Consider the following 107,993-nt stretch of genomic DNA (forward strand, 5'->3'; position numbering starts at 1 on the left):
CCACCTTCAGAAATAATGTAAACGTTTTTTGTTTTTTTTTTACGTGGAAGTATTTTACTATTTATAGCAGATTGGAGTGTGAAATGCTGCTCATTATAGGGCAGTTTGAGGTTTCCTTTAAACCACTTAAAATTCGGCCATCAGATAGACCCTAGGTGCCCTTTTGTCATATCTTGTATCAGGCACAGGTGCACTTAGCATAAAGAACCCCGCTGTACATGGTTCTTCTTCAGCACATGATCACTTTGGTGATTCCAGTTGTTTGTCCTTGCGTGCAGGTGTCTACAAAGTACAAGTGATGTGACCACTTTTCTGAAGAGCAGGAGCTGTTGTTGATGTGATCTGGCTAATGGATATATAAAGTCATGCCTTTCGTTCTTCTCTCTAAACGTGAAGGAAAAAACAAGAACATTACGAGTGAGCTCTTGCACTGTTGCAACAGAAAAACGCGTGGCACAGCTAATGACAGCATGCTTTGTTTTCTTACTTTAAAGTATACTGTATACGAGAGGCCACTGAAAAGTTCTTAACCCGCTCACTGGAAGATAAGAGCGTATCAGCTGATATTCAGACCAATACCCAGTTGCTTTTACCACATAAACCCCCCTTTAATTAAACCGTGGTAGAAGTTTCTACCACAGCACTGAGTGCTATATACTTCAACGCTCTTCAAGTTCAAGTTTATTATGGATTTGATTAATCGCTTATTCAAAATTCTAAGCGATGTACAAAACAGTAAAATAGTAAATTACAGGTATTAAGGAAAAACAAACCAGATAAATACAACTGACTTGACAAAACATATGATACAAAAAGAAAAAATGGGGAAAGAAATACAAGTTAATGATAGTAAATAAGACGAGTAAGGGGAAAAAACAAAAGGCAAGGGGAAAGCAGTGAGCTTCAAGGAAATTAAAAACTAAGCTTCAGTTGATGCACCTAATCAAATTTTCTAGTTGTTCCGATGTTTATAGGAATTCTATGAGCATCAGAGCATTTAGTGCTTCAGGCCTCAGTAGAAACCTCTACCATGGCTTAGTAAAAGAGAGCCAAAGTTAAAACAGCCTTATTTTCTAAACAAAAATCTGCTAACTGGCTAGCTTTATGCACAGCCCTGTCTCTGCCCTAACTCCACCACTGCACCACCCAGTAGCCAGTTTTGGCACGGTGGTCAAAGGGGATATTCAGCAGCACTGTCTAGTTAAGTGTTGCTGAATATCCCCAGTTAGCCCTGGATAGGCTATTAAATCACTTTGAATAGTGACCCTTTAACAGTTAATCCTGAATCATTTGCCTGTGTGTGTACTGGGACCCAGGAACTTAGAGAATAACAGGATGACAAAATTAGTCACCGTTCCCGTCCCCATGGATAACCGCAGGAAACCATCTCTATGTCATTCTTTAAGGTAGTGGCATAGTATGGGGGGAGAAGGGGAGGTGGTTCACTCTGGTGATCTTCTTAAGGGTGCGGCACCTGTCATTCTTTAATGTTGTGACAAACCCAAGTCCATTTCTGGGTTTGTCCCAAAGATAGGGAGGAAATTCACTAAACCCCGATAAAGTTGAAACTCTCTTAGACAGAATAGCTGACTACTACTTAGACAGAGAGATTGCCTCAGATGAAGGATGGCAGGAAAAGGACAGGCAGGAATGCTTTACCCAGTTTAAACCTGTCCCTGACACTGCCAGGAGATTACTACCTTTCCAGCAGCCTGTCCCTTTGAGAGCCAGGGCTAGAAAGAAACCTGTATGTAGTCAAACGGAGCAAGCTAGTGTGTGGAGAGCCCTTCCCCCAACCCAGGCTCAGGGGGTGTATCTCTACACAGCTTAAAGCGAGGCTGTCCAGAGTAGGAAGAGGAGAGAGGCAAGCTGGAGCTGATGAGAGCCAGGAAGAGAGTGAGATTCTCTCTCCCCAGCCAGAGGAGGCTGGTGAAATGGATTGGCATAGCAGAGGAGATGTTTTCTCCCTCTGAAATTGGTGAGCAGAAGCAATGGACATTCAGGAGAGTCTGGTAGGAACTGAAACTTTTCCTGTGGATATGGAAGTGCAGTGAAACATATCTTGCAGGCAGAAAACAAAACTCATAAGCTGTGTTTGGTTTTCTTTGAGGAGAGTTTAGTTTCCTCTCTAGAATTCTGAACTTTGAGTTTTGCCTTAAAACATTGTTTTTGATTCAAACGTTTGTATGTGTTTCCCTGCCGGCAGCCAGGCTAGACAATTACGTTCCTCTCTCACAGCTGTGTATAGTTGCTACAGCAACGTTTCAGAAGGAAACGTCTTTGGAAGCTCTGCACCAAACCAGAACAGTGGCTCTGAATTAAACTTCTTTACATGCTGGGCTGTTATAAGTTTTGATCACTCAGTATTGTATGAAGATGAAAGTGAGGTATATTCCACCTTGACAAATCAAAAACTTCACCTCATTCTATGAGAAGAGGAAATCATAAATTTTTACGGCTAAATCTCAAAACTGAGATAAGCTATGATATCCACATCTGATATGTTGTATGCCTTTAACACTTGCTGTGCTCCGTCATCTTCTAATCATTTCAGAAGTAAGACAAACCAGTGGCATCCGGTAATCCATTCATTTATTTTTCTTTAATAGTGCAGAGTTATTAGCATGCCCCGACGGGACCCATTTCGCCCAAACAGGGCTTTCTCAAGGGTTCACAGTAGGCGCTCTTTCTTCGGCATCCTCACATTTCAGGAGCTAGATCTGCCGGTGAAGTTTTTGATTTGTCAAGCTGTTATAAGTTTCCCCTTAAAGTGCCTGTGTTTTTTAGCACTAGTTTTGATTATAAAGAAACAGCTTATTTAAAGAAAGGTTATGCTGAAGTGAAGCCATGTGATATTCTTGTATGCTTTGCAACCCAGTTTGCTGGGAGGTTTTTTTTCCTTTGCATTATCTAATCAAGGACTGGCAGTACTCCTTTTTAATAAACATCTGAGGGAATATTGCAAGCCTGAAATATATAAACTAACTGCTCTGGTGAAGAGGACTGTGTTATATTCTACTGTTTAAGCCATTATTGACAAACTTGGATCCTTTGAATTTTTTACTTTGTTCCTGTATGAGAAATATATGATTTCATGGAATGAGTGTTGTTTTGTAGTTTGTTTGTTTTTGGGGTTTTTTAAACTGCACGACTGAAGCCTGTATTTTGATTTATTTGGCCAGTGGCTGAAATAAAGCTATTGTTTTTGCCATTCCTGACTAAGACTCATTACTTGCATGATCCTGTTAGGCTATTAACTAGCCAGATAAAGTCCTGACGGGGTCCCTTGGTTATAAGGGACACACCGTGCCAGAAGTTTTGTCATGATCCCGTGGGCTCACTGCGCATCTCAGGGGTGCAGGTGTGACAATGTCTATCTCAACCTCAGTCCTTCTACACCAGCATTCTTCAATGCAAGGCTTGCGGGTCAAATTCTGTTTCTTCCTTCTCTATTTAAAGAATGACATGGAGATGGTTTCCCACAGTTATCTGCAGGGATGAGAATGGTGATGAATTTTGTCTCCCTGTCATTCTCTACTGTTGATACACATGTACTAAGCTGCAGACAGATGAGGTCACAGCATAGTGACAGGATAAACAGTACATCATCATACTGCACACATTGCTGCCTCATGCAGTTCCCATTGCAAAAACACAACCCTTCCAAAAACTGCTGCCTAGCACATCTACCAGCAACAGCCAGTCTTGTCAGGACTGCCTACCATAGACAGATCATCCTGCTGCACCACCATATCCCCTCCCCCCACAAAAAAATCAATTGTGTTGTATCAGCAGATGACATATAACTTTTGGGGATGTCTGACACATAGTTCCAACAGCACCCACAATCCTGCATTAGCTGCTCCGAATATACCACTCGGAGGCTGATATTTGGCAGCTCGACAAGAATCGGCCCCTATGTAAAATGCAGAGTACCTGAATAAATTCATGTAAACCATTCTGAGCTCCCCTGGGAGAACTGTATAGAAAAGTGAATAAATAAATAAATAAATATGACTATCAAAGCAAAGTCAATGAACTGATTTGAAATGCAGTAGCGTACTAAGGGGGGGGCGGGGGGGAGGTCCGCCCCGGGTGCCAGCCCTGAGGGGGTGCTCCCGGCCTTGCCATTCAGTCCCCCCCAACCACCCCGAAGGACCGCTCGCCCCACTGACCTTCCTGCACCACCTATGAAGCAGCCTGCAGCAGGATCGCGATGTCAGTGATCCCTGAGCTGCTTGGGCGCTGCTTCCTGCGCCGCGGTCCCACCCCTCCTCTGACATCAGAGGAGGGGCAGGACCGCGGTGCAGGAAGCAGCGCCGGAGCAGCGCAGGGATCGCTGACATCGTGATCCTGCTGCGGGCTGCTTCATAGGTGGTGCGGGGAGGCCAGGAGGGCGAGCTGTCCTTCGGGGTGGGTCGGGGCATCAGGACTTCAGGGTGGGGTGGGCGGGCAGGCAGGCTTTCAAGGGGGAGGGGGGTGACAGGCAGGCAGGCAGGCCTTCAAGGGGGTGTGCAGGCCTTCAAGGGGGAGGGACAGGCCTTCGGGGGGACAAGCCTACAAGGGGGTGGGACAGGCCTACAAGGGGGTGGGACAGGCCTACAAGGGGGGGTGGGACAGGCCTACAAGGGGGGGTGCAGGCCTTCAAGGGGGGTGCAGGCCTTCAAGGGGGGACAGGCAGACCTTTAAGGGGGGGACCCTGGTTTAGAAGTACACGGAGGGAAGGGGGTGTTCAAAGAGACGTGCATAAGCCAAACTTTGGGGGGGGGAAGAAATAATGCCTCTGAAAATAGAGGAGAGGGAGAGAGATGATGGACCATGGGATTTAGGGAGGGAAGAAACAGAAAGGGAGAGAAATTGGACACAAGGGATGGTGTGGAGGAGGGATAGAGATACTGGATAAGAGGGTAATTGGGAAAAGAAAGGGAGAGATGGTGGACTCTGGGGTGGTGGGGAAGGAGGGAGAGATGCCGGATGAAAGGGTAGTTAAGAAAAGGTGGATCTGTGGAGGGAGATGAAAAAAAGGAAAGATACCAGACTTCCTGGGGAGGGAAGGGAAATGGAAAGGGAGGACAGAGTTGGCAGATGGATGGTTAGCATGCAGAAAGAAGAAAGAAGGAGACCCTGGCAAGCAAGTTATCAGAAGAAAACCAGAGCCTTGGACCAACAAGATTTGAAATATAACCAGACAACAAAAGGTACAAAAATTAATTTTATTTTCTGTTTTGTGATTACAATATGTCAGATTTGAAATGTGTATCCTGCCAGAGCTGGTGTTGGACTGCAAACGTGAGCTAGGATTTAACAGAGAGAGGAAAAGTCCTTTTTGTTTCTTTATTTTATTTACACCACAGCGCCAGTGTGGTTAGGAGAAGCCGAAGGGGGTGAAAAAGCTATAAAACCCACCAGGAGTTTTGAAATAAATCGCCCAACTGGGCAGGAAAATTGAATTGAAAAACCAATTCAATAGGCTGAATCGAATCGAAATTTTTTTCCTGAATCTGGCAGCATTAGTTTGCGCTACTGTCTTAGACTTTAGGACCTGGGATTGGGGAGAGATGGCATCCTCAGTACTTTATAATGCAAGTGAAATGAGGATTTGGTCAGACTTTTGAAGGGTCTGCAGAAAAAAAATATTGTATAGGCTGGGGATATGAGACAGCAGGAAATGGGAACTTTTCTTCCTTCTATTTTTGTGAATGGAAAGGCTGAGGATGTCAGAGAGTTCAGTTAAAATATGTGCTTTATAAGAAAATATAATAATGTGTTTTATAAAGTTTATAGCATAGCTGGCCTACCCAGTGAGGTGTTCCTAGTGGTGGTGGTGGCAGCGTGTCAATGTGTTGATAGGAAGAGGTGGTCTGGGAAATTCTGCTGAGCAAACTCCGGGCCCATTTCCACCCCCCAGTTAGTCCACTCCACTCAACTGGTTCACACACTGAGTGGGTCTTTGGGTGTTGTTTTGGGATCTCTTCCAGTGGTTTATCAGTATCTCCTTCTGGTCCAAGGAAGGAAACTTTGTTATCCTTAGCATTGACCTACAGAATATGTTTGTAACAGCGCTGCTTGTGTGGCATTAGTCTATGTAGTGATCGAAAGAAAAAACCAGACCTTTACACATTTTTGCACTATATGGTGGGTGTATGAGGAGATTCACATTTCCTGCACAGCTAAGTCCATGTGAAGTTACCTTGTGCTGTATTTGACATCTAGCAAGGTCTCTGTTTGAAAGGAAAGATCTAAACTTAAAAATGAAGTAGCCAGAAGTTATGGTAAAAGCAGATAGTGTAGCTGGTTTTAAGAAAGATTTGGACAAATTCCTGGAGGAAAAGTCCATAATCTGTTATTAAGACATGGGGGAAGTGTCTGCTTGCCCTGGATCGGTAGCATGGAATGTTGCTACTCTTTGGGTTTTGACCAGGTACTAGTGTCCGGGATTGGCTACCATGAGAATGGGCTACTGGGCATGATGGACCATTGGTCTGACCCAGTTAGGCTATTCTTATGTTATGTTCTCATCTGTAGGGGCCTTTGTTTTCACTTCTTATTTTAATGTATTTTTTTTCTGGGAACTTATCAGTGTTTTTTATAATGGGAACAAAAATGGAAGAGAATTAATGTGTGTGGGATGAGGGGGTAACTAATTTCTTCAGCTAAATAATTCAATCCATCTCAAACAGACATAGGAGAACTCACGCACCATTCACACACCCTCCAACCAAAAACGTCAAAAGAAAAAAACTGTTCGACAACCTCCTAACACTCGACCCCCAACTCTACAACCTATTGACCTCGACCACAAACTACAAAACCTTCAAAAAAGAAATAAAAACCCTTCTATTCAAAAACACATAAAACCGAACTAACACAATCAGAACTGTCCCAAGCATCACCTGCAACTACTTCATATGTACTTCTGATGTCATGACAATTCAGACATAATTTATGTTATGGTATGTTTGGAATAATGGTTACATATATGAGGTTCAATAAAAGAATATTTTCACTCCCTGTTTCTATTCTGACCATTTATTCCGTTTCATGGTCATTACAAAATATTTTTTTACATGGGGGGGGGGGGGGGGTCAAAAAATGATGGGCCCCGGGTGCCACATACCCTAGGTACGCCACTGTTGAAATGACTTGATATTCTGGAGTAAAAACATAAGAATAGCCATACTGGGTCAGATCAATGGTCCATCTAGCCCAGTATCCTGTTTCCACAGTGATCAATCTAGGTCACAAGTATCTGACAAACACAAATAGTAGCAGCATTCCATAATACCGATCCCAGGGGACAAGTAGTGGCTTCCCGCATATCTGTCTCGATAGCAGACTATGGACTTTTCCTCCAAGAACTTGTCCACTACATTCTTAAACCCAGCTACACTAACCACTGTAATCACATCCTCTGACAACAAGTTCCAGAGCTACTATTTGAGTACAAAAATATTTCCTCTTACAGTATTTGTTTAAAAGGTATTTCCACATAATTCCATTGAATGTCCCTTGGTTTTTGTACTTTTTGAAAAGGTGCTAAAAGATGACACTTTTGAAATGATCTTAAAATTGGGGAAGGGTCAGCAAATGCTGCTCTCAAAAATTTATGAAATTCTATTATATTCAATCAGCTGGGAAAGAGGTCTGGGCGAGATTCTTGGAGATAAGACTTGTGAATTGGTGTTTTGCAATTTGAATAAATAGGAATCTCTGCTAATATTATAGAAATGTACCCAGATTGCATAAAATTTACAATTCGGCATACAAATTATATTGGAGATAGGGTGGGCAAGTTGGCATAATATTGCATGTACTGTATGGTGGGACTGCCCTGTTATTAAGAGCTGCTGGCATATTGTCATGGGCAGGACAGCGCTGTGCCATCTGTATCGACCGTGTACCCTAAGCAGACCCAGAAAGGGACCTATGTTTCTTGCCCAGAAGGTGCATCCTAGACCCACGAGAATGACAAGGATGTGGGTAAAAGTAAAAAGTTTCACATTAACAGGAAAGAGGTTAGTTGTCAGACCGGACCTTGGGTTGCAGTTTCCCAGGGGAAGGAAAAGAGAGCAACACCAGGGTTCCTGGAGGTTAATGACTATACATTTCCCCCTCCCCATTCGCAGTTTCGACACTCGTGGTTTCACATATTCGCGATTTAAGCCTTGCAACGTTCTGACTATTATTTGGAGGCTCTTGGGAATGAATAATCACTTGTCCATCCAGAGGTGTACACAACGGCTGGCGGCACAAATTATGTATGTCAAACTGTTTCAGGATATCCCAAAGACCCAAAGATGTTTCTCATGCTGTGTAGTGGTAGCCTGCTGTTAATTAGCTAAGATGTGGAAACAGCACTTAGCATTGGGCCTACTTACCCTCTGGCAGAGACTCTGGAACATGTTTGTTTGTATGTTTTTTGAGCAAGGTGACAGCCGTTCAGAGGGAGTCTCTAGATAAGTTCAAGAGTGTTTGAGCTCCTTATGTGAGCTGAGTTCAGAAAAATATCTAAGAATCCCTGCCCCACAAGCTCTGCATGGGGAATATTTTTGAATGATTTCTTAACTGTCTTGTGTTTCATCTTAGGGAAGAATTAACCTTGTACTAACTGCTCAAACTTGTGTTGCTGTTAAAACAGGTAGAATGTGTGGTGGGAAGGGGAAGAGACAGAAGTTATTTTGTAAGAATACATCCTTGGCAGTATTGTGGTTGATGACTTGTGCTTATAATATACTTGATCAGTTATAATACGTAACAAATAAAAAGAATTTATGGAAATATCACAAGGAAACATGACAAAAGGAAAAAACTTGGGGGGGGGGGGGGCATCTTTGCAAAAAACTATGAGGTCAGTATAATTGTATACAGTACATTTCAGTAAGGAAAATTTGAAAAGTAGGTTTATTTAGTGTGGCAAATAGGCCCTGCCAGTAGTAAGTAGTTTCAAGAACTTACTAATTATGTAGGCAAGCCATTCATAAAATGCAAATGGTATTTTTCACTCTTGTTTAAGCACAAGAGCCACCCAGTAGCCCAGAAAAGAAAACAATAGTATGGGATTGAAATAACTGCTTTCAATTTCCATGTGGATTGGCCTATGTACCAAAATGTACAGTATTTCCATTATGGAGAGGTCAATTGGGGAAAACACAAACCTCCATCTGTTCATGGATCCAGTCTAGGAATGAGGTGATACGTGAATAGACCCCTGGCTTGTTCTTCTCAGCACAGCCCAGTCCCCAGCTAGTAGCTCCTGTCAGCTTCCAGACCATCCTTTCCTCGCATGCTAATGGCCCACCACTGTCCCCCTGTGCACTCAGAGAACAAAACAAATAATAATAATAATAACTTTATTTTTCTATACCGCCCTCAATATCAGGGGTCCAAAGAAACAAACAAATTATCATTACATACTGATTTAGGAAGGGAAGAACTCATGAGGCAATGCTATATTTTGGACATTGTGAGGGTAATTTTATAACAGGGTGCTTACATGAAAAGTCCACAATGGCGCCTATTTTATTCAGACAACACAGGTGCCTCTGTGCCTTTATAGTATAGGCAGCCACAGCCAATCCCAATAGTTTGCCAAATACAGAACATGTACGTACCCCACTCCAAAGATGGTGTAAATATGTATATGTATTCTATGTGTATACCTGCATATTTTATTATACACATTAAACAACAACTTTCCTCTCTGCTCCACCTGAACAATGACACCAAGAATACCAAAGAATAATCCATTTATGATTTTTCAGTGCATGTACTAGAGTAAATCAAAAATTAAAGGCAAAATACATTTAACAGCTTTAATAGAAGTAACTGTGAGCAATTGAACATAATTTTCCACATAGTCCTCATGCAAGATGACACATTTGTTGTATCGTTCCAACTAGCTTCTGTATTCCTGCAGAGGAGAAGTTTTTTGGCTGTTCCCAAAGCAGGGCTTCCTTTACTTCATCATTTTATTGTATTTTTATTTATTCAATTTTCTATACCGTTCTCCCAGGAGAGCTCAGAACGGTTTACATGGGTTTATTCAGGTACTCAAGCATTTTTTCCCTGTCTGTCCTAGTGGGCTTAAGTGATTTGCCCAGGGTCACAAGGAGCAGCATGAGTTTGAACCCACAACCCCAGGGTGCTGAGGCTATAGCTTTAACCACTGCACCACACTCTCCCCATGCTTTGTCTTTTGCTTTCCGGATTGCAGTGATGCACCCATGTCTCATCACCGGTGACAATTCTCTCCAGAATACTCAGATCGTCTTCATAAAGTCTCAGGAATTGGGTTGCAACCTCCACACACTGTTGCTTGAAGAGATAATTAAGCTATTTGGGAACCCATTGTGCTGATATCCAAATTTGCAGCCAATTGAGACTGTTATCTGTCGGTCTTCTCTAATCAAGGCATCCGCCCTGTCAATGTGCTCTTGTGTGTGCAATGTTGATGGGTGACCAAAACAACTTTTGTTGGTTACACTTGTTCTTCTCGCTTTAAGCCTTTTTACTCGCTCATAAACCTTCTATTGATTCATGATGCTAATGTTCATACCAAGTCAATATCTAACAGTGAATTTCCACAGGTTTTACTCCCTCTGCCCCCAAAAAGCACACTACTGCAGATTGTTCATCAATGATGCAATCTTGCAATGGAGCGTCCATGTTTCTGACACCATAGCTGCCACACGACTAAAGGCTGAGCACTGCACAGTGCATAGATGAACTATCCAACAGGCAATGTACAAGTACATATGTTGCACTTCTCTAGCTTTGTTCTAGTTATCACATAATTTAACAGTTGCCTTTAATTTTTGATTCGCCTTCATATTTTTAATGCACATATACAGCTGCACAATTGTACTAAGGCCTCTTTCTGTGGAAAAACCTTTATATAATTCAATGCTCTGATCTCCTCCCATGTCTTTCAATACCATTTGTATACTAATGACTTCCAGATCTACTTAACTCTACCTCCAGAAATCTTAACAGGCCCAAGTCTCAGTCTGCTTGTCTGATATTGCTGCCTGGATGTCTCACCACCATCTGAAACTGAGCAAGATCAAGACTGAGGGCTCCTTTTATCAAGCCGCACTAGCGGGGTTAGCGCGTCAAGACATTTCATCACGCGATAACCCCCGCGGCCGGCTAAAAAACTAACACCTGCTCAATGCAGGAGTTAGCGGCTAGCACAGCAGGCAGTTTAACGTGAGTTAAACCCTTACCGCAGCTTGATAAAAGGAGCCCTGAGTTTCTTGTCTTTCCCCATAAACCCATCTCTCCTCTTCCCCATTTTCTATTTCTGTGGATAATACTCATCCTGTCTCCTCAGCTTGTAACCTTGGGATCATCTTTGACTAACGTGACCATTTACTTTTTCTTCAAAACAGGACATCTACTGATATTCAGTCACGCCCCCAATCCCGCCCTAGCCCCCCCCCCCCCCATTTCTTCCATTCATTTTTCATGTATACACAATATCTTATTAATTCATAATGGTAACTATAAAATTTAAAAAAGCACACTGTAAGCAGAAAAAATGTTAATTATCATTTATATTCGGGGGGTTTTCAAAGAGGTCAAGATAGATGACTTTAAAATATGCAATATTATCTCAGTAACAACTATAGAAAAATAGACAAATATAGTGCAAAATACAGACAGCAAATATAAATTGTCAAAATTGACACATTTTGATCTCTAAATTGAAAATAAAATCATTTTTCCTACCTTTGTTGTCTGGTGAGTCTCTGGTTGCACTTCATTCTAACTGTGCATCCTTTCTTTCTTTCTTTCTCTCTCCCTGGCCCCTCTGCCTTTCTTTCTTTCTCCCTGCCCCCCCCCCCCCTTTTTCTTTTTTTCTTTCTCTCTCTCTCCCTGCCTCCGACGACAATTTCTCCATGCTTCTCTGCCGCCGATGCTGACACAGCAACAGGGCCAGGCCAGGCGAGTGCAGCAACTGCACAATGGCCGGCCCAGAAGCCTTCCCCCGACGTCAATTCTGACATCCAAGAGGAAGTTCCGGGCCAGCCAATCGCTGCCTGGCTAGTCCAGAACTTCCTCTCCGACGTTAGAATTGACTTCAGGGAGAAGGCTTCTGGGCCGGCCGTTGTGCAGTTGCTGCACTCACCTGGCCCTGTTGCTGCGTTGGTGGGGAATCGGGGAGAGAGCCCAGGCTCTGCGAACGCCTGTCCTGTTGTCCCCACTCACAGCTTCGGGATGCTGTCTCTGAAAACGGGACTTTCAGCATCTCGAAGATGTGCGTGGGGACAACAGGACAGGGGATCTAAAAAAATGGGACGTATGATCGCATTATCTTTGACTCCTCTTTCTCTGCATATATACAACAAACTGTTACAACCCGTTGCTTCTTTCTCTATAACATCACTTGGCTCAGATCCTCTCTCTGTGAACCCTTCAGGTTGCCCTGGGAATATCTTTGAAATACTGTCCTCTATCCTGTAGGGTTTTACAAATCTGAGCAGTGGGTGCAGCTTGCTTAAATGGGGCGGCTTATCTAAAGATATTAAAACTCGCTATTAGTTAAGCTGCCCCATTAGAGGCTGATTATCCTGAACTTTAAAAAACTGAACTAAAAAAAAAATCATCCCCCTTTAAATACCTGCGCAAACTGGACGCCGGTGCAAGGCGCGACACTTGGAGTCAGGTTTAGCTGAGTTGGCTGCTTTGAGTTAGGTTGGTGCCGGCCATGGAGCTTAGGCCCAGGCCCAGGCCCCTCCGTGTGTACCAAAGACATTTCCACGGGCACCGAAGACATCTCCGCTGGCAGGTGCTGCCTCCTCCAATCATGCTGTGCAGGGCAGGAGCAATGTTTGTGATCTCAAGCGTCGCCCCACCTTGCTTCCTGAATGGTTGCCATTGCTAGAACTGACAGCAGCCAATCAGGAAGCGGTGCAGGGCGAGGCTTGATTGCAAACATCACTCCTGTCCTGCACAGTGTGATTCAAGGAGGCAGACATCCAGGAGGTATTTATCAGCAGGGAGGGCAGCGAGGGAAGTATTTAAGGGGGGATGATGTATAGGCTGCCTATTGTATAGGCTGATGTAGGTTTAAAAAACTCTTAGATAAGCCACAGCTAGTAACATGGGGCAGCTTATCTAAAAGTTTTTAAACTTACATCGGCATTTCTTACGGTCTATACATGGGAAAAACGGTAATACAGTAATGTCTGATGGTAATGTCTTTATGTGATTACCACACCTATAACTTGCTTCTACATACTTTATCAAGCTGAATTCTGTAGCAAAGCAAAATCTATAGTCTCTTTGTTCAAAACAGCTGATTCATCAAAATTCTTTATGGCTCAGCAAAGATGGATTCAGTGAAATGGGGTCAGGCCTTAAGCCTTTGAACGGACAGTGATGTAACACACCTATACAACACTCATGCAAGATCTGGGGCTATCTGCCTATATTTATGCTGATTACATTTAGCTCGTAATACCCTTGAGAAATGGGATCACATAGTGGATAACTTAACAAGAACTGACCTAAACCCTAGAAAATCTGAAGCATTATGGTTTCAAGCACTATGGGCTGGGTTCTCTATATGACGCTGTTGTTGGCGGCGGTCTTAAAAGCTGCCGATCGCATGTCAATCACGCAACAGCGTCATTTAGTGAATCGCACCTTTGGCAAAGATAGGCGCAGGACATGTAGGCCAGGGTTTTCAAGCCCTATATTTCCAGTGCCTACCGTTAACGTGAATTGCACCTCCTGAGGCACCTTCCAGTGCCTACTGCCACTTCTACAGTTAGCATCTCCAGAAGAACGATTCTTAGGCACAGGTAGGCGTGTTGAAATTTTTTAAAGTAGCATTTTAAATGCCATTTTTTCACTTAACTTAGGCGCATTTAAAGAATCTGGTACTTTAATTCTTCTTCAGTACTCTTGTCATCCCTAGGAGTGCCTCTCCTCAACTTGATCTTTTATTAATCATTTAGATCAGTTCTCCTGCTATGCACTCAAGATAAGATCCTTAAAACCATTTCTTAATTCAAAAGCACTGCAAACATTGATTTTTGCATTGGTTATAAGCTGTTTATTATAAATTCTCTCCTAGCAGGCATTCTGGTGTGTCATCTAGTGCAGAACACAGCTATGAAATTTATTTATGGGGTTGGAACTGATCATGTATCACCTTTACTATATGAGCCACACTAGCTTCCTGTTCCTTAAAAAATTCATTTTAAGAAATTGACCCTCAGTACATAATACTGGTATAATTTTTTACCTTTCCAGGCATGTAATAATAATAGTATTTATAATCTGCCATGCCTTACAGTTCAGAGTGGCTTACAGTATGGCTAAAGAGCTGGAACAAATCCAGGAGTTATAAAAATATAAAATAAAGAAAACATTTGTCCTCAGTAACTACAAGTTTACATAATATCAACATTACTTCAGCACAGAGACACTACTAGGCTCCCTTATCGACACAGCAAGACAACACCTCAGCATTGGAAAAAAAATGCTGCTCATACAATTGGACCCGACGGCGGCATTTGACTTGGTAGACCATAACATCCTACTGCAAATCTTGGACTCAATAGGCATCTCAGATAAAGTATACTCCTGGTTTGAAGGTTTCTTAAAATCCAGAACATACAAAGTAAAATCAGATAAAGAAAAATCCAAACCTTGGTCCAACCCCTGCGGCATTCCATAAGGATCCCCACTGTCCCCTACTCTCTTCAACCTATATACAGCCTCTCTTGGCATTTACCTGAACAAACAAGGCCTAACCTCTTATAGCTATGCTGATGACATCACCATCCTCATTCCTTTTGACCAACCAAAGCTCTTAATGATAGACACACTACACCAAACTCTAGTTACAGTTACGACTTGGATGGAAGACCACAAACTGAAACTCAATCCAGACAAAACTAAATTCATCCTTCTAAAAAATAACAAAATCCCAACCATAACCAACTTAGAAATCAACTCTATCAATTACCCTTTGCAAACCACCCTAAAACTACTAGGTATGACTATTGACAAAGGCTGCACCATGCAACCACAAATAAACAAAAGAATACAGAAATCTTTCGCAGTAATGAGAAACCTTAGACAAGTCCGAAAATTCTTCGATAAAACACAATTTCAGCTCCTAGTACAATCTCTAATCCTAAGTATCCAAGACTACTGCAACATCCTCTATCTCCCCTGCCCTGCAATAATGATTAAACTACAGACAATTCAGAATACAGCTCTGAGACTCGTCTACTCACTGAAGAAACATGACCACATTACTGAGGCTTTCATCAACTCACATTGGCTTCCAATCCAGGAAAGAATACAATTTAAATTCTACTGTATACTATTTAAAATTATAAATGGAGACAGTCCAATCTATCTAAATGACCGCCTCATCCAAATTACCTTTACCAGGCATAGAAAAACACCCCCCCCCCCATTCACTTACCCCCCAATCAAAGAAATAAAATGGAAAAAACTATATGACAGCCTACTAGCCACTCAAGCAGCAAAAATAGATAACCAAATCTCCAACCTATTGATAACAACCCCAGACTACAAGATGTTCAGAAAGGAAATAAAACTATACTCTTCAAGAAATCCCTTAATAAAGCTTTATACCATGAATACCACTTCTTATCTTCCCTTCCCCTACCCCTGATCCTTCTTATCCCTCTCTTGGAAACAATCTCTGATCTAACTTTGTAACCCTTCTTCCATAACTCTTTTTGTAATCTGCTTTGAACCGAAAGGTAATGGCAGAATAGAAATCTGTAATGTAATGTAATTACATCAACAAATTTCTTAAACTGGTAGGTTTTGATATTCCTTGATATAATTCCTTCTTACCCATCTCGTTCTCTTCAATCTTCCACTGCAAACTTATTCATCTTCCTAAGCACAGCTACTCTCCACCTTGATGCCTCTTGAAGCTTAGCTTTTAGCTTAGTTCTCTCTTCATTGACTATCCCGCTAGTCTTTGTCATTACCTGTTCTACACCACTCAGGATTTTATAGACCCTCCTCGGCTGTCTCTTTCCCAAGCTGAAGAGCTCTTTAGCCTTTCCTCATATGCTAGGAGTTTTGTCTCTTTGTTTAGATTGTAAGCTCTACTGGGGAGGGACTGTCTCCTGAATTTTTTAATGTACAGCACTGCATATGTATAGCAGCCCCATAGAAATGAAATAGTAGTAATAGTTAGAGAGACCAGAATTAAATGCAGTATAGAGAATGACATGGGGACCGTTTACTGTGGTAAACCGCAGGTCACCGCAGTAAATTCACAGGAATGGAGACATGTGCAACTGGTTTACCGCAGCAATGGAGACGTGACCTTTTACCGCCCCGTGGGAGTGGTGAAAAGTCTTACTCCTGTGGTAAAAAAAAATTGCGCCCGTGTCAGACTCTGCATCTTCTCCCCAGCTCTTCTTGCGCCTATTTTACCTTCAGGAGCCATCCATGCCACGATAAAGACAGAAGGAACCTAAAACCAGAGCCTGAGACCAATGTGATTTGAAAAATAAAATTGCCAGACAACAAAAAGAAAAAAAAGTAAATTTATTTTATATATTGTGATTAGAATATTTCAGATTTGAAATATGTATCCTGCTAGAGCTGGTATTATACATAACCGGGGACGGCAAAGTTCAGGCTGTGCTTCTTTAGCTTCCCAGCTGGCTTAGGGCTCTTTCTCTGACCAGGGGGCAGTTGCCCTAGTTGCACTCCCCTAACATTATTCTTGCCATATGTGACTAAAGTATTCTGTTAGCTTGATTTTTCTATGTAGCATTCTGTAGTAATTTGGTTTGTTCAGTTTTCACAATAGTGAAGGGGATATTTGTGAAAGGGAGGGGAGATGGGTTTTGTTGAACCTTGCTCTGTTTTATTTGTGTTTATAAAATGACAATTGTCGGAGGAGAAGCTTCCACCCACACACACGCGACTGCAGGACGGCACAGGCAGGCTTCGCCGGAATCAGTTTCTTTTCTAAAGCGCCGCAAAGGTAAGAGGGAGGGAGATAGATTTGGCCGGAGGTAGGGAGGGAGGGAGGGAAGGGACCGTGCATCTTCCCTCCCTTAAGTTTCTTTACACCATGAAGGTAAGGTGGAGGGAGTGAGATTCTCGGGCTGCTGAAGGGCGGTGAGGTGGCGAGGGAAGGGTGGATGATGCGGGGATGGGGCGGTGAAGGGGACAGTGGGTTCGGGGACTGGGTGGTGAAGGGGACAGTGGTCCGGTGATGGGGCAGTGACGGAGACAGATTTTTTTCCCCATGTCATTCTCTAATGCAGTACTCAAGATGAGGTCACATCATAGAGCGATAATAAATATAAATCCCTAATCCTTTAATGGTCCTGTTTTCTGTCTTATATAGATTCTAAGCTCTATCTCTTACACATTTGTAAACATAGAAACATAGAAACATAGAAAAATGACGGCAGAAAAGGGCCAAAGCCCATCAAGTCTGCCCACTCCAGTGACCCTTCCCCCAACCTCCTGCCCTTACCTCATCAGAGATCCCACATGAATATCCCATTTATTTTTGAAATCTGCCACGCTGTTGGCCTCAATCACCTGCCGTGGGAGTTCATTCCAATGATCGACCACCCTCTCAGTGAAGAAATACTTTCTGGAGTCCCCATGAAATTTCCCTCCCCTGATTTTCAGCGGATGCCCTCTGGTGGACGAAGGTCCCATAAGACGAAAGATATCCTCTTCCACCTCGATACGACCCGTGATATATTTAAATGTCTCAATCATGTCTCCTCTCTCTCTTCGTTCTTCAAGTGAGTACAGCTGCAATTTATTCAGCCTTACTTCATACGGAAGATCCTTGAGCCCCGAGACCATCCTGGTGGCCATCCGCTGAACTGACTCAACTCTCAGCACATCTTTCTGGTAATGTGGTCTCCAGAATTGAACACAATATTCCAAATGAGGTCTCACCATGGACCTGTACAGTGGCATTATGACCTCTGGCATCCTGCTGATAAAACCTCTACGGATACAACCCATCATTTGCCTTGCCTTGGAGGAAGCCTTTTCCACTTGATTGGCAGTTTTCATGTCATCACTAATGATTACTCCTAAATCCCGTTCTTCCGTGGTCCTAACTAAGGTCTCACCATTTAACGTGTAAGTCCTGCACAGATTTCTTTTACCCAGGTGCATCACTTTGCATTTTTTAGCATTGAAGTTGAGCTGCCAAGTCGATGACCATTGTTCTAATAGTAGTAGGTCCTGCGTCATACTGTCAGGCATAGTGCTTTTACCTACTATGTTGCACAGTTTGGCGTCATCGGCGAACAATGATATTTTTCCTCTGAGCCCTTGGGTCATATCACTTATGAATATGTTGAATAGGATTGGACCTAAGACCGAGCCTTGTGGCACTCCACTGGTCACATCTGATGTTTTGGATGGGGTACCATTTACCATCACCCTCTGAATTCTACCGCTCAGCCAATCTTTAACCCATGCAGCTAGTGTTTCCCCTAATCCCAGCGATTTCAACTTGTTCAATAACCTGCGGTGTGGGACGCTATCAAAAGCTTTGCTGAAGTCCAAATACACTACGTCCAGGGACTCCCCGGCATCCAGTTGTCTTGTTACCCAGTCGAAGAAGCTAATCAGATTTGATTGGCAGGACCTGCCCTTGGTAAATCCATGTTGATGGGGATCACGTAGATTTTCTTCATCCAGTATTGTATCAAGTTTCTGTTTGATCAGTGTTTCCATGAGCTTGCATACTATGGATGTGAGACTTACCGGTCTGTAATTTGCCGTCTCTGTCCTGCAGCCCTTTTTGTGGAGTGGAATAACGTTAGCTGTTTTCCAGTCCATAAATAGTAGTAGTAGTAGTAAAATTAACCCCATATGAACAGGGAAAGGAAAAATTAAGATTTATTTCAGATTTTATGACATTTACAAATTAATTTTTGAAGCTTTAGGGGGAGTGGGTATCCCTCCTGCTGAGAATGTTGAGAGGGTGCCGGCAGGAGGGAGTGGGCATCCCTCCTGCCAGGGATGTTGAAGGGGTTCAGGTGTGGTGGCGGGAGAGAGTAGGCATTCCTCCTGCTGGCCAACTTGCGGTGGGGTTTGGGGGTTCCCTGCTGCTGCCACTCAGCTGATCATAGCAGGGAGATTCCCTTGCCGTGATCAGCTCAGTGGCAATGCGCTTCTCTAAATGGCATTTGTGACATGGATATTGGTTAGAGAATTGGGGTGATTAGGCGGAGTTAGGCATTTTTATATAGGCCGCCCATGTGTGATTCTATAAAGGACGCAATTCTATATAGGACGCTCGTGTATGATTCCCCAAAGCTGCTTAGGTGGCTGCTGAGACCAGGCGTACTATACAGAATCAGGCCCTTCAGGTTTAATATTTTTATATTCTTCATCATTCTTATAAGTGCTGACCATCACTGGCTAAATTAGATCTGAATATTCAGTGCTGGACTATGTTCAGGCACCAACATTTATTACCTGGATTTGCAACGGTACCCAGAAGATATGCAGGCAGGTATGGCCAATATTCAGTGTTGTAGCTCATAGGCAACAGAACGCTGTTTTGTTTGGGGGTGCCCAGGAGCTCTGCCCTGGTGCATGACCCACCTCCTCCCGGCGCTTTAGTTTTAAATCTTCAGCAGCCACCTTGCAGCATCCTCGAGCAGGCCTGCCCCCAGATGTAGAATGAAGGGTTCCGGGGCAGGCCTGCTGTTTGATGCTGTGCGGCGGCTGGGGCAGGCCTGCTGTTTGACGCTGTGCGGCGGCTGCACAGTGACTGCCTGAAGATTTAAACAAACACCGGGAGAAGGGTGTGCGGGAGGGATAAGACCACAGTGACTAAGAATTTTGGGGAAGGCCGTGGTCCCTGTGGCCTCCCCCGTTCCGATGCCTGTGTTGTAGCTAACCAGGCAAAATTAGGATTGCTGTTTAGGCAGTCCTGCTTGTCAAGTTTGCTTTGCAGGAACCACCACTGAATATTGCCAGAGCCCACATAACTTCTAGGACTGCCTTGATTCCTTCCCTAGACCACCCCTTAACTGGCTGGTTGCTAAATGGCTGGTTATTCAGTGGCACTGCCCAATTAACCGTCACAGAATATCAGCGGATAGCCAATTCAAGAAAGTTTAACCTGCCTTTTTTCCTTTCTAAGTTATGGTATTTGCAGTGGCATAGCAAGGCTTGTTGGTGCCTGGGGAGTTTGCACCTGGCATTGCCACACTGTGCACCCCCCCCCCCACTCTTTCCCCACTGCTTTAGCGCCTCCCCGTCCCCCGCATACCTCCTGAAATGTTGACCGGCATAAGCGGCATCTTTTACCTGCTGTTCACATCTAGCTTTAGCTCCTTCTTCCAGGAAGTGACATCAGAAGAGAGTCAGGGTCGGTGCGAGCAGCAAATGGAAGATACTGCTCGAACCAGCAAACATTTAAAGAGGTATGGGGGTGGGGGGCGGAGAGGCGCTGGTGCCGTCTGCCCCCCGACTCCCTTATTACACTGCTGAGTATTTATATATTGTAAACCACTTTGAAAAGCATACTGAAGAAGCGGTATCTTAAATAAAAATGGACCTTGAACCTCAAACCCTTTTGAATATTGGGCTCTCCATTTTTAACCTAGACTACCTAGGCTTCCTGTGCAAAAATCAGGCTTCACATGCATTAAGTAATCCAATATCTATTTATTTGGTTTTATAGCCTGTCCTCCCATGAAAGCTCAGAACGGATTACAAGGTTACATTATATAATAAAGTGGACTAACTTTTATTATTTCTCTGTATACAACTATTAAACATCCTGTGCCACATAATGTGGAAACATGACCATTGGAGACCTGAGCTGCGGCTACACACTGTGAGATGTGACTAGGTCTGAGCTGTCACGGTTTCTGTTAGCTATTCTTGCTTGAAGCCCTGAAGCATACAAGGAAAATCAAGAAGTGCACTGTATCTTGGGCATATTTACCTTTGAGTAATTACAAATTTATCTCATGTTCTAAATGATAAAACTAGTAGAAATATTATTAGTAGGTGGTTTGTTTTATGATTGCTGGTGTCTGAGGACAAACAGTAGTTATTAAGAAAGACACCCCTTATGCATATCTACATACAGTAGAACCTTGGTTTACGAGCATAATTCGCTCCAGAAGCATGCTCGTAAACCAAATTATTTGTATATCAAAACGAGTTTCCCCATAGGAAGTAAGGGAAACTTTCTCGATTTGTTCCCCCCCTCAGACGCCAGCGGCGCTGCTTCCCCCCCCCCCCCCCGAGAACCGGCATCACTCCCCCCCACCCGCTTGCGAACGCCCCTCTGCCCTAACCGGCACCCCCCGCTTGTCCGAACAGAAGCCTTACCCCATCTGGTACCGGCACGCAGCCCACAGGAAGGATCTTCATCTACTGGCACGTCCTGTGGGCTGCATACCGGTGCCAGATGGGGTAAGGCTTCTGTTCAGGCGGGAGGGGGGGTACAGGTTTGTGCGGGGTGGGAGGCGTTCACGAGCGGGGGAAAGCGATGCTGGTTCTCAGTGGGGTGCTCGCAAATCAAGTCAACGCTCAGTTTGCGAGTCACGATTTGCGAGAATATTTTGCTCATCTTGCAAAACACTCACAAACCGTGTTACTCGCAAATCGAGGTTTGACTGTATATGCATATACTGTGGCAAATCCAGGACGGATTCAGGGTTTTCTCCCTTGAATAGCCAGAATTTGCACAAGGTTATGTTTGAAGTTCTATCCCTTTAAGGCACTAAGATTCTAGAGCAGGGGTGTCAAACTCAATCACATGAGGGGCTGAAATCTAAAACATAGACTAAGTCGCGGGTTGAATTTTTAATTAAGGTACTTAGGGGTCCTTTTATTAAGGTACGCTAACCAATTTAGCGTGCACTAAATGTGCACCTTAATAAAGACTTTTCCTCTCTCTTTTAGGTCCTAGTTCATGCTTGCTGTCTAACACTAGCTCTGGCAGGATACACATTTCAAATCTGATATATTATAATCACAAAACAGAAAATAAAATTATTTTTCTACCTTTTATTGTCTGGTCATTATTCAAATCTTCTTTATATTCAAAATTAATAAGTGTGACAACAGCAATTGCAACTTGTTAAGTGAATTTGCACGAGAGGATGGCTGAATAATGAATCTAGACTTGGAGAGAAAAACTATACTAATCCTGTGCTGTGTGTGAAAACAATCAAGGGAAACTGTTTCACCAGAGTCTCATGCACCAAAGCTCATTCTGGAATTCTAAAATTAAAGTCCTATATTCAGTGCTACTTAATGAAGTAGCAGATGCTGGCACCTAGACAAATAAGCGCTGACCAAGGCAGCCTCAGACTTTTAACAGTATTATTTGAACAGTGCAGCTGAAAATCATTACAGCTCCACGAAGGCCTGCATGTTGTCCCCCAACTTCCCCAGGTGCATCCAGGCAGCCTCTGATGCGTTTACCAGAGAGTTTGGTAGCTATCATTGCCACCTCCTCCCACCCAACATACCAAGTCATCAGTCCAGGACGCTGGAAGGAGGAAAATGGAGCATGCTCACTCCCACCAATCGGGTGTCTGTTGCAGCAGTGACAGAGAAGCATGAGGTCCAATGAGGAAGAGTGCTGACCTCAGCCATTCACACGTTCTCCCTGCCGCGGGAAGGAATGGCAGGCCAAATCTAGGACCAGATTGCGGGCCAAATTTAATCATCCTGCGGGCCAGAGTTTGACATGTCTGTTCTAGAAGCAGGGACATTTTGCTTGCTTCTCAGTATGAAATGCCTGAGACTATTTTCCCACCCTGGCTTAGAACTCCTAAAAAGCATGAGAGCTACAAAAAGCATGGGGCTTCAGAAGAAGAGGGTCTGAGAGCAGGCAGACCAAGAGCCCAGCTAGTTACCAGCGGGAGCTGCTTACTAAAGCTTTACCCAGCAGCCTGGGGTATGCAAGAGGTGAGTGAAATTCCTCCTAACCCAGCTACTGAATTTAACTCAATGCTAGAAGCTATGGTAATTAGAGGAGGCATGTTTGAGTTCCCTGAAGCTGTAGGTTTTGCAGATTGATTGAACCTATAAGTTATGATCCTCTTTCATTCTACTAACCTGCTGACTAAGAAAGGATTTGTGTTTTGTAACATAAGAAAGCACAGCGTTTTAGAAAAGCACATACAGAAGCAAAAATATTTGAATTTGTTTTCATGCTGGTAGCAGGGTTCTTTTCTGTCTGTGCTGATTATTGTGCTCCATTCAGCTGTGTTGCTCAGAGTGGTTGCCATGGAGACCAGTAGCAGATCAAGGTCTGCAGGCTGGAAGCTGAATGCTGTCCTGTTTGCTGCTAACGTTTTCCACCATTCTCTGTACGCAGGGCAGGATTTAGATGAAAAGAGGTCCTAGGCTATTCCACTTATGAGGCCCTTTCACCTCCCATTTTTAAGTTTGTAAATTACATGAGAGATAATAAAATACATCATTACTCTGATATATATCAATATGTTAAATGAAATATGTTGTTATTGGTACTAACCTTTATAAAAAATGTGACACGGATTTGAGGCCCTAGGCTGAAGCCTAGTTAGCCTATAGGAAAATCCGGCCCTGTCTGTACGAGTCAATCTATATGGGGTTTAAAGCTGCTTAAGGATATCATAACACTCTTAAGAAATATACTGCCTGCTTTTGTCTGCCAATTAAGAACTGTGGCTAAAAGCCTTGACCACTCCCGTTTCACTGCTTGAGAAGAACTGTCTGAAGCAGGTTGTGTGCAAGCCAGCTCAGCAACAAACAAGCTGGAATTTACAAACCAGAGCATTGTAATTTTGGTGAAGCATTTACTTTATATTATTGTGTTACTTTTTGAACTCTCTCCTGATCTTCCCGGTGAAGCTAACTGGGACAATCTAATCAAGTTTCATTTTTGTTCAGAGACAGAACTGTGAATTGCATTTGAACTGTTTTGGCAATACTCATGACCATTGCTTATTTATGCAAACCTGATTTGGCCAGTGGTCAGAATAAATCTGTATTTTGGGTTTGAAGCCGTTCTGACCGGGTGTCTGTTTGTCGGAAGAAAGTCTGCGGTACTTCCCTGTACCTGCACTGTGAGGCAGTTGCTTAGTTTGGTAAAAGTTCCGAAGGGGACCCTCAAGCTATACAGGGCACACTGGGGAGAAGATTGTCACAGCCCAATGCACTAACCAAGCCGGCTAGGCGCCTAGGGGGTGACAATATGTAGATTCAGATACAGTTATCACATAGCTCCAAACATTTGCCTTGAGAGGCATGGCCTGGCTACTATTTCTCATTTAGAGATGTGCTAGGGGTTTATTCCCACTGAAACATGAATAATCAAAAGCATTCCATGAGTTTGTTTAAATTGCACACCCTCTATATAGGTAAGAGTATGTATCTTATTTAACAAGGAGAAATTAGGTCCTTACCTGCTAATTTTCTCTCTTTTAGTCCTTCCTGACCGGCACAGACTTTTAGTCTTTTCTCAGTCTCCACCTGCTGGCAGACGAGCGTAAACCCATCTGTTTCTGTGCCGGTCTGGAGGGACACTAAAGAAATGTATTTTCACCTGCATGCAGTGGAGACATTCCCAGCGGGGTGATTGTTGTTGGAGGAACAATATCTATGCTTATTGTTTTGCCTGGGAAAAATGTACACAGAAAAAACAGAATGCATAAATCTCTGCAGGTGTTTTATCCCCTGGAAATAAGCAAAGCATTACTATGCATGGAATTTTGCTATGATTATTGGTATAAACCCTGTGGATAAAAAGTATATATGGCATTTGCACCTATGCAGATAGCTTAATGGAAAAATGGCTCTTAATCTATTACATTAGCATGGTAGTAATTAAATTAATTACTTACCTGGCAGGTATCCACCCCACCTTCCAAATAGCCAGCGCAGAGCATGGAAGAGCTTACAATACCTCCATAAACACTTTTTGCATTGCAAACTTTGTTAGAAATTAGGGGGATTCCAGCATATTCCATAAACTGGGTAGAATCGCCTGTTTCAAAACAATATAATCAGTGTCATAAAGTCCGTTATTAAGTGTATGCAGAGCTGCTTTTGAAAGGAACTGATATCCGAGAGTAAATTATTTTCATTAGAACTTCCTGAATCTGTTGGGGGAGAGCGGGTTATGTATTCATGTCTGCACGTTTGTATATATATTATACAGTACCTGGAAGACTGAGTTCTGGAGAGGAGATGTCGTCCAAATAGCAGATGAAATGTAATGTAGACAATGCAAAGTGATATAACGGAACTAGAAAAGTGTCAAAGAAGAGCAACCATATGAGGAAAGACTAAAGAGGTTAGGGCTCCTCAGTATGGAAAAGAGATAGCTAAGGGGAGATATGACTGAAGTCTATAAAATCCTCAGTGAAGTAAAAAGCATAGGCATGCTTTTTTGTTTAGGGGGGCCCAAAACCTACGCCCAGACTCCACCCAAGCCCCGCCCCTGACCCCACCCCCATAATAATGATAATATTAATTGTAATATCATTTTTTTTTCCATTCATTTTTTTTATATATACACAATATAATATTATTAACAATACATAATGGTTAAACACAAAATTAAACTACACAAAGCACACTGTATGCTTCTCAACATTCATTCCTACCAGAACACCTGGCCTTGGTCACACATGCAGAACACAGATAATAACCTCTATGCAAACACAAGACCACAAACTAAAAGTACTAATATACACAAACAAAACCCTAAGATGCCAGACTCTACATGCATTATAACATCTGAGAAATAGAAAGAAATTAATTTCTTCCTGACCAATGCAAAATATAGACAGCAGATATAAATTCTCAAAACTGACACATTTCAATCAGTAAATTGAAAATAAAATCATATTCTCCACCTTTGTTGTCTGGTGATCTAATCATCTTTTTCCAATCTCTGGTTGCATGTCTTTCTGTCTGTGTTTTTGTGTTTCCATGGCCGCCTTTTCCATTTGCTGTTTTTCTCTCCTTCACTTTCTGCCCTACATTCATCTTTGGCGTTAACTTTTAACATTTTTCTGCTTTCTTCTCAAAATCTACTTTTCCATGTCTTCCCATCTATCCATGTGTATCATCTTCTCTCTCTTCTCCCCTATTTCCACCTATTCTATAAGAAGCATTTCTTCTCTCTCTCTTCCCTGCCACAGCCATTGCTGTGCACCATCTTCTCCCCCTTTCTCCTCCATCTCTGTGCACCATCTTCTCTCTCTCTCTCTCTCTCTCTCTCTCTCTCAGTCTTCCCCCTTACACCCTCATGTGGTCTGGCATCTTTCTCCTCTCCCATGGTCTGGCATCTCTGTCCTTCCCTCCCTCTTCCCATGGTCTAACATCTCTCTCCTCTCCTTCCCACAGTCTGGTATCTTTCTTCTCTCCTTCATCTGGTCTGGCATCTCTCTTTTTCCCCTTCCAGAGGTCTGACAACTCTCTCTCTCTTTCCATAACCCTTCTCCAGAATCTGACATCTCTCACTTCTTTGAGTCATCCCTCCCAGTATAATATTTTTCTTTCCCTGCTCTCCACCATTATCATGTCTAACAATTCTCCCTCTTCTTCCTTTCCCCAATATCTTTCCCTCTGACTCTATGTACCTATGTACAACAATTTTCTTTTTCTCTTCCCTCCCCCACTGGCAGCATCTCTTTCCCTCACTTCCCAGCACCCCATCCATGCATCATCTATCCTTCCAACACCCTCCCAGCCTGTGCAGCATCAGTCCTTCCCATCCCCCTCCCAACCTAAGAACATAAGAATTGCCGCTGCTGGGTCAGACCAGTGGTCTATCATGCCCAGCAGTCCGTTCACGCGGCGGCCCTCTGGTCAAAGACCAGCACCCTGAGACTAGCCATACCAGCGCACGTTCTTGTTCAGCAGGAACTTGTCTAACTTTGTATTGAATCCCTGGCAGATGTTTTCCCCTATGACAGACACCAGAGGAGCGTTCCAGTTTTCTACCACTCTCTGGGTGAAGAAGAACTTCCTTACGTTTGTACGGAATCTATCTGTTCTTCTCTGCCTTCCCACCTGCCCTCCCATGCCATATCTCTCCCTTTCCAACTATCCTCCTTTTCTATACATCTCCCTCTACATCATCTGCAGGTCTACCATCTCTGCCTTTCTTTCCATCTTCCCTTCAAGTATCTCATTCCCCTTTATTTCACAGCCCCACATTCAACTACTCTCTTTTTCTATTCCTCCAGACCATTGCCCACTAGTTCCCCATGTTTCTGGCCCTATAAGTCCTTCCCCTTCACTCCCCACCTGGCATGTCTTTGCAACCTATTCTACTTAAACAAACAAAAAAAAAAAACAGCCAGCCTGTTGGCTTCCTGCCCGCCTTGTCCTCACCTTCACCTCCAGTCATGTTTTTGCTACAGGGGAATGCTGGCTGCCACAGCAATTCTGAAACACAGCATGCGACCTCCCCAGTGGCGTACCAAGGGGGGGCAGTGCGCCCCGGGTGCCAGCCCTGAGGGGGTGCTCCCGGCCTTGCCGTTCAGTACCCCCCCACCCCCAAAGGACCGCTCGCCCCACTGACCTTCCTGCACTACCTGTGAAGCAGCCCGCAGCAGGATCGCGACTTCAGCGATCCCTGAGCTGCTTGGGCGCTGCTTCCTGCGCCGCGGTCCCGCTCCTCCTCTGACATCAGAGGAGGGGCGGGACCGCGGCGCAAGAAGCAGCGCCTAAGCAGCGCAGGGATCGCTGAAGTCGCGATCCTGCTGCGGCTGCTTCATAGGTGGTGCAGGGAGGCCAGGGGGGTGAGCGGTCCTTCAGGGTGGGTCGGGGCATCAGGCCTTCAGGGTGGGGCGGGCGGGCAGGCCTTCAAGGGGGGGGTGCAGACCTTCAAGGGGTGCAGGCCTTCAAGGGGGGCAGACAGGCCTTCAAGGGGGGGCAGACAGGCCTTCAAGGGGGGGCAGACAGGCCTTCAAGGGGGGGCAGACAGGCCTACAAGTGGGTGGGACAGGCCTACAAGTGGGTGGGACAGGCCTACAAGTGGGTGGGACAGGCCTTCGGGGGGTGCAGACCTTCAAGGGGGTAGAACAGGCCTACAAGGGGGTGGGACAGGCCTTCGGGGGGGGGTGCAGGCCTTCGGGGGGGGGTGCAGGCCTTCAAGGGGGGGACAGGCAGGCAGGCCTTCAAGGGGGGACAGGCAGGCAGGCCTTCAAGGGGAACAGGCCTACAAGGGGGTGGGACAGGCCTTCAAGGGGGGGTGCAGGCCTTTGGGGGGGTGCAGGCCTTCAAGGGGGGGACAGGCAGGCAGGCCTACAAGTGGGGGACAGGCCTTCAAGGGGGTGCAGGCCTTCAAGGGGGGAACAGGCAGACTTTTAAGGGGGGACAGGCCTTTTGGGGGACCCTGGTTTAGAAGTACATGGAGGGAAGGGGGTGTTCAAAGAAACATGCATATGCCAAACTTTGGGTGGGGGGAAGAAATAATGGGTCTGAAAATAGAGGAGAGGGAGAGAGATGATGGACCATGGGATTTAGGGAGGGAAGGAACAGAAAGGGAGAGAAATTGGACACAAGGGATGGTGTGGAGGAGGGATAGAGATACTGGATAGGAGGGTAATTAGGAAAAGAAAGGGAGAGATGGTGGACTCTGGGGTGGTGGTGAAGGAGGGAGAGATGCCGGATGAAAGGGTAGTTAAGAAAAGGTGGATCTGTGGAGGGAGATGAAAAAAGGAAATATACCAGACTTCCTGGGGAGGGAAGGGAAATGGAAAGGGAGGACAGAGTTGGCAGATGGAAGGTTAGCATGCAGAAAGAAGGAGACCCTGGCAAGCAAGTTATCAGAAGAAAACCAGAGCCTTGGACCAACAAGATTTGAAATATAACCAGACAACAAAAGGTAGAAAAATTAATTTTATTTTCTGTTTTGTGTCAGATTTGAAATGTGTATCCTGCCAGAGCTGGTGTTGGACTGCAAACGTGAGCTAGGATTTAACAGAGAGAGGAAAAGTCCTTTTTGTTTCTTTATTTTATTTACACCACAGCGCCAGTGTGGTTAGAAGAAGCCAAAGGGGGTGAAAAAGCTATAAACCCACCAGGAGTTTTGAAAAAAATCACCCAACTGGGCAGGAAAATCAAATTGAAAAACCAATTCAATAGGCTGAATCGAATCAAAATTTTTTTTCCTGAATCTGGCAGCATTAGTTTGTGCTACTGTCTTAGACTTTAGGACATTGGATTGGGGAGAGATGGCATCCTCAGTACTTTATAATGCAAGTGAAACGAGGATTTGGTCAGACTTTTGAAGGGTCTGCAGAAAAAAAATATTGTATAGGCCGGGGACATGAGACAGCAGGAAATGGGAACTTTTCTTCCTTCTATTTTTGTGAATGGAAAGGCTGAGGATGTCAGAGAGTTCAGTTAAAATATGTGCTTTATAAGAAAATATAATAATGTGTTTTATAAAGTTTATAGCATAGCTGGCCTACCCAGTGAGGTGTTCCTAGTGGTGATGGTGGCAGCGTGTCAATGTGTTGAGAGGAAGAGGTGGTCTGGGAAATTCTGCTGAGCAAACTCCGGGCCCCCAGTTAGTCCACTCCACTCAACTGGTTCACACACTGAGTGGGTCTTTGGGTGTTGTTTTGGGATCTCTTCCAGTGGTTTATCAGTATCTCCTTCTGGTCCAAGGAAGGAAACTTTGTTATCCTTAGCATTGACCTACAGAATATGTTTGTAACAGTGCTGCTTGTGTGGCATTAGGCTATGTAGTGATGGAAAGAAAAAACCAGACCTTTGCACATTTTTGCACTATATGGTGGGTGTATGAGGATATTCACATTTCCTACACAGCTAAGTCCATGTGAAGTTACCTTGTGCTGTATTTGACATCTAGCAAGGTCTCTGTTTGAAAGGAAAGATCTAAACTTAAAAATGAAGTGGCCAGAAGTTATGGTAAAAGCAGATAGTGTAATTGGTTTTAAGAAAGATTTGGACAAATTCCTGGAGGAAAAGTCCATAATCTGTTATTAAGACATGGGGGAAGTGTCTGCTTGCCCTGGATCGGTAGCATGGAATGTTGCTACTCTTTGGGTTTTGACCAGGTATTAGTATCCTGGATTGGCTACCATGAGAATGGGCTACTGGGCATGATGGACCATTGGTCTGACCCAGTTAGGCTATTCTTAGGTTATGTTCTCATCTGTAGGGGCCTTTGTTTTCACTTTTTTATTTTAATGTATTTTTTTTCTGTGAACTTATCAGTGTTTTTTATAATGGGAACAAAAATGGAAGAGAATTAATGTGTGTGGGATGAGGTGGTAACTAATTTCTTCAGCTAAATAATTCAATCCACCTCAAACAGACATAGGAGAACTCGGCACACCATTCACACACCCTCCAACCAAAAACGTCAAAAGAAAAAAACTGTTCGACAATCTCCTAGCCATTCGAGCTGCAACACTCGACCCCCAACTCTACAACCAATTGACATCGACCACAGACTGCAAAACCTTCAAAAAGAAATAAAAATCCTTCTATTCAAAAAACACATAAATCCGAACTAACACAATCAGAACTTTCCCAAGCATCACCTGCAACTACTCCATATGTACTTCTGATGTCATGACAATTCAGACATAATTTATGTTATGTTATGTTTGGAATATAAGAAAATTTTCTCTGCCTGGTTCTATTCTGACCATTTATTCCGTTTCATGGTCATTACAAAAAATATTTTTTTACATTGGGGGGGGGGTGTCAAAAAATAATGGGCCCCAGGTGCCACATACCCTAGGTACACCACTGGACCTCCCTCCCCGCATTCCTTGTGTTGAAAAAGGAAGTTGCATCATTGGGGTTGAACGCAGCACAAGGAACGCGGAGAGGGAAGCCGTAAGCTGCGTTTCATTGTCCATGTTGAAGGTGACAGACCAGCATGCTTAGCTGCTATGTTAGTACCGCTTAACGCCGACCCTATTGCTCCAGACTTCCCCACACCTGCCCCCCCCCCGGTCGCTATTGTTTTAAATGTTATGACAGCCGCAATGCTGAATCCACCAGAGGAGACTTCTATCCTTGGCCTGCCCTGGAACTCTTCATGCAGCAGCCGCCCACCTAGGCAGGAACAGGAAGTCGCTGCTGCATGAAGAGTTCCGGGGCAGGCTGACAGCAGAAGTCTCATTTGGTGAATGCTGTGCCGCAGCTGCCAGAACATTTAAAATAATAGCGATCAGGGGTGGAGGCAGGAAGGCAGGGGTGGGGAAGTCCGGAGCTGAGGGGGGCCACAGGGGCCCGCTGGAGGAAGGGAGGAAGAAAGGAAGAGGAGGATCCAAAGCATCGGCAATTTGGGGGGAGGCCACAGCCCCTGTGGCCACCTCCGTTCCGACGCCTATGGTAGAAAGGGTACAAGTGAATCCATTTTTACTCCATCAAAAATTACAAAGTTACAGGGAAATACTTTAAAACCAATAGGAGGAAATAGTTTCTTTCACTCAGAGAATAGTTAAGCTTTGGAACGTACTGCCAGAGGATGTGGTAAGAGCAATTAAGGTAACTGGTTTTAAAAAATGCTTGGACCAGTTCCTGGAGGAAAAGTCCATACTCTACTATTGAAATAGATATGGGGGAAGCTACTGTTTGCCCTGGATTAATAGCATGGAATTTTTCCACTGTTTGGGTTTCTGCCAGGTACTTGTTACCTGGATTGGACACCTGAAGACCAGATACAGGGCTAGATGGACCTCTGGTCTGACCCAGTAAGGCCATTCTTATGTTCTTATATTGGTTGGGTGCTAGGATGCTGCTCACTAGGAAGTGTTAGAAAACTGTTTAGGAGACCGATGAATGAGGTGATTAAATTTGCAGATGACATTAAACTGTTCAAAGTTGTTAAAACGCATGCGGATTGTGAAAACTTACAGGCAGACCTTAGAAATTGGAAGACTGGGCGTCCAAGTGGCAGATGAAATTTAATGTGGACAAATGCAAAGTGATGCACATTGGGAAGAATAATCTGAACCACAGTTACTGGATGCTAGGGTCCACCTTGGGGGTTAGCGCCCAAGAAAAGGATTTGGGTGTCATTGTAGACAATATGATGAAACCTTCCGCCCAATGTGTGGCGGTGGCTAAAAATGCAAACAGGATGCTGGGAATTATTTAAAAAGGGATGGTTAACAAAACTAAGAATGTCATAATGCCCTGTGTAACCTCATTTGGAGTATTGCGTTCAATTCTGGTCTCCTTATCTCAAGAAAGATATAGTGGCGCTAGAAAAGGTTCAAACATGAGCAACCAAGATGGTAAAGGGGGTGGAACTCCTCTCATATAAGGAAAAACTAAAACGGTTAGGGCTCTACAGCTTGGAAAAGAGACGGCTGAGGGGACATATGATTGAAGTCTACAAAATCCTGAGTGGAGTAGAACGGGTACAAATAGATCGATTTTTTTCACTCCATCAAAAATTACAAAGACTAGGGGACATTCGATGAAGTTACAGGGAAATACTTTTAAAACCAATAAGAGGAAATTTTTTTCACTCAGAGAATAGTTAAGCTCTGGAACGCGTTGCCAGAGGATGTGGTAAGAGCGGATAGTGTAGCTGGTTTTAAGAAAGGTTTGGACAAGTTCCTGGAGGAAAAGTCCATAGTCTGTTATTGAGAAAGACATGGGAGAAGCCACTGCTTGCCCTGCATTGGTAGCATGGAATATTGCTACACCTTGGGTTTTGGCCAGGTACTAGTGACCTGGATTGGCCACCGTGAGAACGAGCTACTGGGCTTGATGGACCTTTGGTCTGACCCAGCAGGCTATTCTTATGTTCTTTTTTTTTTTTTTTTTAAACATATGTTTATTAACAGTGAAGCAGCACACACACTCAGGCGGCAACAGTGCCATAATCTACAAGCAGATAACACAAGGGATACATAAACAGCTGGTAAATGCAAACCAAACCTGAGACATCAGGGATTCGAGAAGGATCCATGAACAAGAAATACAAGGAAAGTCCCCGCCACAAGGCAGTGCCAACTCCACCTATTTTTACTTACCCCCTCAAATAACCAAAGAAACCAAATAAACATTCCCCCAAGCCCGACTCAAACCCATGTTCACCAAGCACACACATGACAACAGGCACACCCCCCCTTTCTCACTAATCCCCCCCACCCCCACACACAAGCAAACCTCCCCCCCGCCCCCCCAGTCCTAGATAGAGGAGCTGACTGTGAGTATAGAGGAAGAAATAGGCCTACGGATGGAAAATAAAAGGAGAAATAGAGAGAATGTCACCCCGGTAAGCAGGGGGCTCCCAAGAACCCCAAATGGGGTCTTCTCCCTTGGGCCAGAAGCTCCCAATTAGCCATCACCGGGTACTGGCTCTAGAGCAGAGATCGAGTGCAATAAGCCGTCCCACATAGCCACATAATATCTTTTGTCACAGTTGGAAGATCCCACATACCACTGGCATTCAAAAGTGGCCATGTCCCGCAATTTGGCATGCCACATCGCAGTAGGGGGAGGGGCCTCAGAAATCCAACTAGAAAGAATTGCTTTCTTAATCACTAAGAGTACATTGTAAAGGAAGCGCCGTTGGGGGACAGACAAACCCTGTTCAATAAGTGGCTCCTGCAACCCTAGAAGTAAAACCCCATAGTCCCATTTCACCGACCGTTGAAGGATAGCCTCCAGCTTGGCCAGCACCCCCCTCCATAGAGTAAGTTTAGAGCATTCCAAAAATGAGTGGAGGTACGTACCTGGTTGACATTTGCATTTAACACAAGAGGCATCATCCCAGAGTCCCAAGCTGGCTCCCCGCTGTCGGGTTAAGTAATATCGGTGCAGAATCTTAAATTGTGTGTCCTGATACTCAACAGATTTAGTGAATGCAAAAAGGGTGGCAAAACATTCCTGAAACTGATGCTCATCAATAGATACACCCAGATCTCTCTGCCAAACCTCTCGTACACTGGATATACCTATAGTGGGACTTGAAAGCTTCAATAGTTTATACCAATGTGAAAGCTTATTCATAGAGGCCGGGGTGGAGAGAAATTGTGTGTCGAGCCCCCCAAGCGCCCACGCTTCTGGGCAACGGTTACGTTCTGCCTCCCAGTAATGGCGGACCTGAAAGTAGGAAAACAAAAAATGATTGGGGAGGCCCCACTTTCGCTGAACCTGGGAAAAAGAGGGAAAAGTCTGGGGATCCAACTCAAGCAGCTGCGTCATGACCGTGCATCCCCTGGCCGCCCAACCCCGAAATGCTGAATATCCCCAGCCCGGTTGAAAGTTGGAATTTCCCAGGAAACGAAGAAAGGGAGACACCGCGGGACTAAGCCCCTGTCGGCGCCTCCACCATCGCCAAGCTTGCCGTAAAGGCCACATGAATTGCATCTGAACTCTGTACCGGTGAGAGGGATCGGATTGGGAGTGGAGCATATTCATGAACTGAAAAGGACGAGTCCAACCCTCCACCCATCCCGGTGGGGAATATCGTTCACATCCCGAGTACCCCTCATGTATCCAGCGCAGAAGCGCAGCCACATTGTAGAGACGGATATCAGGGACATTCAGCCCACCAGCAGACTTATCCAACATCAGTTTCGCCATACTGATTCGCGGAGCCTTGGATCGCCATATAAACTTAGAGATAAGCGATTTGAATTTAAGTTCCTCCTTGCGACGCATCCAGATCGGTATGGTCTGTAAAGGATATAACATTTTCGGAAGCATAACCATTTTGACCAGCGCTATCCTGCCCATCAGGCCCAACGGCAAATCTTTCCAACGCTGACATAGCTTGTTAATCTCCTCCAGCGGCCGCAGTACATTTTCCGCATAGAGGACGGAAGGCTGTGTGCTTAAGAAGACTCCCAAATACCTCATAGGCGCCTTCGTAGGCGGAATAGCCAAAAGCGCATGCCATGGCTCCGGCGGGCCCCCAGACAGCAGTAAAAGTTCCGACTTAGAGCAGTTCACCTGAAGGCCAGAAAGCAACCCAAAGGCTCTCACCACCGCGAGAGCTGGATCCAGATGAATGGAAGCCTGATCTAAATACAAAAGGATATCATCCGCAAACAAGCTGATTTTACACTCGTGGTCCCCGACTCTCACCCCCCGGAAATGAGTACATCCTCTAATTTTGATGGCTAATGGCTCCATGGCCAGCAAGAATAGTAAAGGGGACAGGGGGCAGCCCTGCCGGGTGCCCCGTTGAAGGCCAAAACGGGCCGTCAAACTGCCATTGATTAATAATCGGGCCTGCGGGTCCACATACAACGCCTTCACCCAAGCCAGAAAGGAGCTCTGAAATCCGTACTTCTCCAAAGTCCAGAAAAGATATTCCCAGGAGATGCTGTCAAATGCCTTTTCCATGTCTAGTCCCGCAATAGCCGAATGGCCTCCGCGTCCCGCATGGATCTGAATGGCTCCCAGCACTTTCATCAAATTCATGGAGGCATATCGACCAGGAACAAAACCCACCTGATCATGGTGAATAAGGTCTGGTAAAACAGAATTCAGCCTATGCGCTAGGGTAGCCGCCAACAGCTTTATGTCCTGGTCTAAGAGCGAGATGGGTCGATACGAACTCACCAACGCATGGTCCTTGCCTGGTTTCGGCAGTAAAACCACATGGGCAAGGTTATCGGGTAACTCAGCCTCGCCCGCTGACACTCCGTTATACAGGGCGCACAAGGGCGCTGCCACCAAATCCTGAAGAATCCTGTAGTACTCCGGGCCTAAACCGTCAGGGCCCGGCGCCTTCGCCAAGGTGAGGGAGCGGATACCCCGCAAAATCTCCTCCCTCGTAAGCGGAGCGTTCAAGGCCTGGAGCTGCGCGTCTTCAAGCCCCGGAATCTGGATATCAGAGAAAAAGGACTGCAAAGCCTCACGGTCCAATGGACGAGCTTCGTACAGCTTCGAGTAGAAAGAGACAAATTGTTCCTCTATTTGCTGTGCTGTAGTGTATTCGATACCCCGGGCATCCTTGATAGATGTGATAACTTGCCTTTTTTTTGGAGGTCGCACCAAATTAGCTAAAAGTTTCCCCGCTTTGCTCCCCCAGCGATACAGTTGATATCTATGATAGTACAAAGAAGTCCGCATACGATCATTAAGCAGCCCCTCTATCTGCTCCTTCAGAGACCGGAGTTCTCGTTTGTCAGAGTCAGACAGTGACTGAATATGGCGCTGCCTGAGAATACGCATATCACTCGTAAGTTGCAATATCTTCCCATCCCGCTCTTTCCTCTTATGAGCCGTGTATGCGATAATATGCCCTCTCATCACCGCCTTGGAGGCATACCAGTACGTACTGGGGCTTATATCATCAGTCTGATTAGTCAATTGATAATCCACCCACCGCGCTCTAAGATATTCCCGGAATGCCCTGTCCGTATACAATTGAGGAGACAGCTTCCAGGACTTACCCCTAACCCCAGATGAAAAAGAGAGGGTCACTGCCACTGGAGCGTGATCAGAAACGGTGCTCTCCAAGATATCAGCTCGAATAGCCGCAGTAAATAATCGGCGATCTAGAAGAAGATAATCAAGGCGAGCATACGTGGTATGAGCATGCGAGAAGAAAGTGAAGTCCTTATCAGAAGGATGTAAAGTTCGCCAAATATCCACGATGTCTAAGTGGCTAAGTAGGAAGTTAATCCCTCTTGCGGCATGATCTCGAGGCGGCACCCGGGGCGGTTTACAGTCAAAGCTCGGATCAGCAGTGATATTAAAGTCCCCTCCCAAGAGAAGATGGTACTCGGTATATTCTGACAGTTTAGAGAGGAGTGTAGAGAAAAAGCTGTGAGTGTATACATTCGGGGCATAGATATTGCAGAACATCAGCTTCTTACCCCAAAGCTCCCCCAATACCATTACAAATCTCCCCTCGCGGTCTTGAACCAGCTTATGGAACTGAAAAGGTAACTGTTTGCTAAGAAGGATCGCGACCCCTCGCCGCCTACCCCCAAAGGATGAGGAGTATACCTCGCCCACCCAGCTTCTACGTAATTTAGAGTGCTCCAACTGTGACATGTGAGTCTCCTGGAGATAGGCTACATCGGCACTTAATTTGCGTAAGGAGGCCAGTACTCTCGATCTCTTTATAGGTGACCGAAGGCCAGCAACGTTAAGAGTAACCACCTTTAAATCAGCCATTGTCAAAAGGCCAACACTCAGATAATTGACCACTATAGAAGTGCAACCACCCCAGCGGAACCTCCCAGCTAAGTCCCCGGGTAGAGAAAAGATAGGTGCCGCTCCCCCATCTAGAACCAATCATACCGTACATCCACATCCACACAAACAGCCACCCGACCCATGCATACCCAAATATACCACCCCAAAAATCCCTCACACCCCCCCCCCCCCTTAACCCAAAACCTTCCTCAGCGGTAGCTCCCATCCCCAGCCCCGCACACCCAAAGACACACCGCCCACCCCGCTCACCAGGGAGCCCCCCCACCTCCCCTCCACATCCAAAAAGGAAGGAAAAGGATTCAGCTACAAGATCCCTGTGCCCCACCAAATGGGTGTACTGAGATAGGCAAAACAGAATCACAAGAGTCCTGTATAAGCAGAAATATCCATACTGGGCCCTATAAGAGAGCACAAAGGGAGAGTACAGAAATATAGAAAAAACAGTCCAGACCAGACGGGCCCCACCAAGGTAAACCAGAGTCCTGAACCGTCTAGGCCCCTCGCCCACCCCCGCCATAAAGGCGATGGCAGCGGGGCACAGCACAGCAGGGCGATACTCGCTGTCCGGGATTCCCGGTGGTCAGTCAAGGGTGCACTCGTAAATCCTCCCTGCGCAAGATTAGTTAGTTAGTAGGGAATGCCATAGGTCCTGCAGGAAGCAGCCCGGGCCACGTGCCCTTCATGCCTGGTAAAAGCCAGCAGCCTCAAAGTTTGTCCACAAAACGGCAGGCCTCATCCGCGTCCTGCAAGGTGAAGGATTTGCCGTCCCTCCAAACTCGCAACTTAGCAGGAAAAGCGAGGGCGAACTGTATACCTTTGGAATGCAGCACCGAGCAGAAAGGTGACATCAACTTGCGCTGCGCCGCCACTCTGACGGAGTAATCATTGAAGAGAAGAATCTTCACTCCTTTGTAATCCAGAGGCCCTGCCCTGCGATACGCCCGTAGGATGGACTCCTTCTCACGCCAGTTGACATAGCGGGCAATGGCGGTGCGTGGTCTCCTGTTCTCCGCTTGCTGCATGGACCCGATCCGATGGGCACGCTCACAAGCGAAGGCCATACCTGACTCTTGCAGCTGCAGCTGTTCTGGCAGCCAGGAGGAGAAGATATGATACAGCTCTGCGTCTGCGACCGCCTCTGGAAGCCCCACCAGCCTAAGATTATTCCAACGGCTCCTATTCTCTTGCTCGTCCAACTGTGCTTTCAGGGCCTCTGTCTCCTTTTGCAGCGTGATCACTCGGGTGTCCAGGCCGCTACAGACATCTTCCTGCCCTGAAATCCGCTGCTCCATGTCGGCAATCCGACGTGCATGAGAATCAAATTTCTCATGCATCTCCTCCATGCCCGACTGAAGTTTGTTAAGGCGGTCCGCCAGCGCTGCCGACACCGACCGCGTGATCTCCTGCACCCAGTCCCCTGCGGGGACCGTGAAAGTGGCGGTCTCCGTCGCCATTTTGGTCGGGGTCAGAGCCGGCCTTTCTTTAAGCGCCCGAGCTTGTTTTACCGGCATTCCCAGCTGCAGGACCCGAGTGAGACGCCGCAGCCGCAGCGGGACACCAAGCTCACTCTAACTCGGCGGGTCAGCCGCTCGGCGGGGGAGGAAAGCTGAGTAAAATCACCGATTTAGTAGGGGATTTGAGGGAGCTCCACCAGCGCACGCCCTATCAGGTAGGCTGCATCACGTGACCTCTTATGTTCTTAACTGGTAAATTTTGGCATTGGTGGTAAATTGATGAAACGATTTATATATGTATCTACCTGAATGGGACCAATCTCTACCATTTTGTTTTTTATCTGCTATATTTTACTTTTCTATTATGTTATGTTTGTGTGCATGCTTACTTTAAAGTTCTCACCTCCTTCCTCAGTTGCTCCCCATCCTGTTATCCAGCAGACTTTTCCCTCTTGGAATACCTCCCCATAATTTGGCAGGCAGATTGGTTGGATAAAACCTATATATGCATAAACAAAACCTACATGAAACTCAGTCACTAATTTTAAGTTAGTCATGCAATAATTTAAAAATTGTCTTTTTAAGTTTTATTTTTAACAATTTTATAACAATTTCATTATACATAGAAACAAGTTAGGCAATTTTAAAGAACAATATATAAAAATATTGTCTTAAATACATTTAAGTGCTTCTTTCCAAAGTAATGGAACCTTTGGCAATCTTCTATCTGTTAATACACAAAGGATTCATTACAACAGGTCTTTAATTCCAACCAATGAACTGGGTGTTGCAGAAATCCAACACATTTTCTCTCCTCTGCTTCTCCTACTTAGCAGAGAAGTACAGAGCCCTTGCAGTACCTTCCCAAAGCAACCTTTCTACTGAACAAAACATAAGACATGAAGGGGGTATAGGGAACTCCCCACTTCATTCTGTTCTGCAGAAATAATTAAACAGGCAATAGAAAACAGAGACAAAAACATGGGAACAACATAGAACCAACCTGCCATGTGCAACAAGCACAAATTGGAAGCATGTCTTCAGCAAATATATGTGCCCACATATATACAAAAGGATTCTCCACAGATTCCTGTCTGCTGACTGGAAGATACTGAGGCCTGAAAGAAGAAATATCTGAGGTAGAAATATGCAGGTGAAACAGTAAATAGAGTAGACTGAGGACAGGCTGTAATGACTGCTTCGTGGATTAACAGAAAGAAGATTATCAAAGATAAAAACCTAATCTTCCATTCTGTTACATCCAGTCCTGAATCATTACAACAGGTGACATATCAAATCAATAGCAACGTCTAGGGTGGGACAGAAGAGCCTGCCCGCAACACTGAGGTCCTAAATGTGGCATCGGATCGAGCCGCCACATCCACTCTATAAAATCTGGTAGAGGTATGAAGAGACAACCAAGTGACCGCTCTTAAGATTTTGGCCAGATTAAGTGCTCATGACTCCGCCCATGAAATGACATCTTCAGTCAAGTAGGCTTTGAGCGATACCAGTGGCTACTTGCCACTGCCGATGAAAATTGACATGGCTATACAGAACCATTAGGCAACAGAGGACTTAGACACTAGCCTGCCTTGTCTGGACTGGCTAGTCAAAACAAACAGAAGATCTAAGAGATGAAAGCCATTAGTCCTCTCCAAATAGTGAAACAAAACTCTGTGTACATCTAGTTTCTACACAGAAACATGATGGCAGATAAAGGCCAAACGGCCCATCCTATTTGCCCATCCGCAAGAATTATTATCGCTTCCTCTCTCTAAGAAATCCTACATGCCTATCCCACACTTTCTTGAATTCAGACACAGTCTCCGTCTCCACCAGGTTGGAATGAAAGACCTGTTGTAATAACTCCAGAGGGAACATAACAGAAGTTGGTTTTAAGTTTGATCAAGTTTTATTAGAATTTAGTTATAAAGTAACAATGGAAAAGCATATTAAAGAGAAAGGGATTGGGACTTGTATACCGCCTTTTTTATGTAGCTTTACAACCACACTAAAAGCGGTTTACATACAGATACTTCAAGCATTTCACCTGTCTGTCCCTATGGGTTCACAATCTATCTAATGTACCTGGGACATCGGAAGATTAAGGGCTCCTTTAGGAAGGCGCGGTAGCACGCGCGTGCTAAATCACTGTCTGCGCTAGCCGCTACCGCCTGCTCAAGAGGAGGCAGTAGCGGCTAGTGCAGATGGAGATTTAACGCGCGTTAAACCGCTACAGCGTCTTCGTAAAAGGAGCCCTTAATCTTCCAATGTCCCAGGTACATTAGATAGATTGTGAACCCATAGGGACAGACAGGTGAAATGCTTGAAGTATCTGTATGTAAAACGCTTTTAGTGTGATGAAATGTCGCGCGTGCTGAAGCCGCTACTGCCTTGCCGGTCTCGTCGCTTGTCCTCAAGTGGCTCTTCTCCACATCATTCGAAGCATGAGTCGCTGGCCGCCAGGCCTCAATCAAAGCACCATTCAAAGCGTGCCTTGTCCTCGAGGCACCTGCCTTCCAAGTGGCCGAAGGACTCCCCTCCTTGGAGGGCACGGTCTCCAGTGCCTCAGGTCTCGAGGTCCGTCAAGGCCTCCGTACAACCTGGGCTTGGGTCTCGACCTCAGCTGTACGCCTCCTCGGTCTCTGAGTCGAGGCAAATTGAGGTCGAGGACCCTTCCTCAAGGCCATTCTGGAGGATTCATTCCTCCCAGGGCTCTTCGAGGCTTGCCCCGCAGTTTTCCGTTCCTCGAACTCCGGGGTCTTACCCTTCGAGGCAACTCGAGCGTAAACATTCTTCAACGCCTCCGCTTTCTTTTAGCAGAGCCTCTTCGGTATCCCTGTTATTGTGCACAGATATGACTGCTCAATATTCGAGGGAGGCTTCTCCCTCCTTCTCGGCTGCCCTGAGGTCCAGATCCTCATCGCCTCCGGAGGGGCCTTCCTCTGCCAAGGCTTCCTCCTTTACCAGGTTCATCTTTGACATGGGTATGGCTCTTCAGCTGGATCTCCAGTCTGAATCCAGATATACCCCGGAATATTTGGTGGAGATGGAGCTTTCTCATCTGCCCAGGGAATCTCTGCGCCTCCCGTAGAACCCAGTCTTAAAACAGACTTTCTTCCGGAATTTGGAGACCCCTTATGCCATTTCTGCTATACCATCCAAGATGAAGTCTCACTATCGGACGGTCCCGTGCAAGGGGTTTGAGAAGGCGCAGCTGTTCCATCAGTCTTTGGTTGTGGAATCTTCTTTAAAGAAGTCTCATCCATCCAAGGTCTATGCTGCTGTGCCCCAGGGCAGGGAGGGGCTTACCATGGACAAGTTTGGTCGTTGTCTGTACCAGAACTCGATGATGGTGAACAGGGTCCTTAATTATAATTTCAACTTTACGTCCTACTTCAAGCACTGCATTAAAACCTTGCCGTCTTTCTATGCTGACTTGGCAGCTCACCGCCTGCCAGAGTTCCGCCAGCTTCAGGAGACTCTTTCTCAGATTCGTCTCTTTATGCTCCAGGCCACGTATGATGCTTTTGAATTATAATTGAGGGTTACTGCCTTTGCGGTGGCAATGCGTCGCTTGGCCTGGCTGTGCATCATGGACATGGACCCTAACTTGCAAGATTGTTTGGCGAATCTTCCTTGCTTGGGCAATGAGCTGTTCGATGACTCCATCGAGGCGGCTACCAAACGCCTCTCGGAACATGAGAGGTCCTTCGCCTCCTTGGTAAGGCCTAAGGCGAAAGCTCCTCCTCTTAAGTCGTACAAACTGCCTCCTCGGCGCTATCCCCAGAAGTCTATGCTGGCATTTTCCCGCCCGCCACCCAGACATCAGCAGAGGGGCCCCCAAAAGCCTCGGACCCCTGCGGCAGCTAAACCAGTACCGTCCTTTTGACAATCCTGGTCTGAGCGTACCGCCCCTTCCGTCCATCAACCTTCTCTCCTGCCCATAGGAGGTCGTCTCAGTCTTTTCTGTCATCAGTGGGAGTTGATTACATCGGACCTCTGGGTTCTCACCATCATCCGAGAGGGGTACTCCCTTCAGTTTCTGCATGTACCACCAGACCTGCCTCCAAGAGTGTGTCCTTCCAACAGGTCGCAACTTCCCATTCTTCTTCGGGAGGCTGAGGCTCTCCTTCGCCTCAGGGCAGTCGAGGAGGTTCCTTTGTGCCAACGGGACACTGGATTTTACTCCCGGTATTTTCTGGTCTCTAAGAAGACTGGGGACCTGCGTCCTATTCTGGATCTCAGGGCACTGAACAAATTTTTTGTCAAAGAAAAGTTTCGCATGCTCTCCCTTCCCACGTTGTACCCCCTGATGGACGAGGGGTATGGTTATGCTTACTGAATCTAAATGAGGTTTATACTCGCATCCCGATTCATCCAGCCTCTCGCAGATTTCTGAGATTTCGGGTGGGGAATCTCCATCTCCAGTACTGAGTTTTTCCTTTCAGACTCACATCATCCCCGAGGGTCTTCACAAAGTGCCTCGTTGTGATGTTTCCATACCTCGACGACTAGCTCATCAAAGCGCTTTCTCGACTGGAGGTTATTGCAGTGACCCAACAGACTATTACATTCCTTCAGAGTTTGGGCTTTGAGGTCCGCATCATATCATTAACTGGCTCACCAACCTGCTAAATAGTTCCCTGAACCAAGGGCACCTACCCAAAGAAATGGGTAAAATAGCCTTAACCCCTATACCAAAAACAACCCAAACAGACCTCTCCATAGCATCTAACTACAGACTGATTCTGGTATTCCGATCCTCACCAAAATTCTTGAGTCCCATGTCAGTAAGCAGCTTGCCTCATACATAGAGCAACACTCCTGCCTTCATACATCTCAATACGGCTTTAGAAAAAAAACAAAACACAGCACCGAGCTCCTCACACAGCTGTTAGACTAATCATCAAGCAACTTCACTGGCTCCCAATAACATCCCAAATAATTTTCAAAACCTCATGTATCCTACACCAGATTCTGTACGGAAACTCAGCAGCCCCTCTCATCCAACTATTCTCTACTGTTTGGTCGATATCAAGAAGAATCCTTAACAGAATTCAACTAAACCTGCCATCCAAAAAATACTTCTACTACAAGCGAATTTTCCACTCTGTGCTAACTTATCTGGGTGTAAAAACCTGGAATGACCTCCCAGAAGCAATCAGGAAAGAAACAAACCACACTGCATTCAGGAAAAACCTAAAGACCCACCTCTTGGACATTTAATTGTATAAGCTTCTGTATTGCACCCCCTACTTCTAGGCCCCTCCCCCCTGATTCTCCATGCCCCCCTTCTACTTTCCCACTTCCTCTTTGATCTGTCGCCTTGAGCTTGTATAGGTTTGTGCGACTCACAAATGGAAGATTAGATTAGATAGGGAGAAACCTATGCCAGTTCACTTAATGATGTGCCTCTGTCCTAGCACCTTTGCCACTGACAGTTTCCAGTTTGTACTAGCTATCACTGTGGGCCTCAGCTGGTCAGGCATCACCCAGTTCCTCGTGGTCTTTTTCACTCACACCTCTGACTCAATTAGAAGTCTCATTTTCCATCTGTTCTTGAGGTTATAGACTGCATACATTTGCTCTCCAGGACCCCAAGAGGGGAGGGAGGTCACCTACCAAAACTGAAAGACTTTTCACTCCCTAAACATGCAGGTGGTCTGCAATGCCCAAGGTGAGATAACAGATTGTCAATGAGATGTTTGAAAGCCAACAAATCACCAGAAGCTAGCTGCTCAGAAGGCCCTGCATTTACACACTCACATTTCTACATGCACCTGGAATAAGTTACATCACGTTATGTTTATTATCATTTGTTATACCTAAGGTGACCATACGTCCCGTTTTGATCGGGACCATCCCTTTTTCTGATCCCCTGTCCCGTTGTCCCCACACAGCTTCGGGACACCGAAATGTCCCGTTTTCAGCGACAGTATCACGAAGCTGTGTGGGGGGTCAACGGGACAAGCGATTGCGGGAGAATGGGCTCTCTACTTGCTTCCCTGCCCGCCGCTGCAACAACAGCTGGAAAGGCATGTCCAGTCACCGGCCCAGAAGTCTTCTCCACAACGTCAATTCTGACGTCTGAGAGGAAGTTCTGGGCCAGCCAATCACTGCCTGGCTGGCCTGGAACTTCCTCTCTGACATCAGAATTGACATCGGGGAGAAGGTTTCTGGGCCGGCGCCTGGACATGCCTTTCCTGTGGTTTTTGCAACAAGGGCAGGAAGTAGCAGTGGACTGTGGCGGTGGTGGATAGGGTAGGCTTCGGAGGGAAGGAGGCAGACAGGCAGGCAGGCTGTTGGTTGTTGAGCTTTCTCAACTTTGGCACAGCAGGGAGGGAGGGAGGCTGGCTGGCTGGCTTCGGGGTGGGACAAAGGCTGGAAGGCAGTGAGGGGCAGGCAGGCTGGCTTTGGCAAGGGAGGGGCACTAAGGACAGAGGCACTGAGAGCACTAAGGACTTAGGAAGGGGCACTAAGGACATGGGAAGGAGGCACTGGGGGCACTAAGGACACAGGAAGGGGCACTAAGGATATAGGAAGGAGGCACTGGGGGCACTAAGGACACAGGAAGGGGCACTAAGGACATAAAAAGGAGGCACTGAGGGCACGGGAAGGAGGCACTGAGGGCATGGGAAGGAGACACTGAGGGCACGGGAAGGGGCATTAAGGACACGGGAAGGAGGCACTGAGGACACTAAGGACACAAGGGGCACTAAGGACATGGGAAGGAGGCACTGGGGGCACTAAGGACACAAGGGGCACTAAGGACATGGGAAGGAGGCACTGGGGACACTAAGGACATGGGAAGGAGGCACTGGGGGCACTAAGGACATGGGAAGGGGCTACTAAGGACATAGGAAGGAAGGAAGGAGGGAGGGAATAGAAAGGGACAATTGTTGGGCCTGAGTGCAGAAAGAAAGAATGCACAGTCAGAAGGAAACGCAACCAGAGATTCATGAAATCACCAGACAGAAAAAAATAGGAAAAATGATTTTATTTTCCATTTAGTGATCAAAATGTGTCAGTTTTGAGAATTTATATCTGCTGACTATTTTTCTATAGTTACTGAGGTGATATTGCATATTTTAAAGTCATCTGCCTTGACATCTTTGAAAACCCCCCAAATATAAATGATAATTAACATTTTCTTTGCGTATAGTGTGCTTGTGTTTTTTTTTTGGTTACCATTATGAATTAATGAGATATGTGTACATGAAAAATGAATGGAATATATTGGGGTGGGGCTAGGGCGGGATTGGGGGCGGGACTGACAATTAATAGATGTCCTGTTTTTATGAAAAAAATAAATGGTCACATTAGTTATACCGCATCGCAATATTACAGACCTCAGCAGTTTACATTCTAAATTATATCAAATACAGACCTCAGCAGTTTACATTCTGAGTTGTATTAAATACAGCAGTTTACATTTTAAATTACATTCCATATAGAAGAAAAATTAATTCCTAAAGAGAGATGAAGAAAAGAAGTGTACTGTAGATAAAGACAAAGAAACTACAAAATACAGCATCAAGGCACAAACAAAAGAAAGGACAAGATTAGGCAACCCCACAAAAGAAAGGTATAATAAAAATAAATCCTATTCAGTCTCCACAGTCTCATCTTCCACTCATCCTTTACTCCTGACTTAGTGGTTGGTAGATGCATCTGAATTGGCTGCCCGATGTTGATAGACTTCCACAGGCAGCTTTCAGCTGGGTTTCCAACCATCTGCTGCACACTGGAGAGTCCAGCCGATCTCTGACGTTGAGTAAAGCAGGAGGATGGTGGCTGGATCGAAATAAACATGCAGATGCACCCTAGCTCTGGCTAATCACTACAGCTCACAGCCTGCTTAACACATCCACAACTGATGTATGCAGCAGATAACTCGAATGTAAAGGTCAGCCAACCAAACATTTACATTCTCATTCCGTAACTAGAAGTGCTCAGAACCTTAATGGCAGAATGACCACAACTGAGGTCACGCCCCTAAATGCACCTTTCTTGGTCAATCACAGCACTAAGTAGTCTCTGTTGATTGAAATCTTGTATAAACTCAATACATCAGGTTGTCAACTTATCAATAGTAATGTATCTTGCACTTAACTGAAGAAGGTTCACAAAAAACCATGTGGGTTGATGTATGCAACATACACAGACATTTGCATTGAAGGTATGTGCTTACAATGCATGTCATCCTTCTTCCTGTGAAACCAGTTCAGTGTTTAGCCCCACCTATCCGCCCATTTTCCCTTGTGCACCTTATCTCTTTCCCTTTCCATATCTCCTATCCCTTATATTTTTTGCCAGCCTTTGCACAACCGTACTGTAATGCCATTCAGGGTGTTTTGGCAGAAGTAAGAGTTATTGAGCATCTGCTGTGCTGTGATCCCTGAAAGTGACACCAGAAATTAGGTTCCCTGACAGCATAATATATTAAGGATTTTCTGAACACAACAGCAAGCAGGTCTGAAGGATAGCCTAGTGGTCAGTGCAGTGACTGTAAACCAGGTAAGATAGGTTTAAATCTTATTTCAACTTTGTTTTAACCTTTAATTATGAGTCCTCTAGAAGCAGAGATATACTGTACTTACTGCCTAAATATTAAAGGGAAGGAAAACATGTATCCTGCCTTTTTGTGGCTTTGGCATTTAAAGTGGTGGGCACTGGAAGATGAAGGGACTTTCCCAGGGTAACAAGGAGCAGCACTGGGATTTGATCTCATAACCTCTGGGTGCAGAGGTTGCAGCTCTACCAGTGAGCCACACCTTATTGCACCTGCAAGTCTTAGGGCTATTCGAAGTGCACATTTAGCTACAGTAGGTATTTTCCTGACTGTGGAAGGCTCACTAGGATTCTATGAGCGTCGGAGCATTTAATGCTCCAGGCCATGGTAGAAATCTCTACCGTAGCTTAGTAAAAGGGAAGGTTAGTCAGTTAGGCTCTGAGTTATCAGCTGGCTGCACTTTAATTTTTGTTTTGTTTTTTTGGGACAGATTGATCCAGACCTAGTTTTACTCCATGGTATGTGTAGATTTGAAGTTCTGACTTCTATGGGGAAAACATAACTATCTCGTACTTTCATGCAAGGCATGAGGTAAATCCAAGACTATCAAAATGAAACTAGTTGTTAGTTGCAGGTTCAAGCCCAGCAAAGCTTTTCTTGTGTGTGTGTGTGTGTGTGTGTTGTCAGCAAATCATCTTCTAAATAGAAGAAGCAGAAGTCACATGAATAACTGAACAAGAGAAGGGAAACACCTTGAATGCTTACCATTGAAGGCAAGAGGTGTAGTCAACTTCATCAGTGCTATATCATTTGCCATTGAGCTAGATTTATATTTGTGGTGGAAAACAATTTTTTCCACACTGTTCAAAGAAACTTGCGTGTTGAGTTGGTTCACAGTTCCAACCTGCACACCCCACAAGGCAGGAAAGTACAGCCTGAAAGAAATGAGAAATTTCTGAAAAAGTGTAACCAGACAGTATGAAATGATGATTCTCCTAATATCCAAAAGTTCAGCCCTGACAAAATTGATAGTAACTCAGCATACAAACTCCCCAAGGATTAAAACCATATTCACTGCTTGCTGAAATGTTAACAGTAAGGTGCAACTTACAGCAAATTTCTCTTCCAGAGCAAAACTATCCCCAAATAAATCCATGTGTACAGCTGGGTGCAGCCCTTCTCCAAAGTATACACATGGATTTCTGTATGAGGAAGTCACCATAGTCACTGCATTCCACCTGTTCTGGATCCACTGGAAATTATTTTATACAGAAACAGAATATGATGGCAGAAAAGCCTTGGAGCTACCTGCTCTGACCATTACCCATGACTACTACAATTCCCCAAACTCTAAGTGAACTCTAGCTGGGGTTACCAGATTTTTCCACAGAGAAACACAGACACATGGCCCCGCCCTGTTCCGCCTCCAGTCCCGCCCCCACAACGCCTTGATTTTTCTTTTCTGCCAACACGCGTGATGTCATCCGAGCATGCTCGGAGGCCCTTCAGATGCTGCTGGGAGGTTGAGGCTTCCCAAAACCTGGACAAACTAGCGAGTTTTGGAAAGTCCATCCGGGAACCCAGCCAGTCCTCTAAAATGAGGACATGTCTGGGTTTTCCCAGACGTCTGGTAACCCTGCCTTTAGCTTAACATTATTTTCTCTCTTCTAGGAGGATCCTCTTGTGTCTATACAGTATACCACCGTGAATTTGCGGTTCACAAATCGCAGACTCAGTCTTTCGCGGTATTTTCTGTCCTCATCCAGGAACTAAAGTCAGGCTACACCAATCAGGAGCTGCTCTGACGTGCCAGATAGCGTGTCAAAGCAACTCCTGATTGGTGTAGCCTGACTTTAATTCCTGGAAGAGGTGGTCAGAAAATACTAAGAATGATCCCGCACCCGATTTTCAACACCCGCCACCAGCTCTACAGCCCTCTTCTGCTTCTGATCCGCTTCTAAACCGCATTCACGTGTTCTTTTTTAAATTCACAGGTGCTCCTGGAATGAAACCCCCGTGAATTTTGTGGGAGTACTGTATTCAGTTTCTGCAGTAGGCAGGTTTTTCAAACACCAACCACTTTATTTAAAAAAATAATCCATGTATTCATTACTGCTATACCGATAGCTAGTGGTGTTGAACATACAAATTTGCCTCTGAATAAAAGTGGTGATATTCAGCCATTATACAAATATTTAAACAGGCCTAAATTAAACTTTCTAGTTATACAGAAAAGCAGCTGAATATTGTTTCTATTAAAAGCATCATGCAGAGCTCCTTGTGGGCACCAATCCTTTTTAATATTTTCAAAACTCCCTGTCCAGGCCCTTGATCTCAAACTTTCCACCCAATAGTCAACATTATTTAACCAGCCAGGAACTACTCCTGGCTGGTTAAATAGCACTTAGCTGGCTTCGCACTAATATTTAGTGCAAGATGGCTGCTGAATATTAGTGCATAACAGCTAGCCTGGTTATCAGTTATGTCGAACATAGTTGGTTAGCCCCAGTATTCACTAGCTAACCAGCTAAGTCACTCTGGATGTTGGCCTCACTGTCTTTATCTCCATCAGTTCCACTGAGATGTTGTTCTACAATCTTTCTGTAAAGAAATTTCCCTAAATTACACCTGACTGCATCTTCTCTCATTCTAGAGTCTCCTTTCTATTGAAAAAGATCTAGTTTCCGTATATTTATCGCTCTAGAAAATACCTGCTCCAAGTCTCCTAATTGACACAAAAAAGCGCTTATATAAAACTGTTTCAAAAAACAATATAGATATACTGAAATGCTTATATGCATAGGGTGGTCAAATCAGTTCTGTATGTACCTTTGGAGTTATTTAAATGTCTCTATCAAATCACCCCTATCCTATTTCTCCTCCAGAGTATACACATGTTTAGTTCTTTAAATCTGTCTCCTTATATCTTATGGCAAATGCTGCAACCCAGATATGTACTACTGACTGGGACCATACCTTAATTTTCCCCAGCATTATCCAGTTCATGCCACCAAAAATCTCTGCAGACTGCCCTGGCGTGGTTCAGATAGCACAGAGGTAGTCATTGGATAGAACTGAGTTGCATGGATAACTCTGATATTCCATTCTGGTATCCATATAACCACCTGGATAACTTAGAACAGCAAAAAAGCTAGTACTGAATATTACCATTATCTGGATAATTGCAACTCTGTCCATTAAACTTAGATATTCAATGCAAATATCCAGATAATGACCAGCACTATATTTGGGTTTAACATTAAGAGCTATGGTCAGCTTTTAAATGAAATGGTGACTGAAGAGTTTGAATATTGACCCAATAGACCAAGTGGTACAGATCAGTTAAATATATTAATTTTGACACAAAATGTGAAAACTTTTTTCTTTAGTATTTATAATCCACTTATGGCCTAAGTCAGGCGTGTCAAAGTCCCTCCTCGAGGGCCGCAATCCAGTCGGGTTTTCAGAATTTCCCCAATGAATATGCATGAGATCTATTAGCATACAATGAAAGCAGTGCATGCAAATAGATGCCATGCATATTCATTGTGGAAATCCTGAAAACCCGACTGGATTGCAGCCCTCAAGGAGGGACTTTGACACCCTTGGCCTAAGTGGTTTACATTCAGGTACTCAAGAATTTCCCCCTATCTGTCCTGGTGGGCTCACACTCTTTCTAAAAGTAGCCCACTCAAGACTAATCTTTAGATATAAATAAAATCATTTTTAAAAGAATTGTGGCACTAATATTTTAAGAAATTAATATAACCTCTTTTGGGTGCTGAGAACCAGCAATGTCATTTTGGTATGTGATATTATCCAGAGTAGTTCTTGAGACAGTTCTCTCCCTTCCTCCACTGCTGTTTCCTCCACTCCCTTCCTTGCTGCTGTTTCCTCCTTCCCTTCTTTCTCTCAGAATATTTTTTTACTGGTAGTGGCTATGTGCCTCTATAGGCCCTCTCTGTTTTTACTTTATTTTTTCAATCCTTCCTGAGTGCTTGCTCTTCAGAATCCTTACATACAGAAAATTCAGTGTAGTTGTAAGGGATTATCATTCATGGGTCACAGACATTTCAAGTTGCAAAATACAGACCAAATCCAAACTGTAACAGCCTCCAGTGTCCTAGAAAATAGGAACCTTTTATAAACCATTTACTGGCACGTTTGAACTGACTACAAGTTGTCACTATTAATACAGTGTTATACACAACAGTCTGTAAAAACAATATTCAGTTAGATTAGAATCTGAAGTGCTGTAGTTCATTCACCCTTTATGATAAGGTAGGGTTACCATATGGCTCCAGAAAACGGAGGACAGATTGAGAGTGACATCCAGGTTTTACTTCCATTGCTTTCAGTGGAAGTAAAACCCAGTGTCTCAATCTGTCCTCCTTTTTCTGGAGCCATATGGTAACCCTTTGATGAGGGCACCCTAGAAAGAAACCTAAATGTAAGATGAGAGTATTGAAGGATACTTACTCGTTAACACAATGAGCAGCTGTTACGATCCACTGAGAGGTTATGATGGATCCTCCACACAAATGGATTCCTTGAAAGTGAAGACTGACCTGCCATGGCCACTGCCCTTCAAATGATGTATTTCCACCAACTATGCGTGATGTAAATCTGGGTCTACTGCCACACACTATGGGAACAGAGACAGACAACATGTAAAGCATCTTATTTACTTATGTCATTCATTTTAAAGTAATTATTAAAAAGAATACAGTAAGAATGAAACATTTATGTTCTAAAAATGAACTGAGCTAAAACATAACATTCATTATTCAAGAGCCTTTAACACTTTTTGCTATTACTGTAGTTATAATAACGAAACAAAGAGTTACATATATTGTGACAGGGAGAGTCCTGTCATGCTGGAAGAAACCCTGCAGTGCTCTAAAACTATCCATAAACCTATCCCTAGAAGCAGACAGGTTAGGGAAAGTGTCCTTCAAAATTTATCCCCAGTGAAAGGCAACCCAAAAGTGACCCAATTATACTTGCCTAGTTCAAGTGTAGGGAATGCTAAAGGCAAAGAACTACAAGAACCAGCATGCACCAGGCAGGTGATATCAAAACCCACAAAGGGATTAGCTCCTGCAATCAGCTCTGCTGAGGACAGGGTTAGTCAGCAGGGAAGTTATCCAGGCTTATTAGCAAAGCACCGGAGAACCACAGGTGTTTCTAGAGGCAATCAGCCCAATGCCAGAGAAAAGGGTGTGGTCTCTAAGCCAAGGGGGCAGCCACAAACTTACAGCATTCCTGAAGCCTTGTTGAGAGGCAGACCTATGCAAGCCCGGATTCAGGAAGCAGAGACCAGCACTTCCCAAAGCAAGCAGGTAGAAAACCTCAGAACTAAAGCCTCTAATCATACTTCTGAAGATACTGAATATGTTGAGAAAATGCCAGAAGAAATGTTAGTAGGGGATATTGAAATGGAGCATGAGGAATTAGGCATGCTTAAAGGCAGAATCACAGAATAACATTTGGGGGAAGTAAAAGCTATCTTCTGATAATGTGGTGTTGCCTCATAAAACAAAGTAATGGAAAAATTAAGAATTACTGCTTCTGATTTGACTAAAAATAACAGAAGAATTAAGAATCCCATGCTGAGGGTGAGAGGGCTAATTATACCCTGAGAATTGCTCCAGAGGCAAGCTTTTTGAAATTGCCTGGTTTTTTTTTTTTCTTGAACTGTAAAGTGAATAAGCATGGTGGGCTAACAGGCTGTTTAGCCACCAATGAGTTTTTTGTTTGTTTGTATGTTTTGAGTTACACTACAGTATAAAGCCATGACACTGCTTTCTAGTTTGGTGTTCTAAACTGTGTTGCCAATTTGCTAAGAATGCTGGCTGCTTGGATGTCCCAATGGCTTGTTTTTGTGAGTTTTTCATCTGGATGTCTTCGTATTCAAAAATAGTCCAAAAATATAGATGTGCTAAGGGTCAAAATGCCTACATATATAAAAAAAAAAAAAGATGTCTTGTAGTTTTGAAAATGGACATTTTGGCCCAGATTCTGTAAACTATTGTAGGCAGCTGTAGGCATCCTACAGCTGTTTAATCAGCCAATTGGGAAGCATGTTTTCTAAAAAAAAAATGCTCCCCAGGCAGGCTGCCTATATTTAAGGTGCCTCTGGGAGCCTAGTGAGGCCCACAAGCCTGCCTCAGCTCGCCTAAGGCTAGGCAGTAGCCTTAGGCAAACCTAGGTGGCCCCACGTGTCTCCCTAGTAGAGCAGGAGACGCTTACAATGTAGGCCAGCAAAATGCTGGACTACATTGTAAGTAGATGCGGCCGCTATACTTAATTGTGGCAGGGGATCTCCCTGCCGTGATTAGTATAGCAGCTGCGGCAATGGCCGCCAATCTCTCCTCCCCCCACCCCCTAAACAAATGAGGCAGGAGGGATGTTGATTGCGGCAGGAGGGTGCCCAACCCCTCCTGCCCAAAGACCCCCACCCACCCCAATGATCGCAGGCAGGAAGGTGCTCAAACCTTCCTGCTGGTAGGCCCCACCCCCTCGAGGATCACCGGCATAGGAGGGGCCTTAGGTACCTAGGCCAATCAGGCCCTAGGCTCCTGTGGGTTGGGCAGGGGAGGGGTGGGCCCACCTCATTTGAACGGAGGCGGGCCTGCCGGACACATGGTGCAAGGACCCTTCCAGCCAGCCAACTTGCTGGTAAGTCAGGGGGGTTTCTGTGTTGGGGGGGTTCATTGGGGGGAGCGGCAGGAGGGTTTGGGCTCCCTCCTGCTGGTGATCTTCGGGGGCAGGGCTTACCAGCAGGAAGGGCTGAGCTTACCAGCAGGAAGGGCTGAACACCTTCCTGCCAGCGATAATCGGGGGTGGGTGAGGAGTCTCTTGGCAGGAGGGACTGGACATCCCTCCCGCCTCATTTGTTTAGGGGGTGAGGGGTGGGGGGGACTAGCAGCCGTAGCCGTAGCCATTATACTAATCACAGCAGGGAGATCCCTTGCTGTGATTAAGTATAGCGGCCACATCTAAAGTAACCTGGTTATGTAACTGGCGTCTCTAACATGGACGTCAGTTACATAATCGGGTTCAGTTTGGGCGGGTGTAGGCCCGATTCTGTATAGGACACCCATTCCGGGCATCCTATACAGAATCCGGGCCTTTCTCTACTGGATTTCTGGACATCTTTCCCAAAACATCCAAACTCAGACTTAGATGTCCTATTGAAAATGCACCTCTACTCTTATGTAATTTGCCCCCTCCCCCCCCCTCTTTATTAAGTCACGGTAGAGGCTTCTACGTGGCCCAGAGTGCTAAATGCTCTGATTCTGCTCTGATGCTCATAGAATTCCTATGAGGTAGGAGCAGCATCATATCATTTAGCAACACAGACTGCGGTAGAAACCCCTACCGCAGCTTAGTAAAAGAGGGGGATAAATGCAATTTATCCAACAACAATCACACCATACTCGTATCAATCATAATTAAACAGCTAAAAGAGATCAACAATATGCTATATGTGTTTCATCACTGTTAAACCAATGGAAAAATAAAGTATACAGAGATATATAGAGATGTATATACCCTGAAAGTGTAATTACAGACTTTCACCAATCTGGCAGATACTAAAAATAAATAAATCCACCCCCCCTTAACTAAGCTGTGGTAGAGGTTTCTATTTTGGTCCGGAGTGCTAAATGCTCTGATGTTGCTCCAACGCTCATAGAATTCCTATGAGCTTAGTAAAAGATGGCCTTAAGCAGCCCCCCCCCCCCCCCCCCCCCCAGTTATTTTGAAATCAGCTCCTTTGAAATTCAGAAGAGATGTGTTTGATTGGATTACAATATTACTGCAGAATGGTGAATTTCCAGCAAATTTAGGCCACATTTTAATTACACCCATAACCAAGAATTCAAAAGTCTTTAGCCCTCATTAGCAATTATCGTCCAATTGCAGCTATTCCTTTCTTTATAAAAATAATGGAGGAACTAGTGAGTGTTGAATTGAGAAATTATCTAGATCGATTCTCAGTCTTTAATCCATCCCAATCAGGATTTCGTTGTTTCCATAGCACAGAGACTGTACTAATGTACACCATGTTAGACCATCTTCACAAACTGTTCAGCATAGGTAAAAGTGCCTTAGTTCTTCAGTTTGATCTTAGCAGTGCGTTTGATCTCATTGATCATGAGACCTTACTGCGATGTCTGGATGCTATAGGAATATCAAGACATGTCTTCCTATGGTTTAAAGGTTTCCTAGTCGTACCTATCAGGTTTGGAAAGATGAAAACTGTTCATTTAAATGGAAAAATATATGTGGAGTACCACAGGGAACATCTCTTTATCTAGCTTATTTAGGAACTCGATTAGCTTCTTTAAAATCATACACTATAGCTATGCGAACAATATAACAATTGTAGTCCTGATCCTATCTTTATCAGCAGATACTCTACAATTTATCTCTTCTATAATCCAGACAGTGGACTCCTGGATGAAGGACTTTAAACTCAAACTCAACCCAGACAAAACTAAAATTTTCCTGATCTCACCTTCTAATAAGATCACAGAGAACACTACAAAGTTGAACAGCATTACATACTCTATTATGCCAGTTATAAAAATTTTAGAGGTTTATTTAGACCAAAATCTATCACTCAGTGCTCAAATCAATGCACTAGTTAGGAAAACTTATTTTATGCTATGGAAATTGTGATCGATTAGGGCATATTTTGATCCTTCCTCATTTAGACTACTAATAACATTGATTTTTAGTTCCTGGATTATTGTGACATCATTTATCTAGCCTCCAGTAAAAAGAATATGAAAAGGTTGCAGATCATTCAAAACACAGCTGTTCGGTTGATTTTCAATTTGAAAAAATGTGATCATGTAACTAAATTCTATTAGAAGCTACATTGGCTCCCAGTCGAGGCAAGATTATTATTCAAGTTAGGTTGTACCTGTTATAAGATATTATTTGGCCTTATACCCGATTATATTATTGATCACTTTAAACTTACTGACAGAAAATGTTTTTCTCAGAATTTTAGATTATTTACATTTCCTACTGTAAAAGTTTGCATACACAAGATTTTTCCATAGAATTTTATCCTTTCAAGATGGATCTTGGGAAAGCCTTTTTCTGTCCTGATAAACTCTTAACGCCTATCTTTCCTTTAGAAAAATGCTAAAGACCTTCTTATTTAACAAATTCTTCTGAATATGATTATAATACACTGTGCTTGAACAGTCTCTTGATTGTTGTTAACTGCGTTGAACTGAGAGGTTACTGCAGTATATAAGTGAATTTGTTATGTTATGCATTTGCAGAATAGCACTTAGAAAGAATATTGGCTTTTAAATATGAGCATCTTATAAAATTGTCTTTTTAAATGTCTTATAGAAAATTAGTTTCTGGAAGGAACTTTTGGCTGCTTTTGAGTTTTTTATGGGCCAATGCATTGTAGGATTTAGAGTTCCTAATTCTAATTATCGAAACAGTACTGAGGATATCAGAAAGCAAGGGTGGGAAGGGAGAGAACATGCCCAGCACTGTCTTGAAGTCTCCCTCCAGAAACTGGTCACTGCATGAGTATCAACATTCTAGATAGGTTTGTGCTGAGTCAACAAGCAGTTGAAGAACTTGAAAACAATCTAATTAACAGCATCAATAAAACTAAACAATCCCCACTGAAGTTCACCATCTATCCTATCTCATCTGCTTCCCAAAATCTGACATTTCCATCCAGCATCATTCTTGCTTGAATACTCACCTACACATTTTAAGGTGATAACACTGGCAGAAGCACACTGGTCTCTGTAATGGAAAAATGAGTGTCAGAGACCACATACTGGTTTTCATTTTGCGTTCCATATGCAGATGTCGGTCTCTCAACAACACTGACCATAGTGCCATTGCTTAGATGGTCTATGCATCCATTACATTTACCAGAAAATCACAAAGATTTCTTTCTGAACCATTTCTAAGGACATGGTATAGGCCTGCAGGAGGACCATATATTCACATTGGCTGTCATCCTGTCTTATTGGTCAGTGCTCTAAGATGCATTATGTTTCTAGACAAAGCATATATTCCACAGCTGTGGCCTCCTGTTTATAGATATGCAAGGGATATTTTCAGCACAGAAAGGCACCATATTTGAGCAAAGTATTTACTTTCAGGAAGTTTGCCACAGTGGAATTTGTAGGCGTTGTCCTATTTTTTAATATCTTTGCGAAAAATAGGAAAGCAGCTAATCTGGAAACACCCTTACATTTTAGACCTGTGGTTCCCGACCTGTGTGACGTGATCACCCAGAAGGTGTGTTGCAAGACTGGCACCCAGGGCAGTGGGTTCCCCCAGCACTCTTTCTTTCTTATTCCCTGTTGCCATGGATACCTGCCCCAGCCCTGCCCATACCCCACCTATTCCCTGGCCCACCAACATTGCCCTGTTCCATCCATCTCCCTCTAGTTTCACCTCTAAACTGCCCCACTCCACCAGCGCAGCCTTTCTTTCTCTCTCCAGCCCCCCACCTGGGCCACCCCAGAGTCGGAGATTGTTCTTTGAGTCTCCCCTATCCCCACGTACCTCCTCCGGTGTTGCTATTTCATAACTTTGGGCAGCTGGCAGCATTAGTGAGTGATCGTGCTGCTGTCAGCCTGCTCCAGAAGCCTTCGTTCTGCAGCACTTCCTGTTCCTGCATAAGCGGGTGCTGCAGAGTGAAGGCTTCCGGGACAGGCCGACAGCAGCAAGATCACTCACTAATGCCGCCAGCTGCCCAAAGTTTTGAAATTAACAGCACCGGAGGAGATACATGGGGACAGGGGAGACTCGCAAGATCCATCCCCGACTCCGAGGTGGGGGTTGGGCTAAAGAGAGTGAATCCAAATCCCGGACAAACTCCCTCCAGTCCAGACACTCAGACAGTCCTCTAAAAAGAGGACATGTCCAGGTAAATCTGGGCATCTAGTAACCCTATACCAGATGGGTTGCTAGTGTGAGGCACAGATAACAGGGGAAAACAAATCCACAAGGAACAAAGCAGCCAAAAAATGAGTGGAATTGTCCAATCAGAAAGGTGCACAAATAAAAGTGTCTTTCAACTCATCTGATTGATCTTTATTCATCCAAAGTCACTCGACCCGACATGTACATGTTTCGGCCCTAAGGCCTGCGTCAGGAGTCTTTAAGATCTTTGGGTATATGAACTATGATGTAAACCACTTGAAATGCCATTTGTGTCTAAATAAAGCAAAACGTCGTAGTGTTGCGACCTTGCAGTAAATGAAAATCTAAAAAGCTTTTTAGATTTTCATTTACACTACGACGTTTTGCTTTATTTAGACACAAACGGCATTTCAAGTGGTTTACATCATAGTTCATATACTCAAAGATCTTCAAGACTCCTGATGCAGGCCTTGGGGCCGAAACATGTACATGTCGGGTCGAGTGACTTTGGATGAATAAAGATCAATCAGATGAGTTGAAAGACACTTTTATTTGTGCACCTTTCTGATTGGACAATTCCACTCATTTTTTGGTTGCTAGTGTGAGGCAACAGACCTTTCTTTTCAGCAGCTCTCTGCCATGTGGGAACAGAGTGTGGGACTGCAGGTAAATGAGAGGGGGGTTGGGGTTAGTTTCTTGATGTAAACTATGAGGAACAGACAGGGAACCACATCAGTATATGTAGAGTTACCAGACGTCCGGATTTCCTCGGACATGTCCTCCTTATGAGGACATGTCTGGGGGTCTGGACGGCTTTTCAAAACCCGGCATTTTCAGAAAAAAAAAAGATAAGACATCTTATGGTTTCAAAAATGGACATTTTCTCTACCGGATTGTTGGATGTTTTTCTCAAAACTTCCAAAGTCAGACTGACATCCTGTTGAAAATGTCTCACTATGGAGCTAACACAGAAGTTTATGTTAATTTGTGGAGGATTTTTTAATAGGTGGTTGTTAAGCCTAGATGGATCAGTAGATTATTCTTGTTGTGGTTCTAAATTGTTACATATGAATTGTATTTAACTGATATCTTTACAAGACGAAGATCATGAAATGCAAAATGATGACGATTTTGAGCTTGACGGCAATAGAATAGAAATTGTAAAGGATTTCAATCTCCTGGGTTCTTTTGTAAACAAAGAAGCAACTAACAGGGAGGAAGTACTCCACAGAATAGCACTTGGTTGCTCTTCAGTGACTCCACAGAATAGCACTTGGTTGCTCTCAACAAAGTATTCAAAGGCGAGGAGGTAACACTCCAAATGAAGATCAGACTTGTCCACACACTCATTTTCTCAGTGGTCAGTTACAGACGTGAAAGCTGGACACTACAGAAAGAAAATTGACTCATTTGAGCTTTGGTGCCAGAGAAGGATTTTAGGTGTGCTGTGGACTTCCAGAAGAACTAATAAATAAATTCTGGAGGAGATCAAACTGGCTATTTCACTCGAAGCCCAAATGATGAAGTTACGACTGTCTTATTTTGATCACACCATCAGAAGAGATATCACTGGAGAAGGACATCATGTTTGGGAAGATTGAAGGAACTAGACAAAGAGAGAGATCTGCAATCAGATGGCTGAACTGGAACGTACGCAGGTAGGGCTGGTCTCAGTTAGGGCACTGGTCTTCGACCTAGGGGCCGCTTCGGGAGTGGACTGCTGGGCACAATGGACCAGCTGCAGCAATTCTTATGTTCTTATGACATTGAAAACGACCATGGGGATGCCACTGGAGGACCTTTCTAGACTAGCACAAAACCAATTTCTTTTTAGATCTGCAATTCATCAAATCACTAGGACTCGATGGCACCTAATAACAACAACTTTACATCCTATGAGTTATGAATGTATTTTGCAATAATTAATGTAGTTTGCTTTTAAATTGCTTCAGATCAAACTTTTATTTGAGGGGACAGTTTAAAAGAGCAACATAGCACAATATATCAAAACAAAACAAAAGAAAATGTGAAGAGTTTTTCCCTCACACTTTCCTTTTTTTCATGGCATCCTTACTATAGTACTGTATCTGTCCTAAACCTATGGTACATGCAGCTTACCGCAGAAATGCAATCTGGTGGAGAAGTATTATATAACCTGGTGATGGAGATGCTTGTGTGACTGAAACAAAACGCCTTTGAAATTCCTCTTCCGCTGCCTCTAGGGGCAGAAACCCTGAGCTCACATAGCTGCAAATAAGAAACACATAGGATGTCAGGATATGTCCAGTTTCAACTCTTTACTGAGACTGAGGTTCATGCTTAATTTCCATTAAAAAATATTTTCCCCTTAGCTCTCATCATCAGTTCTGCTACCTCAGTTTCCCTATGAATAAAAATATGTGAAAAGGAACATATTAATAGTTTGTGAGGTAGTGGGATGCCTCTTGAACCAACTGGATGAGAGGATGACCTTCTACCGTGTTTCCCCGATGATAAGGCAGGGCCATCAAATAAGACAGCCCCCCCTTTTTAGAAAAAATTGTAAAATAAGGCACCCCCCCCGCAAATAAGCCACCCACCGATACCTGCGCTTACCCGAATCGGGTGGTACGGTGGGTGACTCCGTGTGGTCCCTCCGTCTACCGCGGGGGTCGGCAACCCGCGGCTCCAGAGCCGCATGCGGCTCTTTTCCACCTTTGCCGTGGCTCCGGTAGTGTGTCACGCAGGCATGCAACTTACAAGTCCGGCGTCGCGGCGGGAAATAGCCATGCTGAGCAGTGAGCTCAGCACGTACACAGATGAAAGCCTTGCTTGCTGATTGGTCCGGCGGCACGGTGGGGCGGGGCCGCCAGACCAATCAGCAAGCAAGGCTTTCATCTGTGTACGTGCTGAGCTCACTGCTCAGCATGGCTATTTCCCGCCGCGACGCTGGACTTGTAAGGTGCACGCCTGAAAAAGAAATCATCCTGGCCAGGGTCGGTGTCATGCTCCGGAGATCTACAGCCTTCCTATCTCCCTCTCCCTTCTACCTGCTTCCGGCCACATCCCCTGCTCCGCGGCTCTCTTCGGCAACTCAGCAGCAGCGATCGACACAAGCTTCTGACGTCGGGGCCTACCCTCTGCGAGTCCCGCTTGTTTCAACTTCCTTTTTCCACAAAGGCGGGACTCGTAGAGGGAAGGCCTCGATGTCGGCAGCTTGTCTTGATCACTGCTGCTGACGAGTTGCTGAAGAGAGCCGCGGAGCAGGGGGGTGTTGCCAGGTGCAGGTAGAAGGGAGAGGGCCAGATGCAGGACTCGTGGGTGAGGGAGGAGAAGAGAGAGAGAAAGAGAGAGGGGAGGGAAACAAAAGGAAATATTTCATGCTGGGCCGGAGTGGAGGGAGGGTGGAAAGATTCTAGCTACAGGGTGCAGTAACAAAGGAAAAGGGGGGGAAAGCTGAAAATGGAGATAGTGACACAAAGAAGAGAAAGGGTAAGCAGGACCTACTGAATAAGGATAGAAATACAGAGGGGACATGAAAGGGTAAATAAGGCATCCCCCCGAAAATAAGCCCTAGAGCATATTTTGGCCTTCCAAAAAAAATAAGACAGTGTCTTACCATCGGGGAAACACGGTAATAAAGATAAATGTAATAATGGAAGTGACTTTATCCTGTACCTTCTAATATGTCTCAAAGACTGCCAGTGCAGCAGAATTCCTCTGCAGGAGTTGTGTACCCACAGGAAGCAGAGCTGGTGTTAGACATTTTGGAGCCCAGGACAGTAATTAAGGAGAAGGCTCCCCTCTGATGCCCTCTCATTCCTGCCTCTACCCTAATCGCCCCACCCACCATTACTACCATGTAAAACAACTTTAAATTACTTATTCACACATAAAACACAGACAATCTTCTCCAAATACAGAACAAGGAATCACAAATTAGTAATAGAAATATGAAAGCCATGACTGAACTGGGAACCTCAAGAAAATAAACTCAGTATGTACTGCAAAACTAGAGAAATAAAAAGAGAAATGCACTTCTTTTTGCATTGAACATAATACAAAGACATCTGTGAAGTACCGTATTTTCACGTATATAACGCGCACCCGTGTAAAACGCGCACACGGGTATAGCGTGCGGGAAACCGAAATATGTTAAAAAAAATTTATATAGCGTGCACACGCGTATACCGCGCATGCTGCTTGCCGCCCCGACTCTCATTTCCAGCCCTGCCCCGAGTCTCCTCTGGTCCCGACTCTCCTTTCTAGCCCTGCCCTGAGTCTCCTCTGGCCCCGACTCTCCAGCCCTGCCCCGAGTCTCCTCTGGTCCCGACTCTCCTTTCCAGCCCTGCCCCGAGTCTCCTCTCGTCCCAACTCTCCTTTCGCCGCCCTGTCCTGCTCCCAGCTCTGTAAGCATGCGCAGACCATCTACAGACAAAGAAGATGGTCTGAGCATGCTTGCCGCTCAGTTTTCTGTGCCGGGTTGTCGGGGCGCGCTTTTGATCTGTCATCAAGGCGGGCCTTTGTCGCGGCGTGCTTTTGACCACGTGGCTTTGTCCCCCCTCTATCTGGCCTTGAAATTTGCCCAGTGAATACCATTTTGCCTTTACAACAGCATCTCAGCCTTTGGGTAAGCCTATAAAAGATTAATGCTGCATGTAGAGCCCACATTTTAATTTGATCTCTTCAGATTGGTATTCTGCATTTATCTACCCGGTAGTAGAATTTATCAATTAAATTTAAATTTACCGCCATAATGCCAGGAATGAGACGAAAGTCATATACAGCGGACTTTAAGCTTAAAGTCGTTGCGAAAGCTGAGGAAATAGGCAACCGGGCCGCAGCGAGAGAGTTCAATGTTGGAGAAACATTGGTGCGTGAATGGAGAAAAGATAAAAAGGAACTGGAGAAATGCAATCTGCGCAAACGGGCACGTCGTGGGGCCAAACCAAAATGGCCTCAGCTGGAGGATGACTTGAAGCAGTGGATTCTGGCGAGAAGGGAGCAAAATCAATCAGTCTCTACTGTTGCGATTCAGATGAAGGCAAAACTACTTGCCAATAGAAGAGGAATACCCGACTTCAAAGCTGGCTTCACATGGATCTCAAAATTTATGAAAAGGAACGGACTATCAGTTCGAATGAGAACAACTGTTGGCCAGCAACTTCTGGATGACTGGCAGCAAAAATTGATTGATTTCCGTGACTTTATCGCCAAAGCAATATCTGAACTTGCCATCACTGCAAAGGACGTCATCAACATGGATGAAATTCCAATGGCATTCGACATTCCAGTGACAAGAACCGTAGCCCCCACAGGTACTAAAACTGTTGCCATCACCACAACTGGGCATGAAAGAACGTGTTTTACAGTAGTTCTTGGTTGCTCAGCTAGCGGGGTTAAGTTAAAGCCCATGCTCATTTTCAAAAGGGTCACTATGCCCCATGAAAAGCTGCCCACCAGTGTGGTTGTGCACTGCAACAAGAAGGGATGGATGGACTGTGACGTAATGAGATTGTGGGTAGATAAATGCTTTAGGGCAAGACAGGGTGGATTCTTCGCAAAAAAATCCTTGTTAATTTTTGATGCCATGGCTGCCCACAAAGAAAAAAATGTTCAGGCCTACATTAATTCTACTGGTGCCCACATCGCTGTGATACCTGGAGGCCTGACGTGTAAGCTGCAGCCACTTGACATTGCAGTGAATCATCCATTCAAGACTTTTGTTAGAAAGGAGTGGGAGGAGTGGTTGCAGAGCGGCACGCACGAGTACACACCCACGGGGCGGCTGAAGCGGGCAACTTTCACAGAAGTCTGCAAATGGGTGGCTTCAGCATGGGACAAAATAACACCAGATACTATTCTAAACGGATTTAGAAAAGCGGGCATTGTTTATGAAACCAATGACACTACGGCTACTACCAGTGCAGCGGAAGGAGGCAACAACACGGATATCAGCGATGATGATGACGGCGATGACGATATCACTTCGGAAATAAATGAGGATTGTCTGCAGGCCGTGCTCACTTTATTTAATGACGATGATGACAATTCGGATTTTGATGGATTCAACGATTCAGATGACTGTGATGATGATGACTGAATAAACCTGTAAACTTTGTTTATTTACAACTTTACCGTAACTACGGTAACTGTATTTAGATTATTTTGTCCTCGATACTTCGTTTGATCTACCGTAGATTACCGGTAAATGTTATAGTTTATAAGAATGATCATGTGATTTCTGTTCTTGTTGCTGAATTCATATTCACTAACTCTAGATTAAAAATTATACGGTTGTTTATAAGAATGAACAGTTTTTTTCTTTTGACGTTTTTGGTTGGAGGGTGTGTGAATGGTGCGAGTTCTCCTATGTCTGGTTGAAGTGGATTGAATTATTTAGCTGAAGAAATTATGGTCGTTAAACCCCCCCCCCCCCCCCCATTCCACACACATTATAGTAATTATCTTCCATTTTTGTTCCCATTATAAAAAAATCATCAAATGTTTGCAGCTGAGAATTTGAAAACCACCACCCCGGGACTCATTTGGCTGTGGGTCCAACTCTTCTGTGGCTGCTTCCCTAGCACGTATGCACAAAGGACCGCTCACGCACACCTGCTCCATCCGGCCCCACAGCACTTTCCGCATACGTGCTAGGGAAGCAGCCACAGAAGAGTTGGACCCACAGCCAAATGAGTCCCGGGGGTGGTGGTTTTCAAATTCTCAGCTGCAGACATTTGATGCTTTGGAAGAGACAGACTCATGCCAGGGGCTAGAAGACACCCTGGCACTACTTGACCGAGTCTTTACTGAGCAAGGTCCTTTTGATGGTGTGCTGAGGTTTAGCCAGGGTGCTGCACTGGGGGCCATTCTCTGTGCACTGAAAAGTCAAGGAGACAACAGGTTTCCCTTCCACTTTGCAATCCTGGTTTCTGGATTCAAGAGCCGAGCAACTGAACACCAGGGCTATTACCAGAACGCAATCAAGGTCCCCACACTTCATGTTTTTGGTGAGACGGACTGTGTGATCCCAGGACCCATGAGCCAGGAGTTAACATCCTGTTTCAGAGAACCAGTTGTTCTCACTCATCAGGCTGGGCATTTCTTGCCAGCCTCTGCTTCTGAGAAAAATGCCTACTGCACATTCTTGGAGCAGTTTCTGAAATAGTTTGTTTTATCATCTGAAAAGATAAACCCATTATAAAAAACACAGATAAGTTCCCAGAAAAAGATACATTAAAATAAGAAGTGAAAACAAAGGCCCCTACTGATGAGAACATAAGAATAGCCTAACTGGGTCAGTCCAATGGTCCATCATGCACAGTAGCCCATTCTCATGGTAGCCAATCCAGGTCACTAAATACCTGGTCAAAACCCAAAGAATAACAACATTACATGCTACCGATCCAGGGCAAGCAGACGCTTCCCCCATATCTTAATAACAGACTATGGACTTTTCCTCCAGGAATTTGTCCAAACCTTTTTAAAACCAGCAACGCTATCTGCTTTTACCATAACTTAAATCTTTCCTTCCAAACAGAGACCTTGCTAGATGTCAAATACAGAAAGAACAAGGTACCGTAACTTCACAAGCTGTGCAGGAAATGTGAATCTCCTCATACACCCACCATATACCTAGTGCAAAAATGTGCAAAGGTCTGTTTTTTTCTTTCCATCACTACATAGCCTACGGTAATGCCACACAAGCAGCGCTGTTACAAATATATTCTGAAGGTCAATGCTAAGGTTAACAAAGTTTCCTTCCTTGGACCACAAGGAGATACTGACAAACCACTAGAAGAGATCCCAAAACAACTACCCAGGCACAACACCCAAAGACCCACTCAGTGTGTGAACCAGTTGAGTGGAGTGGACTAGGGTAACTGGGGGGTGGAAATGACCCGGAGTTTTCTCAGCAGAATTTCCCTGACCACCTCTTCCTCTCAACACATTGACACGCTGGTGGGTTTATTTTATAGCTTTTTCACCCCCTTCGGTCTGCCTGTCCTCCTTGAAGTCCTGTCCCCCCTTGAAGGTCTGCCTGTCCCCCCTTGAAGTCCTGTCCCCATCCTGAAAGCCTGATGCCCCCCCCGACACCCGATTCATCACCCGGAAGGACCGCTCGCACCCCCACAGCCTCCCCCACCTCCCCCTCCCGCATGGAGAAGCTGCCTACCTTGTTTCCGGATGCCAATGAGCCCAGCTGTTTCCTCTGCCGGCGGTCCCGCCCCTTCTCTGAGCCCTGCGCTACGCTGCTTCCTCTTCCGGCAGTCCCACCCTTTCTCTGACATCAGAGAAAGGGCGGGACCGCCGGAAGAGGAAGCAGCGTAGTGCAGGGCTCAGAGAAGGGGCGGGACCGCCGGCAGAGGAAACAGCTGGGCTCACTGGCATCCGGAAACAAGGTAGGCAGCTTCTCCAGCGGGAGGGTGAGGGGGGAGGCTGTGGGGGTGCGAGCGGTCCTTTGGGTGGGGGTGCGAGCGGTCCTTTGGGTGGGGGTGCGAGCGGTCCTTTGGGTGGGGGTGCGAGCGGTCCTTTGGGTGGGGGTGCGAGCGGTCCTTTGGGTGGGGGTGCGAGCGGTCCTTCGGGGTGGGGGTGCGAGCGCTCCTTCCAGGTGATGAATCGGGCGTCGGGGGGGGGGGAACTATGTAAAAAAATATTTATATAACGCACTCACGCGTATAACGCGCAAGGTTATGCACGATTTGTAAAAATCGTGTATAACGCACGCGTTATATGCGTGAAAATACGGTATATATTTCAAAGCTATAGTACTTTGAGAATAGTCCGACTTTGACTACCTCTTTATCCCCCTCTCATATACTGTAAATCACCTAGACCCTTAGAAATGCCACCGAGATACTCAAGTATATTTTATAGTATCTGGCTTTACCCGGTGAACATTAAATGCGTAAAGCCAGATACTATGAAATACACTTGAGATTCTTGGTGGCATTTCTAAAGGTCTAGGTGATTTACAGTGTATGAGAGGGGGGATAAAGAGGTAGTCAAAGTCAGACTATTCTCAAAGTACTATAGGATATACTCCCTCACAATTATTCAGACATGCTGATTACACAATATATTTCAAAGCTAACATACTCCAGCTAATAAATCCAAAATAAAACTTTATGCTGCTTTTTTATGTCTAGATATTTTATTGTTCCACCATTTTAGTCCCAGTTTCTCTCTTTAATTTTTCATTTTTAATTTTGCTGCTTTCCTGTCTTTCTTTTTCTAGTGGCTGCTGACCATTTGTTCTCCTCTCTCTTATTTTGTTTCATTCCCTTATTACACCTGTCAACATTGTGATCTTTCCCTTTCAGCTCATTCCTTTTTTTTTTTTTTTTTCTGCCTCTGTCCATTCAAATTTCACCCTCTTTCTTATCCTTTTTACTTTTTGGTTACCTATTAATTTTCCCTTTCCTTCACTCATGCTGTAATTCTCCCATTTCCTATCTCATTCCTTCTCCAGCCTCTTTCTTCTCTCCATCACCACATTTCTACCTCTGCATCTTCATCTTACTCACCTCCTTGCTGCCACCCTGCTTGGCTTCTCCATATGATTCCATCATTTTCAGTATCTTGCCTCCCTCCACTTTTGTAAACCAGCATCGTCTTTCCCTCTCCCTTCTCCCACCTTTGCAACCAGGCATCGCCACGTCTCTTTCCCTCTATCCCAGCATCTTCCTGACCCATCTCTCTTCTCTTCTGCGCCCCCACCCCTCAATGGTCCAATATGTCTAACTCTCCTGTTCTTCTCTCCCCCAACTATCTCTTCCCTCTATTTCTCTCAAGGATCCAGCATTTTTCCCTCTCTCTCCCTCCCTTCTGTCATTGAGTGTAATATCTCTCCCCTCCCTCTCTCCTCCTCTCAACCCTATACTGAAGTCCAACATTTCTCCTTCTCTCTTCTTTCCCTACTTCCTATTCTCCAGTGTCTCTCCCTCCTTCCCTTCCCTTCCACCTAACCTCAGGGTCCAAAATCTCTCCCTCTTTCTTCCCTCTCTCCCTACCTTCTGTCACCATGTCCACTATCTCTCATCTCTCTTCCCTCCTTACTTCCTGTTGTCCAGTATCTCTCTCTCTCCACCCAAGGGTCCAACATCTCTCAGAACATAAGAATAGCCATACTGGGTAAGACCTATAGTCCATTTGGCCTACTATCCTGTTTCCACAGTGGCCAATCCAGGTCACAACTCTAAACCTTTTTTAAAACCAACTACATTAATTGCTGGCAATGCGTTCCAGAGCTTAACTATTCTCTGAGTGAAAAAATATTTCCTCCTATTTGTTTTTAAAATATTTCCCTGTAATTTCATCGTGTCCCTTAGTCTTTATAATTTTTGATGGAGTGAAAAATCGATTCACTTGTATCTGTTCTACAGCACTCAAGATTTTGTAGACTTCAATATTTCCCCTCAGCTGTCTCTTTTCCAAGCTGAAAAGCCCTAACCTCTTTAGCACTTTTATCATCTAAGTTACTTTTATTAGTCAGACATCATATAATAATAGGAGGGGGGAGGGATACAAATATAGGTTTCTTTACATGAATGAAGGGTTTTGAGGGAGGGTGAGGAGAGGGTTACATTTATATGTTTAGATTATAATGATAAGATATGCAAGTGCCTTGATTCATTGTGTTTATTATGATTATTGTACACTTGATGAAAGATTTTTAAAATGAATAAAGAATTTTAAAAAAATAAGTTACTTTTATTGAACCTTTTCTAATTCTGCTGTATTTCTTTCCTTCCCTTCCTCTCATCTGTTCCTAGGTCCATTTCTTTCTTGTTTCCTTCTCCCACCTCACTCCAGCATTTTCCCCTTATTCTCAAATCCTAAGCACCCCAGTTATCTTAAAAAGCTCCAGAGGGTCCTTATGAGCTGGCATCTCTTCTCCCCCTGCTAATCTACCATACAATGAATTCTTCTTACAGGGCCACTGGTAAAACAACAATTTGGATATGCTGTCTGTGCTGGCCTCAGAGCTATTCCTCTGCCACGCATTACCCAAGTGGAAACAAAGTTGTGTTAGAGAAGCTGGGAGCAGGAAAGGGAAAGCTTTGAGGTCAGCGTGGACAGTGTATGAGAATTGCTGCTGTGCTGGCAACCTCTGTAAAGAAGAATACATTGTAAGGTAGATCAGGAAGGGGAGAGAAAGGAAGTTGTCAGACTGAGCTGGAGAGAAAGGGAAGGATTGTTGGACCTCAAGGAACCCCCTGAAGCTGTGGGACCCAAGGCAGCTATCCTCTTTGCCCCCTCCCAACTCTATGCAGTTTCCCATCCCTTACTGCAAGACAGTAACCTTCCCATTCCAGTCTATAGCTTCCATCAGTCTTTCCTTACCTTGGGAATCCCAGCTGTTTACATGTCATTTTGCCATATATCACTTTCCAGTTATCTGAACAGACAGTCCTCCAGGAGCTAGATGTGAATACCTGAAGCACAGAATTCTGCCCACTCAATCTCACTGAGATTACAAGGAGACAAAGATTGAGGAAATGCTGTTAAAATATGATCTGGTATTCATTTCAGAAACTCAAAGTCTATACAGTCTACCTCGCAACAATAGGAATGCTTTGGATAGCTTTTAGAACAATTATATTTAATCCATATTGTACCATGCACCTAGGGGTCAATATGCAAAGTGATTTAATTGCTTGCTGGGACTAACTGGGTAAATCATCAATTTAGAGCATAGATAGCAGTTGAGGAAAGCCTCTGTTTAGTGCTTAATTGCCTCCTACCAACACCAGTTCCTACCTATCCAAGGCTGATCTTTGATTTATAAGGTTCTCAGTCAATTAGGAGGATATTGTAGATTGAGAGAGATTTTCTTTTACTTTGGATGCCACCCCCCCCCCCCCCCCACACACACACACACACACACACACGCACACACACACACACACAAGTGCTGTGGCTGATTAATTTTTTTTAAAGGGTTTGTTTACATTCTAATTTTATATTACTGAAATAACTGTTGAACATAAGAACCTAACACAAGAATAGCCTTACTGGGTCAGACCAATGGTCCATCAAGCCCAGTAGCCCATTCTCACTGTGACCAATCCAGGTCACTAATACCTGGCCAAAACCCAAGGAGTAGCACCATTCAATGCAACTGATACAGGGCAAGCAGTGGCTTCCCCCCATGTTTTTCTCAATAACAGACTATGGACTTTTCTTCCAGGAACTTGTCCAAACCTTTCTTAAAACCAGCTACGCTATCCCCTCTTACCACATCCTCTGGCAATGCGTTCCAGAGCTTAACTATTCTAATCTAATCTAATCCTTAGATTTGTATACCGCATCATCTCCACGTTCATAGAGCTCAACGCGGTTTACAGTAGGAGAAATAGGAAGGAACTACAACAGAGGGTTAGAGGTAGAAGTGTGAAGAAAATTTAGAGGACTTGGGATGCCAAGATATAAGAGTTTCCTTGATTCCTAAGTTGAAGGGAGACTTACATTTTTTGAGAAAAGTCAGGTTTTCAGATGTTTGCGGAAAACTTGGAGAGATCTCAAGTTTCGAAGAGGGGAGGTAAGGTTGTTCCAGAGCTCAGTGAAAAAAAATTTCCTCCTATTGGTTTTAAAAGTATTTCCTGTAACTTCGAGTGACCCCTAGTCTTTGTAATTTTTGACGGAGTGAAAAATTGATCCACTTGTACCCGTTCTACTCCACTCAGGATTTTGTAGACTTCAACCATATCTCCCCTCAGCCGTCTCTTTTCCAAGCTAAAGAGCCCTAACCGTTTTAGTCTTTCCTCATACAAGAGGAGTTCCATCCCCTTTACCATCATGGTCACTCTTCTTTGAACCTTTTCTAGCACCACTATATCTTTCATGAGATAAGGAGACCAGAATTAAACGCAATACTCCAGATGAGGTCGCACCATAAAGCGATACAGGGGCATTATAACATTCTTTGGGCTCCTTTTACTAAGCTGCAATAGCGGTTTTAGCATGTGTGCACTAGACCTTAACGCCAACATTGAGCTGGCATTAGTTCTAGCCGCGTAGTGCGGGTTTAGCGTGCACTAAATAACGCTATTGCAGCTTATTAAAAGGAGCCCTTAGTCTTGTTAATCACCCCTTTTTAAATAATTCCTAGCATCCTGTTTGTTTTTTTGGCCGCCACCACACATTGGGCAATGATACCCCGATCCTTTTCTTAGGTGCTAATCCCCAAGGTAGACCCTAGCATCCGGTAACTGATTCAGGTCATTCTTCCCAATGTGCATCACTTTGCATGTGTCCACATTAAATTTCATCTGCCATTTGGACGCCCAGTCTTCCAATTTCCTAAGGTCTACCTGCAATTTTTCACAATCCACATGGTTTTAACAACTTTGAACAGTTTAGTGTCTTCTGCAAATTTAATCACCTCACTCATCGTTCCAATTTCCAGATCATTTATAAATAAGTTAAGTAGCACCGGTCCCAGTACAGAGACCTGCGGCACGCCACTGTTTACTCTCCTCCATTGAGAAAAGTGACCATTTAACCCTACCCTCTGTTTTCTATCCGATAACCAATTCCTAATCCACAACTGAACTTTGCCACCTATTCCATGACACTTTAATTTTCTCAGGAACCTCTCGTGATGAATTTTATCTAAAGCTTTCTGAAAATCATGATACACTATATCAACCGGCTTACCTGTATTCACATGTTTATTCACACCTTCAAAGAAGTCAAGCAAATTGGTGAGGCATAGATCTCCCTCGGCTGAACCCATGCTGACTCCATCTCATTAAATCATGTTTGTCTACGTGTTCCACAATTTTATTTTTTATAATCGTGTCTACCATTTTGCCCAGCACTGAAGTGAGTCTTACTGGTCTGTAATTTCCCGGATCTCCCCTGGAGCCATTTTTAGAAATCAGCGGAACATAAGAATTGCCATCTCCGGATCAGACCCTGGGTCCATCAAGTCCGGTGATCCGCACACGCGGAGGCCCCGCCAGGTGTGCCATGGCATGGATTAAGTCCCCATGTTACTGTATGCTTCTCAAGGGAGGTGTGCACCTAATATACCCTTACCCGTGCCACTCTATGCCACTCCTAAGGAGATGTGCATCTAGTTTACCCTTAAACCCTAGAACGGTGGATTCTGCAATTACTTCCTCTGGGAGAGCATTCCAGGTGTCCACCACTCACTGTGTGAAACAGAACTTCCTGATATTCGTCCTGGACCTGTCTCAACTCAGCTTCAGTCTGTGTCCTCTTGTCCGTGTCACATTGGACATTGTGAATAGCTGCTTTCCCTGCTCTATTATGTTGAATCCTTCCAGTATTTTGAAAGTCTCAATCAGGTCCCCTCGCAGTCTCCTCTTCTCGAGGGAGAACAATCCCAGTCTCCTAAGTCGTTCCTCATAGTCCAGGTTCTCCATACCATTCACTAGCTTCGTTGCTCATCTCTGCACCCTCTCTAGCAGTTTTATATCCTTCTTTAGGTATGGGGACCAATGCTGGAAGCAGTATTCCAAGTGCAGTCTGACCATGGCTCTGTAGAGCGGTACTATAACTTTCTCTGATCTACTGATACCCTTCTTTATCACATCTAGCATTTTATTTGCTCTCTTCGCTGCCGCCGCACATTGCGCCGACGGCTTCAGGGTCCTATCTATCAGTACACCCTGGTCCTTTTCCTGTTTGGTCTTTTCCGGAGTTACACCTGACGTACTATACTGGTGACCTTTATTTTTTCTGCCCAGATGCATCACTTTGCATTTTTCCACATTAAACTTCATCTGCCATTTGTCTGCCCACTTCTCCAATTGATTTAAGTCACTCTGGAGTTCTTCGCTGTTCTTCTGCGATCTAATTGCCCAGCATAGCTTTGTGTCGTCTGTGAACTTGATGATTTCACTGGATATTCCTTCTTCTAGGTCATTTATGAAAATATTAAATAAGATGGGTCCAAGCTCCGAGCCCTGGGGTACACCGCTAGTCACTTTTTCCCATTCTGAGAACTTCCCATTTATGCCCACTCTCTGTTTTCTGTTCTCCAGCCATTTCCCTATCCATCTTAGTACATCTCCCCCTATTCCATGGCCTTGTAGTTTCCTGAGAAGTCTTGCATGTGGAACCTTGTCAAACGCTTTCTGAAAATCCAAATATATAATATCCACCGGTTCTCCACTATTGATTTGTCTGTTCACTGTCTCAAAAAATTGGAGTAGGTTCGTCAAACATGATTTCCCTTTCCTGAACCCATGTTGACTGGCTCTCATCAGGTCGTGTGTGTCTAGGTGCCGGACTATGCTATCTTTGATCAGCGCCTCAACCATCTTTCCAGGGACAGATGTGAGACTCGCAGGTCTGTAGTTGACTGGCACTCCTCTCGATCCTTTCTTAAATATCGGCGTAACGTTCGCTATCTTCCAGTCGTCAGGTGTCTGTCCTGTTGTGATTGATAGATTGGCAAGTTTTTGCAATAGTTCTCCGATTTCAAATTTCAGTTCTTTTAGGACTCTTGGATGAATTCCATCCGGTCCAGGAGATTTTATCACTTTTAAATTTGTCTATCTGGTGGTAAATCTGGTCCAAGTCAACTTCTACTGTGGTGAGGCTGTCCTCTGCGACTCCCTTGAACACTTTCACTGCGTCTGGTATTGTTGTGGTGTCTTCCTTTGTAAAGATAGATGCAAAGAAGGAATTCACTCTGTCTGCAATTTGTTTGTCATCCTTGACGCACCCTTTTTCTCCCAGGTTATCCAGCGGTCCCACCGCCTCCCGTGCAGGTTTTTTCCCTTTTACGAATCTAAAAAAGGGCTTAAAATTTTTGGCCTCTTGCGCTATTTTCTCCTCATAGACCTTTTTGGCAACCCTCACCGCCTTGTGGCATTTTTTCTGATCATCTATGTTTGTTCCAAGCTTCAGATATTTTTGTGTGTTTCCACGTCTTAAATGAGTCCTTCTTTTCATTTATGGCTTCCTTCACCTCTTTGGTAAGCCACACCATTTCGCATTAGCCACCCTCCAATCTTCAGGTACTATAGACAATTTTAGCAACAGGTTACAGATCACTAACAGCAAGTCAGCAATTTCATGTTTGATTTCTTTTAGTATCCTAGGATGCATACCATCCGGTCCTGGTGATTTATCACTTTTTAACTTGTCGATTTGGCTTAGTACATCTTCCAAATTCACCAAGATTTCTTTCAGTTCCTTCGCATCATCACCCTTGAAAACCATTTCCATCTTCTTCCGTAAAGACCGAAGCAAAGAATTTATTCAGCCTTTCCACTATGGTCTTATCCTCCCTGAGCGCCCTTTTTGCTCCTTGATCATCCAACGGTCCCACAGATTCCCTCACAAGTTTTATGCTTCTGATGTACCTAAAAAAATTGCTATGAGTTTTTGCATCTTTTGCAAGTTTCTCTTCATATTCTTACTTAGCTGTCTTTATCAGTGTTTTGCATCTAACTTGCCAGTGCTTGTGTTTCTTCTTATTTTTTCATTCGGATCCTTTTTCCATTCTTTAAAGGATGTTTTTTTGGCTCTAATAGCCTCTTTCACTTCACCTTTTAACCACGCCATCTCGTTTCCTCTTCTTTCCACCTTTGCTGATATGTGGAATACATCTGGTCTGGGCTTCCACAATGTTATTTTTAAATAATATCCATGCCTGGTTTATATTCCTAACCTTTGCAACTGATTCTTTTAGCTTCTTTTTAACCAATTTCCTCATTTTATCATAGTTGTGCTTTCGAAAATTAAACACCCCTACAGTAGATTTCTTTTGCGACGTTACTCCCGGTAACAGCTCAAATTTGATCACGTTATGATCACTGTTTCCCAGCAGACCCAACACAGTTAACTCCTGTACTATGTCTTTTTTTTTTTTTCTTGCATTCCACTAAGCACTAAATCCAAAATAGCACTCCCTCTTGTCAGTTCCCGGACCAGTTGCACCAAGAAGCATTCATTTATGACATCTAGGAATTTTACCTCCCTAGCTTTGTTTTCTTAACATAGCAGATAGGACTTAGTTCAGTTTTCTCTACAAGGAGCTTCTTTGTTTGCTTGTTCTTAAATTTCTTTTTTTACCTCCATTTCAAAAGGAGAGGTGAATAATCTCCTTTGAAGTCCCCAGCCTTCTGAGGATTAGATCTTGCATAAAAAGATAGTTGCTTCTTTAGCCTATAGAGCCACTGAGGAAATCATGGGGGCTTTGTTAGGGCTTTTTCTGTTTTTCTCTTTTTTTTTATCAGGTGCAAGTAATGCAGTATGGCTGGGAAACATTGGGTCACCAAAGTTATGCTCTGGTTTCAGCTTCTGTCTCTGTGAACATAAGAACATAAGCAATGCCTCCTCTAGGTCAGATCTGAGGTCCATCGTGCCCAGCAGTCCGCTCACACGGTGGCCCAACAGGTCCAGGACCTGTGCAGTAATCCTCTATCTATACCCATCCCCTTTGCCAACAGGAAATTGTCCAATCCTTTCTTGAACCCCAGTACCGTACTCTGCCCTATTATGCCCTCTGGAAGCTCATTCCAGGTGTCCACCACACGTTGGGTAAAGAAAAACTTCCTAGCATTTGTTTTGAATCTGTCTCCTTTCAACTTTTCCAAATGCCCTTTTGTTCTTTTATTTATTTATTTATTTTTTTGAAAGTTTGAAGAATCTGTTCCCCTAGCAACCCTTTTACCTCAATATGGGGAAGAGAAAAGGAGCACTTCGCAGCACCTCCGGCGGCGATAGCGGCACCGCGTCTGGTGCAGACTACAATTCAGGGAGCGTTGGCCCACTTGAGCGAATCTTCAGGGGCAAGCCCGAATACGTCGGGCGAACTCGGCCAGCAGATTCGGGCGTTGTTGAGCCCGGAGCAGAGGCAGCCACCACCACAACCTGGAAGCAGTGCAGAGTCGGGAGTTCCTGAGGTAACGATGACCCCGGAAGGTACATCGATCCTCAGAGAAGGAGGACAGCCAGCTCCAATTCTATCGGGAGCTGAAGAAGCCAGAGAACAGCGGCAGTTTTCCCACACTGCAGATTAGGTGAGAGGAACTTCAGGAGGAAGTAACATTAACTCTGGGGTGCTGGAGAAGCCTAAGAAAATAGATATGGAGGCTTTATGGCAGGCCATATCAGTTATGGACGCTAACCTCAAATTGTCTTTTTCCACTTTAAAAATTGATTATGGGACTATTCACTCTAAAGTGGAGCAACAGGGCTTGGTCCTTAAAGATTTAAGTGAGAAATTAGAAAAACAGGAGTCAAGAATATCCGAAATGAAAACTTTGGACTTGGAATTGGTAAAAGAAAGATCATTTACTGCCAGGAAAATGGAAAGTTTTGAGAACCAATTAAGGAAAAATAATTTGAGACTCCTAAATTTTCCTAAATGTCCCTTAATTTCACCAATGGAGATGGCAAGAAAGTATTTTAAGGAAATTTTGCTAATTCCTACAGAAAGTTTGCCACCAATTGCTAGAGCTAATTATCTTCAAGTAAAGAAACCTGTGGAAGTTTCCACTCCTAATGAGATTCAAGGGACAAATAATGAAAACATGAACTTAACGACGTTTCTGGAGAACCCTTTAGAGCAGGGGTGCCCACACTTTTTGGGCTTGCGAGCTACTTTTAAAATGACCAAGTCAAAATTATCTACCAACAATAAAAATGCTAAACATATATATATTTATTTATATATATATATACACACCGAGTGTACTTTGTATTTATGTTCAAATATTTTTTTATTATACAGCCCCTCTCCCCCAAAGGCCTGACCCCCCCTGAAGGTCTGCACATTCCCCCTCAAAGGTTGACTCCCCCCTGAAGGCCTGCACTACCCCTTGAAGGACTGCACTCCCTCCCCCCCCCCCCCCCCCGAAGGCCTCCCCTCCCCACATCCATTTGCCTAATTCCAGCAGGGAGCAGTCTGCAGAGAGGATCGCTGGTACTTTAGCGATCCTTGCAGGTTGCCATAGGCCTCAGGAGCTGTCTTCCCTCTGCCCCAAGCCTGTCTCTGACTTAGAGGAGGGGCAGGACCACGGCAGAGGGAAGACAGCTCCTGAGGCCTATGGCAACCTGTAAGAATTGCTAAAGTACCACCTGCCACCGGCCGTCTCCCATTCGTCCCCTTTGGAGATCCCCACAGGAATAAGGAAGTTAAATTAATAGAATACTTAGGCACAGAAAAACAAAGAAATACTTCCAAGAACTGCCCCATAAGAACTGCCTGTCACAATGCTCATTAGTGGAACTGAATAAAAGACAAGTACAATGGATTTAGAAGAGGGATGATCCGCCCGGGTGCACAGCTTGGAGGGGTGCACAGCCGGCCAGGTCCGGGTCATCCTGCCTTTCTTTTCCCCTGGTCCGCGCTCGGGGCTTGCGCCTGCCTGGTCCCACGCCGACGCTCGAATGGTGCCGTCAACTCCCGCGAGTCTCGCGATAACCAACAGCACCATTTGGGCGGCAGGTGCGAGCCCCGTGCGCAGACCGGTGGAAAGGAAGGGCAGGAGGACCCGGACGGCTGTGCATCCCTCCAAGCCGTGCACCCGGGGCGGGGGCGGACTGCCCCACCTCGGTACGCCACTGATTGGGAGGCCAATTTTGGGGGTTTTAAAATTGTATATCGGGCAGCATTAGGCCTCACTCTTACCTCAATCATTACAGGCGCTTCTATTTCTTGTGATGCGCTGAGCTCCGTCCCCCACCGACCTTCACCCCGCCCTTCCAGCACTCTGATTGGCCAGCGTTCTTTAAGAGGCGGGCCAGTCAGGAGGGGAAAAAAAGAGAAGGGAACCTGCTGTGCGATCGACTGGGGTCGCCTGAGCGAACTGCAAAACCCAGGCAGTGCTTCTTTAGCTTCCAGCTAGCATAGGGCGCTCTCTGACCAGGGGGCAGTTGCCCTAGTTGCACTCCCCTAAAACTATTCCTGTCATGTGTGACTGCAGTATTCTGTTAGCATGATATTTCTGTGTAGCATTCTGTAATAATTTGGCTTGTTCAGTTTTCTTGATAGTAGAGAGGATATATGTGAAGAGGAGGGGAGACAGGGGTTTCGTCGATCCTTGCTCTGAATTATTTGTATTTATAAAATGACAATTGTACAGAATATTATTTCTTTTTATACTTTAACAAAATACATTCAATATAAATCATAACTGAGGCTTGTGTGGATGGGATCAGATGATTTGTGGGGACCGAGCTCGCAGAGATGGGGCGGAAACGGGGTTTTTAAATTTTAGTCCTAGTAGTTTGCCGGTCCACAAAATAATTCTTTTTTTCTGCCGGTCCATGTGTGTAAAAAGGTTGAAGAACACTGATTTAAAACATGGTCTAAGTCACAGAAACCCACTTAAAGTGACCAGATAAGCACTGCAAACACATAATACAAATCTCCACACACTACCCCAGTGATCACCGACCCCCCCCCCCCCCTAAAAATATTAATCACAACTTGAAAATTGTGCCTCCAGAACATCATCGCCTAACATAGGAAAGCCTAGTCGTGCTGCCCAGAGGTGTCTTAAGTCATCTTGGGGTGGGTTATGGATCCATGGAGAGGAGGACCCATGCCCATAAGCCCCTGTAATCACTGCATTGATATTGAAACGTGCACTCCCCTATACACCCCCAAAACCCTTTTGTACTGGCATATAAGTGGCTCCTGCAGCCATAAAGGCTATTGGGGTGGTAGATAAGTGAGTCTAGGGAATTCTGGCAGTGGTTTGGGGGGGCTCACCATGATCTGTAAGGGAGCTGTAGTGAGGTGAAGACATGGTATCCTTTTTGTGAAGTTCACAGCAGTGCCCTGTAAGGTACCCCATTATTTAGGTGCCATGTCTGGATATTCAGTCCATCACTTTGCAGACCCCTCTCACGTCCAACAGGGCTTGTTCTAGGCTGTAAGGATTGTTAGTCAGGCCCCCACAATGTATGGTTGGTGCGGTTATATTAGAGGTGCCCTTACACACGCCAGGTCCCAGGTTCAGTTCCCTCACAGAAGATTCGCCAGGAGTAGAATCAAATAAGAAACACAGCCAGAGGTGATTGCATAAAGAATATATTATAGAAATAGGCTTACAGAAAAGCAATATTTATAAGCATTACAATTAAGTAGAGAGCAAAGCAGTTTCCCTGCCTTACAGTGTTCAGAGGCAAAGAGACAGAGTCTGAAGTTCTAAGGAGAGCCAGAGAGAGAAAGGGGGATGGGGTGATGGTCTAAGTTTCGGGTTCCATAGATAAAGAGAAGGATAGACAGAGAGATAGACAGAGAAAGAGAGAGCTTCATGTGTGTTGCAGAGAGGAGGCTTTTATAGCTTGGAATCTTATTCTGAATATAGAAACTATTGTATGTCCCAGTATCTTTCTGTTTAGAATTTGTAAACTGTTTGAAACAATGGTTAATTTAATTGATAAGGAAGGTGTGATACTTGCAGGCATGGTAGATAGGATTAGTCTCTGGCTTCTTTGTCCCTTTCAAGCAGCCTATCTTCTTGATAAACAATCTAGTCTGGCTGGATGCTTAATGTATGTGAATTCTGCATCAACATTCCAGTCAGATAATGTCCCATAGGCCTTTGCTGACATTAGTTCTGCCAACTGAAAATGCTGATTGCTAGCAATAGCTATGCTGACATAGGCGTTTTTGAGTTGGATGAAAAGTTGGACAAATATGTGGTATAAAGATGGACGATTTAGCGACTTGGACAATCAGATCGACAGGACGTATACTTAGACGATTTTCAAAATGAAAAAAATGGACGTATTTTTCAAAAATGTGTCCTAAGCTGTTTTTTTACTTTGGACGATTTGCGACTTAGACTAAAATGGACTTAGACGTTCCTTTCGATTATGCCCCTCTATGTAAATAGTAGAGTGGCCTATGTTCGTTGAACTGGTTACTGGTCTTCAGCCAAACGGAACAGTGATGAGTTAGGTCACTTTGAAGCAGAGAAAAAGCTGAAGCTGGTTGTAATTCTTGGTGAACAGATATCTCTACCACAATAAACTGCTGGCCATTTGATGGAAAATTTTACATTGAGGTGACTGTCCACTAGATTGATAGTTTTTAGAGAGGAAGTCTGCTTATTTGGCTCTAAGACTGGAGACTTCTAATGTTCTTGCATCAGTTTTTGAAGACCATCAAATGAAAAATTGTTGGAATAAAAACAGGCAATGATTCCAACTTTGTGAAAGCCTTCTCTGCAATTGGCCAGAATGATGATGATAGTGAATATGAATATGTAGGTTATGAATTAGACCACACTGCTTCTACTGATGATGAAAATGACAATAATAATGGTATTCTTCATTATAAGGATGTATAATGTTCCAGAAAGATTCCCTTGATAAATCTGCAGACCCAGTCAAAAAATATCAGTAATATTGCAGCCTTGTCTGATTTGAAGGAATTTTTTAATCAGACTGAGCAATCCACTTTCTATCAGTACAGTTGATGAAAACCTTTTGAGTTGTGCTTGTTTAATAATGATTCACAAGCACTCTCGCATGAGTGACAGTCATTTTCCATAACATTCACCATAACAGGTATTATCCAGGGACAGCAGGCAGATATTCTCACATGTGGGTGACATTATCCACGGAGCCCAGTATGTACAGTACGAACAGTGCTAAAAATGTAGCGAAGCTTCAAGACTGCATGTACCGTGTATGTGCGAGTGCCTTCCTGTTCAATTTAGGCTCATGGTTTCTCAGATCCATAAGCAAGCTAAGAAGCCAACCAGGGGAGGAGGAATGGATGTGAATATCTGCCTGCTGTCCCCAGATAACACCTGTTACAGTAAGTGACAAAAAATTAGGTTGTTACTTTTGCTAATCTTTTTTTCTTCTAAACCCACACTCTTCCTGGACTAGTGTTGTTATTTTCCTATTGTCGCCAGATAGCTTGTAGAGAGTTCATTATATAGTCTTGAGCCCTTCCTCTCTTACCTCAGAACTGCCCTCCAGGAATTCAGTGATAAAGCAACCAGAAACACCTGTAGAGGACATAAGAACATAGGAACTTCAGTCTATCCTATACTAGGATAGACTGAAGTTCCATCAAGCCCAGTATCCTGTTTCTAACAGTGGCCAACCCAGGTCCCAAGTACCTAGTTAGATCCCAAGTAGCTAAACAGATTCTATGCTGCTTATCCTAGGAATAAGCAGTGGATTTCCCCAAACCATCTCAATAATGGCCTATGGACTGCTCTTTTAGGAAATTATCCAAACCTTTTTTAAACCACGCTTAGCTAACTGATCTCACCACATTATCCTGTAATGAATTCCAGAGTTTAATTACACATTGGTGAAGAAATATTTTCTCTGGTTTGTTTTAAATCTACTACTTACTAGCTTCATCGCATGACCCTAGTTCTAGTATTTTTGGAAAGAGTGAACAAGAGATTCACATCTAACCTTTCCACTCTACTCATTTTATAGACCTCTATCATATCGCCCCTGAGCCGGTTCTTCTCCAAGCTGAAGAGCCCTAGAATCCAGCATCACATTGCTATAGTTCGGGTTCCTCTTTCCCACATGCATCACTTTGCGCTTGCTCATATTAAATGTGATCTTCCATTTTGACACCCAGTCTTCCAGTCTCACAAGGTCCTCTTGTAATTTTTCACAATCCTCTTGCGATTTAACAACTTAGTCATCAGCAGATTTAATTATCTCACTAATTATTTCCATCTCTAGATCAATGATAAATATGTTAAAAAGCAGCGGTCCCAGCACACACCCCTGGGGAACCCCACTATTTACTCTTCTCCATTGAGAATATTGACCATTTAAACCCACTCTCTGTTTTCTGTCTTTCAACCAGTTCTCAATCCATAAAAGGACATTACCTCCTATCCCATGACTTTCAGATTTTCTCAGAAGTCTTTCATGAGGAACTTTGTCAAAAGCCTTTTGAGAATCCAAATACACAGTATCAACCGGTTCACCTTTATTCACCCATTCAAAGAAATGCAGTATGGTGAGGCAAGATTTCCCTTGACTAAAAACAAGTTGGCTTTTTCTCATTAATCCATGCTTACGTATAAGTGCTATCATTTTGTTCTTTATAATAATCTCTACCATTTTGCCTGGCACCGGTCTATAATTTCCTGGATCACCTCTGGAACCCTTTTTAAAAATCGGCATCACGTTGGCCACCCTCCAGTCTTCCGGTACTATTCAGGTTTTTAAAGACCAATTACTAACAATAGCTCTGCAAGTTCATTTTTCAATTCTTTCAGCACTCTGGGATGTATACCATCTGGTCCAGGCAATTTGCTACCGTTCAATTTGTCAAATTGACCCATTAAATCATCTAGTATTTCAGAGATTTCTACGAGTTTCTCTGATTCATCAGAATTGAATACAATTTCTTGCACCGGTATCTTCCCCACATCTTCCTCAGTGAAGACCAAGGCAAATAATTTATTTAATCTCTCCACTATGTCCTTGTCTTCCCTGAGAGCCCTTTTATCCCTCAGTCGTCTAGCAATCCAACTGATTCTCTTCCCGGCTTCTTGCTTTTAATATACCTTTAAAAAGTTTTTACTGTGTGTTTTTGCTTTCAGCGCAATCTTCTTTTGGAGATTTCTCTTTTCCTTCCTTATTAGTGTCTTGCATTTGCTTTGACATTCCTTGTTTTGTTTACAATTATTTTCAGTTAGATCCTTCTACTTTCTGAAGGATTCTCTTTTAGTTCCAATAGCTTCCTTCACTTCACACATTAACTACACCGGCTGCCATTTGGTCTTCCATCCTCCTTTTTTAATAGATGGAATAGATCTAATATGGGCTTCCAGGATGGTATTTTTGAATAACATCCACGCCTGATGTATATTTTTGACCTTTACAACTGCACCTTTAAGTTTCTTTTTTACCATTCTCCTCATGTTATCATAGTCTCCTTTTTTAAAGTTAAAAAGGCAAAGAGAGAGGCAAAAGAGAAGAGGTACAGGGATACTCCCCAACCCATAAGTCTAATCTGCTCAAACATAAAACCATAATAGTTTCTGAGCAATTGAAATGGGTCATAAAAACATCAGGAACCTGCACAATAAAAATAACTATAAGGAGACACAGCCAGTACTGACGGAAGGGGGCACTGGAACTAGGGACCCCCACGACAAAGTGTTAAATACATACAGATGGAAGAAAGGCTGGTCAATAAATTAGAAATCCAGCTTACCAGTACTGGTAAAGGCAGACAATCAGCGAATCAGCAGTGTCCAGGGTGGGTTCCAAGAATAGGGGGTGGATTTACAAAAAATAATATTAATAAAGGTAAGAACCTAATCTCTAGTTCTTATACAATCCCACTCTATTCCTGGACTAGTGGGACATAACAGAGCAGTCCTGTAGAATCAGGGTGGGACTAATGAACCTGCTGCCAAAACACCAAATTGAAAACACGACAAAAAAAATGAACAAAAATTAAAGGGAATACTAGAAAAACAATAAAGCAAAATAAATAAACGAGCCAAAACTTTTTTTTTTTTTTTGGGGGGGCGATGTTCTGTGATTACCATATAATGCTTCTTCCTTTCTCTTTCATTACTACATTGGACAGAATACATGAGGCTGAGTTGTAGTTTTGAGTTGTTATCATTGGGACTTGCTGTTTTGTGAGAAGTTCAGGGGGAGGGAGGGGGTTTCTGCCATATTTCCGGTTATCTCTGTTACTACACAGGAAATATTTTGATGACTTGCAGTCTATGCTTACTTTGATAGATTATTATTGTATTTTGATATCTTGTATATTGGATTGTTTTGGCTATGATGTTGTCGTCAATAAAAAATTGTTTCAACATAAACGAACCAAAGGCGAAAGAAAGAGAAAATATATTTAACAGGAAGGCAACTCATTTGGACAGAGTCCAGACTCAACTTCTTCACTCCACAGAAAATGAAGAACTGAGGCATTAATTCACTTGCGTGTGCATAGTGTGGGCAGTCTCGAAGCTTTACTAAGGCCCTCTTTTACAAAGGCGCGCTATGCGTTTTAGCGTGGATTTAGCATGCGCTAAATCAATGCGTGCACTAACCGCTAATGTGTCCTTATAATAACATGCATGCGTTAGCATTTAGCGCTTGTTTAGCGCACGCTAAAAAGCTTAGCACACTTTTTTAAAAGAGAGGGCAAATCTTAACATGACAGTACACTTTAGCACTGTCCATCCCGGGCTTCGTGGATGATATCACCAACATGTGAGAATATGCTACTTGCTTGTCCTAGGATAATTAGTTATACTAAAAGCAAAGTGTATTGAATTGGAGAGCAACAAAGTTGTTGGGATAAAAACATCAACAATAATTGCATTCACTGTATATGATACTTTTACTTCTTACTCAGTAAGTATTATATTAAGGCAGCAATTACTTTTTTACTTTCACTTAAGTAAATCTTTTTATGTGTTCATTGTAGTTTTGCTTAAGATTTTTAAAAAATACATTTATTTTACTTAACTACTTTGACCAAGTACTTTAAACAACACTAGTCCCAGGAGGTGTGCTGTCTGTCTGGTACCAAAATTCAAGATGTTTTGGAGAGCTTGCCAAGACTCATCAAGCCTAATGACTATTACCCAATTCTGCTCGAGTCACGCTAGCGGGGTTAACGCGTGTGACATTTCATCACGTGCTAACCCCTGCGCTGGCCAAAAACTACTGCCTGCTCAAGAGGAGGCGGTTGTGGCTAGCACGGCCGGTGGTTTAACGCGCGCTATTACGTGCGTTAAACCGCTATTGTGGCTTGATAAAAGGAGCCCTTAAATCCAGTAGCTTAATGTCTAAACAACCAATCAGTTAGTCCCTCAATTTCTTCTATTTTCATAAAAAAATTTCTAGTCATGTTCACATCCCATCATTTTTTCCCCTTTATTGTGAACTTTTCTTTATACCATTGTAGTTCTTTCCACTCTTCCCCTTTATTCCTGTTGGTTATTATCTAAAGATTGTCCTGTTTATATTTCTGATCTTCGTACCCCCCTATTTTTATTATGTACGGCGCTTAGAAAATTTTTATAAGCATTATTATCAATTTTAAATAAATTTGAAAAAATAAAAAACTTGAAAACTCATCCATTTTGGCACAAATGATACTGTTAGGTACCCATCTGAATGTATCAAAAGTAACTTCATGGAGAGAAGGTGAAGCAGACAGGTGTGCAAGTGGTATTTTCATTGATCCTCCCTGTCGAGGGTAAAGACTAAGGCAGAGAAGCTTACATCCTGGAGATCAGTTCATGGCTGCACGGATTGTGCCATTGAAAGTGTTTTGGCTTTCTGGACCAAGGGCTACTGAGCAGAGATGGTGTGCATCTATCAAAGAAGGGAAGAAGTGTCTTCAGCAGCAGACTGGATGACCTATTGAAGAGGACTTTAAACTAGAATCATTGGGGCTAGGTGATAATAGCCCTCAGGTAAGTGAATTATTAAATACCTCTACATACATGGGAAAAAGGGGTAATGTCTGGAAAGCAGTAAATACTAATGCCCATAGTATGGAAATAAGGTTCTGGATGTAGAGGCTGTGATGGAAGAGGCTGATTTGGATTTAGTGGCAATCATGGAAATGTGGTTCATGAAGAACTATGAATGGAATATATAGTTATACCAGGCTATAATCTGTTCAGGAAAGACAGGATAGGAGGAAAAGGAAGGGGAAGTGGCATTATATATTAAAGATCATATTAAAGCCACACAATTGCAGGAAATATAGGGTAAGGAAGAGCACTGAGTCAGTCTTGAAAGAGAGAATGGAAAATTTTTTTACATTGATATGGTATACATGCTTCCTTCACAGACAGAAATGGGCAGAGATTTAATTGAAAACATTCGAAATATAACTGAAAAGGGGGAAGTATTAATAGGTGATTTTATTATGCCAGATATTGATTGGGATATCCCTAATACAGGGTCTCTTAGAAGTAGAGAGATCCTGAATTCTCAGGGAGAGCTGTTCATCAGTTGGTAATGGACCCCACATGGAATGGGGAGAGGGTTTCTGATGTTATAGTGGGTGATCATCTGGCATTTCATGATCACCGGATGGAGTGGTTTAGGTGTAGAGAGGGTTCATTCAAAAGTGAATTCTAGACATTAAAAAAAACTTTGTTCAGATGAGGGATTGTCAAGGATTTATCTGGATGAAAACATTTTATCTAGGAGAAGTAGGAAAGCAGAGGGCAAAACTGAAAAGAGCTATTGTAAGGGCAACAAACAATTTTGTAAGGAAAGTAAGCAAAAATAAGAGGAAAAGAAGGCCTCTTTGGTTCTCAAAAGTAGTAGATGAAACTATAAGGAAAAAGAGGGTAGCTTTCATAAAATATAAAAGATTGCAGAAAGAAAACAACAAGCAAAAATATCTGGAGAAGTTGGAAGAGAGTAGTGAGTAGTCAGGAGAGCAAACGGTAAAATGGGGAGACAAGACTTTTTTTTTTTTTAGAAATGTTAGTGATAGTAAGTACAAAAGTGGGGTTATGAGACTCATATGAAGAGGAGAAATATGTAGAAGCTGATAAAGATAAGACTGAATTTCTTAACAAATATTTCTGTTCTGTGTTCACAGCTGAACAGCCAGGAAAAAGACTGCAAAATGCAAATAGAAATAGAGAGGTGGTAGACCCTGAATGAGTAACACAATCAATCAAAACATGGATAAAGAAGCAATCAGCACAACCTACTCCACCAATCAACAGCTTCTTATAAAGTCACACTTTGAGAGGAAAAAGGATCTCAGAAACCTGCTCAGTACATCAGGTAACTAAATCAACTGAGACTTATCGGTTCTAGATTTTTATCATTGATCCAGAAAAAATACTCCCATTACTTAACAGTGCACCTTCTGTGTTCTATCAAATTGAATTAAAGTATATATCAAATTTTAAAAAATCATTTGCTCAACGAGATTGGCGCTATAAAATTGCTTAACATTCACCATTAATACCATGAATGTAGAAAACTACAAAAACAAAAGTAAGAAATACTATGAGCATATATTCTCATACCAAGCAGCTTACTATGATAAAAGATTTTTGACCACTGATACTCAAGTCCAGCTCTTATGAACAATTTAGAAAACTGCTAAACTTTTCTCTTTTCTAAATTCTTGACCAATTAGATTATCACGTTCTTTTCTCATATAATTTGTGTCTTCAAAGCATAGCTTTTTGTTAACTGCATTGTACTTATGGTTATGCAGTCTGTAAATCTGTCGTTATGTTATGTAAATGCCAGCACTTTTCTTTCACAGTCTGTGCCCATGGGACACAGTACACCGATAGAAATGTCTTCTTCAAATGGTTGCTTACATCAACTCAATCCTTAGAGGGAACATTGTTCCATATGACATGTGTGGTTTGGCTAATATCCAGCCCTTAGATACAGAATGATTACTGAGTTTTTTTTAATTTTCAGTTCTACAAATCCTGTAACAATTAGTAGAACAAATTACCACATCTGTACTCATCCTCCCCTTCTGGACAATTGAAGATCCCATCACACCTTGCTGATTTCATAATGCATTTCAGGGATGATCGGCATCGAAGCTTCCCTGGACAGCTGTAGTGCACTGATTAAAAAGACAAAAACACAAGTTTGTAAATATGATATTTTCCTTTCACAGTCAGTGCCCTGTATAAAATAACTGTGACAGACAAAAGGGTGTGGAATAGTCTCCTGGTAGAGGTGGTGGAGACAAGACTGTCTGAATTCATGAAAGCATGGGACAGGCACCTGAGATCTATTCAGGAAAGGAGGAGATAGTAGATGCTGTGGATGGGCAGGCTGGATTTGGCCTTTATCTGCCATCTTATTTCTATGTTTCTATGTTTCAGTCTGAGGAGTAGAAGAGAAGTGCCTGCAAATAGGATTAAGAATAACAAAAAGAGAAACTGAAAAAAAGGGTATTCTGGGGCAAAGCTTTGGAACAGGGAAAGACAAATTCTACTTAAGGTAGCCTGGCCTTACAGAATCCCTGAACGGAAAAGTGCAATAATAAAGTAGGAATCCAGAGTAAGAAATATCTGGAGAGTCACAGAGGAACAGATGTAACACATGTAAAGGATACATATCACATGTGAATTGAAATAGGCGTATGGTTGCAGTATGGAAAGGAATGAGAGAAGCTGGATAGATTATAAGACAGATGCAAGGAAGACAGGAAAAGAATGCTTAAGAAGTATGAAGGGAGAGAGGAATCTTAAGGCCAATAACAAACAGAAAGAGGATAGAAGCAAAACTACAGACACAGATTGGAAACTTATTTAAATTTAGTAAATATTTCTGTATTAGCTAGGTTATGTGGAAGGTAGAGTGCCAGGATATACCTTAAAAAGTCCTTTAACTCTAGAAAACTTGGAAAAACCTACCTTTTTGCCTAGTCACTCCCTCAACCCTTCACCAGCATCAGTAAGTAATCCTATTTGAAGATACTGTACTGTATATTGCAGCACACTGTATGTAAACCCTATATTGTAACACTGTGAATGTAAACTGTAATCCGTTCTGAACTCTTTGGAGAACACATCCCGTGGTCAGACCATCTCCTAGGGGCCTTCTGCCTCCCCATCTTCATGTCTCATCTCGGATCCCCACCCCAATCCCCCAATTCTATTACCTTCCGGAAAAAATTTTGAGCGATCTGTTCTGGACCAAATTCCTCAACCTCCTCCCCTCCATTCCCAAGCTTGCAGACTCTGAAAACAATTGGCACAACTGGATCGCCCTTTCCAAGTCCACCTACCACTCCCTCGCCCCCCAAACCACTAAATCCATCACCTATCCCCATAAAGCCCCTTGGTACCTTCCACTCCATAGAGACCTGAAACAAAAATGTCGAGCCTTAGAGCGAAAATGGAAAAAATCCAAATCCTCATCTGACAGACAGGCCTGGAGAGTCAATACCAAACTCTACAACTCAATATTAAAAAAAGCAAGGAAGAACTTCTATGGAGACAAGATCTCCAAATCCAAAAACCAAGAATGGCACATTGTTCAACATTTGGCGCTCCCTAACCACTAAAAATGACTCCACCCTTCTTCCCTCATCTCCTTCAGCCGAGGTCCTAGCAAAATTCTTCAATGATAAGATCTTTACCTTAAGGCGCTCCTTCCCGCCCGCAATCTCCTACAATTCTCTGGTGCCCCCCGAACCCAACCCCACCCTAGCTGCTCTCAACCCCATCCCTGCCGACAGATCCTGGACTGTCTTCGAGCTCATATCTGATTCTCAGACCCTTAAACTCTGCCTCAAGTTAAAATCATGCAACTGCATCCTGGACCCATTTCCCTCCTACCTATTTGAGAAAATCCCTGCACAGGCCATCACATCTCTTACCAAACTCATAAATTCTGCCCTGTTATCAGGCCTATTCTCCACTGAAATAGGACACATCGCATTGACCCCTTTACTGAAAAAAGCTGACCTAGACCCCTCCATACCATCCAACTACCGTCCAATAGCAAATATCCCTCTCCTCACCAAACTGCTCGAGTCTATCATATCTACCCAGCTCTCTTCCTACATAGAAAGATTCTCCATCCTCTTACCTTACCAATATGGCTTCAGACCCAACTTCTGCACTGAATCCCTATTGGCCTCTCTAATCTCTAAGGTTCAGCAACTGCATTCTCGTAACAAGTTTGCTGTCCTTCTACAATTCGACCTCTCCGCAGCTTTTGACGTTGTCCACCACGACATTCTAATTTTCCAACTCTCCGAGATAGGCATTAGCTCCATAGTTCTTGATTGGTTCTCCAAATTCTTGCGCTCCCGCTCTTACGTGGTTAACATGAGCGGCACCTCATCCTCCCCCTGGACCCCCGACTTGTGGTGTCCCACAAGGCTCACCCCTCTCCCCAATCCTCTTTAACATTTACATGTCCTCCCTGAAACTACTCCAACTATCCCCACTTGAAACTCTTTACACTTACGCTGATGACATCCTCGTCCTCCTTGAGACCGACTCGAACCTCACTAACCTCTCCACGAACATATCCTCATGCATAAAGAACCTCCAATCCTGGGCATTCACAATGCATATGAAACTAAACGAGTCCAAAACAAAACTCCTTTGGCTCGGCCCAAAATTAGACCATCTACCTTCCTCCATCCCATTGTCCTTCGGCCCCCCATTACAGCTCGAGTTCTCAAGCAAAGTTCTGGGTGTCACCTTAGACTCTTCTCTATCCTTCAACGAACATCTCCAATCCCTGGTGAAGAAATGCTTCTTCAGCCTTCACATGCTAAGGAAAGTCAGACCCTATTTTCACCAAAAACACTTCGCAGTCCTAGTACAATCCATCATCCTCTCCAGATTGGATTATTGCAATTCTATCTACCTCAGCCTAACCAAGAAAAGCCTCCACAGACTTCAGCGGATTCAGAACACCGCAGCTAAGCTTGTTTTCGCGAAAAGCAAATTTGATCACGTCTCACCACTCCTGTCTAAGCTCCATTGGCTCCCAGTAATCCCCAGGATCCACTTCAAATGTGCGTGTCTGGCCTACAAGATCCTACATGGCATCCTTCCTGCCGTTATCCCTCTATCCTGGAACTCCCCAACCCCTACTTCCTCCAGATCCTCCCAAATTTTTAAACTATCCTTCCCTTCCATAAAAGGTATTTCCCATGCAGGCAAACTTGGGTCATCCCTCCCCTTTAGAATCACTGAGATCTGGAATAACCTCACCTCCCCACTCCGAACCTCAAGCTCCCTCCAACTCTTCCGCAAACACCTAAAAACCTGGCTATTCTCAAAACTGTAACACTTCCCCCCTCTTAGGCCTCTCACCTTCCCCCTTTACACCTAACTCTTTAATCTCTCCACTGTAGTTCCTCTCTCATCCTTCTTCCTGTAAACCGTGCCGAGCTCCGCATTCGTGGAGATGGTGCGGTACAGTGGCGTACCTAGGGGGAGGCGGGGGGGGCGGGCCGCCCCGGGTACCAGCCCTAAGGGGGTGTTCCCGGCCTTGCCGTTCAGTCCCCCGCCACCCCCGAAGGACCGCTCGCCCCACTGACCTTCCTGCACCACCTGTGAAGCAGCCCGCAGCAGGATCGCGAAGTCAGCGTCAGCATCCCTGCGCTGCTTCCTGCGCCGCGATCCCGCCCCTCCTCTGACGTCAGAGGAGGGGCGGCACCGTGGCGCAGGAAGCAACGCAGGGATCGCTGACGCTGACTTCGCGATCCTGCTGCGGCTGTTCATAGGTGGTGCGGGGAGGCCAGGGGGGCGAGCGGTCCTTCGGGGTGGGTCGGGGCATCAGGCCTTCAGGGTGGGGCGGGCGGGCAGGCAAGCAGGCTTTCAAGGGGGAGGGGGTGACAGGCAGGCAGGCCTTCAAGGGGGGACAGGCCTTCGGGGGGGGGGTGCAGACCTTCAAGGGGTGCAGACCTTCAAGGGGTGCAGGCCTTCAAGGGGGGCAGGCAGGCCTTCAGGGGGGTGCAGGCCTTCTGGGGGGGTGCAGACCTTCAAGGGGGTGCAGGCCTTCAAGGGGGGGAACAGGCCTTCAAGGGGGGAAAGGCAGGCAGGCCTTCAAGGGGGGGACAGGCCTACAAGGGGGGGGGGACAGGCCTACAAGGGGGGGGGACAGGCCTACAAGGGGGGGGGGACAGGCCTTCAAGGGGGGGGTGCAGGCCTTCAAGGGGGGTGCAGGCCTTCAAGGGGGAGACAGGCCTTCAAGGGGGGGAAAGGCAGGCAGGCAGGCCTTAAAGGGGGGACAGGCCTACAAGGGGGGGACAGGCCTATAAGGGGGTGGGACAGGCCTTCAAGGGGGGAACAGGCCTTCGGGGGGGGGGTGCAGACCTTCAAGGGAGTGCAGGCCTTCGAGGGGGGTGGTGCAGGCCTTCAAGGGGGTGCAGGCCTTCAAGGGGGGGAAAGGCAGGCAGGCAGGCCTTCAAGGGGGGGGACAGGCCTACAAGGGGGGGGGAGAAGCTACAAGGGGGTGGTACAAGCCTTCAAGTGGGGGACAGGCCTTCGGGGGGGGGTGCAGACCTTCAAGAGAGTGCAGGCCTTCGAGGGGGGTGGTGCAGGCCTTCAAGGGGGTGCAGGCCTTCAAGGGGGGACAGGCCTTCAAGGGGGGAAAGGCAGGCAGGCAGGCCTTCAAGGGGGGACAGGCCTACAAGGGGGGGGGAGAAGCTACAAGGGGGTGGGACAGGCCTTCAAGTGGGGGACAGGCCTTCGGGGGGGTGCAGGCCTTCGGGGGGTGCAGACCTTCAAGGGGGGGACAGGCAGGCAGGCCTTCAAGGGGGGGACAGGCCTACAAGGGGAAGGGACAGGCCTTCAAGGGGGGTGCAGGCCTTCAAGGTGGGACAGGCAGACCTTTAAGGGGGGACAGGCCTTTGGGGGGGGACCATGATTTAGAAGTACACGGAGGGAAGGGGGTGTTCAAAGAGACATGCATATGCCAAACTTTGGAGGGGGGAAGAAATAATGGGTCTGAAAATAGAGGAGAGGGAGAGAGATGATGGACCATGGGATTTAGGGAGGGAAGGAACAGAAAGGGAGAGAAATTGGACACAAGGGATGGTGTGGAGGAGGGATAGAGATACTGGATAGGAGGGTAATTAGGAAAAGAAACGGAGAGATGGTGGACTCTGGGATGGTGGGGAAGGAGGGAGAGATGCCGGATGAAAGGGTATTTAAGAAAAGGTGGATCTGTGGAGGGAGATGAAAAAAAGGAAAGATACCAGACTTCCTGGGAAGGGAAGGGAAATGGAAAGGGAGGACAGAGTTGGCAGATGGATGGTTAGCATGCAGAAAGAAGGAGACCCTGGCAAGCAAGTTATCAGAAGAAAACCAGAGCCTTGGACCAACAAGGTTTGAAATATAACCAGACAACAAAAGGTAGAAAAATTAATTTTATTTTCTGTTTTGTGATTATAACGTCAGATTTGAAATGTGTATCCTGCCAGAGCTGGTGTTGGACTGCAAACGTGAGCTAGGATTTAACAGAAAGAGGAAAAGTCCTTTTTGTTTCTTTATTTTATTTACACCACAGCGCCAGTGTGGTTAGGAGAAGCCAAAGGGGGTGAAAAAGCTATAAAACCCACCAGGAGTTTTGAAAAAAATCACCCAACTGGGCAGGAAAATCGAATTGAAAAACCAATTCAATAGGGCTGAATCGAATCAAAATTTTTTTTTCCTGTATCTGGCAGCATTAGTTTGCGCTACTGTCTTAGACTTTAGGACCTGGGATTGGGGCGAGATGGCATCCTCAGTACTTTATAATGCAAGTGAAACGAGGATTTGGTCAGACTTTTGAAGGGTCTGAAGAAAAAAAATATTGTATAGGCCGGGGACATGAGACAGCAGGAAATGGGAACTTTTCTTCCTTCTATTTTTGTGAATGGAAAGGCTGAGGATGTCAGAGAGGTCAGTTAAAATATGTGCTTTATAAGAAAATATAATAATGTGTTTTATAAAGTTTATAGCATAGCTGGCCTACCCAGTGAGGTGTTCCTAGTGGTGATGGTGGCAGCGTGTCAATGTGTTGAGAGGAAGAGGTGGTCTGGGAAATTCTGCTGAGCAAACTCCGGGCCCATTTCCACCCCCCAGTTAGTCCACTCCACTCAACTGATTCACACACTGAGTGGGTCTTTGGGTGTTGTTTTGGGATCTCTTCCAGTGGTTTATCTCCTTCTGGTCCAAGGAAGGAAACTTTGTTATCCTTAGCATTGACCTACAGAATATGTTTGTAACAGCGCTGCTTGTGTGGCATTAGGCTATGTAGTGATCGAAAGAAAAAACCAGACCTTTGCACATTTTTGCACTATATGGTGGGTGTATGAGGAGATTCACATTTCCTGCACAGCTAAGTCCATGTGAAGTTACCTTGTGCTGTATTTGACATCTAGCAAGGTCTCTGTTTGAAAGGAAAGATCTAAACTTAAAAATGAAGTGGCCAGAAGTTATGGTAAAAGCAGATAGTGTAGCTGGTTTTAAGAAAGATTTGGACAAATTCCTGGAGGAAAAGTCCATAATCTGTTATTAAGACATGGGGGAAGTGTCTGCTTGCCCTGGATCGGTAGCATGGAATGTTGCTACTCTTTGGGTTTTGACCAGGTATTAGTGTCCTGGATTGGCTACCATGAGAATGGGCTACTGGGCATGATGGACCATTGGTCTGACCCAGTTAGGCTATTCTTATGTTATGTTCTCATCTGTAGGGGCCTTTGTTTTCACTTCTTATTTTAATGTATTTTTTTTCTGGGAACTTATCAGTGTTTTTTATAATGGGAACAAAAATGGAAGAGAATTAATGTGTGTGGAATGGGGGGTAACTAATTTCTTCAGCTAAATAATTCAATCCACTTCAAACAGACATAGGAGAACTTGTGCACCATTCACACACCCTCCAACCAAAAACGTCAAAAGAAAAAAACTGTTCGACAACCTCCTAGCCATTCGAGCTGCAACACTCGACCCCCAACTCTACAACCAATTGATATCAACCACAGACTGCAAAACCTTCAAAAAGAAATAAAAACCCTTCTATTCAAAAAACACATAAAACCGAACTAACACAATCAGAACTGTCCCAAGCATCACCTGCAACTACTCCATATGTACTTCTAATGTCATGACAATTTAGACATAATTTATGTTATGTTATGTTTGGAATAATGGTTACATATATGAGGTTCAATAAAAGAAAATTTTCACTGCCTGTTTCTATTCTGACCATTTATTCCATTTCATGGTTATTGCAAAAAAAAAAAAAAAAAATTTTTTACATGGGGGGGGGGGGGGGTGTCAAAAAATGATGGGCCCCGGGTGCCACATACCCTAGGTACGCCACTGGTGCGGTATATAAACCCAAGGTTTAGTTTAGTTTAGTTTAGGATAGGATATAAATCTAAATAAATCATGTATCTTTCTCAAAGGACATGGAGCAGCAGGAGGAGTTTGTTACATTATGTGATATATATAACCCCTGGCCTCTCCCTTTTCACTGTTCTCAGGCTGGAAAAAAAAATTTAATCTTTCAAACCAGCCAATAGTAGCTCTCTGTTCTTGACAATGGGATGAATCTATATAATGTACAGAGTTTCCCTGTTGCTATGACATAGGAGGCCTGCTTGTTGAATTTCTACACTTTGAAAGTTTCAGTGAACACATGAATCTCCCGTCTCATACTCTTCAACTACCACAATTGGACAGGTCAGTATTTCCACCTATAAGGCATATGTGGTAAGCACAATTGCTTTCTAATACAGCAGAGCCATCCTGACTAGCCAGTTGAACATATCCTTCATGCATTCAATAACTGTCAACCATTCAGCAATGACAGTCTTTGCAGAAATTTGTACCTAATTCATCATAAACAAGTTTAGTGACAGACTTATGGGTCCTGTTTGATCTACATAAAACTATAGTATCATCAGCATGCTGACCAGATGTGTCGTCTCAAACAGCAGATATACTTTCATTATAGTAACAGTAATTATAATAATAATAATATCTTTATTCTTCTATACCGCCATAATCGTGAGACTTCTAGGCGGTTTACATTGAAGAGAGCTGGACAGTCAGCGAGTTACAATATGCAGATAGTCAGTGAATTACAGTATGCAGAATCTTTAAATGCAGCGAATTACAATATACAGATTGTTAAAAAAAAATTCAGACATATGCAGGGGTGGACATGTTAGAAATAATAGAATTTGATTTAGTGTTTGGTATGGTTACTGTTTTGGTGATATATCTGTCGAATAAGGCAGTTTTTATGACTTTTCTAAAAGCGTCGTAGGTCAGTCTAGCTCCATTGATGTAGTTGTCTAGCCAGTGTTGTTGTTTGCTTGGTACATAAAAGTTCTATCCAGAAAGGTTTTGTATTTACAGCCGGTAATGCTTGGGTATGCATCTGCTGTATTTGCCTCAGCTACACCAATTAAAGGTACTGGAGAATTAATGTCTGCCAATATTCCCTTGTAAGGACTGTTGTCAACTGTGGGACCGCTAAGTCAGGGGTGGGGAATGAGGACCGCAATCCAGTCAGGTTTTCAGCATTTCCCCAACGACTATGCATGAGATCTTTTTGCATGCACTGTCTCCATTGTAGGCAAATAGATCTCATGCATATTCATTGGGGAAATCCTATAAACCTGACTGGATTGCAGCCCTCGATGATTCAGTTAAATTTGTCATTGTTTCTAGCCTATGTATAGAGGTACAAGAGGTGTAGAGGAATATATAGGTGGTACATGAGGTGTGTACATGTGTATGTTGTGTGATAGAGGGGGTAACTAAGATCCTCCGTAGTTTTAGCATTTCTTTCAGGCACTGTTTTAATTAGTGACCCATTTGTGAAGCATCTCACTTAGCTCAATTGGATATATGCCTTGAGATGTTGGTGGGTCCATGCAGTATCCAGGATTGGCATTAGGGGAGGGCAAAGAGGGCAGCTCCACAGCTTCAGGGGGCCCCACTATCTGCCACATCCTTTCCCCGGCATCTACTCCTTTTATCTCCCCCATGTGCATCTACTTTAAATTTGTTGTAAAAGTTGCTGGGCAATGACAGTGATTCACTGCACTGCTCTGCCATTGGCCCCAGCACCTTCTCTCTCTGATAACTTCCTGTTTCCTCTGGGGCAAGCTGCAGTGGAGAGAAGGTGCCGGGGCTGGTGGCGGAGCAGCACTGTGAGTTGCTGCACCTGCACGACAACTTTTACAACAAATTTAAGGTAGACGCAAGTGCGCTGGGGGGGATTAAAAGCAGTCTGCTGGCAGCATGATGCCATTTCCACCAGAGTGCTGCCTAGAAATAATGCCCCTCCTGAGACTTGTTGACTTTGGGGGAGGTTTAGAAGGCAGAGAAGGGAGAGAGATTGGACTTGGGGAAGTGAGTGAGAGAAGGGAGAGATGTTGGACTCAAGTGAGGGAAGGAGGGAGAAATGTAGAGATGTGAGACTTAGAGATGAGGTAAGGGAAGGAAGGAGAGAAGTCGGATTTGAAAGGGAGAGATGGACTTGGGGAAGGACAGAGGGAGCAGGAGAGGGAGAGATGGAAATGGAGGGCAGAGGTGATGAAAGGGGGTCAGGGAGAGATAGCAGAGGAGAGAGAAATGGAGAGATGGGTTTGGTGGAAGGGACAAAATATGGAGAGGGCAAAATGGGGAAAGGGAAAGATTCAAGGGAGGAGGCAGAAGGGGGAGAGATGGACGACTCAAGGAGAGGAGAGATGAATAAAAAAAGTCAGAGGGGAGATGGACTCGGGGCCAGAAGGGGGGAGGGAGGAGATATGTCAGACTTGGGAGGAAGGAGGGAAAGGCTGGAAGGAGAGATGTTAGACTTGTGGGAGGGATAGAGAAAGAAAGAGAGGGAGGGTAGAGAAAGTGACAAGAAGGGAAGATGCTAGAAATAATGGATCCATGTGGGAGAGTTGTCAGTGAGAGCAGAATAATGAGTATAGAGGGTAGAAATGTGGTAATGGGAAGCAGATAAAAGGGAACAAGAGGATGGAAAATATGAAAGCTAGGGGATGAAAGAAGGATACAGAAAGTTGATTAGATAAAAGTGAAAAGGAATAACAATATTCTCTCTAAGCAGCACATCTTTTGTTAGCAGGCCATGTAGCTGCTCAACCCCACTGTATAAAGATAGAAGGAGAGAAAAATAACAGAAAGAAAGAAAATCTTGGTAAGAGTTAAGAGAAAACAAGGAAAATAGAAACCAGAGTCTGGGACCACAATTAGAAAAAAAAAGCAAAGGTACAAAAATAGTTTTATTGTCTGTTTAGATAAAAGTAGTGTGGTAGCTGTGTTAATAAATAAAGGGCTCCTTTTACAAAGCCACGTTAGGCTTTTTAATCACCAGCTGCAACGGTATTAGCTCCAACCCTCATAGAATTTCTATGAGCTTCGGAACTAATTCTGCTGCACAGTAGCAGCTCAAGGCAATCTGATGCCTGAAGCGAGGGATGAGCTGGTGCTCCCCCTGCCCCAAGCATCCAAAATGGGGGTGGGACAAGGGCTGCCCCAACTATTAGGCTTTCTGTTTTCACTCTTCTCCCCCCCTCCCCCATCAGCATTTTTCCTATTCCACACACACCCCACATCTACCTTCAATTTGTAGTAAAAGTTGCCGGGCAGTGATAGCAATTCACAGAGCCACTCTGCTGCTGGGCCTGGCATTTTCTCTCTACTGCAGCCTTCCCAGCAGAAACAGAAAGTTGTCTGAGAGGATGGGCCGCAGTGGAGAGAATTCGCTGGGACCGACAGCAGGGTAGCTCTGAGTCGCTACCACCTCCGGGCAACTTTTATGGCAAATTGAAGATAGATGGGGGAGGGGGGTGGAATGGGAAAAATGCCAATGGGGGGAAAGGGTGACAGCATTAAATGCTGGGATGGGGAGCGGCAGAGAGAGCTGACCAGCAGGTAGGCTGGCAGCAAGATGCCGCTCCCTCAACAGTGCCACCTGAGGCCGCCATCCCAGTTGACCTCATTATAGGGTCACCCCTATTACCGCAGCCGGCGATTTAAAAAAAAAAAAAAATAGCCTAACACAGCTTTGTAAAAGGGGGGGGGGGGGGAGGAATAGAAAATGAAAATAAGATGTTTATTTTTATTGGATTAATTTTAATATATTTTTGATTAACTTTCAGAGACCAAAGCCATATTTCTCAAGTCAGAACAGGATACTATAACAGCAGTAAATTGTCCTGACCTGAAGATGGAGATTTTGGCCTTTGAAAGCTAATTTAAAAATTTATTTAGTCCAATAAAATTGAATATTTTCCATTTTTATTTGTATTTGTAATGTAGTGATTGGAATGTCAGTTTTGGGAATTTACATCTGCTATCTTTATATTTTTCTTTAAAGTACAGGGGGACATGCATTACAGTTTCTCTTTCTCTAATATTGCACTATATGCAGAGTCTGACTTCTTGGGGGTTCCGTTTAATTTTTATTTCTATTTTAGTTTCTGGTTACTAATAATGAGTGAGGGTCTGTGTTCTGCATGTGTTAAAGAGACATGGCTTTCTATTAGCATTGGTATTAGTATAGTATGTTATGCTCATATTTTGTCTTATGTCACACAATGGTTGGTAGTAGAGAGAAACATAGAAACATGATGGCAGATAAAAGCCAAATGGCCCATCTAGTCTGCCCATCTGCAGTAACCAATTATCTCTTCCTCTCTCTAAGAGATCCCACATACCTATCCCACAATTTCTTGAATTCAGTCAGTCTCTGTGTTCCACACATCTACCACCCTTTCTGTAAAAAATTATTTCCTTAGATTATTTCTGAGCCTTTCATCTTAACTTCATCCTATGCCCTCTCATTCCAGAGCTTCCTTTCAAATGAAAGAGTTTGTGTTGCTATCAGTTATTTATCACCAGAGTTTATATGTTGAATTCTAAAGTGAAAGTCTACTCAAAGGCAGCCCTATAATTAGGCCAACTGAGGCAGAGACCTCAGATGGCTCTCCTCAAGGAGCAGCATTGTAGCATAAGTGGTCCAGAGGAAGGTGATGAAAATAGTATGGGGCTTGCACCATAAGATGTACGAAAAGAGACTGGAAGACCTGACTATGTATAATCAAGAAGAGAAGGAGGGACAGGAGATATGATACATTTATATTCTTGAAAGGTTATACAGAAGCAAATCATTTCCAGAGAAGGAAAAATGGTAAAACTAGGGAGTATGATTTGAGGTTGTGGGGTGGTAAAAAGACTTAGGAGTAATGTTAGGAATTTTTTTTTTTTCACGGAGAAGAGTGGTTGATGTCTGGAATGCCCTCCTGAGGGATGTGGTGGAGATAGAAACATAGAAATGTTTCTCTGTTTCTATGTTTCTATCTCCACCACCTCCCTCGGGAGGGCATTCCAGACATCAACCACTCTTCTCCATGAAAAACAGATGAAAACAGTGGCAGAATTTAAAAATACATGGGATGAACACAGAAAATCTCTAATTAGAAAATTAATGAACTTTCAAGTTTTATTAAAATTTGACTGAACACTTATCAGTAATTTCAAGCGATTTAAAGTCTACTCAAAGGCAGCCCTATAATTAGGCTAAATAGGGGATATAATATTATAAATAAATAATATCACATGTACAAAACAGAACAAAAATAACTAACCAAACACAAAAGGAAAGAGGGTGGAATTATAATTCATAATAGGATAGAAGATATGTAAGGGAATAACATCAGGATGGGGGGGAAGAGAAAATAAATTTTTTTTAAAAAATGAGGGTTAAGTTTAAAATCGTAATAACGATTGCTGATCAATTGACTTATTAGTCTCCAAAAGTGTCTCTGAAGAGAAAACTGGTATAAAATGGTGTAAAACTGGTATAAAATTAAGGATATTGGGGGGAGTATAGGAGAAAAAGTGAGATGGGACAGGGAAATGCCAGACCTTGAGAGGGACAGGAGATGCTGGGTTACAAAAATGTAAAAATGGAGGGAAGGATATACTGGAAATTGTGGAATCATGCGAGAGAAACTGAGGTTGGTGGCAAGGAAATAAGTGAGAGGAGGATAGTAAGTACAGAGGTGTAGAAGATATAAGGGAATAGGAGGCATGAGATGGGAAATGTAAGATGGAAAGTTGGCAAGTAGCATAAAAGCAAAAAGAAGAACAAGGGGGAGAGTGTAGCACAGTGGTTAAAGCTACAGTCTCAGCACTCTGAGGTGGGTTCAAACCCATGCTGCACCTTGTGACCCTGGTCATTTAATCACCCCATTGCCCCAGGTACACTAGATAGATTGTGAACCCACCGGGACAGACATGGAAAAATGTTTGAGTACCTGAATAAACTCATGTAAACCGTTCTGAGCTCTCCTGGGAGAATGGTATAGAAAATTGAATAAACAAATAAATAAAAAAAATTTGAGTGGGCTGAGAAGCAGAAAAGATCTGTATATCAAAGACAGGAGTAGTGAGGGAATGAAACAAGACAGGAGAAAGGAGAAAATACATATGGACAACAAACACTGGAAAGGGAATTATCAGAAGACACAGGAAAGCAGAAGAGACAAAATGGGACCAATATGATGGAAAAATAAAATGTCCAGACAACAAAGGTAGAAAAAAGTGTTGTACTTTAAATGTACGTATTACCTGGATATGTTAGCTGTAGGATATGTGAACCACAGATATTTGGTTGTGTTCAGTGGCTTACCAGACAGCTGATGGGTGGGTTGGGGGGGGGGGTAAGGTTGGGGGTGGGCAATGGGCCTGAGCCCAAAGTGGGTGGGTGGGCACTAAATTTTCTTCCCGCCATGCCCCATGCCTCCTGCCCAAATGCAAAATATAAATACCTAAGTTGGTGGACTCCTCAAAGCACCTGCCAGCTGAAGACCTCTTCCTCCACTCCGGAGACCAGAACTCTTCAAGTTCTGCAGCTGGTGGCAGCTTAGGGACACTGCCATTACTAAAGAGCTTGGAGATTTCTGGCTGCAGCCTGGAGGAGGTGGTCATCAACTGGCAGAGTTTTGAGATCCCCAACAGCTACAGCAAGGAAGGTGGCTAATTTTTGATGGGCCTGGGCCTAGGACTTCTGTATGTTTTATTTCTCCAGTGTTGTAATACTTGCTGAGTTTAATTTGGGGGGTTCCCAGTTCAATTTCTATTTGTGATCCCTTGTTCTGTATTTTGGAACAGTCAGTCTGTGTTCTTGTATGTAAAGAAGTCATTTAAAGTTGTTTTATGTGGTAGTAATGGGAGGTGGGGATATTTGGGGGAGAGTGCAGACAGGAGAGGGGATCAGAGGCCCCCTCCTTAATTTGCGTGACTTAGTAAAAGAGTGTGTGTGTGTGGGGGGGGGGGGAGTAGTTATATTCCCCAGTGATTGGATCTGAATTCTTAGCTCCTGAACTACCCTAACAAGCAATGAGACCAGCCCATTATTATAAAAATAAAGCATTTTATTTACAATCAAACGTGAATATGTGAGTGACTTAGGATTATGTGCAAAGCAATACAACTTAAGAAAATAAGACACATGAACTTATCAGTTAATTAGCTAGAGGAAACACACAGGCTGCAAATATTATAACCCTTTTAGTAACAGAGATGGCATACAATCTGACAAAGTCTTCTCCTGGAGAGATGGGCAGGCTGCAGAAGGCAGGCAGGAACTCTGGGATTTCCAGTTGATTCAGCAGAGCCTGGAGGCTGGCAGCTCAGATCTAATGGAAAAACAGCCCATCTTAGTTTCCAGCATTTCCTTTTATATGGTTCAGTGGAGGACTTGTCCTTGAAGATAAGCCATTCATGGAATTCAGGAAAGTCCCTGAACTCTGCCATCAGAGTAGCGAGGTCACTCTAACATCTGTACTAGGGCACAGGTTGTGCAACAGTCCAGGTCCAGCTGATGAGTGAATTTAGGTGAACGTTTGCCACAGTGCCTGATGTAATATGTCCTTGGCTACATAGTCATTGGTGCAAGATCTTCTCCTTATATACGATGGGAGGGATGTCATTGAATGAGAGTACCCAAGAGAGGGACTTGGGGGTAATGGTGGACAGGTCAATGAAGCCGACTGCACAGTGCGCAGCGGCCGCAAAGAGAGAAAATAGAATGCTAGGTATAATCAAGAAGGGTATTACAGCCAGGACGAAAGAAGTTATCCTGCCGCTGTATCGGGCGATGGTGCGCCCACACCTGGAATACTGTGTCCAGTTTTGGTCGCCATACCTTAAGAAGGATATGGCGTTACTCGAGAGAGTTCAGAGAAGAGCGACACGTCTGATAAAAGGGATGGAAAACCTTTCATACGCTGAGAGATTGGAGAAACTGGGTCTCTTTTCCCTGGAGAAGAGGAGACTTAGAGGGGATATGATAGAGACTTATAAGATCATGAGGGGCGTAGAGAGGGACAGATTCTTCAAACTTTCAAAAAATAAAAGAACAAGAGGCCATTCGGAAAAGTTGAAAGGGGACAGATTCAATACAAATGCCAGGAAGTTCTTCTTTACCCAACATGTGGTGGACACTTGGAATGCGCTTCCAGAGGATGTTATAGGGCAGAATACAGTACTGGGATTTAAGAGAGGATTGGACATTTTTCTGCTGGAAAAGGGAATAGAAGGGTATAAATAGAGGATTACTGCTCAGGTCCTGGACCTGTTGGGCCGCCGCGTGAACGGACTGCTGGGCAAGATGGACCTCAGGTCTGACCCAGCAGAGGCATTGCTTATGTTCTTATGTTCTTAATTAGGCAGGCAAAGACTGGGAGTTCAGTTTTACAGTATTACCTGTGCGATGTATTGTAGGAGATTGCAGCCATATTCCATTATTTGCTACCTAGGCGAATGACTAGATTCCTACAACTCCTGTAACCCTATGGGAAAGCCTAAAAGTAGTACTGCAATGAAGTTCATAGCCTTGGCCTCACAAAAGAAAAGAGAGAAAAGCATGGTATTAAAGGGGTAATTAACTAGGCTGGAAATACTCAATAAGAAAGGGACTGGGTCAAAGGGCATCTGGTGATAACTGGAAGGAAAACAGTAAAAACTAAGGGAACTAGAGCTTGAAGAGGCAGACTTCCACATGATATGTCTGAAGCAACAATATTTTGGACAGGAAAGTAAGCCTAGCCGACTGATAGTCTGAAGTTTGAAAATATTGAAAGAGCATAAAACCATTGTCTATTAAAATGGGAAACTATAATTGCAGGCAGCTGATTTTTTAGAGAGATTCTGGAAATACTATGAGATACTACATATCCCAGAAAGTGATCCTCCAATGGAGAGGACTGAGGAATATTTAGCTATTCTTCCTCTACACAAATTAAAAGCTCAGCTTAACAATTCAGTCTCTTGAGTAGAGGAAGTGAAGGCAATTAAGGTACTCTACCAGGGAAAACCCCAGCTTAGATGGGAGTGTGTCAGAGTTGGGGGTTGGAAGTACATGGTGGACTTCACCAGTGTTCAGATAATCTGGGTGTGTCCAGTGGAGGATATCTTCAACTGATGGAGCTTGGGGATCCCTACCAGCCAATCTATAGGTTTCACTGTATTTACATATGCCGATGATATCCAACTACTCCACCCCCTAACTCCTATATCACCTGATGAAATAACTGAAATCAATCAAAAACTCCAACAAAATCAGCTTCTGGCTTCGGCATAACAAACTGTCAGTGAACATCTTTAAAACTTTTCTCGCTCTCTCCAGATGAACATCTATGTCTACCATTTGTATCGATTCTTCCTCAATTCAAATGGACAGTAAAGTCAAACTTCTCGGAGTCATTCTAGACAAGGAACTCATCTTTCATCAACAAATTAGTGCAGTTATGCAGAAATGTTTTCTTAAGCTTAGGCTCATCCGTTCTATCTCTTCTTTTCTTGATCCCCCCTCTATCAATATCCTGATTCACTCTCTTGTAATTTCAACCATAGACTACTGCAATGCCTTTTATCAAGGTATAACCCAGAAAGAAATCCACCATTTACAACTATTGCAAAACACTGCTGTCAAATTAATCTATCGTGCAAAAAAATTTAATCATGTCACTCCTCTCCTCTGCAAAGCACATTGGCTCACCTATAAAATCACTCATTGCCTCACCTATAAAATACTCCTCACCTTTAAAACAAAAAACTCTAACCAACCAGCATTCATAAATAAACTTTTGATTCCATACTCATCTGATCTAACAATGAAAACCTACTTTCCATACCGTCAATATGCAAACTGTTTTACGATACTATTCGCAAATCCATTTTTTTCAGTCACCGCCCCCTCTCTGTGGAATGCCCTCCCATTAGATCTTCGATTAGAGAACTCTCTTGAAAAATTTAAAGCCAGACTTAAAACTTTTCTCTTTAAAGATGCCTTTACTTTCTAGTACCAGCTTCCACTTCTCAAACCTTTAATTCTTGTGAAGCCTTGAACATCTAACGCTTCTTCTGAAGCAATCCCTATCCTAATGTTTTACCTTCCTTTTTTACTAATTTTACTTCGATGTATTTTAAACAACCTTTCCCTCCCCAACTTCCCTTTTGTTCCATGTACGTCAATGTGAATTTGTCTAGTATTTTTAATATTTGATAAAATATTGCTTTATTTACCTATTTTAATTGTTTTCTACAATCTTTTTATATTGTACATCATTTAGTCACTTGTTTTGATAGACGGTATATAAAAAAAAAAAAAAGAAACTTGAAGGTGTGTGTGTAGTGGTGGTGGTGGGCTTCAGGAGGAAATGTGTGGTCCCACTCAGAAATTCACTTTTGGTAGCATTATTGGAGTACAATGGAGAACAATGGGGACTGTCTTGGACAGAGAATAATATCCTATGAATGGTCATGCTCTGTGAATGGTAATTGAAATATGCCTTTAGTGTTATGGACAGGATCTACTAATCTGAATACACACAATCAGTAATAGGAGCACGTGTAGAAACACAGACAGAAGACTAGTTTATTCCTTTTGAGGAAATTCAGTAGCTCACATTTCTTGCTTGAATAAATGAGGATAAATAATGACTGACTCACCACCCAGACCAATGGCAAAAGCGAGGATTACAAGTAAAAGAACCATAATGACTGGTAGAAGCTTTGCTGGGACAACATTGTGGCATTTAGAAGATGCCTCTTGGGTTCCTAGAGCAAAAAAAAAAAAAAAGTATTGGAATAACAATTGAGCAAAGGGAATCTAGAAGGGCACCTTTAGTTATTTAAAAAATGTATATTCCGCATATCCCACAATTCTATGCGGATTACAGTAAAACATCCAGAATCATGAAGATACATGTAACAAATTGTGAACTTACACTAATAAAAACAAAACCACTGTGGAGAAGATGATATTCAAGATGAAGGCTTTATAAAAAGTTCAATCCAATAATCCACAAAAAGAAATACCTAGAACCCAAATCATTGGGAACTATTGGCCCAACATGATCCGTGTTTCGACAAAATTGTTTTCCTCGGAGGTCCCTGAAGGTCCTGATACAGAAACTCGTGGATCAGAGGCTAAAAATGACTCTGGGCAAAACTCTGTGCGGTTGAGAAGTCCTCAATGGCAGGAGAAAATGTCTCCAATAATGTCAGTACATTACCTTGGTAGTAACAGGACATTTCCGATGTTCTACATGTGGAACAACGATTCTTTGTGAGTGTAGTGAGTTTGGTGATGGACAGAGGAGAGTTAGAGAAAAAAAATGCTGAGAGAGTGTTAGTGTGAAAGAGATAGATTATGAAAGTGACAAAGATTGAGAGAGAGACAGTGAGGAAAGGGTGTGAGAGAGAGAGAGTGACCCCCAGAGTATGTGAGTGAGAGAGTGTGTGAGTGAGTGTGTAAGGGAAAAAAGGTGTGATGGGGAAAGAAGGGAGCCAAATTATTCCCCATAGGAGACGGAGGCTCTTGTGGAGCTTTGCCTCCATTATAGGAGGCACCTCTTCCAGTTTCGTGACAGGAGGCCCCCCACCTTCCCCACAGTGTCTCCTTGAGTACCTGGCGCTTCATCAGGAGCACCCTCCAAAGGTGAGTGTCAGCCAGTGGCCTCCACTATCTAAGCTCTAGACACAGGCAGCCTGTGCTTCTTTGGGCCTCAGGAGCTGTCAAGGGACCCATATAAAACCAATGGCCTCCATGAGGGGCTCCAATGATGTCAGCCCCCAACTAGCCCACCAACCCTCCCTACAAGCAGTCTGTCGCTATTTGTTTAAGGCCATGTCACAAGTAGCAATCATGTATGTGAAACCAAGAAGGCCCATCACCTGACCCAATTCTCCACCAACTTGTATCTTGCAGGAGATTTGGTATCCACCAGTTCTTGGAATTCCTCAGGTGCTGCTATAGATGGGCATGGTGTGACAACCTGGCCCTTATCCGGTGTCTCACAGCGTTTCCAAGCTCAACGTAAGTAATGTAATGTAATGTAATGTAATTTATTTCTTATATACCCCACACAACCTCCCTGGTCCCCCATTATGTCCTAATTTGATGCGTAAACTTCTTCTCTGCACCTGCTATCCCCAGGACCTCACACAATGAGATGACATAGGAAGGATCGGGGGGGGGGGGGGGGAAGGCATATATCCATTAATACCCATCAGTTCTAAAGGATACATTCTCCCACACACTCATATATTGTTCATTGCTGCAGGTGGACAAAAAAATAAACACAGTCACCACAAACACCAACAGTAGATATTGAACCCCTAAATAGGGTTACCATGTGGCTTTAGAAAAAGAAGGATGGATTGTGACATCCAGGTTTTACTTCCATTGCTTTCAAAGGAAATAAAACCTAGATGTTTCAAGCTGTCTTCCTTTTTCTGGAGCTATATGGTAACCCTACCCCTAAACCTTGGCAATACAACACCTCAGCCCAAACCATACAATCAGCTGATAGAAGGGAAAGGACTGAAGGAAAGTACAATGACAGTGTGCACTTACTATATTCCTGGCCCCTCAAAGTGATAAAACCTCACCCCCCCTAAACCACATTCATTGCAAACACCACAGTCCGCTCCACAGGTTGGAGTGCTGCCTTGCAAAACATATCTGAAAGTCTAAACCAGCAGCCCAGTGTATATTCATAGCACATGGCCTCCCCTAAAACCATTCTCACTGAGATCACGTGATGCTGAGCTGAACGGCTGTGTGCTTGTTCGGCTCCGGAGCCCTGCACATCTATAAACAGCAATTAACGCACAGACGCGGGTTATTTCGGCTCCCACAACCGGCGGAACGGGTGAACATTACATGGACAGGTTTTTGGCACACTCACCCGCCGCCATGACAACTAAATCAGCGAAAAAGAATCGTGAAAAAGCGCGGCCCGGCGATGACAAGATGGCGGCCGCGCCGCGTGCAGACACATCGGCGGCAATTTTTTCACCTGAAACGCTATCGGAACTGCAACGGGTGATAATACAAGCGCTGGGGCCGCGCATGGAATCGATCTCCACTCAGCTGACCAAGTTAGAGAATTTATTGGAGGATAATGCTAAGCGCGTGACAGACCCGGAGACGATAGTGTCGGCAGTGGAGGATGGGGCACTAGC

The 107,993-nt window shown here is 44.1% G+C and overlaps 1 protein-coding gene across 1 annotated transcript; it reads right to left on the reverse strand.

Annotated features, from left to right (window-relative positions):
* Positions 1 to 270: 270 nt before the first annotated feature.
* On the reverse strand, positions 271 to 107,726 carry TMPRSS3 (transmembrane serine protease 3). Its single transcript, XM_033942928.1, has 12 exons — positions 107,717 to 107,726; positions 105,474 to 105,581; positions 87,470 to 87,586; positions 69,394 to 69,517; positions 60,184 to 60,312; positions 56,888 to 56,931; positions 51,619 to 51,784; positions 47,905 to 48,074; positions 39,025 to 39,120; positions 24,870 to 25,012; positions 9,156 to 9,308; positions 271 to 384 (listed from the first exon to the last, which is right to left on the reverse strand). The coding sequence occupies exons 1-12, from the start codon at positions 107,724 to 107,726 to the stop codon at positions 364 to 366; spliced, it is 1,281 nt and encodes a 426-aa protein (XP_033798819.1). The 3' UTR covers positions 271 to 363.
* Positions 107,727 to 107,993: the final 267 nt, after the last annotated feature.

The sequence above is a fragment of the Geotrypetes seraphini genome, chromosome 4 (genome assembly GCF_902459505.1).
Source record: "Geotrypetes seraphini chromosome 4, aGeoSer1.1, whole genome shotgun sequence".
Classification (NCBI taxonomy): domain Eukaryota; kingdom Metazoa; phylum Chordata; class Amphibia; order Gymnophiona; family Dermophiidae; genus Geotrypetes; species Geotrypetes seraphini.

Bases quoted from the DNA above. Each gene is read 5' to 3' on its own strand.
- TMPRSS3 (XM_033942928.1), bottom strand. The intron at 39,121-47,904 runs GTAAGCATTCAA...ATGCATATATAG, and splicing joins TACACCTCTTGCCTTCAATG to GTTTTATCCAACCAATCTGC. The intron at 385-9,155 runs GTTTGTGTTTTC...CTTCACGTTTAG, and splicing joins GGATCCATGAACAGATGGAG to AGAGAAGAACGAAAGGCATG.